Consider the following 138,859-nt stretch of genomic DNA (forward strand, 5'->3'; position numbering starts at 1 on the left):
GCAAAAGGTTTTAATAATAATGCATAAACAGAATGCAGTAAGTACAATGTTGTCGTCTTCTTTCAGCTTTTATATTTTGTTTTCAGTGGATAAACATTTTCAAATTGATTTTGTTATGGATGTATTTAAAAGTGTTTAACAACTCTATTCAAAGATTTGTGTATTTTAGAATTAATATTATAAATGAATGCTATATTTTAGTCTTAATATAATGTTACCTCACTTTTTTACTTAATCACTATCTATATAATATTTTCCCTATCAAATAAACTTAGAATGTCTATTATTCTTGTCTTCACTATTTAACGCAATGAAGAAATACAAGACGACGCTGTATCACAGTCTGCTTTGGTTTTAAGTTGGATTTTGTCGTTACTGCAATTTTTGTATCACTATTTCTCTTGAATAAACCTACATTAAAATCTAAAACTTTGTCACAAGATAAAACAGACATCAAGGAGTTAATTTCTAGTTATAACTGAATTTCGACCAAAAATGTAGTTACTGGGTTTCTTCGTCATTTTGGTTTAAAAGTTCAGGTTCAAATGTTCATTTAGTAGCTGTTCTGGAGCTTTTGATCTTATGAAATGATCTTCAGCAGGAGTTTCACAATCAGTCACTGATGAAGATTATTTCTCAAATTAATATGCAGTATATTTTTATCCCGACCCAGAGGTATTTTAAAAACAAAATTATGTAAACAGGCGACCTTTAAATCCTTCTCTGATGCAGATTTCTTTACGTACGGTCCTCTCTCCTCTGTCTGTGTCGGTAAACTAGGCCACAGGAAACGAGCGGGGCGCTGCTAATGATTTGATTAACTGGCTCTGGTGGAGGCTGACATACATCTTACTGAGAGTGAGTTTGTCATGTGAGAGGGAGATTGATGCGCCCCCCGACTCCCTCCCTCCATCCCTCCGTGCAGCCTCACAGGTCTTTCTGCTGAGCCGGGCCGGTCCGCAGGGAGGGACCCTAAGTACTTAGCACCTCCTCGGCCGCCCCGGGGCACAATGGGTGGGGGAGCGAGGGGGAGGCAGACCTAAACAGGCATAACTGACATTACCAGTCCAGACACATCTGCACGGGTCCCAATAAAAACATTGCACATGTGGAGATGCTTCATGTGTGTGTGTGTGTATTAGCTTAACTTGTGACCCATTAAGCAAACAGGGGAATCAGTGTGCCTGTCACAACTGGGCTTTATTTGGTTTATAACTGGGCTATATTTGGTTTACAACTGGTCTGTAATTGGTTTATAACTGGGCTATATTTGGTTTACAACTGGTCTGTATTTGGTTTATAACTGGGCTACATTTGGTTTATAACTGGTCTGTATTTGGTTTATAACTGGGCTACTTTTGGTTTATAACTGGTCTGTATTTGGTTTATAACTGGGCTACATTTGGTTTATAACTGGGCTACATTTGGTTTACAACTGGGCTACATTTGGTTTATAACTGGGCTACATTTGGTTTATAACTGGGCTATATTTGGTTTACAACTGGGCTATATTTGGTTTATAACTGGGCTACATTTGGTTTATAACTGGGCTACATTTGGTTTACAACTGGGCTACATTTGGTTTATAACTGGGCTACATTTGGTTTATAACTGGGCTATATTTGGTTTGCAACTGGGCTATATTTGGTTTATAACTGGGCTACATTTGGTTTATAACTGGGCTACATTTGATTTATAACTGGGTTATATTTGGTTTACAACTGGGCTATATTTGGTTCATAACTGGTTTATAACTGGTCTGCAGTTGGTTTGTAACTGGTCTGTATTTGGTTTACAACTAGTCTGTATTTGGTTTATCACTGGTCTGTATTTGGTTTATAACTGGTTTATAACTGGCCTGTATTTGGTTTACAACTGGGCTGTATTTGGTTTATAACTGGGCTGTATTTGGTTCATAACTGGTCTGTATTTGGTTTATAACTGGTTTATACCTGGTCTATATTTGGTTTATAACTGGATTGTATTTGGTTGATAACTGGTCTGTATTTGGTTGATAACTGGTCTGTATTTGGTTGATAACTGGTCTGTATTTGGTTCATAACTGGTCTGTATTTGGTTTATAACTGGTCTGTATTTGGTTCATAACTGGTCTGTATTTGGTTCATAACTGGTCTGTATTTGTTTTATAACTGGGCTGTATTTGGTTCATAACTGGTCTATATTTGGTTTATACCTGGATTGTATTTGGTTTATAACTGGTCTGTATTTGGTTTATAACTGGTTTATAACTGGTCTATATTTGGTTTATAACTGGATTGTATTTGGTTTATAACTGGTCTGTATTTGGTTTATAACTGGTCTGTATTTGGTTTATAACTGGGCTGTATTTGGTTGATAACTGGTTGATAACTGGTCTGTATTTGGTTTATAACTGGTTTATAACTGGTCTGTATTTGGTTTATAACTGGTTTATAACTGGTCTGTATTTGGTTTATAACTGTCTGTATTTGGTTTATAACTGGTCTGTATTTGGTTTATAACTGGTTTATAACTGGGCTGTATTTGGTTCATAACTGGGCTACATTTGGTTTAAAAATTGGCTAAACAGACATATCTGAGAGCATCTTTCAGGGAATGCTGCACAGGGCAAGAACTGGAACAATTTTCATCATTTAAATCAAAGAGAAACACTAAATATCCACTGATCGCACTGCTTTTACATGCTTTTTATCAGTATCATTAATTATCTTTGCATAAATAGTAACACTCAGGCTGTACGATGCTTTGGATGAATGTAAACGATGACATCAGGTCCCGTCCAGGCCGGGAGCTGCAGGCTGAATGGAGTGTGAATGTGTAAATAGTGTTTTAGAGAGGTGGGTTAGAGATAAAAACGGCCAGTGAAGTGGGGGCCGGGGGACAGTGAGTAATTGATGGTGGCTGGATGTGCAGGAGCTGCACAGAGAGCGCTCAGGGGGTCAGGCCCGCTGGCAGAGAAAAATGCACCTGAAAAAAGCCTCAGCATCCTCCTCCTACTCCAGAAGGACGGCCACTTATCTTCCTCAGAAGAAGAGGGGGCAGCAGCAGCAGGAAAACAGCCCCCTGACATTAACACACACAAACTATTTTACTGTCACCCTAAAAACTACCACAGGTTGGGTTTTATTTAGAAGGAGGTTTTTTTTGCCTGTTTTCTTTAAAAAAAAGAAAAAAAGTTTATTGTGTAATTAAAATGTAAAAACGTCAGAAAAACGTTTCTGTGAAAAAAGTAACCAAAATTAAGCTTAAAAATTGTGATATTTCTTTCAAAATCCCTTTATTCTACATGTTTGATTTAAAATGTGTCCAAAAATAAAGCGTTTGCACTAACCAGATCCTGTTAAAATCATTACATTCTGAGTTCCTCTGGGACACTGTGAAGCCATGATTGATTCTGCTGAGACTCTGACACTGAAAATCTGTTTACACAGAGCAGAGAGGAGAGGACAGGAGAAGCTGGAAACATAGAAATAGTTCGATACGTAGAATATGTAGAACAAACTTCCAACATTTGTGAGACAACTTAGAGAGGGTTAAAGCCTGAAATCAGATGTGTGTTTGCAAAGTGTGGCCCCTCAGTACAGTCGAGTTTTCCAGTAATCACAGTGACGCCTGTTTCCACATGTGAGTCTGCTGCATTCACAATCATGTGAACTAATGGGATCTCTGCACACACACACACATTTCTGTGGCTCTTTGTAAACATTTAGCTTGATGACTTTCCAAGATGCCCTCGTCCTATTTTATCTGAAGTTCCACTCGGGGAGAGGCGGGTCTCAGGGACCGCCAGATTAGATACTAAGTGAACACAGAAATGTTGTTTCTTATATTCAGTCTATTTATAGAGTGGGGGGAGATTTCTGGATAAAACTCACTCTGTACTTGTTCTCTGTTTTCCAACTTCAGAAGAAGTCATTAAAGTCCGGGTAAAGCTAAAATATATATATGTGATCCAAGTTTTTCCAAACCACAGAAAAATGTGTTATTTGACCCAACCAAATTTGAAACAGAAAAAAAGCCAAGTGTAAAGAATGAGGTTTCAAAATAGTATGTAATGAAATCTAAAGAGGAGACTTGTGGGTTTTCAGCATAAAGTGGGCATGTCTGTAAAGAGGAGACTCATAGGTTATCAACATAAAGTGGGCATGTCTGTATAGAGGAGCCTAGTGGGTTATTTGCAAAAAGTGGGCATGTCTGTAAAGAGGAGACTCGTGGGTTATCTGCATAAAGTGGGCATGTCAGTAAAGACTCGTGGGTTATCTGCATAAAGTGGGAATGTATGTAAAGACTCGTGGGTTATCAGCATAAAATGGGCATGTCTGTAAAGAGGAGACTCATAGGTTATCAACATAAAGTGGGCATGTCAGTAAAGAGGAGAATGTGGGTTATCAACATAAAGTGGGCATGTCAGTAAAGAGGAGAATGTGGGTTATCAGCATAAAGTGGGCATGTCAGTAAAGAGGAGACTCGTAGGTTATCAGCATAAAGTGGGCATGGCTGTAAAGAGGAGACTCATAGGTTATCAGCATAAAGTGGGCATGTCAGTAAAGAGGAGAATGTGGGTTATCAGCATAAAGTGGGCATGTCTGTAAAGAGGAGACTCGTGTGTTATCAACATAAAGTGGGCATGTCAGTAAAGAGGAGACTCGTAGGTTATCAGCATAAAGTGGGCATGTCTGTAAAGAGGAGACTCATGGGTACCCATAGAACCTATTTATTCAGATTTCTGGAGGTCAGAGATCAAGGGACCCCTTTGAAAATGGCATTGTCAGCTTTTTCCTCCCTTAACTGCAGCCTGACTTTTAAGCATTATTACATGACGTAGTTTCATTTGATATCAATATTCACTGTAGCACTATAGCCTATACATGTTTTACATTTATTAAAAAGAGTAAGTTAAGCACGCCTCCTTTTATCCAGTACACATGTTTAAAACAAACTGGTGGTTTATCAGAGTGAGGTCTCTGTGTGTTGACTGAAGGCGTCTCCACTCTGAAATATGCGACTGTGAGCTTCAGGCAGCGTCTGCAGACATCAATCTCTCAGAGCCATTAAGGTTCGCTCGCACTGATTCCAAAAACAACAGGCTACATTCCTGCAGATTTACAACTGTGGGCAGCGAGTTCTCGGCAGCGATATATGGATGTTTGGGAGGATTAAGCCCCCAAAACTCCCCCACCTTTCCATTTTTTCTGTTTGGGAAACCTCCTTTCCTGCTGGACCAGACTGCAAATGAGTTCTCCACCCGCCCTGAGAGGTGGCCTCGGAGGTTTAGGGGCAGGTCCCAGGTCTGTCGGACTGAGCTGTTCAGAGGCACACTGCAAAAAAAGAGAAGTTGGTTGAACTCAAAATTTCAAGGCAACAAACTTCAATAAAATTTTAAGCTGGACAATTAAACTAAATATTTTAAGTTTTGTTTTTGAGTATGCTCAACTCTAATTTTACATTGTAACAACTTTTAATCCTGAATTTTAAGTTAGCATTGATAGGCTAATGGCTACTCTTGTAGCTGTAACAAGCAGCGCCGCTAGCATCAGTTAGCCGCTAGCTTTCGCTAATGACCGAATTTCAGCGCTTTCCCGCATTTCACAACAAGAAATAAGAGTTAGCAGAACTATTGTCCCTTGTTGTTAACCCCAACTTAAAGATATAAGTAACAACAACTCACCAACTTGTTTTTGAGCATACACCTGGCTTCCTTTGTTGTGTTAACTTACATTATTGCCCTAAATGTCAATAATTTATATTTATATATTTTACCAACTTAAATCACTGTTTTAGGCCAAAAAATACAAGTTGGCTTTTTTGTAGTGCACTTAGTCCAGACTGAAACAAGATTGCACATAGAAAAACCCATGCTGTGATTTGGTTTCAAAAACTTTTGACATTTTGTAGATTTCTGTATTTTGGGGGAGCATATGACGAGCACTTGTGTTGTTTTGCCTGCAAGGAAATCCCCTTATTGTCATCGTACTGTGGAAGCCCTCCATCCTCTGAATGCTCTAGTTATTGTAGTTTATGGTTGTAAAGTTTCATGAAGCTGTGATTATCTTAGAGGTCACAGCAGCTCATTTTATACACACAGTAAAAAATAATCTGCTTAATTTACGGTAGCCACAGCTGTGGTTGCCAGAACTTCACCGTAAAAATGACAGTGAGTGTATGTAAATGTAATATATCAGCAAAAAAAGTAATTTATACTGAATAATCACATTAATTTTAGGATAGTTATGTGATCATGGTATTTATCCATTAATTTTACATGAAAATTGTATATTTTTACAGTAAAACTGTGTGTTTTCTACAGTTTATGACAGTAGAATTTAAAGCTTTATGCTATTATTTGATTTACGGTTATTAAAAGTATCTACTATGGTGATATACAATGTTTCATTTTACGACCTATCTCTGATGCAATTTGACAATGTTTTGATGTAATTTCTACAAACATCTTTTAAAGTGCACTGCTAAGGTTTCACAAACCGTGTTTCCATCTAAGAGAATTTTGAAGCAAAATTGTTTTAAATGTTGCAATAAAGAAAATGTGAATAAGTAACGTTTCCATCAGCTGGTTTAGAGCGAATAAACAAAGCTGCATGAACGTACTTTGGTCAGAAGATGGCAGTGTAATGTGTTGCTGTATGCTAATCCAGCTAATCTTTGGTCACCCACGAGAGAAAATGGCCAGAAGTCTTCAGAATTGGATTCAACTTGGCAACTTATAATTGTTCTTTCATGTCAGCTTGTTTTGGACCGGCACAAATTTTGGTGTTTCCATCAAGCTTTTCTCATGAAAACCTTGAAAATGCAGCAAGAAATTTGTTGATGGAAACATGACTACTGACTAATATCTCACATATTAATTAAAATTCAGATTTCCAGTCTTACCCTATTCATGCAACTCACAGATACCTTAACCGTGATAAATACGGTGCAACTTTTTCTAATATTACAGTAAAAGTATATTAGTACTGTTGAATTCCCGTTTGATTGCCATTTTATTAGTTTTTCCATCAAAAGAAACGCTGTTCTGCCATAGAATTGACAAGAAAATACTTTATAAATGCTGCATGAATTTAAGATTTTTCCATTTAATATTACAGTATATTTCTGTTAGAGATATGGTGTTTAGTACATTTAACAGTGAGAAAATGTATTTTTGCAAAAAATAAATGAAAAAATGATGGCTTGAATATATATTACAGTATATTTTTGCTACAAACAAAGTGCCAGTGTATTTTACAGTGGAGTAACGTACGTCTTTTACTGTCATAGTTTAACAGTTTTTCACCATAAAATCTACAGACTTTTTTTTTTCTTTTTACAGTGTAGAGATATCTGGAAGTCAGAGGCCAAGGGACCCCTTTGAAAATGGCCATGTCAGTTTTTCCCTCACTAAAATTTAGCTGAACTTTAGAGCATTATTACATGAACAAAAATTTGAACTGAGCCATGTTGGTTTTGAAAAAGGAGGGGGACTGTAGCTTAACCTAAACAGGTCCGGTGTGGGACTCGCAAACAAAGACTCAGTACAACTGATGTTACATGTCCAAACACATCTGCACGAGTGGAGGTGTTGCGTGTGTGTGTGTGTGTGTGTGTGTGTGAGAGAGAGAGAGAGAGAGAGAGAGAGAGAGAGAGAGAGAGCTTAACTTGTGACCCCTTAAAGCAAACAAGAGGGATCAGTGTACGTGTCACTGCAGACCGGAGGATGTGGAGGAAACCACTAAAGTAAACTGGTAGCAATAAAGCTTCAGGTCATTGGTGTTAAGGATAAAACTGAGCTCTATGTGGTTTAAAATTAGGCTACATTTGGTTTAAAACTGGGTTATATTTGGTTTATTACTGGGCTACATTTGGTTCATAACTGGGCTATATTTGGTTTATAACAGGGCTATATTTGGTTTATAACAGGGCTATATTTGGTTTATAACTGGGCTAGATTTGGTTTATAACAGGGCTATATTTGGTTTATAACAGGGCTATATTTGGTTTATAACTGGGCTAGATTTAGTCTATAACTGGTCTGTATTTGGTTTATAACTGGGCTACACTTGGTTTATAACTGGGCTAGATTTGGTTTATAACTGGTCTGTATTTGGTTTATAAATGGGCTATATTTGGTTTATAACTGGGCTACATTTGGTTTATAACTGGGCTATATTTTGTTTTAAAAGTGAGATATATTTGGTTTAAAACTTGGCTATATTTGCTTTTAAAAGCGGGATATATTTGGTTTAAAACTGGGCTATATTTGGTTTTAAAAGCAGGATATTTGGTTTAAAAGTGTGCTGTATTTGTTTGAAATTGGGCATACCTTTTTAATAGGTATTTACAGGTTTAAACGATTGATTTGTTAAATGAAACACGTATAATCAAGTGATTTTGATGAGCTATCACTATCTTAGGTCTATATTTGGCTATTTTTTGATATAAGCATTCATCTCATATGCTTTGCGTCATAAATTGCTGTGATAAAAGGAGTGATTTTGGTGATTTTTTAAAACCCATCTTCTGGCTTTTTAGGGATCAGAACGTTAGATTGCTGCGTTAAGTCAGTCTAATAATAATCTGTTGATGCTGATCAATAACTTAATAAATCCTCAGATATTTCAGGAGTGTTGTGTGATACTGGGAGCAGTAATCCCAGTGTTCCCTGTACATTAACCTCTGGTCTATGATGATGTGGTGTGAGAGGAGGCGGATGCCCCGGCAACAGCGAGGGTCGCTCTATTCATGTGCTGCTGATGTGATCTGTGCATCCAGCCGGCCACAACACAAAACCCCACTGAGCTTTAAATCACAGGGTGTTTGTGACTCTCAGGAGCAGAGATGTTCTACTAAAATGTGATATTTGGTTGTGACTCTGCAGCAGCAGTTAGATGAACACGGCCCCTTCCCATTGAGGCCCAGACACATTAAACTCTTTTTGGGGTTTTAGCAGCTCGTTATGGTTCTGACCAGCATGACCGCAGTCTGGAGGGCCACCCTCTGTGTTATAAGACCGGGAAAAATACAAGCCAAGTAACTGCAAGACAGTAAAGTAAGTCTAGTTTGTTCTCTCTCAGCTGATGGAAATCCCCTGGCAAACAAACACCAAACCACAGAAAGTAAACCAAGAGAAAAAACCCTCCAGCATCTCCTCACATGAGCTCCTGTCACAGCACTCAGGTCACATTAAAGATCATTTAAAGAAGTAATATTGAGATTTGGCAATAAAATATACAAAAGTAATATTTAACCCTCTGTAGTCTCCAAAAGCTCCAAATACAGACTTCTTCATCACATCCAGACTAGAAAACAAAGCAGCATGGAGCCCTACTGTAAATTTACCTCTAAAGTTCTGGCTGTAAACTCCATGAGGCCAGTTTCAGTTTGATGATGATACCAAGTAAAACTGGAGACAAGCTCAAATATATTTTGTATAAAATGATAAAACTGGATGGAACCCTCTTATATATTATTCACATTTGCAACATTTAAATTTTATTTATTTATTTATTGAGCATGATAGTGTTTTGAAATTTAAAAAAAGATTCAAAATCACATTTTACGTTGGATTAAAGGACTAAAAAAGAGAAAATGACCAAGAAAAGACACAAAACGAGAAGACAAAATGACACAAAAAAGACAGAAGACACAAAATGACTAAAAAACACACAAAATGACCAAAAAAAGACACAAAATAACTAAAAAGGACAGAACAAAAGACACAAAATGACCCAAAAAAGACACAAAAAGACTAAAAAAAGACGAAATGACCAAAAAATGACGAAAAATGACCAAAAAAAGACAAAATGACTAAAAAACACACAAAATTACCAAAAAAGACACAAAAAGACAACAAAATGACCCCAAAAAAGACACAAAAAGACTAAAAAAAAGATACAAAATGACAAAAAAAGACACATGATGACCAAAAAAAGACAGAAGACAAAAAATGACTAAAAAAGACACAAAAATGACCAAAAAAAATACACAAAAAACAAAAAAAGACACACCAAACGACACAAAATAACCAAAAAAATACACAAAAATACTAAAAACACAAAAAGATACAACATGACTAAAAAGAGACACAAAATGAGAAGACAAAATTACCCAAAAAAAGACAGAAGAAGACACAAAATAACTAAAAAAGACACAACAAAAGATATATTAGTATTATTATTATTAGGTCATAAGGTCATGCTGATTTTTTTGTGATTTGATTTTGATTTAAGTGGTGTATACAGGCAGGATGAAAAGGTTTCAAAAATAGACAAAATAGCCCAAAACTCCATAGTAGAGTTAAGAGCAGCTGTAGCTTCTATGAAACAAACAGTGCATTTGTACGGGACTATTTCCAGTGGAGGATTAATCTACATTTGGTGCTCTAGTGAATGTTTACTATAAACTGAATGAGATCCTCTGATTAAACAGAGTAAAGTAGCATGGGAACCCCTGTGTTCTGTCAGCTAAAATGATTGTTTTTGCCAAAGAAGTCTGCTTGTTTCAAAGAGAATGATACGTCGTGCTGTGGACGGGGGCTGCAGCACTTCAACAATCAATATCAGTTTAATAGTATGTTATATTTCCAATGTTTTCCCCTCTTTAAAGTGCTGTCACACAGCTCTTTCTGACGGGATTAAAGCTGTTATCTATGATCTCTTCAAAGCCACCAGACTCCATTGACAAAATACTTTTTTTTACCTCTCAGAAAATAAACGTTGAAGTTATTTTAAGCTCAGATTTGGTTATTTTTCCTGACTGAAGCGTTTGTTACACCCTTTTTTTTCTGGGGACAGATGATTATTTCTGTTCTAACAGTTTGTGGTTATGATAAATGGGGTAATTTTGGTGATTTGTTTTTTTAAAGAAAACATGAAAGCTTAAATTACTGTTTTTATCACAGTCCACGGCTGTGGACAGGAGCCGCAGTACGGGGCCACTTAAAAAGATCGATATCAGTTTAAATGTACACTATATTTAGAATATTTTCACCTCTTTATGGTGCTGTTAGACAGCTCTTTATCATGGTACCTGAAGCCATTATTTATGATGTCTTCAAAGCCACCAGACTCCATTGACAAAAACAGCATTTTTACGTTGTGGAACACAGGAGTGGCTGATATAAATATAACCTGTTTATTTCTTTTATCTAACCCATTTGGGCCTAAAATGCCTGGAAAAAATGCCTGTAAAACCTATGGGCGATTTTAAAATAAGCCCCTAAAACCTGAAGTTTTTCTGGAAATTCAACAGAAGTGTTAATGCTTACAAAAAAATTGATTTTTCAGCCTCTGTAGCAGAAAAGTATTTGAGAGCTTATAGCTGTTATATCTGAGCTCCCTCCCCTATAGTCGTCTTCCGCCATGATTTCAAAGTTCTGGAAAAGTCCCATGATGCATTGCGACACTCCCGCATGTATTCCGATGCATTTCATTTCAACGGCAAATCAGGAAATAGAAAAGCAAATCAAAAAACACAAGAACAAAACAGAAAACACAACAACAAATCACAAAACACAACAGCAAATCAAGAAACACAAGAACAAAACAGAAAACACAACAGCAAATCAAAAAACACAACAACAAAACAGAAAACACAACGGGAAATCAAAACACACAACAAAAAATCAAAAAACACAACAACAAATCAAAAAACACAACAGCAAATCAAAAAACACAACAGCAAATCAAAAAACACAACAACAAATCAGAAAACACAACAACAAAACAGAAAAAACAACGGCAAATCAAAAAACACAACAACAAAACAGAAAAAACAATGGCAAATCAAGAAACACAACAACAAAACAGACGGCAGTTGTTACTTCTGTTTTGTTGTTGTGTTACTTGATCTGATTTGCACTTCAGGGCCACCGTAGAAAATAGGTGTAAAAAACTACAAATACTACAAATACTACAAAACGACATATCCACTTTCCCGGCTTAAATGGTAGAATAATGCAACAGCGCCCCCGGTTTTAATGGTAGAAATGCGATAATGCTTTCCCTGGTTAAATGGGCTAATGCATGTTTAGCTACGTTTGTGGACATGGACTCATGACCTCAATGCTCCATGTTGTTGCCCGCTCAGACTAGACACGTTTTCTGCCACAGTATGAGGCAGTGACAGGCTGTGCACCAGCACACAGCTACAGTTACAGTGAAACGAGAAGAGGCACACTAATTGCCTTGTAAGTATTGCAGAAAGCAGCTGGAGATTAGCAATAACAGCTAATTAGTCGGGCTACGGTGGAAATCAAAGCTCACACATGAGGATAAACACACAGTCTGCTGTTTGTCCGCCGATTATAAATCTTTATGAAGCGCCGGGCTGTCACGTTCGTGGATTTTAAAAGCTCCGGTCTGACACACAGAGACAAGTGTTGAGTTTCAAATAACTGCATACTGCACATGTGTAGCGGCCCCGGCCCGTAGAAACTGTTCAAACACTGTAAATATGATGAATATTTTCCCTCATAAACACTCTGAAGTAAGTGGTTCACAGTACTCAGCACTCACAGAGCCCTCAATAAAACAGCTGCTGTTGGCATAACGATTTAATGCATTATGTTTAAGGAGTGGGGACAGCGTTACAACGTAACCTGTAACTGTTCTCACACGTCTGTAATGTAGGGCTGGGCGATATGTCTATATAAAAAATATATCGATATTTTTTTAAATGTGAAATGGAACCATATCACATATACCGATATAGTTCAACTTTTTTTTCTTTTTTTTTTCCATATAAATGCTGCCCTTATAGGGTTTGTCATATATAGTTATTTTGTATTTCAGAAAAAGGATTGGCCGATTTTTTTCATAGGCCATTTTTATTTAAGATATTATTTTAGCTTTGTTTTAAAAAAAAAAGTCATCCTGTTGTTATACAGTATTTATGTTCACTTAAATAAACAGTTTCAATAAAACTACTTGTGACATGTCATATTTGACTTTGACTGAACATTTGCTCTCACTATATATAATAAAAAATATCGGGATATATGTTGTATATCGATATTCAGCCTAAATATATTGGGATATGAATTTTGGACCATATTGCCCAGCCTTAATATAAATTATTAAATGTGGAGGAATTGTGGAGCTGAGTGATGTGAAAACCTCAGAGACTGAAAGTCAGAATGACATAAGGACAACAGTAATAAATGGCAATAATACATTAATAGGGAAGTATATAAATGGGGACATTAATACGAAGGTAAATTACAAAAAGCTAATTAAAACAGAATATATCAGATAAGTATATCGATATTCAGATTAAATATATCGGGATAGGACTTTTGGTCCATATTGCCCAGCCCTATGATAATCTGTAAATTCATCAAATTTAGTGGTATATTGCTGTTCTCCAAACTACTATAAATAGCTGGTAAGTTGATGTAAGACTATTTACCACATCCCCTTTCTCTGTTTGAGAGAGAACGTTAAACAGAAAAAATTCTCACTGGAGGAAACGTACAGTTAAAAACGGGTCTTGACTTTCACTCAGGGGGCTCAGGAAACTGATCTGGGCCATTTAAGAGGCTGATAACATTGTACAGAGTTGGTGAAGTCACTCTGTTTTGGCTTGGTGGCACTTTCGCTCCGCCCCCAGAAGTTTGCCTTCTCCTTCTCTCTGAAAAAGTTGTCTGACTTCCCAGTCTGAAGCCTTCACTCTTTTCTTCTGAAACACATCCCACCCTTGGGGCCCTTTGTTGCCATGTCGGCGATCCCCCCAGCAGGGCCTGAATCCGCACAGGGTCACGGCGCCGCAGACTGACGGAGCCGGGCTTTGTGCTGTTAGAAAGAGGATGGGGGTGTGGCAGTCTGTGACCAGCTCTTTATCACACAGAGAAAAAGCCATCATCTAAATGTTCTGTCGGCATGGAAGGAAGGCTACGACTTATCATTTTGGTTATTTTTTATAAGGCTGGAAACCTCTTTAACCCTCTGGAGTCACCAAAAGCTCCAAATCCAGACTTCTTCATCACATCCAGACTAGAAAACAAAGCAGCATGGAGCCCTACTGTAAATTTACCTCTAAAGAACTGGCTGTAAACTCCATGAGGCCAGTTTCAGTTTGATGATGATATACCAAGTAAAACTGGAGACAAGCTCAAATATATTTAGTATAAAATGATAGAACTGGATGGAACCCTCTTATATGTTATATTTGCAACCTTTGTTCACATTTGCAACATTTAGAATTCTTTATTGAGCATGATAGTGTTTTGAAAGTAAAAAAAAGATTCAAAATCACATTTTATGTTGGACTAAAGGACTAAAAAAGACACAAAATGACAAAAAAAAGACACAAAATGACAAAAAAAAAAGACACAAAATGAGAAGACAAAATTACCCCCAAAAAACACAGAAGACATAAAATGACTAAAAAAGACACAAAATAACAAAAAGAATACACAAAATAACAAAAAAAAGACACAACAAAAGACACAAAATGACAAAAAGGGCACAAAAAAGACACAAAAAGACACAAAATGACCAAAAAAAGACACAAAATGACCAAAAAAGACACAAAAAAGACACAAAAAGAAACCAAATGACCAAAAAGACACAAAATGACACAAAATGACTAAAAAAAGACACAAAATGACAAAAAAAAAAATACACAAAATGACCAACAAAAAAAATGCACAAATTAACTAAAAAAAGACACAACAAAGGACACAAAATGACAAAAAGGGCACAAAAAAGACACAAAAAGACCAAAAAATACACAAAAAGGACTCAAAAAGACACACAATGACTAAAAAAATACACAAGATAACTAAAAAAGCAACCTGGTCTCACACAAATCCGTGAAAAGTTTTATTTTTCAAACCTTGGAAATTTGTCCTAACAGACTTAGATTCCCACAGCCCTTTGAGTGCTCTGAGTGCCAGATGTGAAAAAATAAAACTTTGTCATAGAGCTAAACCAAATACATCACCGGGAAGGTCTTGGCCTGGAGAGTTACAAATATCAATTTCAAGGTTCTATAATATTCTTGCTTTGAGATATTGACCTTTGAACCTTAACCCTGGGGCATATTTAAATGATTATAACTAAGAGACAAAAAGGGTTACAGACATGAGACCAACTGTTATAGAAAGGTGTTGACATGGACTATAATGTGAAGTGTAGTCACTAAGGGGTGTGGGTGGGGGGGCTTTAGGATATGCTGAAAAAATAAAAAATCCCCCATTGTACAAGACATAAAGTCTGATGCCAAAAATGTGATTGACATCCCCCTCAAAACCCTGGAAAGCCACTAATTAAGTATTTCCAACTTCCAATTTTAGGGGAAACCCTGTTTTATTTAAAAAACTACAACTCCCTAGACCTCTCTTCAGTACTTATGTCGACATCAGCAGACTTGTTGTAGTTCTAACGTTTTAGGGTTGTGAAAACCTATTTCTACCCAATATATTGAATATCACACACTGTCTAATAAATAATTATACTGCATGTATATTATCTATGCTAAAAAAAGACAACAATGTTTGTTTAATGAAGATATTTTAACTAAAACAAGAGAGCAGAGTCCGGGCCATTTACAGTGAAGTGCGATTCAATGAGATCGCACCACATCCGGTAGGATCGGACCACATCCGGTAGGATTGCACAGCACATCCGGTAGATTACAAAATAAAACAAATTTCAAAATAAAACACAGCCGATCGTCTTTTTCTGGCGAGATCTTTGCCACAAAGTGATTATGTACATTCACTGAGTGAATATTTAGAAAATAAAACATATATTTCTCGCTAGAAATGTAATCAAAAAGTCAAAATATTGATTTTTTTCACTAAAAATGAGAGAACTGTCCGCCATGTTTTTTGTTCTGACTGCCGGAACCTTCAAAGTCACGTGACTTGGACACAAACCAATAGGAAAAAATACCAGGTTGGGATATGACTGTCATTAACTTGCATTGTAGCAAAATCCGTGTCAGTTTCACGGAAATTTTAGTGATTCCGTGGCTATTCCACGGATTTTGAGTTAAGCAAATCTGTGGCTATTTCACGGATTTCTGTGAGACCAGGTTGTAAAAAAGACACAACAAAAGCTCAAAATGACTTACAAAGACACAAAATTGTTACTCTAAACACACAAGACACAAATAAAATAGAGTGACACTAGAATAAAAACCAGAGTTGGATGACAGGATCACACACAATCACAAGATCACATTTATGTTTGTTTTTCTTTGTTTCTTTTTGGTTCTAAATGTTGATCTAGTAAGTCAGAATAAAAAATCAATTATTATTAGGTCATATAGGTGAGGTTGTGCTGAAAAAATTATACCAACATGGCATTTAAACATTTTTTAAATGGTGTATACAGGCAGGATGGAAAGGATTCAGAAACGGACAGAATAGCCCAAAACTCCATAGAGTTAAGAAATTAAACCGAACCCATAATTTATGTTGAGATACATTTTTATTAACATGTGTTAAAGATGAGTTTTAAACAGCTACATGCAGTTGAGTTTGGCAAAACAACTAATTTGCTTTGACACCAAAAATGGTCTGAGTGCAGATGAACTCATTATAAATGCCATAAAAAATGACTTATGACTTTGTGAGAGACAAACGTAGTTATGTCCCTGAATCCTCCATCACTCACTCCATCCCACTGATGGGTCCTCCTCGGGGGAAGCCCCTGAGTAGGAAACGGGAGCTGAACTGAGGGAGGGGGGACCTCCTGCGAGCGGGGGCGGGAGGATGCCGCCTGCTGAGGTTTGTTGTCGCTCCTCGCCATCACTTTGGCTCCAGTTACCACCGTAGCTGGGCGTGTTCTCTGCAGACGGGCTGTCAGCTGTGATCGAGTTTCCCCGTCAGTTAGAAATGTGTCATTACACCCACGTCCCCGCCCGTTTACACGATTTTCCCTGCTGCCGCCGCTTCCTGCTGCTCTTCAGGAGCTGGAGGAGGAGACTGATTGGTTTCTGAACTGTGACTTTGAGGACCAGGAGGACTGTTATAATGTTCAGATTGATCCAGAGACATTTGCAAGCCGAGCCAAGTAACAAACACACACTCACAGGTACATATCTTCTCACAAGGATGCACAAACACACAATCACAGGTACATATCTTTTCAGAAGGATGCACAAACACACAATCACAGGTACATATCTTCTCACAAGGAGGCACACACACACAGTCACAGGTACATGTCTTCTCAGAGGGACTCACAAACACACTCACAGGTAGATATCTTCTCAGAGGGACGCACAAACACACACTCACAGGTACATATCTTCTCAGAGGGACGCACAAACACACACTCACAGGTACATATCTTCTCAGAGGGACGCACAAACACACACTCACAGGTACATATCTTCTCACAGGCACGCACAAACACACCCTCACAGGTACATATCTTCTCACAAGGATGCACAAACACACACTGACAGGCATACATGCATGCACACATAGTCAAACTTGAAAAAGAGGCCTTATTTTGTATATTTGACTAAAAATGACCAATAATAATGAAAAAAAATATGAAATTTATATATCAATGTGTTGGTCTTGACGTGCCGTAAAAGGTGAAAAAAAAGTAGGTAATATTTTTTTTCTACATGTACTAAAACCAGTCTAATGTCATGGGGTCCTTTTTTCGACCCCTGAGGACCATGGGTGTGATTCTTTTTTTTTTTTATTGTTGCTGTCATCTAAAAATGAACAATGTTTTCAAAACATAACTTTCACTAAAAGTTGACATAACCTGCTTTGTGCATTCCAATCAAGAAATTATTATTTCACTATAACTATTTAGAAAAAAAAATCAGGTTTTTTTCTCTTGAAATGAGGTCTAATTTTGAATATTTGACTGAAATTGACCAATAATAATGAAAAAAAAAAAGTGAAAATTATATATCAATTTGTTGGTCATGAGTTGCCTTAAAACATGAAAAAAAAATTAACATTTATAAAAACATGTAAAAATGTATGAAGAAAGTTGAAATTATTATATTATCTATAAAGGATGCAGAGGGGCACATATGCTGAAAATTTCAAGCAATTCTATGAAAGTTAATCTTTATTAATCGTATGATGAAAATGTTTTGGGGTCACAAAGGAGCCCAGGACCACAGGAGGGTTAACTGTCTGTGGCAAAAATAGACGACATGTACTGAAAAAAATGTACAAAACTGCAACATTGTTGTTCCTTAGCAGCAGCCATCCCTTCAAATAGCAGCAATTGTGGATTAAACCGAAATACAATCAAGTGGGTCAGTGTTTCGGGACCCAGTAGTGTAAAGTTTGTCCTGTTTAGGTGAAAAAACTACTACTCAAGGGTTAGGGCAAAAAAGTACATGGTAAGGTTTTTTAGAAAAACACTTTAAAAACGTATGCGGTAACACTTTACAATAACCAACTAAGTAATGTTTATAGATGGTTTATAAACCAATTATTAACAATATACAAAGTGCTATACAAATTTAATTGTTAAATGTTTTCAACCAATTTCTTAAAGGTATATGAATAATTTCAAAATCATTAAAATACTTGGTGGTGATATGCTGTTAAAAATGTTATAATCAGTGCAACTAAAACTATTAATTATAATGTAATTGTTTGTTAATGGTAAAGTAACTATAAACTTACATTAATATACCATCTATTTGCCATTTCTAAATTATTTAGTTAGTTACACATTAATAAATTATGTATTTGACATTCTTAATGGCCCATATAAGGTTTATAAATGATGATTAAACATAATAAACTCTGTTTACCATTTATGAATGATAGTTATTAGTAAAATAAACATCTGTATGCTTTTGTGCTTTACATAAACGTACGTGATGAAACACCTCACTATTTATAGTCATATATATAAAAAGCAAAAATTTGACCCAAAAATCACACAATGGATGCAACAATAAAAACAAAATCAATTCTGATTTCAATCTCAATGTAAATAATACTCAATAACAATGAATTAAATATTAATCGCAGGATTTTATTGTTTAAAAAATAAATTTCTCCTGAACATTTATTATGCAGAAAATATTTCTTTTGTGTGTGTTTTGCCACTCTGTAAACACACTAGTATTTAAAGGGTTAAAATTGTGAAATTAATGAATATTAGGTGATCATGACTGATTTTATGGTCTTTTTTGCACGAACATCTTTGTCCTCTGAGGACATCAGGCAATGCAGAGATCTGCTCATATTCGTAAAATATTATAACATGAAATATTAATTATTTCTCTGTTACTGTTAAAGATAAAAACAAAGTGTTAGTAAGGACACGATAGACCAAGAAAATAATGTAAATAATATGGAATAATTTAGTGTTAATGTGAAAGGTGACATGTTTGTTTCCTCTGCAGTGTGTGCGTGTGTGTGTGTGTGTGTGTGTGTGTGTGTGTGTGTATGTTGGTCAGGAAACTAATGGCTCTCTTAGACTAATTGTTGTCGTCGTGTGCTTTGTCTTGGAGCTAATTAAACGAGCGAAGCAGGCCAGAAACAAGGTCAGAAACATGCTCATGCTCTCATTTACACCTTCTCTTTGCTAATCAGAGACACAGGAAGTCGTTACACTTTAAAGATGAATCACTGGACACACGGTCAGCATTATGCAGCTCTTCATATTTAATGTTCTGTTCTATTTAAAGAAAAAGTTCCTCAAACATTTATTGTTTTCTCTTCCTCTGCCAACACGGTTTTACTACCATATATAGCTTTGTGGTCAAGTTAAGTCAAGTCAAAGCAAGTCAATTTCATTTATATATCCCAAATCAAAGATTTGCCTAAAAAGGGCTTTACAGGCAGCACATGGTAGGACACCTTCTGTCCTTAGACCCTCACATCGGCCAGGGAAAAACTCCTCAAAAAACCCTTTTAACTGGGGAAAAAGAAGAAGAAACCTCAGGGAGAGACAGAGGAGGGATCCATCTCCCAGACGGACAGACGTCAATACACTACAAAAAAGGTGTCTAAAAACAAGATAAAAACACTACATCTGAGGGAAATGATCTTGCTGCATGGACAGATAATTTCACTTGACAAGATTTCTTAAATTAAGATTATTGAAGCATGTTGTATGCATAAAATAAGAAATTAACTCTTAAAAAAAGATAAATCAAAGCTGCAAGCAGCGATGAACTGGCCCGAGCAGAGTGACCTGACAATTATTAGTTTTTTACCAGGATAAAAAAAAAGTTTTTGTCTTTTTTTTGGGTAATGTTTTGTCTTTTTGTGATCTTATGTATTTTGTTTCTTTTTTGGTCATTTAACATCTTTTGTGTCTTTTTTTGTGTCTTTTTTTGGTCTTTTTGTGTCTTTTTTTTGGTCTTTTCTTGGTCATTTTGTGTCTTTTTTTGGTCATTTTGTGTCTTTTTACATCTTCTGTTGGTCACTAGTCCAAAAATGACAAAAACTGTACAAAAGAGATCAATTATAAATAGATAAATTGCTCTAGAAGGGTAATATGGCACTATGGGGTCTTTAAGATATGGTGCCTGACCATTTAGAGCTTAATAAGTAAGAAGAAGGATTTTAAACTTTATTCTGGATTTTACAGATTTTACAGTTACTTATTTGCATGCAAATAAGTAACATATTGCCTCTTAATTAGTCATTATTAAGTAGTTACCTTTGATGTGACTGTGCACCAATGTTAGTCTACCAGTGATCCACTTTGTAGAGTAACGATTGACATTACAATCTACCAATCCTCATCCAATCATCCAAAAGGAGCCACCAGTCACGTCAAAGGTCTGGAGAAGGTGGCTATTTGCTGTTTCCATGGTTTCATTCACTGCTATGTAGAGCTCATAAAGTCCATACAAAGTAAAGCATATTAAGATCGTAACTCATATACAACTTCCTTACTTACTACTAATAAGCAATAATTCTGAGGTTATTGAGGGAAAACTCTTAGTTAATGTCTTACTGGTTGTATCATTAGCTAATATGTTACTTATTGGCATGCTAATAAGCAACTAATTAATGTTGAATATGTCTTCCCTAATATAAAGTGTTACCAATCTTGGTTCTTGGTTCTTGTCAGTGCACGAGCCGTAGCATTCTGGACCAACTGAAATGTTTTAAGGGATTTATTGGAGCAGCCTGACAGTAAGGAATTACAGTAATCTAACCTTGATGTAACCAAAGCATGAACTCATTTTTCTGCATCCTTTTGGGACAGGATGTGTAATTTTTGTAATATTACACAGGTGAAAAAATGCATTCCTTGAAGTTTGTTTTATGTGGGAGTTAAATGACGGATCCTGATCAAAGATAACTCCAAGATTCCTTACGGTGGTATTGGAGGCCAGGGTAATGCCATCGATGCTAATTAAGTCTTTAGATAATGAGTTTCGGAGGTGTTCGGGTCCCAGCACAATCACTTCAGTTTTATCTGAGTTTAACATTAGGAAGTTGTTGACCATCCAGGTTTTTATGACCATAAGGCTGCATTAAGATTCGCATGATTGATATACATAACTGGGTGTCATCAGCATAACAATGAAAGTTAATCGAATGTTTTCTAATGATATTCCTAGGGGGAGCATATAAAGGGTGAATAAAATTGGTCAAAGCATGGCTACAAACGTTTCTGTCAGAAATAGTAACCAAAACAAAGCATAAAATCGTGAGATTTCTGTCAGAATTACTACTAAATGACATGTCATTTCTGTAAAAAAAAAAAAAAGTGGAAAAGTTTTGTGTGTATAGAGTCCTTTTTATATCACCTTTTTTTACATTTTGTCTTTATTTAGAATGACATTTCAATAGCATATTACAACAGTCATCACCGTTATGATAAATGGCATTGTGATCCATATTTTCAGATTTTTATCTAGTTATAAACAGACGAACAGAACTTGGGGGTGTTTCCATCTACAGCAAGTAGTAAAACAGATATTTAAAAAAAAATGAATGTTACATTATATTAAACAAAAGAAGGGCGTTTTGGGGCGATGTCCAATCTCCACTTCTCCCAGATTTCCTCAAATTTGGCTTTTTGAATCATTACAGAGAAAGTGATTTTTTACATTATAAAAATGTCATAGATGATGACCACTTGTCTATAGATGGGCTGTCTGGCTTAAGCCATTTCCTTGTTAGAGCTTTTTTAGCAGCTGCACTCAGTATGCCAAAAAGGTATTTTCTGTTTTTATTTGAGGATGTAGAGTGCAGAAGCCCTATTCCACCTTTTTATAAATAACGCTATAATGTGACCGGCGCAAACACAAGAAGAACACAAACATTCAATAATACAAAATAGTCAAACTGGAGAGACGACGAGATCAGATTCAAGAAACACAGGAGACTCTGTTGTTTATGAGCAAATTACAAGCTGGCTGTATGATGGCAGTGAAATGTGAGCAGTAAACTAAACTCTGATTCCTGCATCATGTCCTGACTCCTCCACCCCTCACTGAACCACAGAGAGTAGTTCTCTCTCTCTCTCACACACACACACACACACACACACACTCAAACACAGCGTCTCCTGCTGTGTGAAACTCCAGACGATGTCCAGACGTTAACTTCCTGCATCCTTAAACTTAATCCCAAACAAAAGTTTAATCAGCTCTTCTTCCCTTAAACTGCTCTGTGCTGCTGCTGCACAAACAGCTGCAGGATTCAACACACTGACTGCCTTTAGATTTATCTGTCTGGTAGCTTCAGTAGAGTCCGGAAAACTTTTATATCAAACAATAATAAACAGAGTGTTCTTTAAGCAAACTGAAGTCTGCCAGCTAACGTCCTGCTCAGCATCAAAACGTCTGCTTTCAAATTAAAGTGCGAGCCTGTAATCTTCTTCCTCCTGGGTCACACTGAACCTTCATCTGATTCATCCGTACAATTACTGACACACTTAATCAAAGACACAAGCTTCTCCCTGTGTTCAGTCCGGCTTCTGTTACCTGCACAAACATCTGAAAGTTGGAGTTGAAAGACACGAGTACGGCTACAGCAGGCGAGAAACAAAAAGACTGAATTCATGAGACTGCATTCATCATAACGTACACTGCAAAAAAGGTGTGTCTAAAAACCAGATAAAAACACTAAATCTGAGGGAAATGATCTTGCTGCATGGACAGATAATATCTTTCCAAGGTAAAAAAAACTTTAGATTTTACAAGTGTTAGAAAATTTATCTTGTTTTAAGGGTTAATTTCTTCTTTTACACACAATACACAAATTGATCAAAAAAGACACAAAATTACCAAAAAAGACATATAATAACCATTAGAAAGACACAAAATGACCAAAAAAGACATATAATGACCATTACAAAAGACACAAAATGATAAAAAAAAGACGCAAAATCACCAAAAATATATGTAAAAATGACCACTAAAAAGATAAATTGACAAAAAAAGACACAAATTGATCAAAAAAGACACAAAATTACCAAAAATATATGTAAAAAATACCACTAAAAAGACAAATTGACAAAAAAGACACAAATTGACCATTAAAAAGACACAAAATTATTTAAAAAAAAGACACAAAATTACCAAAAATAAATGTAAAAAATACCACTAAAACGACACAAATTGACAAAAAAAACCACAAACTGACCAAAAATAAATGTAAAAATGACCACTAAAAAGACACAATGATGAAATTAACTCTTCCTACAATCTTACTTAACAATCTTAATTTAAGAAATCTTGTCAAGGTAAATTATCTGTCCATGCAGCAAGATCATTTCCCTCAGATTTAGTGTTTTATCTTGTTTTTAGACACACCTTTTTGCAGTGTGCTGAATATTTCTGTAGCTGCTCGAGTGTCTCAGGGTGTAATCACACCTACAGTCACAGTTTGTGTTTGGCCTCCTGAACTAAACTCCTTTGAATTCCCCAGCAGCGTGTTTATGGGAGAGTGTTTGTAACGTGTCATTGCGTCAGGGGGCAGAGATTTCAGCGGTGAAACACGTCCAAACAAATCAGAGTCCAGATCTTGTAATTTTCAGCTCAAATTGAGGGCAGCACTGTGGTGTAATTCTCCCTCACAAAGAAAAACGTTAAAAACTCTTTCACATAAACTCTTTTTAGGAAGTTTAAATTCCGGCTCCTAAAGAACAAAAGAGCTGCTTTATAAGGGGCCCACCTGGCCGTCACCTGCAAAATGGCACTAAGAAACAAGTACTGACCATGAAGAGACAGGAAGAGACACAAAATGACCCAAAAAGACACAAAGTAACTACAGAGAGACACACAACTACCAGTAAAGCAAAAAATATGACAACAAAGACACAAAATGATCAAAAAAGACACAAAATGATAAAAAAAAAGACACAAAGTGTTTAAAAAAAGAGACACAAAATAACAAAAAAAAAAAGACCTACGACTAAAAAGAGACACATAATGACAAAAAGACAACAAAAAAGAGACAAACACTACTAAAAAAACAGAGGGGAAAAAACTAAAAAAAGAAACATTTTTCCAAAATTGACACCAAAAAAACCCAAAAAATGACACAAAGTGGCGAAAAAGAGACAAAAAATTACCAACAAAGAGGCATAAAATGACCAAAAATATACAAAATAACTACAAAATGACCAAAAAACTTATATAATACCAACAAAGAGACACAAAACTACCAATAAAGCAACACAATGACAAAAATCAAAGTGACAAAAAGACAAAACTAAAAAGAGACAAACTACTAAAAAAGACAAGTAGAAACACAAAACAACTACAGAGGGGGGAAAATGCTAACTTTTCGAAATTGACCAAAAAAAATGACACAAAGCGCCAAAAAAGAGGCACAAAATTACTAATAAAATTACCACTAAAAGATGACAAAGAGACACAAAGTGACCAAAAAACTTCTATAATACCAACAAAGAGACACAAAACTACCAATAAAGCAACACAATGACAACAAAGTGACAACAAAATGATCAAAAAGGACACATGACAAAAAAAAAAAACAGAAGTAAAAACTAAAAAGTTTTACAGAAGTAAAAACTAAAAAAGACAGAAGCAGAAAAATGACTTAAAAGTGACCAAAAACACACAAAAAATCTACAGACACAGAAAAACAAAATAAAAACATAAAATCACTACAAAACCAAATAATAATCATAAAATATAGCCAATATCTAGACAGCAGTATATAAAAGGTGATTCTGAATATTTTTGTGTGGAGATGATGTGTAGAATAATGTGATTTTGACAGAAATGCCACATAGTCAGGCAGCTTAGGACCAGATTTATGAATAAAGGGGACACGTCGGACAAAAGCACCAAATGTTTACCACATGCTTTCTATCACGATAGGTTTCAATTTTTGGTAGGAGCCACTTCATCAAGACTGTGGATCGGAGATGGCAGCCATATAAAGTCTATGAGAACCAATACCAATAATAGAAATTAGGATGAGCTTAATTTTTTCGAGCTACATTTAATTAAATAAAATAAGATTGTCGTAATTCTGACAATATATGTTGAAATGACATGTATTTTATCAGTGGAGTTAAGTAACACATAATTTCTATTAAAAATATGCTTAAATAATATATGTAACATTTACTAAGGGTCAAAATCACTTTTTTCAGTAAGAGCATGCTCTCCATCATATGGGACAGTAAAATAAAGCGCGGGGAGCAGCCGGGTCAGGAAATAGAGGGTGTCCTGCTTCAGCAGATTGTGCAGCGTGGCGTGCAGCGGAGCGTTTATCGACATGGGAGGCTGCCGAGTGCTGACGCCACACCGCCACCACGCACACCTCCATCTCCATCTATTCCTGGTGATCCAAGTGGAGGTCCGGGCCTCCGCAGTGACGACGAGGTCACAGAAAAAGACGCCTCCCACCTGCGACACATTCATCATCATAAAGAAGAAGAAGAAGAAGAAGAAAAGGAAGCGGTGCATCACTCAAAACATTCCCCAGTGTTGGAGTGTCCCTGCAGAGGCCTCTTCACAACCTGCAGCGTGCACACTCTCCCTCCTCTAGAGAAGAACTAGGTCTTTGTTTAATTTGCAGAAGGAGTAATTTCCCGCTCAGCTGCTGCGTCCGGGCCGAGGCGTAATCCCTGGCGCCCCCCTGGCGAGGGTGCCGGCGGGGTAATATGGATGTTAGCTGGGGAGCACGGTGACAGCCCCAGAAGAGACAATTTAATTCATTGTATTTTAATTATCGCTCTCGTTCCGTGGCTCCCCTCGACAGCGAGCCTTTATCACACGGCCGAGCGAGAAGATAATAAACTTTAGCTTTAAGGTAATTACTTAATCTGGACAAACGTGTGTGTTAAGCAGTGCGATTAAGCGAGGGGGCGATAAATCAGCCTCGCAGTGGAGGAGGGTGATTACTCGACGGCGCAATCAGTCTTTGGACCCTCGCAGTCTTTTAAGTACCTAAATTGCACAAACAGCATGCTAACAACACGCGGCTCGTGGCATCAGCAGCGCCGCCTCGCTCGCCTGCTTCGTTTTGTTAATGCCAGCCGCCGCCGCCGCGCTCACCTTCAGCCCGTGATGCATGGAGGTTATTAACACGTGGCCTGAGCCCGGCTGTCCAATGCTGATAAGTGACTCTGGGGCCCCCGGGGCCACCGGGGCCACCTCGCTACAGACACACAGTGGTCTGACCCACACTGTAAAAACTAAAAAAAAAGCTATTTTACACAAATTTACTGACATTTTTGACTGTGTTTTTTCTACATTACTTATATTACAAATATTAAGTTGAGAGTTGAAATCAGTAAATAAATATATTCTTCTTCTTCTAACCTTTATTTAACCAGGAAGTCCCATTGAGATTCAGAATGTCTTTTTCAAGAGAGACCTGGCCAAAATAGCAGCCAAACACAAGTGTCAAAAAATTAACATTTACAATAAAACAAATACAATATAACACAGTATTGAAACATAATGAGCCTTATTAAGAAAAACAAGCACATGTCTCTATCACCACAGTCTTGAAGGTAGCTTTAAATTCATTGATTGATATCAGACTTTCCAGTTTAAGCGAAGCTGATAGGTCCCAGAGCGAACAGAGAGGAGGTTACAGAGGTACACAGGAAGTTTTATATATATATATATATATATATATATATATATATATAGTATAAGTATTTGTAGAAACCAGTGCTGTTGTCTACGGATTTGGAGTGATGTATATATTATTTTATTACAGTATTATTCAATTGCTTAATGGTCTTGAATGTTAAATTACAGTGAATTCTGTGTAAAAATACAAAAAAAAAAACCCACATTATATTGCTGAATGTAAAGTTAAGGCAAACGCTGAACAAGACATTTTTACTGAACAAAACATTCAAATAAACGTCAAAGTTATGAGACCAAACCGCTAAACGTCCTTTTTATATTTATATAACTTTATTGACACGTTGCCGTGGATACGCTTTGTTCTGGTTCTCTCCTGATGATGGCTCGCCTTGTTAGTGACCTGTCAATCAAAGGTAGACACGCCCCAAATCATATGATTCTTTATCTTCTATTTACTTCGAAATGGGGCCATTATTTACACTATTAACATCAGATTGTCTTGAAGATTTTTTAGACCATAGTGTTGTCCTAAAAAAATTTCTGAGGTAAAAAATCAAGTGAGAAGTTTTCTCATTTTGTACTGAAATGAATGGACAGAAATGCTTTTGCAGCCGCCGTCAGCGCCCCCTGCTGGAATCTTTGGTAGAATGCAGCTTAAGGCACTTCCTGGTTGGCCTACCCGCTCAGACCAGGAGGTTGCCGCCTGGTGCAAACGTTTTTTTTGGTACTCATTTTAAGTGACACATGTAGAATGAAGTGATTCTGACAGAAATATCACAATTTTAAGCTTAGTTTTTGTTTTCTAACGGAAACAGAAAATTCAAACTTAATAATGCTTATTTTTACAGTACCTATCTATAAAAAAAATTGTATTTTTCGCGACCTTTAAAAAAAAAAACATACTTCTCAACGTACGGGGAGGGTTACAGCTTGTTCTTGTGGCCAGAACTTTAATGTGACACAAATCTTTCTTCTCTGGAAGCAAAACAAGACTTTCAATCAGTAATATTCATATCAATGATATCAATCTGCCCAGGCATCATATATGTACACTGTTTGGATCCTTTTTCAAATAATTCAACCTATTTATTCAGTCATTTTACTATAATTTAGCCAACAACAGTGATTTTTAAAAAAAAGAATGTAGTAACTCCAGCTGTACACTGTAAAAAATGTCTGTAGATTTTATGGTGAAAAACTGCTAAACCATGACAGTAAAAGACCGTAAAATGATAAATGGGTTAATTCAGTTTCAGTAACAATGAAACACCATAAATGTATATATCAGCCAAAACAGTATTTTTTACATTATTATTATTTTTTTAAATACATTACTCCACTGTAAAATAAACTGGTATCGTGTTTGTAGCAAAAAATATACTGTAATATATATGCAAGCCATCATTTTTGCATTTATTTTTTGTAAAATTTAATTTTTGCATCCTGGGGTCCCTAAACAGTCTGTGAGTTGCATAAATCGGGTTTGAGTGGAAATCTGAGACTCTTGTGGATTCAATGAGCCCAATTTTAGTTAATATGTGAGATATTAGTCAGTAGTCATGTCAGTAGTCATGTGCCATCAACACATTTCTTGCTGCATTTTCAAGATTCTCATGAGAAAAGCTTGATGGAAACACCAAAATTTGTGCCGGTTCAAAACAAGCTGACATGAAAGAACAATTATAAATTGCCAAGTTGAATCCAATTCTGAAGACTTTTGTCCATTTTCTCTCGTGGGTGGCCAAAGTTGTCCGATTAGCAACCTTTTTTGTTGTTGTTTTTTCTCTCTATTGACGGATTAGGGTGGCAACCACAGCTGCCGTTTTTTTACCGTAAAAACAACAGGTTTTTTTTGTATTTTTATTTACAGTGTACTGATACGTTAAAATGGATGTTCTGAGTCCAGTTTTACTCTTAAGACTTATCTCAGTGAACTGATTTCCTGCAGAAACCTTTTTTCGATCGTCCTAAACTTTAAGAGAAGCATGTTTGTGCAGGAAGGAGGGGCTGACTATGAGAAAGTGCAGCCGGCTCGTTGTAGACGCTGAAACAAATGTGAGCGAGCAGAGACTAATAGATGGCTGGAGCCTAAAGCGAGGGCGCGGCGGCGGCGGCGCTGCCTGGCGCTGCATGCGCCCCTGGGGGGGACCAGGGCCCGGTGTATCAGGTAAATGTGCCTCTTGAACTCTCATGAGCGCTCGCCTTTTGTTCTTCCTGTGGCGGCAGAACAATGGAGCTGTCTCAGTGATGGAATAAGCCTGCCTGGTCAGTCTCCTGGCCAGGACAACGGGGCAGCAGAGGGAGAGCAGGCAGGACACCTGAGAGGGGCCAACGTCTCTCAGGGCCCCGTCACCACGCGTTAAGTCCTGTTGTTGTCAGAAACACAAGTCACGAGTGCTTATTTTTAGTTTTTAACTTTTAACCCACTGAAGGCTGTTTAACATAAAAAGAAATGGGCCTTATCGTCAAAGTCTGAACTTTCTGATCCTGATCTGGTCCTTGAACGGATTATCGGTTACAACATTCAACGTTTCTGTAAAAAAAAAGAAAAGGGACAAAAACAAAGCTTAAAATTGTGATATTTCTGTCAAAATCACTTTATTCTACATGGCCACCCCTTGCAGCTGTTTTTAACCCTCTGGAGTCACTAAAAGCCCAAATCATGACTTCTTCATCACATCCAGATTAGAAAACAAAGCAGCGTGGAGCCCCACTGTAAATTTACCTCCAAACTCCATGAGGCCAAAAACCAAAATGACCAAAAAAAGACACAAAAGAAGACACAAAATGACTAAAAAAGACACAAAACAACTTAGAGACACAAGAAAAGACACACAAAATGACCAAAATTGTTACACTAAACACACAAGACACAAATAAAATAGAGTGACACTAGAATAAAAACCAGAGTTGATGACAGGATCACACACAATCACCAGATCACATTTATGTTGGTTTTTCTTTGTTTCTTTTTGGTTCAAAATGTTGATCCAGTAAGTCAGAATAAAAAATAAATTATTATCAGGTCATATGGTGAGGTTGTGCTGGAAAATATATACCAACATGGCATTTAAACATTTGTAGGTGTTGTATACAGGCAGGATGAAAGGGATTAAAAATGGACTATATATATATATAGATACAGTTGTGTTGTGTGTCCTTACAGCTGCTCAGCATTACAGTCTGACTGTTGAGTGTCAGGTGTGGCGTCTTTATCACAGTGTTTCAGAAGAATTAAACACACAAGCCCGAGGCTTTTTCCATGACACAGACCCCCCCCCCCCCCCCCCCACACACACACACACACACACACACCCCACAAACACACACACACACAGACACACAGGAACTTCAGTGAGCTGCTGAGTAACAACTCTGAGACACACATCATTTTTGTCTGTAATCGAACGCTAAAAACTTGATTTTCTTCTGCACAGCATTAAGATTATTCTGTTTAAAAAAGAAAAATATATTTTAAATCAACCAACAAGAAGGCAGGTTGATGCAGAATCCATGAACAGATTCTTCACTTGTTTTGCTCTAAGGATTCGATAATTTGATAATTAGATGTTTGCAGTATGATCTGTTTTTGGTTCATAGATTGGTCAGAACATGACGCCATTTGCTGCCTTTTTGTCTCCAAACAAACCCTGGGGTTATCGAAATAACTAGAAATAACTAGAGAGAGGATTGTTTGTCCAGAGTTTAACGATAAGCTCTTAGTAACAAACAGCAGAAAGAGGAAGGAGAAGACCATCCTCTTGCAAAAAGATGACTCTAATTTGTACAAGCAGCTGATTAGTACCCAGATTTACATTTACTATTTAGCGGCCATCCTTTAGTAGCTGTAGAAGTACAGTGACAGGAGCAAAGAAGGAAGTCAGTTCTTCAGTATTAAGAGCTAAAAAGTCTGTGTAGGGTCCCAGGAGACAATGTTAGTGTCCTGAGTGAAACCAAAAGTCAGCAATGAGAACGTAATTCAGATTATTTTATGTACGCAATGATCTTTGTCCTGAACCTAACCAAGTCCCTTTGGTGCCTAAAGTTCACCAAACTGCTTCACAACATGAACCACACGTCTAAAACTAAGATTGTCAAATTTAGGTTTTGACCGAAACGCCCCTGATTTGAATATGAGCCGTCTTGAGCGTCAAACAGTCTGGACTGTTTTTGTCCCTGTAGAAGAGCAGGGCCGTTTTTCTCCCCTGAAAAAAGCCTGGTTGCTGATTGGATAGAACGCTAAGCAGGATGTGACGTAGTACTCTACACGACAACAACATGCGCCATTTGTAAAAGCCAGTGAAGCAGGGTTGCCAACTTAGCAACTTTGTTGCTATATTTAGCGACTTTTCAGACCCCCTTAGCGACTGTCCTTCAAAAAAGCAACTGGCGACAAATCCAGCAGCTTTGTCTGGTGTTATTGGAGACATTTGGAGACTCGTTCTTACTCTTCTTAAGGAGCTGCGGGGGTCTGCGGCTCGTTTAAAGAGTAAGAAGGAGTCGAAGTGGCAAAGTCCTCCTGCAGCAGTCTCTCCCAGCTGCAGAGCCGGAGGGGATGTTAATCCCTTAGCGTCCAGTCTGCAAATTGCTAACAGGCTAACAGTTAGCTCTGTAGCAGTACAGTGTGTATGTGCTGCTGCAGGAGGTGTTCACTTAGTGATCTCCTTTTGTTTACAACAAGCACCAGACACTCTGTGCACAGTTAGTGATGCTGGTTAATTCACCATCACTATGTTTATGATCAGCGGAGACGCTGTGCATAATTAGCCATGCTGCTTTGTTTATGTTCAGCTGCTGACGTTGTGCACAGTTAGCGACGGCGGCCACAGTTGAGTTTACCGTGTTTAATCCGTCGCGTTTGTGATCACGGTCGAAACTGTCACTAAGTGATTACGCGTCGATGGAACACCATACGTCACCTCTAGAGTCTCTAAATCCCTCTGGGGGCCTTTTTGTAATGGAGACATGCAGAGTGAGTGGACTTTTGAGAGGATGTGGCCTGAGACTTTCCCGGTGGCCACTCTTCCCCCTAAAGGAAACACAGCTATATATTCTTATTTTAAACCATGATACACTTTCAAATTCATGATGACTTGCTTTCAGATGATGTACACCACTTCTGTGTGACATCTACTGTTGACCTACAATCTCCCCCTAAAATCCACTTCACACAACCCACAATTCTAGACAAAAAGGGCGGCTGAATGAAATAGGTATATAAGTTGCTGCAGAACTCACATTAATCCTTTGATGCACAACATGGGTCTGAAGTGACCCGACTAAGTTTTTATATTCTATATGTTTGCAATAAATTAATTTAATCATTCAGTATTCTAGGTTTTCCTCAAATAACTTGTTTTTGATCATCATACATCCTCATTTTTTGTTTTCATTTCTTACTGTTTGAATAAAAACCCTTTTTTTATCACTACACTTCTAATGCACAAGGTCATATTTGACCCATGTTGTGCATCAGAAGGTGTTTATATGTTGTCATTAATTCACCAATCACCAATTTAAAACCTGATAATGAAGACACAAATATTAACTATCCTATCCTTCTGTTACATTGGTTTTTTTCTAATGGAAATTATTATTTGGTGGCTCTAATAAGTCTCAAATGTTAAAATATGTGATTTTCTAATGTAATCTGCTGGTTCTAACAAATATTTTAAAGTTAAACCTTAAAAATAAACAAACATAGTTACACATATACTCAAATTGTTAATTTAGTGTATCACTTTTTGTATCACTATGCTTCTAATGCACAAGGTCATTTTTGACCCATGTCTGTAAACTTGATGTAATAATTAGGGCCGGGACTCGATTAAAAAAATTAATCTAATTAATTAGAGGCTTTGTAATTAATTAATCGAAATTAATCGCATTTTAATCGCATGAAAATATTTGACCTGGGAACAGTGAGAAGTCATTTTTTTCACATGGATTTTTAGTATACCGTTGAATGCCACATTAGCGTCCACGCTAGCTGCTATATGTTTAGCATTGAGGTGATACTTGAGGCTGGATGTGCTGCGGTGATATGTGAATTCCTTGTTGCATAGCAACACAACCATGCTCTTATCGACGCTTCCATCCGTTGGCTTTTTGTAACTAAATGTCCCATCATCCACGGGGCCAACCAAAGCGTCTCATCAGCTTCTTCCTTCATGTTCACTGTGGTTTGTTGTTGTCTGAACTCATAAACGCTAGTTGGTGCTCCAGTATAATCGGTCCGCCTGAAACTCATCCAGGGAGAAACGTTCCGCGGTGCAAAAATAAGTGCGATTAAAATGCGTCAATTTTTTTAACACGTTAATTTTTGTGTAATTAATTCATCTTAATGAACGCGTTAAAGTCCCGGCCCTAGTAATAATACAAAAAATATTTCTTTTTCATAAAGTATGAAAGGAAAAATGGATATAATGATCTGTTGTAATAAAAAAAAATGATTTTCAAACACACATTAAATAACATGGGAAATGAATGCGGGTCATTTTTGACCCATGTTGTGTATTAGAAGGTGTTTATCTGTTGTGCATCAAAGGGTTAAGAGGTTCCTACGCTAGAAAACTGCGAGGGAATGGGTGAAAGAGGCTGCTGTTGGTATATGGCGACAGGAAACAGACTCGCCGGGCTCAGACGGTGAGAGCAGCATGGACACGAGGATGAAGGACTCCAGCCTCGTCCCATCAGGCCTCGCTGGCACTGAGCAGACCCAAAGTGAAGTAAAGAGGGCTATTTCTGCCGGCGCCCGGGGAGCGCGGCTGTCCGTCACCCTGTCAGGCCCAGAGTGAGAGGAATGGACCTGGACTGCTGACTCACTCAGGTCCCGGGCCCCTGGGAGCTCTGGGGGCCCTGTTATCCCCTCCCAATGCTCGGATAATGATCCGTGGCCCTGACCCCTCCGCTGCCGAGTCCCAGGTTACCCTGCCAGAGGATGTGTGTGTGTGTGTGTGTGTGTGTGTGTGTGAGAGAGACACAGAAAGAATTTTAATGCGATCCAGAGATCAGCTGGATCACCTTGCCCTCCTCTCTGCGTCTTTTTCTTCTTCTTGTCTTCTGCGATCAGGCGGCTCGGAGACGAGACACACCGGGTAGCAATTAATCTGAGAACTGTACAGAGGGCGAGCGAGGTGGGAGAAGAACAGGGAGAGAGAGAGAGAGAGAGTGAGAGAGAGAGAGTCAGGTCTCTTGGAGCGCTTCCAAAATAAAAACATGAGAAAAATGTTAACAAGAACCATAACTCCATAAAGTGAGTTTAAGGCTTCATTTACACGGCGGTAAAATAAAGACACGGCATCTTCTGCGGTTTTGTGTTATCACAGCAGCTAATTAGCTCTGATGTTTTTGGGTAAACGTCCCGGATCTGAGAAGAATCCAAGAGAGGAGAAGAAGAGCTTTAATGGAAAATCAAAAGGGCCATTAAAAGGACGCACGATGAAACAAAGCTCATAAAAACAGACGCCTGTTAAACGGAGACGGCCTAAATTGGAAGCAGCTTTACTGCAGAGCCTCGTCTCATGTATTTGCCCTCAAGCAGACAAACATGATTTCGTGTTGCAGCCAAATAAAACATGCAAACACGTCTCGGGTTCTGTAGATCGTTAAATGTGAGAAGAATCCAAAAACTAAAAAGTAAGAAAACAGGAAACTCTCACAGCTTTTCCTCTATTATGTACTATGCACGTTTTTCTTTTCTTTTTTTTGCTCTTTTTACATTATACTCAATTTGGCCTGTTTTTTTTTAACTGTAAAATATAAAATATAAATAAAATCTATTAGTCCTGCCGCTCTACGGAATCAAAACAATCATAATGTCTTGTGCAGAAGTTATGACATCACAAAAAAAACACGTTGAATTTCGATGATAACTTTTTTTCTTTATTTGAATAAAATTAAATATATATATATATATATATATATATATATATATATATATATATATATATATATATATATAAAAACTGTCAGGAATGTTGGAAAAAAAATTTGCTCCATATATTCTACATACCATCACATATTTATCATGTGACCATCCGTCTCAGTAGAATCAATGAACTTAGTATCTTTGGGGTTTTTTTTATCTGCTGCTTGTTTTATACAAAACAAGACGTGACGTAACAGGCAATGGAAAAAGAAAAATGAGGTAAAGTTGAGTAGTTGCAGAGTGCACAGGGTGCAGAGAAGATTTATTTCTATGATAAGTGGGGGTTTTAGGCGGTTGTTTTTATAGAAAACATCAGGGATTAAGGGTTAAGGTCTGTTTAATGACATGGTTAGTGCTACACAGATAGATAGATTTCTTTTTTCATCCCTGGAGGGAAATTCAGTTGTCACAGCAGTCTGGTATTTAAGTACAATAAAATACAAAAGAATAACATACTGAGGTAGAATAAATAATAATAATTATTATTAATAATAATAATAATAATAATAATAATAGTAGTAATAATAATAATAATAATAATAATAAGGCCAGTATGATAATAGTAGTATATAGTAATAATAGTAATGGCAGCAACAGTATATGTATATAATAATAATAGTAATAATAATAATAATAGTAGTAGTAATAGCAATGTGTCATATATATATGTATATATATATATATATATATATATAGAGAGAGAGAGAGAGAGAGAGAGAGAGAGAGAGAGAGAGAGATTTTTATATGTATATATATATATATATACTGGTATACTGCAGCATCGTGTTGCAGACATGGCAAAATAACCCCTGTGATGTCACTGTGATGTCATCAGGGAGGAATGAAAGTACATCCCTGAATTCAGCATACTTCATGTACCCTTCACAATAAGAGTCGGCCTCTTCTGGCTCCTATTAGAAGCTCATTTAGTGCTTTTATTGTCTCACAAGGCAGCAGAGAAGATCAGGGAGGAACATCTGACCTCTGAGACCCCAGCAAGCATTACATCCTGCTAACACAGAGCAAAAATCCACAAATTAAACCCTTTACTGAGGTGTGTTTACACTGGACCCAGCAGTGTGTGTGTGTGTGTGTGTTCAGTGTGTGTTTGCAGCTCCAGAGGAGACTTGAGGAGAGTGTGAGCCGCTGTCAGCTCCCTCCACACACTCCATCAGTTCAAAGCGGCTGTAGCTGCAGGTCTTTGTCAGAAGCCCGGCTGGAGATCTTTTATGTTGGAGATGTAGGATTTCTCAGGATGACTTTGATTATTTATTTATTCCACTTCTCTTGTGTGATAGTGCCAATATTTTACACGAAAGTGCTCAGGTTGCTGTGAAACTCACAGTGCTTTATTGTAGCCCTTTTGACTTTGAAATGTCTCCTTTTTCTTTTCTTTTTTTAAGCCTCCTCTCTCTCTCCCTCCTCTAACTCTTCTTCTTCTCCTCTGCAGCCCCGCACCACCTCTTCCCCACCTTCCACACGCCAATCCCCATCGACATGCGCCATCACGAGGGACGGTACCACTATGAGCCCCACGCGCTGCACGCCATGCACGGGTAAGTGTCCTTCTGAATATTTCCTGAGACGCAGGTTCAGATCTTTATTTCCTCTTCACTCAGGCTTGTTTTGCTTCTTTAACTCCGGAGGAGGAGTGCGTGATGAGAGCTGAGCGCTCTCCAAGTTCAATATCAAAAGCAGATGACAACACGCTGACTTCCAAAGTGAATAATCAATGCTCGCTCTGTTTCCGATACAGTTTGATTATGTGGGGGAGCTCTGGGCCGTCGGAGGGTTCAAACACTCTGATGCTCTGAGAAGTCTGAAGTTTGGTTTCTGCCATCCAAACTGGAAAAATCTTACAGAGAAAAGTGAAAAAAAATCTCCTCACTTTCAGTGGCTGAGGAGCCACTGAGCCAGGCGTTGTACCACCTTTAACAGACTAAAACTATTTTTTAGGAAAAAAAAGACTAAAAAAGACACAAAATTACTAAAAAAAGACAAAAAAGACAGAAAATGACCAAAAAAAGACACAAAATTACTAAAAAAAAGACACAAAATTACTAAAAAAAAGACAAAATAGACACAAAATGACCAAAAAAGACACAAAATGACCAAAAAGACACAAAATTACTAAAAAAAAGACACAAAATGACCAAAAAAGACACAAAATGACCAAAAAGACACAAAATGACCAAAAAGACACAAAATTACTAAAAAAAGGCACAAAATGACCAAAAAAGACACAAAATGACCAAAAAGACACAAAATGACCAAAAAAGACACAGAATGACCAAAAAAGACACAAAATGACTAAAAAAGACACAAAATGACTAAAAAGACACAAAATGACCAAAAAAGACACAAAATTACCAAAAAGACAGAAAATTACCAAAAAAAGACAGAAAACGACTAAAAAAGACAGAAAATTACCAAAAATGACACAAAATGGGTTGAAACACTCTGATGCTCTGAGAAGTCTGAAGGTTGGTTTCTGCCATCCAAACTGGAAAAATCTTACAGAGAAAAGTGAAAAAAAATCTCCTCATTCTCAGCGGCTGAGGAGCCACTGAGCCAGGCGTGTTACCACCTTTTACAGACTTAAACAAGTTTTAAAAAAAGCAAAGCAAAAGTCTGAGCTTCTTAACACTTTAGAACCCCACCAAACATAAGTTTTCTTCAAGAAATTGCCAAAAATACATCGTTTAATGTAAGCCATGAGTCTCAAACTTGCCCTCGTGACCATATTTTGTGGCCCCCACCTTGATATGAAAGTTTAATGTGAGTTTTATATGAATGGCACTTTACCGTGTTGTGTGTGAAAGGTCCCTTTAATTACTTTTTTTTTAATAACTTTGTGTATCTTTTTTGGTAATTCTGTGTGTTTTTGGGGTAATTTTGTGTCTTTTTTTTTGGGTAATTTTGTGTCTTTTTTTTGTCATTTTGTGTCTTTTTTAGTGATTTTGTGTCTTTCTGTAAATATTTTTGTACCTTTTGGGGAATTTTGTGTATTTTTTGGTCATTATGTGTCTTTTTTGTTATTTTGTGTCTTTTTTAATAATTTTGTGTCTTTTTGATCATTCTGTATTTTTTTTTGTAATTTTGTGTCTTTTTTGGTAATTTTGTCTCTTTAAATAATATTGTGTCTTTTTTTAGTAATTTTGTGTCTTTTTTTGGTAATTTTGTGTCTTTTTTGGTAATTTTGTGTCTTTTTTGTCATTTTGTGTCTTTTTTTTGTAATTTTGTCTCTATTTTGGTAATTCTATGTCTTTTTTGGGTCATTTTGTTTCCTTTTTAAGTAATTTAGTTTGTTTTCTGTCATTTTCGGTCATGAAATGACCAAAAAAGACACCAAATGACCAAAAAGGACAAAATGACTAAAAAAAGACACAAAATGACCAAAAAAAAGACACAGAATGACCAAAAAAGACACAAAATTACCAAAAAAGACACAAAATGACCAAAAAAAGACACAAAATGACCAAAAATGACACAAAATGGGTTGAAACACTCTGATGCTCTGAGACGTCTGAAGTTTGGTTTGTGCCATCCAAACTGGAAAAATCTTATCACAGAATGACCAAAAAAGACACAAAATGACAAAAAAAAGACAAAAAAGACACAAAATTACCAAAAAAGACACAAAATTACCAAAAAAGACACAAAGTTGGATGACAGGATCACACACAATCACAAGATCACATTTCTTTGTTTCTTTTTGGTTCAAAATGTTGATCCAGTAAGTCAGAATAATAAATCAATTTTCATTAGGGCATATAGGTGAGGTTGTGCGGAAAAAAAAAAACCAACATGGCATTTAAACATTTTTTAAGTGGTGTATACAGGCAGGGTGATAAGGATTCAGAAACGGACAAAATAGCCCAAAACTCCATAGAGTTAATTTACAGATTTCAACTTCGATATATATACATATTTGCAATATTTTTTATGACAATGGTGTACCCCACACTGCAATGACACAAAGCCGTGTTAATCTGTAACAGTGAATAATTTTTCATAAATATGACAGTTTTGTTTGTAAAATCTTTTTCTGCACAATAAACTATAATTCCAGCTGTCCAACCAGGAGAGGAGTAAAAACTCCAGTAAATGTATTTAGTTACTCTGCACCTCTCTGCCTGGATAATAAGGTAAAAAAAAAAAAAAAGGGAATAAATCTCGTATCAATGTGCAGCTCGCTCTATTAGCAGCGATCGGATCCATCACCGATGACATAACACAGCCAACCTGCGTCCAGCGCCTCTTTGTATTCATTAGCGGCGTGTTGTGGAGCTAATCTGTGTGGTGCAGGCCGCGCTGCCCCCGAGCTACTACCATAATTAAACTCCCAGAGTGTAGAGGTCACAGAGCTGCAGCAGCGCTGGTGGTGAGTCCAGCTCCTGGAACACATCCCATTTATTTTCCTGAGGGATGTTCAGGTCCACTGTTTTACACACACGCTGCTGAATTCAACTTCACACCTTTCTTATTTGTATCAGGAAGCATTAGTCTGCGGACAAAAAGCCTTTTTCACGAGTTTTAGATTTTGCGATAAGATGAAAATCAACTACAAGTATAGATATACATGCGTATGTTGAAAAAAGCTCAGACAGCAGAGATTATTTTTGCAAATATCTTGTATTATTTAAGTTAAATAGTATAAGTATCATTTTACATAAAGTTGCCTTTTTTTGCAGGGTCCTGCAGCTTAAATAAAGTGCACTATGTTGCATTCATGTGTCATGAGATATTATTGCTTTGCTGATTGATTATTAACAGTAGATTTATGCATCAATATTGCAACAACTGGAACATTAAAGGCAGTAGAAACCTGAGTCTGTTTAAACAAACACCATTAGGCTGAAAACATGTTTTTCTGGCTTTTTTTTTCTCATGTTTAGATTTCACAATGAGATGAAAATCAACTTCAAGTAAAGATATACATCCATATGTTGAAAGAAGCTCAGACATCAGATCATATTTTTGCAAATATCTTGTATTATTTAAGTTAAAGTTGCCTTTTTTAACAGGGTTCTGCAGCTTAAAGAATATGGGCTTACATCTGTATCAATAATACCTTATTACATTAAAACACACAGAGGGTAATCTCCAAATCAAAGACTATTTGTAGATCACTCTCTGTGTGTTTATAGGTATTAATGAGCCAAATTTAAGTCCATAAAAGAAAGTGCATTATGTTGCATTCATGTGTCATGAGATATGACGGTTAAAACTCTTTAGATTTGATTTAAAAAAATAGATGTTCTTAGTGTTGATTATTAGCAGTGGATTCATGCATCAATATTGCAACAACTGGAACATTAAAGGCAATAGAAACCTGAGCCGTGATTCTGTGGCACATTTTGGCTCCTGCAGGACTTTAACATTACTTTATCACAAAAGAAAAATGTTTCTTATTTGGATCAGGAAGCATTAGTCTGCGGAGAAAAAGCCTGATTCTCGCTTTTCTTGTTGTTTTAGATTTTACGATAAGATGAAAATCAACTACAAGTAAAGATATATTTCCGTATGTTGAAAAAAAAACCTGGACAGCAGAGATTATTTTTGCAAATATCTTGTATCATTTTACATAAAGTTGCCTTTTTTCGCAGGGTTCTGCAGCTTAAAGAAAGGGCATTATGTTGCATTCATGTGTCATGAGATATGACGGTTAAAACTCTTTAGATTTGATTTAAAAAATAGATGTTCTTATTGCTGATTATTAACAGTAAATGTATGCATCAATATTGCAACAACTGGAGCATTAAAGGCAATAGAAATAATTTTTTTCTCGTTTTTGTAAATATCTTGCTTTATTTTGGTTCAATTTGTAGTTGATTATCTTATCATGAAAATATAAAACACAACATTTAACACTGCAAGAAAAATGAGAGACAATGGCTTCCTGATACACATAAAAAACACTTTTGTTTTGTGATAAAGTAACTTTAATGTCCTGCAGGAGACTAAGTGCGCCTCAGACTCACGCGGCTACAAACAGTTTAAACAGACTTATCGTGAAATCTAAACACGAGAGAAAAAAAAAAGCCAGAAAAACATGTTTCTCAGCAGACTAATGCTTCCTGATACAAATAAGAAACATTTTTCTTTTGTGATAAAGTAATGTTAAAGTCCTGCAGGAGCCAAAGTGTGCCACAGACTCTCACGGCTCAAAACAGTTTTAACAGACTCAGGTTTCTCTCTTTAATGTTCCTGTTGTTGCAATATTGATGCATAAATCTACTGTTAATAATCAGCAATAAGAGCATCTTTTTTTGAATAGTTTTAACCGTCATATCTCATGACACATGAATGCATCATAATGCACTTTCTTTAAGCTGCAGAACCCTGCAAAAAAGGCAACTTTATGTAAAATGTACTAAGTCTACTGTTAATAATCAGCAATAACAACATCTATTTATTTTTTTTAATCTGAAGAGTTTTAACCGTCATATCTAATGACACATTAATGCAACAGAACGCACTTTCTTTAAATTGCAGAACCCTGCAAAAAAGGCAACTTTATGTAAAATGTACTAAATTTACTGTAAATAACAAGCAATAAGAACATCTATTTTTCGATGCATTAATCCAGTGGATTAATACATCAATATTCCAGCAACTGGAGTGTAAATGACAGCAGAAACCTGAGTGTGTTTAAGCAGTTTGAAGCCGTGTGAGTCTGTGGCACACTTTGGCTCCTGCAGGACTTTAAAGTTACTTTATCACAAAAGAAAAACTGGCACCGGGACAAAAAAAGTCAATAGAATTCTCCAAATAGTGCTCTTACATTTAGATTCACAGATTTGATGGTGATGCATACTTTGCGCCTGGCGGAAGCAGGGCTATTCATCACGCCGGCTGGGAGAGTGGAGGCGCGGGGGGGGCGGGGGGGAGGCTGTCCGCGGACTCGGCCACCTTGATTAATGTGATTTGATCTTGACAGTGGACCCCTAATTCATCAAGACCTTGATCTGGCTGTCGCTCCCCCCTGCCTGTGCCAAATTCACCTAATTACAGGAACATTGCGCAGCAAATTAAGTGCGGTGTCATTTGTCGCCTGGTGCGGCACTTTATTATGGGCCCGTGGCAGCGTGTCAGAGGTCCCCTCCTTGATTGTCTAACATGACATCTCGCCGCCATCCCCTTTATCATTGTTTGCATATAGCGTAATGAGAGGGCTGGTTATTTTGTCAAGCCTGTCATAAAAACGCTCTTTTTTTTCTTCTTCCACTGGATCCCGAGGACGTTTTTCTCCCCTCGCCGGCACATGACAGGGAGGCGAGGAGGAACACTTCCTCCTCTGTGAGACGGAAACATGTGAGAAGCTAAAAGTACAGTCAAAGCTTCAGTCTGCAGCTCCACACACTGAACAATCTTCTGCCAGAACAGCCAGCTTTACTTTAACCCTCCGAACCCCTCTGGTGTTTGCTCTTTTTACATTTTACTCACTAAGTGTGTTTCCACTACAGCCCAATACCCAGAATGAGGGTCTCACTCGCCAAAACGCCCCTAATTTGAATATGTGCCGTCCTGAGTTGTCTTTTGACGGGAATTTTTTTGTCCCTGTAGAAGAACAGGACCGTTTTTCTCCCCTGAAAAAAGCCTGGTTGCTGATTGGATAGAACGCTAAGCAGGATGTGACGTAGTACTCGATGCCACAACAACATGCGCCATTTGTAAAAGCCGGCGAAGCAGTGTTGCCAACTTAGCTACTTTGTTGCTATATTTAGCGTTTTTTCAGATCCCCTTAGCGACTATTTTTCAACAAAGCGACTGGCGACAAATCCAGCGACTTTTTTCTGGTGTTATTGAAGACTTTCGGAGACTCGTTCTTACTCGCAGGGGCCGGTGGCTCATTAAGAAGAGTAAGAATGAGTCGAAGCGGCCCAGTCCTCCTACAGCAGTCTCTCCCACCTGCAGAGCCGGAGGGGATGTTAAGCCCTTAGCGTCCAGTCTGCAAATTGCCAATAGGCTAACAGTTAGCTCTGTAGCAGTACAGTGTTTATGTGCTGCTGCTGCAGGAGGTGTTCACTTAGCGATCTCTGTTTGTTTATAACAAGCACCGGACACTCTGTGCACAGTTAGTGATGCCGGTTAATTCACCATCACTATGTTTATGATCAGCGGAGACGCTGTGCATAATTAGCCATGCTGCTTTGTTTATGTTCAGCTGCTGACGTTGTGCACAGTTAGCGACGGCAGCCACAGTTGAGTCTCCCGTGTTTAATCCGTCGCGTTTGTGATCACGGTCGAAACTGTCTCTAAGTGATTACGCGTCAATGGAAAACCATACGTCACCTCCAGAGTCTCTAAATCCCTCTGGGGGCCTTTTTGTGATGGAGACACGCAGAGTGATCGGACATTTGAGAGGGAGTGGCCTGAGACTTTCCCTGTGGCCACTCTTCCCCCTAAAGGAAACACGGCTATTGTGGCCTTGTATTTCACTGCAATATATTAAATCCATAAGTCCTGCAGCTCTATGAATCAGCACAATCATGGCTAGAAGTGGAAACAACTCAAAAATGTCTTTTGTGCAGAATAACAGTTATAATGACATAAATCACAAACAAATATATTATAACCTGCTGTAAATTTTTTGTAAATGTGAGCAAAAATATAGGAAGCAGCCTCTTTCAGTTTTTGTTTGTTTTGGGGGGGTTTCTCCCCAGTCTCCTTTTTAGCAGGTAAAATGCATGCTCAACAGAGTTTAAATCAGGAGACTGACTTGGTCGTTCTAAAACTGTCCACCTCTTTCCCCTGATGTTTTGGGTCATTGTCTTGCTCCATGATGAAGGATCTCCAGATCCGTTTGGTTGCATCTCTCTTTTAATTGGCAGACAAAATGTTTCTGTAGACATCTGAGTTCATGTTGCTGCTGCCATCATGTGTTACGTCATCGATGAAGAGCTTTTGTGTTTGGGATCATGAGCAGATCCTTTCTTTCTCCACACATTAATCTTTCCATCACTTTGGTAAAGGTTCATTTTTGTCTCATCAGTCCATGAAACTTGGGAGGATGAAAGGGAGGATTAGGCAATAGGACTTCAGATTTTGAGTTATTTAGTTTCAGGAGATTTTGTGCCATCCAGCAGTTCACATTGGTAGGACAGTCGAAAACAGCAGATATGGCTTCTTGGGTCAGCAGGTTTCAGGGGGAGGTATATATATATATATATATGTTATCTGCATAACAATTGAAGCAAACATTGTGGCGTTCAATGATCTCGCCAAGAGGGAGCATATAAATAGAGAATAAAATTGGACCTAAAATAGAACCTTGCGGTACACCACAGAGGAATAGCCTCTGTACTTTTGTTCACAAAGTCTTCTGTGAACGGTGGACTGTTATATCTTTACTCCTGCCCTCTGGAGGTTGTTGGTGATGTCACTGACAGTTGTTTAAGGTTTACAACTTTACAGCTCTCACAATGTTTCTGTCATCAACTGCTGATGTTTTACTTGATCTAACGTTTTGTAGCAATGTAATGGTAATGGTTGTACTGGCTATGGCCCATATTTGTGCAATGGCTCTGACTGATTTTCCATCTTCTCTCAGCTTCAAAATAGCTCGCTTGAAAAATGGGTGGGTTCAAACAAAAGATGCTATCTTCTAAGTTGTGTAACTGATCTAGATGTAAATACCATAGACTGTATATAAATATTGGACGTAGTCAACGTGACGTCACCCGTTGGTTTGTGGCCTGTTGGAAGCATCGAGTTCAGCGTTACACTCGTCGCCATCTTGTGTCGCCATCTTGTTTCCGATACGGGGAGCAGACCATATCTGGACTGTGGAGGAGGAGAGGGATCTGATCACTGACTACAGCCTCTCTACACCTCAACCTGACTGAATTAGGTTAAGGCAACTTGAAGTTGCAATTACAGTTACATACAATCTTTTTTAAAGGTAAAAAGTGTGGGAGCAAAAGTTGCCATACACTTACCATCATAATTAGGTATGGAATGTTTGTTAAAATAACTTGTGGTTGTTTTTACCTTTTGTTGTGTGTGTTTTTTAAGATTTTTATTTTTGTTTATTTTTATTACAATTTTTTACAGTGTATCTATATGAAATGAAAGTTGGTAAAGCTTAATTTTCACACATACATACAGAAGCCGCTGCTAATTCATGTTAGCATTAACTGGAACATTAACTGGGATATTAGTTTAGCCTAGCAAAAAACAAAAACAAAATGTATGTTACTGACCTCAGAAAACTGAACAGCGACCCCTTGGAGTGTCTGAATGCAGCTTAAGGCACTTCCTGGTTTCCCTCCTTGCTCAGACTCAGAGGTTGCCGCCTGGTAACTACCTGGGAATAGAAGCTAAAACACTGACCTTCTGACACATATTCATCTTTTGAGGTCAAACCCAAGTGTTTCCAGTTTCCAGCAAAAATAAAGGAATTGGCCTCGCTGTTCCAATAGTTTAGGAGGGGAGTGTAGATAAATGGTCAATACCGATCCGATAAAGTGTATTAGCTCAGTGCAAATGTGCAAATGATGCGGGTTCAGCGGGTTAATATGGCGCCCTTTCTTGTTACATGTTATGTAAGACTGTTAATGTGGAGTAAATCAAATATAGCAGTAAAAAGTAGGAAATACTACAATCACTATTTCACGTTTCCATTTATTTTAAACACAACTGTAGATGACATTTAGCAAGGTTCCTATTGGTGTTTTTGTATTATATAGCTTGTTTTTCATGTTTGTACATTTTCTAGGTGTTTTACAATGTTGTGATGCTTTTATTTTGAAAAGGTGCTGTCCAGTGTGAAACGGGTGCTTTAATTTTGAAAGGTAGTGACAGGAAATAACAGGTGGAACGGTTAAATGAGAAACGAACGGTAAATAATAGCGAGTGCGTAGTAATTCATATAAAGTTGATATAAAGTATGAAAAAGGCTTCTTTAGTGGCTGGCTGACAGGACACAATGTTTGTTAAAGTTTATTTTCTTCTGTCATATATATTAGTGGCTATATTTTTTGTCTTAACTATAGTAAAAGTGCTTGTTTGCTCAAGTGCTAATGCTAATGTTTGCTATTGTTTTCCCACCTCGTAGCTCTTACGGTGGATTCACAAGGTGACCAAGGAATTTATTAACTTGTTAATTGTTAATTTATTAACTTTATGCAAAAAACAATAGGTGTTTTTGACAAGGTAGCGAGGTAACTCGGGTATGCGTAAATCGCCTTCAAAATAAAAGCACTGCGGTTGTATTGATTTCTAATTTCTGGGTAACCTCACGCGGGCCGGACAAGGACAGCCAACGGGCCGGATGTGGCCCGCGGGCCGCCCAATGCCCAGGTCTGCTGTAAAACCAACTTGGTGTTTCAACTAAAATATTTGATTGTCCATGCTGCGAAATAATTTTATGTCAAGACAACGAAGACAATGGAGTTAACTCAAATTAATCTTGCTATTTGACTCAATATTTTAAGTTAAATGACTTTTTGCACCAATCTTTGTTGTATTGAAAAGGAAAAATGAGTTATAATAACAAACAAGCAGCATTAGATTTTACAGTGTATGTTGTGCATCAAAGGGTTAATGTTGCAAATACCCAAATACAATCAGTCAGACAAGCAAAGATCAGTTGATCCTCATTAAACTACGTGCTGGAGTCGTTCTGCAGCTGCAGCATCAGTTAGTCAAGTCTCTTTATTTCTGCAGTAACACAACCATCACTGGGTTTCTATGTCATGCTGTCAAAGTTTAAGTTTGTAAAGTTGCCTTGAGCTTTTTAGATGACAAATTTGCAAAGAAACTGCATATAAAACATGTAGACTTTGAGATATCTGCGTCCGTGTGCAGGATGAGATGATGGAATGACTTTTTAAGGAGGCCGTGATTTGCAGCTCTGAGATCTGTTTGTTTGTATGTAGGTCATTTCTCCCTCTGTATGAAGTGTTCGGGGGGTGTTAGGGGGGTTTTGCCTGTTAAGTTTGAGGCGTCCGCTTCACTCGGCAGCAGCAGAAGAGACTCATAAACCTACAGTGGGAGTTTATTCAGCCGCTCGCCGGACGGCGTGATTTATCTAAATCAGAGCGTTCCCTGAGCCCGACACCGGAGACGAGACTCACTGTCACACTGCAATTCATCTCTGGTGTCGCCCACAGACACACACACACACACACACACACACACACACACACACACACACACACGTACATGCAAATAATAAAAAAAGCACTTGTACAGCCGGTAGAAAGAGCGAGGAAACACACTTTGGATGCATGTGGAGGAATGTTCACATCCAGTAACTTTTACTGAATAATAATCTTAAAGCCTATATTTATTTAAAATATTATTTGTGGCACAATTAATACACTGCAAAAAAGGTGTGTCTAAAAACCAGATAAAAACACTAAATCTGAGGGAAATGATCTTGCTGCATGGATGGATAATTTCACTTGACAAGATTTCTTAAATTAAGATTAGAAATAAGCATGTTCAATGCTTAAAATATGAAATTAACTCTTAAAACAAGATAAATTAAAGCTGGCCCGAGCAGAGTGCACTGCAAACGACTTGTTTCTTACCATGATAAAAAAAACACTTTAGGTTTTAAGGGTTAATTTCTTATTTTAAGCCTTCAACATGCTTATTTCTAGATTTAACAATATTAATTTAAGAAATCTTGTCAAGTGAAATCATCTGTCCATGCAGCAAGATTGTTAAATCTAGAAATAAGCATTTTGAACGCTTAAAATAAGAAATGAACTCTTAAAGCAAGATAAATGATCGAACACTTCTAAATCTAAATTTTTTTTTTTATCTTGGTAAGAAACAAATAATTTGCACTGCACTCTGCTCGGGCCAGTTCATCACTGCTTGCAGCTTTAATTTATCTTGTTTTAATTAGTTAGAGTTAATTTCTTATTTTAAGCATTCAACATGCTTATTTCTAGATTTAATAATCTTAATTTAAGAAATCTTGTCAAGGTAAATTATCTGTCCATGCAGCAAGATCATTTCCCTCAGATTTAGTGTTTTTATCTGGTTTTTAGACACACCTTTTTGCAGTGTACATCCAGTAACTTTTACTGAATATTAATCTTAAAGCTTATATTTATTTAAAATATAATTTGTGGCACATTTAATAGCATTTATTTTAGATTTTTCCCTGTTATTACAGCAAGTCCAGGTGCTATTTAGGGTCATAAGTGTCCAGATCTGCGTGCCCTCAGTGTTTACCAAACCATTTCTGTCTCTCTGCTGCTTCATTAAAAATGCACCATCATCCACCTTCAACAAAGGCTCCATCACCTTGCAGCCACAGCGCTGGATTGCATCACGAGTGAGGCAATGTTTCAGAAGATAAAGATCTGATTTTGCACACAAAAACCTAATCACCCCCTCAGTGAGTGTGTGTGAAATATTAATGCTCTCATCATGTACCGGCCTGCAGGTGAGCTGCAACTTTACAGTTTGTTTACTGTGATAACAAGCTGCTCGTATTAATATTTCTCTGCTCTGTAATATTCACAAAGCGTCTGGCTGCGGGGGGCGTTTCTGGGCGTCTGGGCGAGTACAATGTTTGCCCTTTCGAGCGTGTCGTGGTCCGGCGCCGGGCAGCGGGCTGAGACAAGAGAGGGGGAGGTGGAGGGGTTAATTTCCGTCCCTGCAGGACGCTCATTAAAGTCACGTTCACAGTTTTACTGACACTGACAGGTGTGTTCATGGACTTTCTGCCTCTATAGTGAGTGCTGAGGCTTCTTCTTCTTCTGAATAACTTTTTTCCAACACTCAGTATGTTTACATGACACAAAAACCAAATTATTGCCTTAATCTGACTATAACTGGACAACTGAAGTGCATGTAAACGTGTTAGTCCGACTGATGTCGTAGTTCTCAAACTCTGATTAGGACACCCAGATAATGTGATTGGAATAGGATTTTCGTCGGCATGTATGACAAGACAACCCCCGCGCTGGTGTATGACCCCGGAACAAAAACATCCAAGAAAGCCGGTCACATTAGCCGTTGGCACGTTAGCCGGTGGCACATTAGTCGCTCACACATTAGCTGGTCACATTAGCCGCTCGCACATGAGACAGGGATGAGGCTATTGACATGGAAATTCTATGGTTGAGAAAAAATAGTGCCAAATAAACAGGTAAATATGTTTAAAATACGTTTTGTAACGGGCCCAGTTTGCAGTCTGTTTACTGCCTGGTTTTCCAAATTGGGAATGGGCGGTCGCACATTAGCCGGTCAGTAGCGACAGGTCAAAGTGTTGAACTGAGGTCAACATAAAGGGCGCCATATTAACCTGCAGAAACGACACATATCTCCACCCAGTGTTGAGGAGGAGGACACGTTCCCGTCAGTTATTAGATTTTCTCAGTTGCATGTAGAAGTCCTATTAGACGGCAATATGGATTTTTAAGCATAGCTCAATTAAACTGTGCATGTAAACGCACTGACTTTCCAATGTTGGAATATCATTTTTCACAATGTTTATTGTGCACTTTTAGCTTTATAAGGTTCAAACAGTGTGGCGAATCTGGAACATCAAATCATCAATGGCAGGTTTTTTTTTCTTTTAAAGAAGCACATATTGGTGTGCAAGTTTCATGTCTGTAGTTTAAAAATGTGAGCAAGATGGCAGTTTAGAAAACTGTCTTTTTATAGAAATGTCTGGTCCCAGTTATATAGTCTCTATGGAGCAGTTGGTTGGAGTTGCTGTCACATTCAGGCTAACAGGGCCAAATCTGTATGCCCGATTGATTCCAGAGTTTTGATTCTACATTCATTGGATTTGGTGGTGACCTCAGCCTTACAGCCCAGACTAATGTGTAAATGTGTTCTCGCCGTCAGAAAGGTGTGAAGCGGCGGCGGCGGCGACAGAGACATGTGGAGCTCAAACGTCTGTAGAGGAAGCAGACACCTCCACCTCCAGACATGACCTGTTTCTCTGCTGCTTTTACTGCTGTTCATGTTTGTCTTGAATGGAGCAGACTGCAGCAGCTGCTCACTTCATATTAATATATTTAATGAGGTGTGTGACTTGGGAACTTAGCATTCCACCGACACACAGGCGGAACGTCAGATTTTTTGCAGTTTTTTTTTCTTTCGGAGGCTGTGACTGTTCAATTTTAAGCCTCGGTAGACAATATATGTCATTCTACAGTTTTACAATGTCATTTAGCAGACGCTTTTATCCAAAGTGACGTACAAATGATATATGAAATTAGAAGATCTGAGGAATCCATTGATACCAACCATGTCATGATATGTCATATATGAGAGGTATTTATCCTGCTCAATATGGATTTTAATATTTAGTGCTGCAATGACTCCCATGACACCAGGCTTGACATGACATCTCCAAACTCAGTTGGGTTTTTTTCTGATTCAAAGGTGAAAAAAGTCTGTATGTTTAATTAACTTATAAAATGTGACATAAGTTGATATTTCTAGTTTAATTATTTATGTATTTACCATTGTGTTAATTTCCCTACACTGTAAAAAAAAAAAAACAACTGTTGTTTTTACGGTAAAAAAAAAAAAGGCAGCTGTGGTTGCCAGAACTTTACCATAATATATACGGTGCAACTTTTCTAATATTACGGTAAAGTTATATTAGCACTGTTGATTTCCCGTTTAAGATTGCCATTTTATTCCATATTTTATCGTAAAAAAATACATCAAAAGAAACACTCTTCTGCCATATAATTGACAAGAAAATACTTTATAAATGCTGCATAAATTAAAGATTTTACCATTAAATACTACAGTATATTTTTGTTAGAGATATGGTGTTTAGTACATTTAACAGTGAGAAAAAAAGTTTTTTTTAACAAAAAATAGATGCAAAAATTACAGTGTTGGCTTGTATATATATTACAGAATATTTTTGTTACACACACAGTGCCAGTGTATTTAACAGTGGAGTAATGGAGTGTTTTGTTTTTTTTAAACTGTAAAAAATACTGTTTTGGCTGATATATACATTTACGATGTTTCATTGTTACTGAAACTGAATTAACTCATTTATCATTTTACGGCCTTTTACTGTCATGGTTTAGCAGTTTTTCATCGTAAAATCTACAGCCATTTTTTACAGTGTATCTAGTTACTTTCCTATTTGATTTTCCTTTTATTACTTCAGTTCCATTTAAAATTATTTCAGCAGCCATAGTTGGATATATTTAACCAGCTGTTTGTACAGGACCATTTTATCTGCTCCTCCAGAGTACAAGCAAAAAAGAAATACATTTTCACCAAACCAAAACTAAACATGTTAAACTCATCTGAAAAACGAATATCACTTCATCAAAGACAGACAGAGAGTCTGTTAAAAAGGTGTCAGCTTTACCTTCTTTTATCAGACTGATCTTCCAAAAATCACAACGTGCAGGATAACAGGACAAACGACACCGTCTGCTCATATCCGTGACCCCAGTCTCACCCCGTCCTCTGACTCCTCTGATCAACGGCAGATAAAGGAGCCGTTAGACATGATCTCACCCTCACGCTGAGGATCAGGTGTTCAGCTGGATATCTGCAGTGTGACGCCACTCAGGTGGTTTTGTGCTGAAGTCTTTAAGTCATATTTATATTATAAAATCTGTGTATTAACCCTCTGAACTCAATCAGTATATATCAAATCTGTAAGTCATTTTCTGTAAGTCAAGTGCCCACAAGTCCCCCAAAAGTTGGAAAAAGAAAAAGTTTGCTCCACATATTCTACATTTTGATCTATTTCCATGTTTCCAGCCTCTACTGTCCTCTCCTCTCTGATCTGTGTAAACACCCTCCCCTGTCCTTTCCTCTCTGCTCTGTGTAAACAGCCTCTCCTGTCCTCTCCTGTCTGCTCTGTGTAAACACCCTCCCCTGTCCTTTCCTCTCTGCTCTGTGTAAACAGCCTCTCCTGTCCTCTCCTGTCTGCTCTGTGTAAACACCCTCCCCTGTCCTCTCCTCTCTGCTCTGTGTAAACAGCCTCTCCTGTCCTCTCCTCTCTGCTCTGTGTAAACAGCCTCTCCTGTCCTCTCCTCTCTGCTCTGTGTAAACAGCCTCTCCTGTCTGCTCTGTGTAAACAGCCTCTCCTGTCCTCTCCTCTCTACTCTGTGTAAACAGCCTCTCCTGTCCTCTCCTCTCTGCTCTGTGTAAACAGCCTCTCCTGTCTGCTCTGTGTAAACAGCCTCTCCTGTCCTCTCCTCTCTGCTCTGTGTAAACAGCCTCCCCTGTCATGTCCTTTCCTCTCTGCCCTGTGTAAACAGCCTCTCCTGTCCTCTCCTCTCTGCTCTGTGTAAACAGCCTCTCCTGTCCTCTCCTCTCTGCTCTGTGTAAACAGCCTCTCCTGTCCTCTCCTCTCTGCTCTGTGTAAACAGATTCTCAGTGAATATTTGTCATGTGACCGTTGGTCTCAGCAGAATCAATCATGTCTTCACTGTGTCTCTGAAGAGCAGAATTTAATGTTTTAACAGGATGTTTTTAGTGCAAACACTTTATTTGGTAACTTTTTGCGAACAGAAACTTTCGTATGCTATGATCCATTCAAGAACCGTCGGAAATTCCAAACTCTGACGATGATGCCTATTTATGCAGTTTCTTTCTCTGTAAACTGTGGATTTCTGACGATTTTTTAAAGAAAACATACTTTTCAAACATATATATATATATATTTTTTTTTTCACCTATATGACCTAATGATAATTTATTTTTTTATTCTGTTTTACTGGATCAACTTTTTGAACCAAAAAGAAACAAAGAAAAACCAACATAAATGTGATCTTGTGATTGTGTGTGATCCTGTCATCCAACTCTGGTTTTTATTCTAGTGGGACTCTATTTTATTTGTGTCTTGTGTGTTTAGTGTAACAATTTTGGTAATTTTGTGTCTTTTGTTGTGTCTTTTTTAGTTATTTTGTGTATTATTTTGGTAATTTTGTGTCTTTTTTAAGTCATTTTGTGTCTTTTTGTGTCTTTTTTGGTAATTTTGTGTCTTTTTTGTTCATTTTGTGTCTTTTTGTGTCTTTTTGTAGTTATTTTGTGTATTTTTTTGGTCATTCTGTGTCTTTTTTAGTCATTTCGTGTCTTCTGTGTTTTTCGAGGTAATTTTGTCTTCTGGTTTTGTGTTTGTGACTCTATTTTATTTGTGTCTTGTGTGTTTAGTGTAACAATTTTGGTAATTTTGTGTCTTTTGTTGTGTCTTTTTTAGTTATTTTGTGTCTTTTTGTGTCTTTTTTGGTAACTTTGTGTCTTTTTTGTTCATTTTGTGTCTTTATGTGTCTTTTTTTTAGTAATTTTGTGTCTTTTTTGGTCATTTTGTGTCTTTTTTAGTCCTTTAGTCCAACATAAAATGTGATTTTGAATCTTTTTCTTAATTTCAAAACACTATCATGCGCAATAAAGAATTTTAAATGTTGCAAATGTGAACAAAGGTGTCAAATCTAACATATAAGAGGGTTCCATCCAGTTCTATCATTTTATACTAAATATATTTGAGCTTGTCTCCAGTTTTACTTGGTATATCATCATCAAACTGAAACTGGCCTCATGGAGTTTACAGCCAGAACTTTAGAGGTAAATTTACAGTAGGGCTCCACGCTGCTTTGTTTTCTAGTCTGGATGTGATGAAGAAGTCTGGATTTGGAGCTTTTGGAGACTCCAGAGGGTTAACACATGGATGTCTGGGATTGTGATCTAACTTTTCTCTCCTCTCTTCCAGCCCTGCAGGTTTGGCCGGCAGCCCCGTCATCTCCGATATCTCCCTGATCCGCCTTTCACCCGCCGCCGTTGCCACTGGCGAGTCCCCCTTCAGCCCGCCTCACCCCTACGTCAGCCCCCACATGGAGCACTACCTGCGCTCCGTGCACGGCAGCCCCACCCTGTCCATGATCTCCGCCGCCAGAGGACTCAGCCCTGCTGACTGTAAGTCCTCTCCATCTCCATCTAAGTTTCTCTGAGCTTATTTTAATATTATTTCAGTGAATACAGCCCTACAAAGGCTAACTGCAGTAACTACGCAAAAGGTAAAACTGAGAAAAACTGCTTTAAAGTTTTTTTTATGTGTTTTGACTGACCAGCCAAATGGGTAATAGGTAGATAAGTGGGTAACACTGTACAATAACCCTAATTTATAAATGGTAAACAGATAGTTTATTAATGTTTAATTATCATTTATAAAGCATATATAGGCCATTTAGAATGGTAAATACATCATTTATTAATGTTTAACTAACTAAATCATTTATATTTGGCAAACAGATGGTTAATTAATGTAAGTTAATAGTTAATTTACCATTAGCAAACCAATAAATTATAATTTATACTTTATAGTTGCACTCATTATAACATTTTAACACAATATTAAGTCTGTTAATGATTTTGAAATGATTCATTTACCTTTTTGAAATTGGTTGAAAACATTTAAAGATTAAATATGAATAGCACTTTGTAAATGGTTAATAATTGGTCTATAAACCATCTATAAACATCACTTAGTTGGTTATTGTAAAGTGTTACCGGTAAGTGATATGACACTTATTTCTACATGTTTGGATGATTTAATTTTTATGCTCAAAAATCATGATGATTTATTTGACCTTTGACCCCAAAAACATACACAGCATTGCTGTAAAAGGTTCTAATAGTAATGATAAACAGAGTGCAGTAACAACAGTTTTGTCGTCTTCTTTTAGCTTTTATATTTTGTTTTCAGTGAATAAACATTTTCAAATTTATTTTGTTAAAAATGTATTTAAAAGTGTTTAACAATCCTATTCAAAGATTTGTGTATTTTAGACTTAATATGATAAAGAAATGTTATATTTTAGTCTTAATATAATTTTAACTCACTTTTTTACTTCATCACTATCTACATTATAATTTCCCTATCAAATAAACTTATAATTTCTATTATTTTTATGTTTAAATTAGTATATATATCCAAAGCAGATTGTGGTAAGTGCAATTACTGCTTGGTTTTGAGTTGGATTTTGTGGTTTTTATATCATTATTTCTCTGAAATAAAGCAAAATTGAAATCTAAAACTTTGTCACAAGATAAAACAGACATCAAGGAGTTCCTTTTTAGTTATTACTCAATTTTGACAAAAAATGGCTTTATAGGGCAGAATAGTCTGACAAATAAGACTTTTCTTCGCTTAGTAAAGTTAACAATTTCAAAAAGCTTTTGTTGCATTTTTTTTCTTTCTAGTGAGCATTTAAGTGTTTTTAAACCTCCAAAAGAATGCATTCAGCTTTTTGTTGTTACTAGAATTTATTTTATATTTTATTTTGTGGCTGTGGAAACAAGATCATTTAAGAAGAAAATAAAGGGGGTAAAAAAAAGAGAAATATATCAATTTTTTTTGCACAAAATCAGACTTTTTTCAGATTTGTCTAAAAAAACATAGATTTTTTTATTTATTACTTCATTTCAAACCTTTAGATCTTTAGAAATCTGAGAAAGAGATGTTAAAAAACATTTCTGATTATTCCATTTAATTTTACAAAGCATATTAAAGGTTTATCAGGTGATCAGTGGAGATGATTTTTAAGTCACCTTTTAGCTGAAAAAACATCTCATCTTCTCTAACTATGTCTCTAATAATAAATAATGTGAGTTAATATTTTCTTCAGTTTTTTTATTTTACATGTATTTATTTGTTTTTGCATTTTAGATTTATTTTACTTGTATTTAAAAAAAAATTAATCACTTTATTCATTATTTTTACCTTTGCATTATTTCTCCAATATTGTATATTTGTATCAATTTTACATTATTATCCTTGTTTTTTCAAATATATTTACATGTTTCAAATATATGTATTTGTTCTTATGGTTTGTTGATAAACCATATATGGCATATAAACATATTTATAGGGTAATTTCTTTATTTATTTTGGATTTTGGCAGCTTCTGTCCTCCATAAATAAAGTGTAGTTGTTTCAGTGGATGAAACGTTGACCAGAGGATTCTTTAAAAAGAGAAACAGTGCTGGCAAGTACTTACACGCTCCCATTCCCCAAATTCAGCAGGACGTGATGACAACTCTTTCCTCAGCGCTGAATTACAATAACAGATTGGAGCGCGGCAGCGGGACGGGGAATAAATCTCCTTTTACAGTCTGTCAGTGGTAATGTGGCCGTGCTTTTAAACTTAAATAAGCGTCCAGGCCTGAGATCTGCCCCTGATAAAAGAATGCAAATAGCTTGATGAAAGACGAGACGGAGGCTTTTATGTGTTCCAGGTGACCTTTCTCTCTTTTTTTCGACACAAGCACCTGCACTGTGAAAAGAAAATCATAATAAAATGGTAAAAAGACGGTCACCATCAAATAACAGTAAACAACTGTAAGTTATTTATATATGTATAAATAGGGAAATTAAAACAAAGGTAAATGCATAAAGAATTCAAATAGAAATATCAATTTATGTCACATTTTATGAGTTAATTTAACAAACACATTTTCTTCAACTTTCAATCAGTATAGTGTTTATATACACTGTAAATAAAATCTGGTAAATTTACGATAAAATACCGGCAGCTGTGGTTGCCAGAACTTCACTGTAAAAATTACAGTGAGTGGGTTTTCTACTGTAAATTTAAATGTAAATATCAGCAGAAACTGTAATTTAAACTGAATGATCACATTATTTTTAGGGTAATTGTGTCATTGTGACATCATGGTATTTTTCCATTAATTTTACCTGAAATTATTTTTATACTTTTACAGTAAAACTGTGTGTTTTCTACAGTTTTTCAAAATTTTTGTACTATTCCTTTTTAAGTGTCTACTATGGTGATATGCAATTTTTAATTTTACACCCTCTTTCTCATGTAATTTGACAGTGTTTTACTGTAATTTCTACAAAAATGTTTTTACTATTATATATTTAAAACATTTTTTTTTACTATTATATATATATATATATATATATATATGTATATATATACATATACATATGTAGGATTACTACATTTTTTTCTTTAATACAATGGTAAGTGTATGGCAACTGTTTTTTTATGATTCATTTTTGCTTTTTTTTTCATTAAATTTAAAATTTTACTGCATAAAAAACAGACAGTTGCCTTAATTTTTATATTCAGCAATATGGTGTGAATTTTTACATGGAATTCACTGTAATTTAACATTCAAAACCATTAAGATATTGAATAATAATCTTAAAAAAACAACATGTAAAATAATATGGTGAACTTCTGGAAAATACTTTTTTTGGAACTATAGTTTCATGTGAAAAAGATTTCTTTTTTTTCTTTTTTTAATCTTTTGTGTTGGCTTTGTCTACCTGCCCTGACTTTTTCCTCCATATCCAGAAGTTTTTAAAAGTGGAGATGTGATGGTGTAAGAGCAGCTCTGAAGTCAGCACATGCACAGAGTCTGCTCTGCTTCAGGACAGGAGTCTTAATGTGAGGGGACGAAGGCAGGAGGAAGAGGGCCAAGTGTAAAACTAATTCATATTAAACTCTTATTGGTGCTGACACTTTAAAAGCTCTTTACTGGGTGCAGATGTTAACGACCAGGTTAACACATGAAGTAAAGCTTCTTTTAGGAGAAGACAAACCACACAGAGACTCAAAAATACAACTTATAGATATCAACATTAACTTTCCCCAGTTAATTAGAACATTAAGACGATTATTTATGGTACGACTATCTTTTTTTAAATCACTCTGGTCCCCTGACCTCCGAGTGAAAATGGGTTCTACTGGTACCCACAAGTCTCCTCTTTATGCTAAAAACATGCAGCTTTTCTCCTGCAGTAAAATGTGTTATTTGTCCTGTTGTATGTGAATATTTCTGCATCCTGGGGTCCCTAAACAGTCTGTGAGTTGCATAAAGAGCCCAATTTTATTTTTCAATCAATCAATCAGACTTTATTTGTATAGCACTTTTTATACAAAAGAAATGTAACACAAAGTGTTTCACATAAAAAGGAGAAAATAATAATTATAATAATAATAATAAAAAAAACATAGAAACACCCAAACACCCTCCACCCCATTAAAAACAAAGCACAAACTGAGGAAGCTCCATCTCAGCATGGAGCAGTGAGGAAACACTGGAGGCAGGTTAGAAATTAATTAGGTAAAATAAATCAAAATAAACTAAGGTCAGATAAAATAAAATAAAAAGCAAAAGTAAATAGTAATAACAATAAAAAGTTAAAAAGCTAGATAGATAAAAAAGATAAAAACAAGAAATAAATAATTAAAAAGTAGAGCACGATTATATATATAAATAGGCTAATAAATAAATAAAAGAGAAGTTGTTGTGATGCATGAGCAAAGGAATATTTAAAAATGGTTCAAGTAAAAGCCAAATTAAAAAGATAAGTGTTAAAAATCTGAACAGTCTCTGATGGCCTCAGGTCTTCAGGTCTTCCACCAACGTGGACCACAGGGACAAAACGACGCCTCACCCTGGGTTTTTGTTCTAACTTCTGGTATTATTAAAGGCCAGAAGACCTGAGGGTCCTCCAGGGTTCATAGGATAAAAGTAAATCAGATAAATAGGCTGGACTAAGACCATTAACAGATTTATAAACCAGTAAAATAATCTTAAAATCGATTCTGAAACGCACAGGCAGCCAATGCAGAGACTTTAAAATAGGTGTAATATGAGCTCTCTTTCTGGTCTTTGTCAATAGACGAGCAGCTGAATTTTGTAATAACTGTAATCGATCAAATTTTTTGTTAGGTAGACCAGAAAGTAGAGCATTACAATAGTCAATTCTACAGGTGAATAAAGCATGCATCAATGTCTCTGTATTAGCTTGAGAGAGGAATGGTCGTACTTTGGCAATGTTCTTAAGATGATAAAAGGCAGTTTTGGTAATATTTTTAATATGGGGCTCAAAGCAAAGATCACAATTAATGATAACTCCCAGGTTTGTAACTTTTGAGAAGGGTTAAAATTCAGTGCTTGGAGTTTCATAGTTAGTTTCTCTCTGTGTGCCTCGGTACGATTATATGTAATGATGTCAGACCTCAGTGTAAAAATGAGCTTCTGCAACCTCTCGGACAATCACGTTTGGTGGGAGCCCCTACATGGGCCGTTGCACATCAGTGACCCCGCCCCACCGGCCTCTCAGTCCATTCATGATCTCCTCAGCAGGAACTCAGCCTGTTCCCACTCCTCCTTCATGACTCCCCCCTCTGTTTCCTTTCAGTGGCCCACGAGCATTTAAAGGAGCGCGGGCTGTTCGGGCTCCCTCCTCCTCCCGGGGCCAGCCCGGCAGAGTATTACCACCTGATGGCGAGCCACCGAAGCCCGTACGGCGAGCTGCTGATGCAGGGGGCAGGGGCTGCAGCGGCAGGGGCCCACCTGTCTGACTACATTACCCCCATCGACGGTGAGTCAAAAGAATCAGAATCCCCTTTATTGTCATTGCACAAAGAAACAGGTACTAGAACAACAAAATTAACCATCAACCCGTCCAAACGTATACTTACAACACACATACAATATGACAGAGGTGGACAGGATAGGGAGACAGAGATGAAAGAAAAGAAATACAGCACAACATGAGGAGAGGAAAGGACGAAAAAACAATGAAAAAAAACTTGGCAACATAAGCACATACACAATACACTTCACAACATGAACAGACTTATGTGTCCGAAGCAAATGTGCATTTCTATGCTGACGACACATTGCTGTGGATCAACTCTTGTTCAGGCTGTTGAATCTTTGCAGAAAGCTTTGTTAGCTGTACAACACTCATTAATTCACTTGAAACTGGTTCTCAATGCTGATAATGTAATGTAATGTAAAAAACATACATGTTTAATGTAAAAAAGCGTCTTGTCACGGCAACATTTTTATCTGTGTTGGATTACGGAGATCTTTTGTACATGAATGCTGCTGCTCAATGTCTTAGAATGATTTATAGTGTTTATCATGCTTCTTTGAGCTTCATTACTAACTTTAAGATGTCCACTCACCATTGTGAATTATACTCTGGGGTAGGATGGCCTGCTCTGGCCACTCCAAGGGCTAGTCATTGGTATACTTTCATTTAGAAGGCAATATTGGGATTGCCGCCTTCATACTTTTGCACCTTAATTGAATTGATTGACTTAATTGAATAAAAAAATGCCACAGGAGAGGGGGGAGCCAGCATAGTTAAGCAGCCATCCAGTCCTGTAGCTATCACAGTGCACAAAAAAAGTCAAAATTATGAGGAAATAGTCAAAATAATGAGAAAAAAAATCAAGTCACAAACAATTGTCAAAATGAAAAGAAAAAAGTTGAAGTCACATGAAAAAAGTCAAAATGACAAAAAAAAGTAGAAATCATGAAAAACAGGTCAAAATGAGAAAAAAAGTTGAAATCACGAAAAAAAAGTCAAAATGACAGAAAAAAATTAAATCATGGAAAAAAGGTCAAAACGAAAAGAAGAAGTCGAAGTCACTAGAAATGATTCAAAATGAGAAAAAAAAGTTTAAAAAATGGAAAAAGTCAAAGTGACAAAAAAATTTGAATTAATGGAGAAATCGTCAAAAGAAAAAAGTTGAAGTCACATGAAAAAAGTCAAAATGACAAAAAAAAGTTGTTTGTTTGCATATCTGCGTATGTGTGGGAGTTCGGATGTGTAAGCCTGAGACCCGCCTTTGCACTGCTTCTAATCAGTCAGTATCTTCACTGCTCTTGCAGCTTTTTAGCCTCTTTCAGCCTTGTAGAACCTGATAATGTAATAAATTCCCGATAATGTAATAACCCCGATAATGTAATAAAAATCTGCACTTGAGTCCATTGAAAATGTAATAAAACCTGATAATGTAATAACTTCCCGATAATGTAATAAAGTGCATTTCCCAATAATGTAATACACTTTTTACCAATAATGTAATAAAGTATAACATTAATGGGAGGTTATTACATTATCAGGTTAGCCTTCATTTCGCAAATCCTGATAATGTAATAATTCCCCAATATTGTAATAATTTAACAGCAGACCACCCATTACTTGGGTTCAAGTGGTGATACTGTGTAGGCAACACTAGCTCAAGAGCTCTAGCGCCACCAACAGGTCAAAGTTGAATGTTTATTAACTTTTGACCTGTTCATCCGTTTTTCACAAAGGATGTATCACTGGAACCCTCGGGCCAACCCGAGCTCAATGCATCCTCAATGGGTTTTTTCGGCCATATTGGATTTTCCGCCATCTTTGATTTGATCAAAAACCTTCCATTAATGTTATACTTTATTACATTATTGGTAAAAAGTGTATTACATTATTGGGAAATGCACTTTATTACGTTATCGGGAAGTTATTACATTATCAGGTTTTATTACCTTTTCAATGGACTCAAGTGCAGATTTTTATTACATTATCGTGGTTATTACATTATCGGGAATTTATTATATTATCAGGTTCTACAAGCCTGTTTAAGCTTATAGTTTTGGTTCTGCTCTTCTACAGGGACAAAAAAAGTCAGGACAAAAGTCCGCTCTGGACAGCTCGTATTTAAATTAGGGGCGTTTCGGCGAGTAAGACCCGCCTCATTCCGGATATGGGGCAGTAGTGGAAACAGCCCTAATACTACCGGGAACTCTCTGTGCAGAAGAGCTGAGGTTCTGCAGAGAAACAGATGACATAAATGCAGAATAAGAAGAATTTACACACTGCAGGTGGATAGTGGGTAGTGACAGTTAGTGGATAGTTGTAAGAAAGAGAAGGTGAACGTGACACATTCACCTTCTCTGTTCTGTCTGTCCACTGAGCTGCTCTGACTCTGATTAAGCAGAATGAAACTCCTGTGAGTGCGTCGAGTCGAGGTGGGTGATGAAACAAAGATCACAGGAGAGGCGTATGAATAAAAAAAAGCCTTGTATACATTTTTCATGTCAAACATCTTCAAACGGCCGAGATTCCTTCAGGTGTCGTGTTCCCTGAGCCAGCACTTTTACATAAACACCCAGGACTCACTGTGCCGCCGTGACATTTCCAGCACCATTGTACCGCGTTAGCTCACAGCGGGTATATTTAGTGTCATAAACGCCGACTTTGATCCGCCGCTTCGTTCTGCACCTTAAAAGGACGGCCGTGTCTGACAGGAAGTGATGATGAACACCAGAGAGTGGAACACCATCGCTCCACTTCTCTTCCTCACTTCACCTCAACAAGCAGCTTCATTTTACTCATTGAGGCCTTGTTTTTCACTGCAATATATAAAATCCTGCAGCTTTATGGAAACAGCACAATCATGGCTGGAAGAGGAAATTATTTCTTTATTGACAATTGAGGAACATTACAATCATGAGGTCAGACAAAAAGGGATTTCAAGAAACAAATGGCATGAAACAAAGAACTAATCAGGAGATAAGTAGTAAAAAATAATGATTAAAAAAAAGAAAAAAAAGAAAAAGAGGTACATACATTGGCGACGCAGAGAATACGAAGTACATAAAGTCTATGCATTCACTGATAATGATTTAAAAAAGCATATAGTTATTAGAAATGAAGGTTATACATTCATCAGGCTGTCATAATATTGAAGAAATAGTTCTTTTTTTTGTCTTTTACAATTCTGAGAGACTTAAGAAGATAGTTGAATTCATATAGAAACAACGTAAACTTTGGCTTAGCTTTGAGAAATCTGTGTTTGTGTACAAAGAACTTACAAGAGAGAATTAAGAAATTGGTTACAAATTCAACAGATTTGTTACAATGAGTAAAATAACAAAGAACATCTTTTTTGGTGAATAGGTATGAGACACCAAGAAAGTTAGATAAATGATTTCTCAAGTCCATCACTTAAACATGTCTTTTGTGCAGTATAACACAGTTATGACATAAATCATAAAAAAGGAGGAAAAAGTTGCATTTTTGATAAATTACTTTTAAAAAAATTTAATAATAAAATGGCACTTTTCCAAGTGTTCACAAGCGTCACAAATGTTGGGGGGGGGGGGGGGGGGGGAATGACGTTTGCTCCACATATTCTACATATTTAACTATTTCCATGTTTCCAGCCTCTCCTGTCCTCTCCTCTCTGGTCTGTGTAAACAGATTTTCAGTGAATATTTGTCATGTGACAGTTCAGTTTAGCAGAATCAATCTTGTTTTTAACAGGATCTTGTTATTTTGAAGGCTTTATTTTTGGACACATTTTAAAAGACACATGTAGAATAAAGTGTTTCTGAAAGAAATATCACTATTTTAAGCTTCGGGCACAAGCTTTGATTACTTTTTCTAATGGGAACGTTCGTAGCCAATAATCAGTTCATGGACCTGTCAGAAAGTTCAAACTCTGACGATAATGTCTGTTTTTACCATAGACTGTATATAAATAATGGATGTAGTCAGCGTGACGTCTCCCATTGGTTTGTGGCCCGTTGGAAGCATCGAGTTCAGCGTTACACTCGTCGGAATCTTGTGTCGCCATCTTGTTTCTGATACGGGGAGCAGACCATATTTGGTTATGACATTATAACTTTTTTGACACGTTGCCGTGGATACGCATTGTTCTGCTTCTCTCCTGATGACGGCTCGCCATGTTAGTGACCTGTCAATCAAAGGTAGCCACACCCCAAATCATACGATTCTTTATCTTCTATTTTCTTCTAATGGGGCCATTATTAGAACTATTAACATCGAATTGTCTTGAAGAACATTTTTTTTCTAGTGATTGAGACCATAGTGTTGTCCTAAAAAGTTTTCTAGTGTGGCATTGAAATGAATGGACAGAAACGCCTTTGCACTTTTCAGGTGGACCGATTATACTGGAGCACCAACTAGCGTTCATGAGTCCAGACAACAACAAACCACAGTGAACATGAAGGAAGAAGCTGATGAGACGCTTTGGTTGGCCGCGTGGATGATGGGACATTTAGTTACTAAAAAACAACGGATGGAAGCGTCGATAAGAGCATGGTTGTGTTGCTATGCAACAAGGAATTCACATATCACCGCAGCACATCTAGCCTCAAGTATCACCTCAATGCTAAACATATAGCAGCTAGCGGCTAGTGTGGTAGCTAGCATGGATTGTGTTTTACTTCAAAAACCAAAGTATTCTAGTTTACAGAAGGTCTACCTACCTATGGGCTACCTGGATTTATGAAATGTACTATATTTCTAAATATGCTATTGCTACACTTAATGGTGTAAGGTCTGTTGGACTTGAACAAAAAAAAAGCTGCTTAAGCTTATGTATTCAGTCATTATTCAATGGTATACCAAAAATCCATGTGAAAAAAATTACTTCTCACTGTTCTCAGGTCAAATATTTATAAAATGCGATTAATTTCGATTAATTAATTACAAAGCCTCTAATGAATTAGATTAATTTTTTTAATCGAGTCCCGGCCCTAAAAAACATAATACAATACAACACAGTGAAATATAAAATCTAGAATTGTGCGGTATTTACCAGTATCTGTATAAATATAAATATATAAATATAAATATGGTGCACAGCAGTCAAAGCTAATCTAGCCAATATTGCACCTCTCCATGAGGGGGCATGGATGGATCAGACAAAGGAAATAAAGGAAACATTTATTGTGACTTTTTTGAATCTGGCACCCAACAAATACCCCATTACAAAAAACCTAAAACTAACACTAAAACTAATAAAAACTAAACTAAAACTAAGCATTTAAAAAAAAAAGAAAAACTAAACTAAAACTAGCAAACTCTCTCTGAAAACGAATTAAAACGAACTGAATTTAAAAACAAAAAATCACAACGAGATTAAAACTAAAACTAATGAAACATCCAAAACTACTAGCCTGGCCCCGAGCATCACAGTGGGAGAAACCCTGCCTGCAGGGCTCGGTGGTGGAACACACGGCCGGTGTGGGTTAAAGCGTTCTCTGCAGCTTGTGAATGAGCCTGTTGTGTCGGAGGCTGCCAGCGGCGTGAAGCCAGCTGTCACAGGTCAGCTTCCAGGCGCCCTGAACACTGAGCAGCCGCCGCTGACGGCAAAACAAACGGAAAGCTCTCTTGGCTCCGTCTCGCCAAAAATGTCATTGTAAAGTTATTCACCGACACTTAGGAGAAACATCAAATGCACAAACATTTCACTGCTCGACACGCTGAGGGGAGAGGGAGTTTTTACATCACAGCATATTACAGAAGCCTATCACTTCCTGTTTGTCATGTTTGCAACTTTATTTTCATGTGTCAAAAAACTACAGTTTCCCTAAAAGGCATGAAAACGTTTTCAAAGGTAGAAAAAACTCAGTGTAAAAACTCATCAAGTCACTTTTACCTGCAATATAAAGCTATAATCTACACATTAATGGTCTTGATTGTTAAATCATAGTGTATTCTACACTGTAAAAAAAATCTGTTTAATTTACAGTAAGATACTGGCAGCTGTGGTTGCCAGAATTTCACCGTAAAAAATGTTTTGTGTGGGTTTTCTACTGTAAATTTAAATGGAAATGTCAGCAAAAACTGTGATTTAAACTGAATGATCACGTTGTTTTTAGGGTAATTGTGTCATTGTGACATCATGGTATTCATCCATTAATTTTACATAAAAATTCTATTTTTTTTTCAGCAAAACTGTGTGTTTTCTGCAGTTTTTCAACAGTAAAAGTAAAATTTTTGTGCTTTTATGCTTAGATTTACGGGAATTAAAAGTGTCTACTACGGTGATATACAATTTTTAATGTTACACCCTATTTCTGATGCAACTTGACACACACAAAACATTTTTTACAGTGTATGTTAAAATACAAAAAATAAACATAACTGGAATGCCCTGCTTAGCGTGCTGCCCCCACGACCCGGCCCCGGATAAGTGGAGGAGAATGGATGGATGGATGGATGGATGGATGAATTAAAAATGAAGGCAAACTTTTGTTTACTTACAGTAAAAGCTTAATGTAATGTTTATATATTGCCATGACAAAACGAGGCCGCAGCCAACCCCCGAGCACTTTCTTCTGTCATATTTTACTCAAAGCACTGCAAAAAAGGTGTGTCTAAAAACCAGATAAAAACACTAAATCTGAGGGAAATGATCTTGCTGCATGGACAGATAATTTCACTTGACAAGATTTCTTAAATTAAGATGATTAAATCTAGAAATAAGCATGTTGAACGCTTAAAATAAGAAATTAACCCTTAAAACAAGATCAATTATGTAACACTTCTAAATCTAAAGTTTTTTTTATCTTGGTAAGAAACAAATAATTGTCAGTGCACTCTGCTGGGGCCAGTTCATCACTGCTTGCAGCTTTAATTTATCTTGTTCTAAGAGTTAGTTTCTTATTTTAAGTGTTCAACATGCTCATTTGCAGCAAGATCATTTCCCTCAGATTTAGTGTTTTGTCTTGTTTTTAGACACCTTTTCTGCAGTGAGGGTTGCTCCAAACTAAACTAAAGAAATGTTCTGCACATCGAACAGCAGGTCGAACACAACCTAAAAAACTCCAGTTTGTCCCTTTAAGCCTTCCTCGAGAGCATTTCTTCTTCTTCTCCTCTTTTTCCAAATGTTTCCCAGCAGCTGTGGCATCGTTTGAACCTGCAACCTTCTGGTTTCAAACAGTTCAGTTACATACAGACCACAGTGGCTCCGAGAGCCTCAGGGGCTGCAGCGCGCACACACACACACACAGACTCACACACACACACACACACACACACACACACAGTAACCCTCCTCGTGGTGGCTGCTGATATAAATCACAATGGAGGAGGCGGGGGCTAGCGAGCGAGTGGAGTCGGGCTTTTCCATTGGTCCATTTATCAAAGGAAGTGGCACATTAATAAACACATCTCCCCAGAGGTGAGAGGAAGTAACAGAGACGAATACGATCACCGATAACAAAAAACACACACCTGATCTTCCAACACCTGCCCCCCCCCCTCCTCCCCCCCCCCTCCCTCCTCCATGCCATCACCATCACATCTCAACTTTAGCTGGCTAAATGTCCAAATTAGCGTCCCCTGACAGCAGTAATGTCTTCTGTAATAAAACACGTCCCCCGAGAAACAGACGCTGATCTTTCAGCCTTCTGTGGATTTGTTATATCATCATTTCACATGTCCCCGGATAAAAGACGCGTCCCGTCCTGCTCCGGTCTCCCAGCGCCACTTTCTAAACAGATAACACATGTCGGAGGATAAAGTTAGAAACGAGCTCGGAGCCCTCGTCATTAAGCCAAACAGAGCAGAATTAATCGATCAGGAGGATTTTTTCTCTGCTACATTTCTTGGCACACCAGATGTTAACCCTCTAAAACAGGGGTCTCAAACTCACAGTACCTGGGGGACGCTGGAGGCAGTATCAAAATGACCAAAAAAAGACACAAAATTACTAAAAAACGACACAAAATGACCCAAAAGAGACACAGAATGACCAAAAAAGACACAGAATGACCAAAAAAGACACAAAATTATTTAAAAAAGACACAAAATGACCAAAAAAAGACACAAAATGACCAAAAAAGACACAGAATTACCTAAAAAAGACAAAATTATTTTAAAAAGATACAAAATGACCAAAAAAGACTCAGAATTACCAAAAAAAGAAACAAAATTACAAAAAATCCCCACAAAATTACCAAAAAAAGTAATTAAAGGGACATTCCACACACAACATGGTAAAGTGACATTCATATAAAACTCCCATTAAACTTTCATATCAAGGTGAGGGCCACAAAATATCAGCACGAGGGCCCGCAATTGGCCCGCGGGCCGCGAGTTTGGGACCCATGATCTAAACCCTGAATAAAATGTATGCTTTCTACTGTGACAGAAATCAGGCATTATCGTCAGATATTGAACTTTCCGATGGTCCTTGAATGGATCATCAGTTAGCAACATATCCGGTAGCCCTTAATAGGGCACTCATTGAAATACTTGCAAATTCCACATTTCAACCCTAGAGAGTTTGGAGGATATTACATACAGCCAGAATGTGGAATGTGAATAAAAAACATACAGACCCGGGAGAGGGGGGTTATATTTTGAGAAAAAAGTTTACGAGATTGAAGTGGCAACTCTACGAGAAAAAAATTTGCAGATTTAAAGTGGTGAATCTGCGAGAACAAAGTCGTAGATTTACGAGATAAAAAGTAGCAGATTCTCATAAATTTGCTACTTTCTCGTAGATTTCCCACTTTTTTTTCGTTAATCTGCAACTTTTTTTTCGCAGATTTGCCACTTTAAATCTCTTAAATCTGCCAAAAAAATTTTTTTGTAGATTTGCCACTACTTTGTAGATTTAATCCTTTCTCGAAATATTACCTCCCCTCTCCCGGGTTTGTATTCTTATTTGTATTCATACTTGGCCCTAATATGCTGTCATAGTCAAGTTTTCCTCGTACAAGTGACTGAAGAATAATTTGTACGAGTGTTTCTTGCAGATTTTTTTTTCTAAATTTTTCATTTTTACATTGGAGGTCAAGGTCAATAAAGTTAATATTATTATATTATTATCATACTGATTGGTCAGATGTCATGTTGTCACTGTCTGTGACGTAGCCTGATATTTGCTGATTGGCTGGAAGAAATCCATGTGGTTCTATGACCTCACAGAGAGACATGGGGATCTCATTTTGATATTCACTGAAGTTACCAAATATAGTTCTTCACCTGATAAAGGGTTAAAAAAAGTACCAAAAAGAAGAGTGATAAATATTCACTGAAAATGTGTTTACACAGATCAGAGAGGAGAGGACAGGAGAGGCTGGGAATAGTTCAAAATGTAGAATATGTTTTTTTTTCCCAACATTAGTGACACATGTGGCCACAAAAAGTGTTTATATATGGATTCCATTTAAGGACAATTCAAAAATAAAGAAAAGAAATTCAACTTTAATTTTTTCTTTTATTATGATTTGTGTCATTATAGCCGTTTTGTGCACTAAAGACTTTTGGACTGTTCATCTACAATTATAATCTGGATTAATTTAGTGGAAAGAACTCCAACACAACAACATAAACAAACAGGAAGTCTGAATTTACATTTCAGATCGATCAGATCGCTCTGCATACATTTCAGAAATCAATTCAGTGTAAATTGCCCTCATTTAACACGGTGAAGCACAAAGCCAGACTGTGAGATGTTTATCTCGAGTCATTATGGGGAATTAATGCGGGGAAGATTGATCTGTCATGTCTGAATGTTAATGAGGTCTCCACATGTGGGCAGATGTCAGAGCAGCAATGGATTTCATAGAGACGAGACGAGAACTGTTTTAATCAAGTGTGTCCCTTAAAGACTCATCAGCAGGACATATCACAATAACGCCTGATAAAATAAAAGTACTTTATCAAGCCTTTTGGTCTGAAATTCATCCCATAAAGTTTTATTGTCTGAAGGGAAAGAAACAACTTAAGAGAAAAAGTTTGTTTAATGTGTTTTTTTCTTCTTTTGGTTGAAGTTTGTGTTCTGCAAATTCCTCTATTAAATAAATTAAAATAATAAATAAATGATTCGATTAATACATTAAAATTTTGTCAAAATAAATATGGGAAATAATAATCATAAAAGTAATAGTAACTATTATTATTATTATTGCTATTGTTAAAATGATCAATAATTGCAATTTATATAATTTTCTATTTTAAAAATTGATTTTAAAAAATCCCAGAATAAATACAGAACTAAATAAAAGACGATAAACAAATTTCAAATTTCAACAGTATTTAAAATGTGTTTTAAATGAATAATTCCTTTGTTTATTTACTTTCCTAAATAAATAAAAAACAAATAAATACACAGAAAAATAAATACATAAAATTACTTTTAAATTATGTGAATGTTAATTTGAAAATACTAAACATTTATTAAGAATAAAAAAGAATGTATAAATATTATTAATAATTTCCTTATATATTTACTTTCCTATTTAAATTAGAAATATATTTAAAAATTCTGAAATAAATAAATAAGGTAATAAATGACTCCAATACATTGATGTTCCATTAAATGTGACAAACATTTATTAAAATAAATATCGCCAATTTTTATTAATATTATTATTTTTTTAAATACATACAAAAATAAATAAATAAATAAGTAAATAAAAGATCTCTTGATAAATACATTAATAATCAGTTTATTTATCTGTATTTTGCATTAGGTATCTTCAGGGAAAATCTCTCATTTCTATGTTTCTTGATTTTTAATTTTTTTTGTTAAAACTCACATTCGATGGCGATTATTTTCTGTAATGGGTGAAAACGGTGATAAAGTCTTTCAGTTTTTCCTTCCTGCTGCTGTCTGCCGTGAGACTCAATAATGTGTGTCAGACTCACTCTCCATCACTGTGTATTAGTTATTATACTTATTGATAGTGTCGCTGTGTGTCCATGGGGGTGTGAGTGTCGCGGCCGGGCTGCGGGGGCATCCATCACGCCGCTCCCGGCTGGAACAAGTGACATGAGCCGATCCAGAGAGGACGACGAGTGACTCGTTAGATTTCAGGACTCGTTCGTTTAGATTCAGAGTGTTTAGCGAGTCGCGGGGGAGGCGGGGTCAGGATGCAGGCTGCGCAGCATTTATCACCTCTGTGACTTTTAACCCATCTGCATTTCTCTTAAAAGAAATTCTCCTATGGACAAAAAGCTGCCATAAAATGCTTTTTTTCCACTTTCATATAGTTAAATCTTTTAGCCTGATCACAAAATATGTATTTTTTTATTTTATCTGTTTACATTTCTGTTTTTTTACACAATGCCACTGACAAACATATATATGTTAATATTGTTTTCTACTCTCACTGAGTTAAATCTTTTAACCAACACTGATAAGAACTACAAAATACTTTTTCATTTTATGAATTTTACCTCTTTGAATTCCAGTTTGTTTACATAATGTCACATTCATTTTATAAAATAAAAAAAACCAACAACACAAATATTATACAACAGTATACCATCAGCTGCCAATTTTCACTTGTTGTTGTTGGGATCGTACCACAGGTGAATCTTGGGCTCATTTGTGGACTCTAACTGTTGTGGACTAAAAGGCAACAGCATTTTCTCCACTTTCATTTTGGCTCTCTGGCAGGGGACAGCCAGAGATCTCACCTCCATTTTGGCTCTCTGATAAGGAACATTTCTCCCAGGATGCTTTGCCTTTATGACACCTGCAGATGAGTTCATTGGTCAGGAGACCTGACATAATAGGTGGTCTACTATACAGAGCCAGTACTCCTCATCTTCTCACTGCAACTCTGATCTTTTCTGCACACCAAGGTTGCATTAATGAACGCAAAGTTCATTGCAACTGCCAGAGAAAGCTTCACATCAAACAACAAGGACGAACCAGCAACTTAATTAGCAGACAGCAAATTTTTAAAACTCAGCCCGAAATCAAACTTTCTTCCACGCCCTCCATCGAAAAGGATTTCTTCCCCTTTTCCAACTGGACTGCGAGTAATGTAACTGGGCAAAGATAAGAATTCAGCAAGGACATAAAGTACAAAGGATTTGACCTGTAATTAATGATTTGGTTCATATGTGTGTTTAAGTATCATTGTTGTGATATTGGTATAGCTAAATCATTTGAAGTTGTATGTTCAGCTTGCTTTACACAGCAAACATGCAAACTAACCTTACTAACTTTTTTGACTTGCTTACTCACTGATTTACATACAATATATTTTAAATTGGCTTTAAACAAACACAGTTTTGTAGCAGCTCACACAGCAACACATGGCCAGGCCATCCCTTCACAGCAGGGTTTTTCTCTCTTTTGTAAGCCTACAGTAGATTAGACTTTGTAGCTCTATACTCCATAGACGTGTGCTTTTATTTGCTTGAATTTGTTGATTTAGAATAAATACCTTTTTGATTATAGTGCTGTCTACTTAATGTTATACACTGAACAATATATCAACGTCTTCTATGAAAGAATTCAAAATTCCTTCAATAATTACTAAATCTAAATATGGTCATTTGATTATAATTATATTCATAATTATTAATCAATGTTGATAGTTTAATAACTTTATGAGACTGATTTAGGTGAAATTACTGATTTTCTCTGTTTTACAGAGTGGTGCCCCAACAAGTGATCATATCATATTATGTATTATAATGAATAGTTATTTTAGCTAACCTATCTAACCACACTTTTGAAACGTGAGATCCACACATGTTGCTCAGGTTCATCCTTACATGTCTGATATCCTTATGGGAGGGATAGCATTCATCATAACGCCCTTTTATTAACATATTTGATGCCCCGTGCAAGACATAATTTATCCATAAAAGAGGCATCTGAAATTCACGACATTCTTTTACCTATTAAAAACAAAAACAACCCATTATTTGTATGGTATAATGCATTTGATGGGGACTGTTTTTCTTGGCGAATGAATCAACATTTGGTGCTGAAGTGGCAGCAGGAGTACTGTGACTGACCGACAGGTGAATTCTGGGAAATGTAGTTCTCGGTATTGAAGCGCCTGTTGACTCACCTGTGTGTCCCCACAGTGTCGCGGTTCTCCAGCCCCAGACTGACGCCCCGGCTGAGCAGAAAGAGGGCGCTGTCCATCTCGCCACTGTCAGACGCCAGCATCGACCTCCAGACGATGATTCGCACCTCGCCAAACTCACTGGTCGCCTACATCAACAACTCACGGTCCAGCTCGGCAGCCAGCAGCTCCTATGGACACCTGTCTGTCGGAGGACTCAGGTACACAACCGTAGGAGAGACACGGTTTGTTGGTTTCTCACCGTTTGTTGGTTTCTTGTTGGTGTCTCTTTCTCCATCCCCTCCTTTCCTTTCCTAATTTATTTTACATTGATTTCATATATTATTTTACAGGGTTTTCCTGTTTTTTCTACATTAACCCTCCTGTGGTCCTGGGGTCTTTTTTGACCCCAAATAATTTTCAACATACGATTAATATAGGTTAACTTTCATAGAAAATTGAAATTGTCAGTATATGTGCCCCTCTGCATCCTTTATAGATAATATAAATTTCAACTTTCTTCATACATTTTTACGTGTTTTTATCAATTTTTATAGCACCCATGGTCCTCAGGGGTCAAAAAGGACCCCATGACATCAGACTGGTTTTAGGACATGTAGAAAAAAATGATTAACAACTTTTTTTTTTCACCTTTTAAGGCAACTCATGACCAACACATTGATATATCATTTTCATATTTATTTCATTATTATTGGTCAATTGTAGTCAAATATACAAAATAAAGGCCTCATTTTCAAGTTTGACAATGTGTGGGTTTTATTCCTTTTTTTCTCTTGAAATGAGGCCTAATTTGTATATTTGACTAAAATGTACCAATAATAATGAAAAAAATGTAAAAATTATGTATCAATTGTTTCGTCATAAGTTGCCTTAAAACGGTTAAGTGCAAATGCCATAAAAATATAAAACTTTAATGTAAAAACAGTAAAAACTCAGGCAGCAAAAGTTGCCACTTACACTTAAAACAAAATTAGTTATACAGATATTTACTGTATATTATCTCTTTTTCCAAAGAAATTATCTGTAAAATAACATTACATTTAACTTCTCTTACATATTAAATCTCTTTCCTTTACTCGTTTGTCTCACCTCCTTGTTTCCCTCCCTACATTCTAATTTCCTTCCCTTACCTGCTACTTTCCTTCTCTTCAGATGACCATTCTTCCTTTGTATCGTAGTTTTGTTCCCTACCTCTTTTCCTTTCTACATACACTCTTCTTTCCCTTGATTTCCTTTCCTTCCTCATACCTTTATTTTTCCTGCTTCCTACTTTCTTTCCTAGTTTCTTCTCAGTTCTTTCCTCGAATTCTGTTACCTTTCTGTCCTCCTCCTTTGTTGTTCTCCCTACATCCTTATTCCTTCCCTCATCTCTTCTTTTCCTCCACAGCTCTTACTTTAGCCTTTCCTTCTGTCCTTCCTCTGTCTCATTCTCCCTTTTCCTACCGTCCTTAACTTATAATTTCCTTCCTTGGCTTCTTATTCACCTCCCTTCATCCTCATTTCCTTCCTTAGCCTCTTGCTTACCTCCTACCTAGCATCCTTTCCTTCCTCACAGCTTTGTTATGTTCTCTACCTCCTTATTCCCTCCTACTTCCTACTTTCTTTCCTTCCCCACCACCTAATTTCTTTCACAACCTCACATTTACTTTTATTCATCATCATTTTGTCTCCCACCTCATGTCTTCTTCTCTTCCTTGTTTTGCTTCCTACATCCTTATTGCCTCCTGCCTTCTCATTTCTTCCTCTACCTCCTCTCTGGCTTCCTTTCCTTCTTCAGACGTGTTATGTTCCCTACCTCCTTGTTTCTTTCCCTAATTCTTCCATGCTTCTCTCTACCTCCTTTCTTTCGATAGCACCCTGTTCTTTCCTCCCGCCTCCTTCTTTTGTTCCTGACATCCTCATTTCCTTCCTTAGCCTCTTGCTTACCTCCTACCTAGCGTCCTTTCCTTCCTCACAGCTTTGTTATGTTCTCTACCTCCTTATTCCCTCCTACCTCCTACTTTCTTTCCTTCCCCACAACCTCCTTCATCATCCTTTTGTCTCCTAACTCATGTCTTCCTCTCTTCCTTGTTTCCTTCCTACATCCTTATTGCCTCCTGCCTTCTCATATCCTCCTCTACCTCCTCCCTGGCTTCCTTTCCTTCCTTAGACTTTTGATGTTCCCTACCTCCTTGTTTCCTTCCCATGCTTCTCTCTACCTCCTTTCTTTCTACAACACCCTTTTCTTTACTCCCGCCTCATTGGTTTGTTCCTAACGTTCTAATTTCCCTCCTGAGCCTCTTGTTTTTCTCCCATACCTCATACTTTCTATTTTCTATTTACCTCCTCTCATTACCCTTTTAATCTTCTCTACCTCCCAGTTTTCTTCCATACACTGTAAAAAATGTCTGTAGATTTTACGATGAAAAACTGCTAAACCATGACAGTAAAAGACGTAAAATGATAAATAAGTTAATTCAGTTTCAGTGACAATGAAACACCGTTTTTGTACATATCAGCCAAAACAGTATTTTTTACAGTTTAAAAAAAATAAAAATACATTGCTCCACTGAAAAATACACTGGCACTGTGTGTGTAACAAAAATATACTGTAATATATCTACAAGCCATCATTTTTGCATTTATTTAAATGTACTAAACATAACAGAAATATACTGTAATATTTGATGGTAAAATCATTTATTCATGCGGCATTTATGAAGTATTTTCTTGTCAATGAGAGAACAGCGTTTCTTTTGAAACTTTTATATTTTACGGGAAAATATGGAATATAATGGCAATTTTGAATCTGAACAAATCAACAGTGCTAATATCATTTTACCGTAATATTAAAAAAAGTTGCAAAAAAAAAAGTTCTGGCAACCACAGCTGCTGGTTTTTTACCGTAAAAACAACAGGGTTTTTTTAAACAATATTTTCTCATTTCCTTCCTTACGTTTCCTCCCTACACGCTTGTTTCTTTCCCTACCTCTTACTTTCTCCTTTCCTTCTCTACTTCTCTTTCCTTCTCTCTCTTCTGCCTCGTTTCCTTCCTTGCTTCCCCTGATGGTCCTGTTTCTCGCTCCCTGCAGCCCGTCCTTCCCGTTCCCTCACCCCATCAACCCGATGGCGTACCAGCAGCTGCTGTCCCAGCAGCGGGGGCTCAGTGCCTTCGGTCACACTCCGCCTCTCATCCAGCCTCCGCCCACCTTCTCCAGCCGCCAGACGGGCCTCGGCCTCTCCTCCCTGCCCGCTGCCACCCATAACGACATGTCGTCCAAGGTAAAAAAGAAAAACCCAACAAGTTAAATGCAAAGCAAATTTTCTCAAAAGACACTAGAATCCAACACATGGTCTCACCAGGTCGTTTCCACATTAAGACTTAAAGCTCAAGAAACACAAAAAAGTCTTTTCAAATCTAGATTCAGTGAACTAGTGGTGGACCGATACGGGTTTTTTACCAATACCGATTATTTTGACATCAGTCTTAACCGATGCATCCGATTTTTTTTGGCCCGATTCTTGAAGCCGATTTTGCCTTTTCTCCCTCCATTTACATGATAAAAATGACACAATGATAACAAATGTTACACAAGTGTCAATTTAAACAAAGAAAAATGTATTAAGAAAACAAACAAAACATATTAACAGTTGGATAGTAAACACTGTGTATGTTGTTCTAGGCCTCGAGGTGTTGGCGCCTCAGATGATCCACATATTTGATGTGTTCTTCTTGAAACTAGAATATCAAAAGATACAAAGCTGTTTCATCAACACTTACGAGTGTAAAACTGCTATTTCAAAGTAATAATTTCTAATTTAAGCATAACTTTGACATAAATTTACCTCTCCACATACTTAAAACAAGCAGCCAGATGGTATCAATTGTTTTATTGTCAATGTAACAATAGAAGTGTGTATTGTTGTGTAGTATGTATGTAATTAATTAGTTCATTGGCACATAGCTGTAAACTGACATGAAACATTTATCGACAACAATAAAAAACATCACTTTTTATTAGTTATATTAGTTACAATATACTAATTCTAAGGTATTTTTGGGTTTGTTAAGATTAGATATTTTTACTTGTTTTGGAAAGTCTTGACAAGACACATATTCTTGTTCCGTTGGCAGATACTTTTGCTATTTTAAAGCAAAATACACCGAATTTTTGTACTTTTTTTCCTTCTTTTTGAGAGGTGGCTTTTTGCAGTGTTTCTGTATCATATGATTCCATTATCTGCCCTGTGTCTTGAAACCTGAGCCAGCTGCAGCCTCTGACAGACATGTTGATCCTGCAGCTCTCACAGGGTTAAAATAACTGCGGTTTCTCTCTGGAGTTTGGTTGAAGGAAATCCCCACTGTTCTCCCCTGCAGGTATTTCATCTACAACAACTATTTAGCCAAATGTGGAATTTAGCTGCAACTGTTTGTTCTCACAGTACTTTCAGCATTATCGTCACTGCTTTGATTTGCGGTGTCGGAGCATGTAATCAGTGTCGTCGAGGTAAGCTGTGAGTGGGGAGACGTTTATTTCCCTCCACCCACACAATCCCAACATGTTTTTTTCTCGTCAGTGACTCAAAGTGCAGATGTGTTATAAAGGTCAATGAGTGCATGGGGAGCCATGCACTGGAATTAACAAAAAGTAACGTGATTTTTTCACTGTCTCAGAATGAATATGCCAAAAGTCTAGAATTCAGAATCACCCTCGCTTCTTAAAACTCTTCACTCTCTAAAGCATGGGTCTCATGCTTGCGCCCCTTGGGCCAATTGCGGCCCACGTGACGATATTTTCTGGCCCCCACCTTGATATGAAAGTTTAATGCGAGTTTTATATAATGGTATTTTACCGTGTTGTGTGTGGTAGGTCTTTTTTGTGGTGTCTTTTTTGGTAATTTTGTGTCTTTTTTAAATAATTTTGTGTCTTTTTTAATGATTTTGTTTCTTTTTTGGTAATTCTGTGTCTTTTTTAGTAATTTTGTGTTTTTTTTAGTAATTTTGTGTCTTTTTGTAATAATTTTGTGTCTTTTTTGTCATTTTGTGTATTTTTTTTAATCATTTCGAGCCTTTTTTGGTCACCCTGTGTCTTTTTTTGGCCATTTTGTGTCTTTTCTTAAGTAATTTAGTTTTTTTCTGTTATTCTGTGTCCTTTTTGGTCATTTTGTGTCTTTGTAATAATTTTGTGTCTTTTTTGTCTTTGTGTCTTTTTTTGGTCATTTTGTGTCTTTTTGTAATAATTTTGTGTCTTTTTTTGTCTTTTTGTGTCATTTTGTGACTTTTTTTAATCATTTTGAGTCTTTTTTGTTAATTCTGTGTAATTTTTTTGGTCATTTTGTGTCTTTTTTGTTTCATTTTGTGTCTTTTTTAAATAATTTTGAGTCTATTTTGGTAATTCTGTGTCTTTTTGGTCATTTTGTGTCTTTTTTAAAGTAATTTCGTTTTCTGTCGTTTTGTGTCCTTTTTTGGTCATTTTGTGTCTTTTTTTTTAGTAATTTTGTGTATTTTTTTGGTCATTTTGATACTGCCTCCAGCGGCCCCCAGGTAATTTGAGTTTGAGACCCCTACTCTAAAGTCTTTGTGACTTCCTAAAGACCTGCTCACTTTTCCTAAATGTTCTTACTTAACATAAAACATATTTTTTTCAAACAATGTGCTCCCTCTTTTCAAATAAAGTTCCAGCTTTCCTAAATAACTCTCCAACTTTTTTCATATGTCCTCACGTTCCAATTATAACCCAAAAGTCTGAATGAATAAAAAATCCTCATTTCCCCAACAAGTTTCTAAAAAGGCAAAAAGTCTCTTCCAGATTCAGAGAACATCTGAAGAAACCCTCGCTTCTCAGAACATTTTGACTTTACCAAAACTCTGATTTCCCAACAAATGTCTTCACTTTTCAAAATATCCTTCCACTTTCGTTAATGTTGTCACTTTCCAAAAAGCTTCAGAACCAGAAAGGCGTCTTTTATTTTCCACAAAACTTTCCCAAAATTCCAGACTTAATAAACATCCAAAAGTGTCCTTGTTTCCCATCCAGTGCATGGGGAGCCAGAGATCATCGTATCTGTTTCTACTCGCTGATTATCATAAAATAAAATCAGTTTATCACCAGATATTTATAATATGAATATCAATGAGACTTATCTGTTTGATTTGGAGGGATTTAAATGCATCTTTTCGTATCTTGTTTCCTCTCCTCAGAACCACGGCGGCGACTCGGCAGTCAGCAGCACGGTCGACCCCATGATCACCAAAAGGTCAAAGGTCAAGATGGAAACAGAGGGATTGAGGCCATTGTCTCCTTGTTCACCGGTATGAAAAATTATTCAGATAATCTGATGAATCTCAGTTACTGAAGAGACATTAATGTAGAAGGATAGTTATAATGTTTTCACCCTCACTGTAACAGTAACAGTTGTTTTCTTTGTTCCAAATGTCCCAAAATTCTGTTAGTTTTAAAGGATTCGGATCTTCAGATCTGAGTTAAGAAAATGTTCACGTGTCCTTTATCAAATGTTCGTATCTCTCCAATCACAGCGTAAGAATGATCGTCTGTTGATAAATGTGGCGGCTCAAAACAAGCCTCATTTAAATACCACGCCCTATATATATATATATATATATATATATATATATATATAATATATACCTGATTCAGATGGCTCGCCTCCAGTTTACCACACCGAAGGGCGCAATACGGCCAAAAAGAGGATTTTTTTCCCCCTAAAGTCGCTTTATTAGCAAAGTGCACCGTTACAAATAACAACAGGAGGAAATAGACATATTACATGAATACGCAGCGACGGAGGTTTATGAAATAAAAGTACTCAAACTCAAACAAGTTCAGTGAATATTTTACATTTGGAGCACAGACTTAAAAGTTTTCACAGCTTTTTGGTTGAAGGCGCTAAACAATGTTTTAAATTAAGTTTTAATCCAAAAAGAAGAGGAATTTCTCAGAGTCAGAAAGTGAAATCAGTGGCAGTGGAGCATTCAACTATTTCATTTATTGTTTCATCGTTTTGAGGAGCGAGAGTTTCTTCAGATGTTTAAAAAATCTGGACTTTTGGCTATTTATAAACTTGATGGGAAAGTGAGGACATTTGTTGGGAAATGAGGATTTTTTATTCATTCAGACTTTTGGGTTATAATTGGAACATGAGGACATGAAATAAGTTGGAGAGATAAAACATCAGAAAATTATAAAACGTTTGTAAAATCGGGATGTTTATGAAAGCTGGAGCTTTATTTGAAATGAGGGCGCACATTGTTTGAAAAAAAGGATGTTTTATGTTAAGTAAGAACATTTAGGAAAAGTGAGCAGGTCTTTAGGAAGTCACAAAGACTTTAGAGAGTGAAGAGTTTTAAGAAGCGAGGGTAAATTAAGTCTAATTCTAGACTTTTGGCATATTGAGGACATTCTGAGACAGTGAAAAAATCAGTGTTACTTTTTGTTAATTCAGAAATGTTCTTGAAAGTGAGGACAGTTTGAAGGATTTAGTCTAAATCTAAAAAATCAGAGATTGAGACTCAAAAATATTTTGAAATGATTCATCTACCTTTTAGAAATTGGTTGAAAACATTTAAAGATTAAATATGTATAGCACTTTGTAAATGGTTAATAATTGGTCTATAAACCATTTATAAGCATTTAGTTGTTATTGTAAAGTGTTACTGAATACTTTAACAGAACAGTCTAGTCGTTTTTCGATTGCTGTCTGATGGATTCTTTTGTAAAAACTAGGGCCGAGACTTTAACGCGTTAATTAACATTAATTAATTACACAAAAATGAATGCGTTAAAAATATTGACACATTTTAATCGCACTTATTTTTGCACCGCGGAACGTTTCTCACTGGATGAGTTTCAGGTGGACCGATTATACTGGAGCACCAACTAGCGTTGATGAGTTCAGACAACAACAAACCACAGTGAACATGAAGGAAGAAGCTGATGAGACGCTTTGGTCCAACGGATGGAAGCGTTGATAAGAGCATGGTTGTGTTGCTATGCAACAAGGAATTCACATATCACCGCAGCACATCCAGCCTCAACAATCACCTCAATGCTAAACATATAGCAGCTAGCGGCTAGTGTGGTAGCTAGCTTGGATCGTGTTTTACTTAAAAAACCAAAGTATTCTAGTTTACAGAAGGTCTACCTACCTATAGGCTACCTGAATTTATGAAATGTACTATATTTCTAAATATGCTTTGGCTACACTTAATGGCAAAAATTGCACTGGTCTGTTGGACTTGAACAAAAATAAAAAATAAAAATTGTTGCTTAAGCTTATTTATTCAGTCATTATTCAATGGTATACTAAAAATCCATGTGAAAAAAATTACCTCACTGTTCTCAGGTCAATTATTAAAATGCGATTAATTTTGATCAATGAATTACAAAGCCTCTAATTAATTAGATTAATTTTTTAATCGAGTCCCGGCCCTAGTAAACACAAGATTTTTTTGTTTTTTTTCAACCGAAATAAAGCATTCATTCATTCAGATCATGTGTTTGAACAGTGAGGACATACATGTTTTTTTTAAATCAGGGTCCATATGACCTCGTGACCCCCTGGGAGTCTCAGCCTCTGGTGACCCGCTTGTAAAACGCGTCTGGGACGAAGAAAAAGTCCACCTGATAAGAGCTCCCTCCTCTCGCTGTAAACTGTGCCACAGCACTTCATTTTCATGAAATATTGGCCGGGCTTTATTGTCATCTGAGGAGCCTTTTTCTTTTCCTTTTGACAAATTTGCGGCTCCTCTCTGGTAGCGAGGCAGGTTGGGCCGTGATGCATGGGGACGGGGAGCGCGCCGGTGTCTGGGGGCCACCAGAATTGATGAAGATAGCGTGCGTGGGGCAGAGACAAACATGCTGCAGTCAGCACTGTGTGTGTGTGTGTATGTGTGTGTGTGTGTGTGTGTGTGTGTGTGTGAGTGTGTGTGTGTGTGTGTGTGGGTGTGGAGGCGTACAGGAAGCCGGTGTGTGTCAGTTTCATGTGTGTCTCTGTGAGTCTTTGTTAGTCTGTCAGTAACAGAAAGCATCCAACATGAGATATTAATGAAAAGTTTTAACATTTTGCAAAGAGTGTGGACACCTTGGGACATCTTGGTCAAATTAAAAACATTTAATTCATGAGATGAAAGGAAAGTGAAAGTGTCTTTGGATAGTCAGGACAGTGATTTGGAAAATTGGGCCATTTTTAAGCATGAGGACATTTTTAAAAAGTAAAGACTTTTATATAAAATGGGGACATTTTTAGAATGTGTGGACATTTTTTAACATGTTTTTATTTGAAGAAATGATGATCATTTTTCTTACCTTCTTTCTTTAAATGAAATAATGAAAATAAACTTGTGAGTGAGAAGCACACCTCAAATGTTATATGAAAAAGTTACGGGCATGAAAATATATACAAGAATGTGAGGACATTTAAAAAAAAAAATTAACAACACTTAATAAATAAGGAAAGTTTTTTTGGGAAAGTTCAAAAACTTGTGTTAGTGAGGACATTTTTGGAAAGTTTGGAATTTTTGTGAAGTTGGGAAACTTAAGATAAATGAGGACAATTTTGGGAAAGTAATGATGCTCTTATTAAGTGAGAAGAGTTTGAAAGCGAAGATAGTTTTTCAGAGTTAGGACTTTTAGGAAAGTGGGGACATTTCATGGAAAATAAAGACATTTTTAGAAAGGTAGGACAGGTTTAAAAAGTAATCAAATATTTGGGAAACTGAAGGTAAATGAGGACATTTGTGGAAGAGTGAGTGTAGTATATTTTATGTTACAAGTGGTATATTTTGTTACTTTTTTATGTGAGTCTTCAGCTTTAGTTAAAGGTCTCATCCTGACCTCCTGATTGTGTAACAGCCGGTTTAAACAGAAATAACTTGCTATAAGGCTCCAGGATTTGTCAGATATTAGAGGCGTTTGGAAGCAGAATATAAACAGTATGAATTGTATCCTTTTAAGGTTAAAAGTAGACCTAGCAGCGGAAAACGTGCCACATACATCAAGCTGTGGGTCGTTAAATTTCTGGTTTACAGAAAGGTTAAAAACGCCCTGACACAGAGAGAAAGAAGCAGAGAAGTCAGGGCTTTATTAGAGACGGGACACCTTTTTTCAGCAGCTCTTAATATTGACAAAGTGTTCTCCTGCTGTACCTAGGCAGTGTAATTTGATGTCTGATAATAAAGGAAATGAAAAGGAACATTGACGTGTTCTTTGATTCATTTTCTCACTCAAGAGAGGTAGTAATTCCACTACATGAGGACATTCTTGGAAAGTGAAGACCATTTTGAAAAGCGAGGGAAGATTTAGAAAGTTTAGATTGGATTTTTTGGAAAATAAGGCCATTTTTATTAAGTTAGGACAACTTTGAAAAGTGAGGACGTTCTCAGAAAGTGAAGAGAGGCTGGGCAAGTTGGGAATAGTTAAGACAAAAACCTTTTCTTTTTTTTTTTTAACCCTGTGGTTCTGGGGTTCTTTTTGATCCCAAATCAATTTCATCAATCAACTTTCATGGAAAATTTCAGCATTTCATGAATTTTCAGCATATGTGCCCCTCTGCGTCCATTATAGATAATATACATTTCTTCATACATTTTTATGTGTTTTATATATTTTTATAGCACCCATGGTCCTCAGGGGTCAAAAAGGACCCCATGAAAAATATTAACAACTTTTTCACCTTTTAAGGCAACTCATGACCAACACATTGATATAAAATTTTCTTTTATTTTTTGTCATTATTATTGCTAAATTTTAGTCAAATATAGAAAATTAGGCCTCATTTCTAGAGGAAAAAAACTAATAAAGCCTGAATGTTTTTTTCAATAGTTTTAGTGAAATAATAATTTCTTGACGGGAATGCACAGAGTAGGTTATGTCAACTTTTAGTGAAACTTATGTTTTAAAAACATTGTTCATTTTTAGATGACAGCAAAAAAAAGTTTTTTTTTAAAAATCACACTTGTGGTCAAAAAGGTTGGTCATGAGTTGCCTTAAACGGTGAAAAAAAAAGTTGTTAATATTTTTTTTCTACGTGTCCTAAAACCAGTCTATCTGTCATGGGGTCCTTTTTGACTCCTGAGGACCGTTGTTTCACTAAAAGTTGACATTCCCATCAAGAAATTATTATTTCACTATAACTATTGAAAACAATATTCAGGTTTTATTACTTTTATTCTTTTGAAATGAGGCCTAATTTTGATTAAAAATTGACCAATAATAATAAAAAATTATATATGAAAATTATATATCAATGTGTGTCATGAGTTGCCTTAAAAGGAAGGGGGGAAAAGAAAAAGAAAAAAGTTGGTAATCATTTTTTTCTACATGTCCTCAAACCAGTCTGATGTCATGGCCCCCTGAGGAGGATGGGTGTTTAGTCGACAGGAGGACTAACAAGGGTTAAGTGATGGACTTTTTGGAAAGTGCACTGGATATAATCATAGTGTAGGGATTGTTGGAAATGTTTAGCCTTTTTGAGAACAGAAATGTAGTTTTCTCTAAGCCTCTAAGCTCTTGCCACCTGTTGATACTGTGAATGTGATCTCACCTCTGATTGTTTTAAAACGCCCCAAACCGAAACACAAGGCTCACATTGTGTGTTTGTGTGTTTGGTTGCCTTATTACAGGAGAACCAGGAGCTGTAAACTCAGTTCGTGTGTGTGTGTGTGTGTGCGTGCGTGCGTGCGTGCGTGCTTCCTACATAGTGAGGACCAGAACACATTTTTAACCAACAGAGTAAGGACATTTTTGCAAAGTGAGGACATTCCGGCCGGTCCTCACTTCTTTAAAGGCTTTTTTGAGATTTCAGACTTTGTTTTAAGGGTTAAAGGTTACATGATAATGATAATTAACTGAAACTGTATTGTGTGGTTTACAATTTACTGTGACCTCTTTTAATCTCCATTACATTACATTACATGTCATTTAGCTGACGCTTTTGTCCAAAGCGACTTACAATAAGTATCTCCCACCCAACAAATACCCCATTACAAAAAAACTAAAACTTATAAAAACTAAACTAAAACTAAAGCATTTTTTAAAAAAAATACAAAACTAAAACTAGCATACTCACTCTAAAAACTAATTAAAACGAACTGAATTTGAAAACCAAAATCCACAACGAAATTAAAACTAAAACGAATGAAATATCCAAACTATTATAACCTTGACGGGAATTCACTGTTCCAATGAGGGTCCTCTCAAAGATAGAAGTACAAGAATGTGTGTGCGTGTGCGTGTGCGTGTGTGTGTGGTACAGGTTGTCAAAACAAATCTCACTCCAAACTCTTTAACTTGACTCTAGCTCTGATCTGTAATTTACTGTCTCTGCTGTTCTTATGAGAACAAACAGCAGGAAACTGTTCCACATGTGAAAATTAAAGAGCCGCCGTTCTCTCCACAGAACCACCACGGCAGCTCGCTGGACCTGAAGGACGACGTGGACCGGGACGACTGTAAGCAGGAGCCCGAGGCCGTCTACGAGACGAACTGCCACTGGGAGGGCTGCAGCAAGGAGTACGACACGCAGGAGCAGCTGGTCCACGTGAGTCGACACTGAAAAAACACTATGGGGTTAGATTTGTGCCAAAATGTACAAACAACACTTTTTCAACTTCAAACAAAAAAATATGGCCAATACTTACACTTTTATGAGTTAGATCTCCAAATTACCGCTCCCTTCACCACCAGAAATCCTACAGTCCGCTCCGACCATAGACTGTATATGAATAATGGACGTAGTCAGTGTGACGTCACCCATTGGTTTGTGGCCCGTTGGAAGCATCAAGTTCAGCGTTACACTCGTCACCATCTTGTTTCCGATACGGGGAGCAGACCATATCTGGACTGTGGAGGAGGAGAGGGATCTGATCACTGACTACAGCCTCTCTACACCTCAACCTGACTGAGAGAAGCTGCTGCTAATTCGTGTTAGCATTAAATGGAGCATTAACTGGGATGTTAGCTTGGTTGTTAGCTTGATGTTAGCAAAAAAACAAAAACAAAATGTATGTTACTGACCTCAGAAAACTGAGCAGCGACTCCTTGGAGTGTCTGTTAGTCCAACCAAACGCTGAACAAGACATTTAATGAACAAATAAACAAATAAACTGTCATTAAGAGAAAATACAGTGAAAGGGTCAAAGTTATGAGACCAAACCGATAAACGTCCTTTTTATATCTATATAACGTTATATATAACTTTATTGACACGATGCCGTGGATTGTTCTGCTTCTCTCCTGATGAAGGCTCGCCTTGTTAGTGACCTGTCAATCAAAGGAAGCCCCACCCCAAATCATACGATTCTTTACCTTTTATTTTCTTCTAAATGTTTTATGTATTTGAACTATTAACATCAGATTGTCTTGAAGAAGATTTTTTACTAGTGATTGAGACCATAGTGTGTTCTAATAAACATTTCTGAGGTAATAAATCAAGTGAGAAATTTTCTCATTTTGCATTGAAATGAATGGACAGATTATTTTGCAGCTAAACTTAGCGCCCCCTGCTGGAATTTTCGGTAGAATGCAGCTTAAGGCACTTCCTGGTTTGCCTCCCTGCTCAGAGCCGGAGGTTGCCGCCTGGCTCTGAAACAAGCAGATAGCAGTTTGTTTTAACTTCCAGTTGCAGCTCAGCTCAGCTCAGTCAAAAGGCTTAGCCAATAGGAATGCACCCAGAGAAACCCTCCCACACATGAAATTTGTGCAAATTGTTGATACATAATCCAGTGTAATCCAGTGTATCCTGTAAGAGTTAATAACCTTATTGGGGCTGAGATGGATAAACCAAAGGAAATAAAGGCAAAATTTATTATGACCTCTTTGAATCTGGCACCCAACACATAGCCCATTACAAAAAAAGCTAAAACTAATAAAAACTAAACTAAAACTAAGCATTTAAAAAAATTAAAAACTAAACTAAAACTAGCAAACACAGTCTAAAAACTATCTAAAACTAACTGAATTTGAAAACAAAAATTCACAACGAAATTAAAACTAAGACTAATAAAAAATCCAAAACTATTATAACCTTGTTCCTGTTAGCTCATCCTGGCCTCGTGTTAAGATCCCCAAAGTGCTGCTCCAAAGGTCCAGACTGGACTCTGATCAAAACCTGCCTCTGAATTCTCTCTTCTGACTCTTTGACCTCCAGACAGACATCACTGCATATCATCTTTAAACATTAAGATGCTTCCAAGTGATTCCTGTAAACAAGCAAGGCTGTGGTGGACGTTGTTACGCTGCTATTGTTCTCTCCTGATTAACAACACATTTGACATGAAGAGCTGCTGGGTTTCTCTTCAGATTGAAGGGTAAACACATGAGGAATCATTTTTCTATTGACATCTCACAGATTTTAAACAACAGCGCCCTCTTCTGATCCTCTCTCAATTTCACGACCGTGAACACGAACAGAACTGTACACTAAACTTTACTCCAAAGGTTTATTATTGTATGAAAGTTAACCCTCTGAACCCCAACCAGCTGTTTCAGGATGTTTTTTTGCTCTTTTTAAAATGATTCAGAGTGGCCCTGTACTTCACTGCAATATATAAAATCGAGTCCATCAGAATAACAGTTATATGACATAAACACAAGAAAAAAACATTTATAAAATGGAATCTATATATACGCACAATACACCAAGTGTCAACAAGCATGAAGACATATTCTACATATTGAACTATTTCAATTTTTCCAGCTTCTCCTGTCCTCTCCTCTCTGCTCTGTGTAAACAGCCTCTCCTGTCCTCTCCTCTCTGCTCTGTGTAAACAACCTCTCCTGTCCTCTCCTCTCTGCTCTGTCTAAACAGCCTCTCCTGTCCTCTCCTCTCTGCTCTGTGTAAACAGCCTCTCCTGTCCTCTCCTCTCAATCATGTCTTCAAAGTGTCTCTGAGGAGCAGAATTTAAGGTTTTTAACATGATCTGGTTTTATTTTAAATGACACATGTAGAATAAAGAGATTCTGACAGAAATATCAAATTTTTTAGCTTTGTTTTGGTCACCTTCAAACTCTGACAATAAAGCCTGTTTTTACAGTTTCTTACGATGATGAATGGTGGAATTTTGGCGATTTTACATACTTTTTGCATGTTTTGGATTTAGAGAACTGACTTGCGTTGCAGAGATTTCTCAGATTCTCTGATTCTTCTACTGATCTTATAGATTGTAGATGGTGGAATTCATACATTTCTTGCAGTCGTCTTTTCACTGTAAATAAGGTGTGTCTAAAAACCAGATAAAAACACTAAATCTGAGGGAAATGATCTTGCTGCATGGACAGAAAATTTCACTTGACAAGATTTCTTAAATGAAGATTATTAAATCTAGAAATAAACATGTTGAACGCTTAAAATAAGAAATAACTCTTAAAACAAGATAAATTAAAGGTGCCAGCAGCGATGAACTGGCTCGAGCAGAGTGACCTGATGAATATTTGTTTCTTACCAAGATAAAAAAAAAACTTGTGTTAGATAATGTATCTTGTTTTGAGAGTTAATTTCTTATTTTAAGTGTTCAACATGCTTATTTCTAGATTTAATAATCTTAATTTAAGAAATCTTGTTAAGGTAAATTATCTGTCCATGCGGCAAGATCATTTTCCTCAGATTTAGTGTTTTTATCTGGTTTTTAGACACACCTTTTTTGCAGTGTTGAGAAACGTCGGATTATTTGAGCCGAGCAGAAAGGAGAAAAAAAAAAGTTGAATTTCTTTTTACAGAAAATTACACGGAATTTACTGATACATCAGAGATTCTGTTATTGTGGCAGAGTATTGGGGCTGATATGAAGAATCTTTGCACTCCTAATTAGTGAGACTAGAACAGTTTTCTCTGCTGCAGCCTCCCTTTGAGATTTACACTCACAAGATGGATTTCTACAGAAAAACCCTGCCGAGAACAACATGAGAGGCTCTTAGTGGACAACTCACTTCTCTGTGTGTGTGTGTGTGTGTGTGTGTCCCACAGCACATCAATAATGACCACATCCACGGAGAGAAGAAAGAGTTTGTGTGCCGCTGGGAGGAGTGTTCGCGGGAGCAGAAGCCCTTCAAAGCTCAGTATATGCTGGTGGTTCACATGCGCCGACACACGGGGGAGAAACCACACAAGTGCACGGTGGGTAACGGATGGCCTTGGCACCCCCACGGGCCTCCCCGGGCCTCCCCGGGCCCCCGGAGGGCGCCGGCTCACGCTCTCTAAACACTGTACATGTTTCTGCATGCACACACATGTACATGTCAAGTTTTTTATATGGAGGGAACACACACACACCCCTGGGACGGCAGGATTTAAGATTTCATCGCGCGTTAAATAAAACATTCATCTCACAGAAACCGAGAGGTTGCTGATGCTTTTAGTACTGCGTGCATGTTTTTAATTGGCTCACCTGATCATAATTTTATCAACAATTTTTTTCTTGTTTTGTTATGAAAGATTTAAACTGAAAATATGAAAATTAGAATGCAGATTTTAAACATCGAGTAATCTGCAGATTATTAATTTTGTCCACAAAGCTACAAATCCAAGAGTGCACTGTAAAGAAAAAAAAAAGTTAAAAAGTCTGGCAGAAAAAGTTACCACACACTTACTGTGATATTTAAGTAAAAATTAAAAAAATTTAACCCTTTGATGCACAACATATAAACACCTTGTAATACACAACATGGGTCAAAAATGACCCGCATTCATTTCCCATGTTATTTAATGCTGGCTGTGTGTTTTTATTACGTATTAAGTGTATTTTTATTTTTCCTTTCATACTTTATGAAGAAAAATAATTTTGTTTTATTACATCAAGTTTACACACATGGGTCAAAAATGATCTTGTGCATTAGAAGCGTAGTGATACAAAAAGGGTTTTCATTCAAAAAGTAAGAAATAAAAACAAAAAATGAGGATGTATGATGATCAAAAACAAGGTAATTGAGGAAAACCTGGAATACTGAATGATGAAATAAATTAATTGCAAAGATATAGAACATAAAAACATAGAGGATATGTTTAGAAGATATAGAACCTGTTGTGCATCAAAGGGTTAAGTAAAGATAATTACTGCATATTATCTTATATTATCTTTATTTATTTATTTTTTGAAATATGAGTAAAATAACTTACTTTTATTTGATTGTTTTGAAATCTTTGCTGCCTGACTTTTCATAAACTATAATTTTTTTTACATTGAGTTTAAGTGGTACTCTATACTGTAAAAAAAAAAAAAAAAAAAAAAAAGTACATTTTATGGTCAAATTTATCAGTAATAAAACTGATAAATGGTCATTTTTTTCTCCTCTGTGCAGTTCGAGGGCTGCTCCAAAGCCTACTCCCGTCTGGAAAACCTCAAAACCCATCTGCGCTCGCACACCGGAGAGAAACCGTACGTGTGTGAGCACGAGGGGTGCAACAAAGCCTTCTCCAACGCCTCGGACCGAGCCAAGCACCAGAACAGGACGCACTCCAACGAGGTACGCCACCCCTCTGCACACAGATATTGGGGGAGAGTTCACTCCCACTTTGAATCTGGATGATTTTGTGGCTCCGTGCAGGTGTGGGTGTCTTTGTGAACAAGTAATGAGGTGTAGACATAATGAGCACAACAGCCCACAATGCATTAGGGCGAATCATGCCCTCCCCCCTCCACCCCCCCGCAGAGTGGGACCACCTGCAGACGGAGAGAGAAAATTAAAGCTGAAACTGCACTGCTTATACATCAGAGTGGGCACAGACGCACACATGCACACATGTATACACACATCTGTACGCCAAAACAGATAAATAAATGACTCCATAAATACATTAATATGCCATAAAAAAGAACAAATAAGATTTAAAACAAATGTAGGCATCATTAATTGATACAATGGGAAATACATTCATGTTTCAGTTTTAAATTGCTTCTTTATGCTGATTTTTATACTCCATTTATTTATTGTTATATTAATTATTATTATTTTAAACATTTATTGCTTTATTCATTTTTTTAATGTATTTTTTTGTTCACTTTGCTGAATCAGTTAAATCTTTTGAGTAACTTCTCAAAACACATTTTTACAAACTTGCATTCACGTGATGTTGGTCTTTCTTACTTGTGTGATATATATATATATATATTTTTTTTTTTTTTTTTTTTTTTTTTTTTATTATTATTATTATTATTATTTGTATTCTTCATTATTGGTTTCTTATTTTTTTTTTTTAGTTTTGTTCATGCTTGTTCTGTCAAAGCACTTTGTGAATGTGTTTTAAAGGTGCTATATAAATAAAAATAAAAAATAAATAAAGGTATTACTTTGAATGACACTCCCCGCATTGGCATAATGATGTAGAAATGTTTAAAGAAAAATGGAGAAAAAACTTAAAAAATAAAAATGTTTGGGGAAAATACAAAGGGAAAGTATTAAATAAAGAAATAAATTAAAAAGGATTATATTAATTTATTTAAGATGAGAAAAAACGATATAAAATAAAATATATATTTTTATTTATTTTAATACAATTTTGGTACATTCAATGACATCAATTTATTTATCAAGTCATTTACTTAGATTTTTGTGTTTTGTGATGTTTTTAACAGGATCTGGTTAGTGCAAATGCTTTATATTTGGACACATTTTAGATTACACATGTAGAATAAAATTATTTTGACAGAAATATCACATCAATTTTAGCTTCATTTTGGTTTTTCCTTTTGCAATGTCCATTTAGATATAGTTGGGAAGTTCAAATGCTGACAATAATTTTTGGTGATTTTTTGAAGAAAACAGCTTTCAGAGAGCGAGGGTACGCCTTGATTTTAACTTCATTTTAGCTGCTTTTTGTAAGTTGATAGACAGGCACAAAACGATGTCAGTAAATATCATATTGATCAATATCTGTATGTTTCTCCGTAGAAACCATACGTATGTAAGATCCCCGGCTGCACCAAGCGTTACACGGACCCCAGCTCACTCAGGAAGCACGTTAAGACGGTCCACGGCCCAGAGGCCCACGTCACCAAGAAGCAACGCGGCGACCTTCCGCCCAGGCCGCCGGCGGCCCGGGAGAACGGCGAGAACGAGGCAGGTAACAGAGACAGAATCCAGAGGGACAACAAGACGTCGGACAACAGCTCCCCCAGAGGCGTGGACGACTACCTGCACGTCAAATCCATCAAGACGGAAAACTCTGTGGTAAGATCAGCGTAAAAAAACACACACTACTGCTTAGGGCTGCACAATCACTGTATTTCCTCAAATAGTAGCCAGGGCTTCTGTTAATAAAAAATTGTTATTTGAAGGAGGCTTTTATTAAAAAAAGAAAATCAGAGCAGCTTTGACCGGCACTTTTTAGAGTGTTTTACACAGCGCATTGTAGCCAGTTTCCCGGATGTTGGCCATATTGGAAGTACTCGGATGTAAACAAACAATGAACAGCACGCTGAATGTTCATTTTAAGCAGGATTTAAAATGTCTAAACTACTAAAAAGCCCAGAAGAACGTACGTAAACGACTGGACTTTACAGAGAATGACGAGGACAGCGGGAGAAACAACCATATTTACCTACAGTACTAACTTGTGTGGCCAAACTTCAAAATACAGGTGTTGTGTTGAAATCTGTTACCGTCAAATGATGTTTCCTGAATGGTGTTCTCCGTAGCATCACCTCCACGGTTGGAGTTAGGATTTAAGTTTAAGGTTAGGCCTTGTAGAGAGAACTGTTTGGGGTTAAGGTAAACTTGGGCTCATGTTAACAACTTAAAGGAGGACTGGTTGGGGTCAGGGGTCAGGTTGGTGCAGGTTAAGGTAAGGGGGACACATATCAACGGGGGAACAGACTTTGACATAACACCGGTAAGACACCCGGCTTATAAAAGAGGCCGGCTATTATTTACTAAAACTTGTTTTTACACCCGATTACTAAATGAGACCGGTCATTAATAGGAGCCCGGCTTCAAATTGAGGAAATACCGTAATCAAATTTTAATCGTGATCACGATTTTAGCCGCATCGATTAAATTAACCTGATCGTCGGCGATATTTCCATTTTACAAATGCGGCTCTCCTGCATATCTAATCAAGCACTTTCTACACCAGACGCATGCGAACGCATACTTAAGGTTTCATGTAGCTGCCTAAATAAATAACGAGCGAGTGCACCTTGCAGCGATACCTTCAAGTCACTCCGTGGACTGTAGCATAAAGGGTGTTTCCACTACAGTCCAATACCCAGAATGAGGCAGGTCTCACTCCCTGAAACGCCCCTAATTTGAATATGAGCCGTCCGGAGCGGTCTTTTGACGGGACTTTTTTGTCCCTGTAGAAGAGCGGGGCCGTTTTTCTCCCCTGAAAAAAGCCTGGTTGCTAATTGGATAGACCGCTAAGCACGATGTGACGTAGTACTTGACGCAACAACAACACGAGCCATTTGTAAAAGCCCGCGAAGCAGTGTTGCCAACTTAGCAACTTTGTTGCTATATTTAGTGACTTTTCAGACCCCCTTAGCAACTATCTTTCAAAAAAGCGACTGGCAACAAATCCAGCAACATTTTCTGGTGTTATTGGAGACTTTTAGAGACTCGTTCTTACTCTTCTTAACGAGCTGCGGGGGTCTGCGGCTTGTAAGAAGAGTAAGAACGAGTCAAAGCGGTGCAGTCCTCCTGCAGCAGTCTCTCCCAGCTGCAGTCACAGAGCTGGAGGGGATGTTAACCCCTTAGCGTCCAGTCTGCAAATTGCTAACAGGCTAACAGTTAGCTCTGTAGCAGTACAGTGTGTATGTGCTGCTGCTGCAGGAGGTGTTCACTTAGCGATGTCTGTTTGTTTACAACAAGCACCAGACACTCTGTGCACACACTAAAAACTGTTCCTATTGTTTGTTCGAAAATAGTGCAATTAAAATACAGATGTTATTCCTAACATGATGAATAGTCATGATTAATAATCGTGATTACAATATTGATCAAAATAATCGTGATTATCATTTTGGCCATAATCGTGCAGCCCTACTATTGCTTTCAATGCTCTTATTCTCTTAATTCCTCTTTACACTAACCCTTCTTCTGCTCTTCCTTCTCTGACTCTCCTAATGGACAGACCTTGTTAAGGTGAGCTCACCTGTGCTTTATCATCATATCTGTCACCACCTGACGCCTTCTTTTGTCATCTGACTCCATCAAAATTAACAGTTTTGTTCCAAAATGAGATCACTTGCATCTGATGTCTCCTGATACACCCAAAAAAAATGTTTTGTTTTTTTTTGTTTTGTTTGAATAAGATAAAAACTCCAAAATACAAAATATCAACGCTGAAATGATTTGTGGGAAACTACAGGAGCTCAACATAAAAGGGACATTTGACGTAAAAAGGGATAAAAGCATGCCACTACTTAAAATCTCTTGAAACATTTTCAACATTTTGGAATCACACTGTACAAATTATTTTTACATTTCACCCTCAGCTGCAGCATGATTTCCTCATTTTTTTTTTTGTATTTTTAAAGAATAGTTAGAGTTACAATCCATTGTAAGATATCCATTTTCTTCTTTTTATGTGATAATAGTAATCGACACAAACTGGACACTAAAGCTCACTAACTGTTGGCCATTACTCCCGGAAATCTCCCAATAGACTTCAAGTTACTGAATACTAGCTGAACCATAAGTAAAATAAGCAAATTTATGAGCTGAAGCACAAAGGAGCATTTAAAATTAAGGCAACCTTATGGGTTTTTTTTAATATTAAAACTTAGTAAAACTAAAACTAATGTAAAAAAGAATGTAAAAATTAATTCCTTTTTTTTTTCACTTTAATGACACCCCCCACACTGGCATAATGATGTAGAAATGTATAAAGAAAAATAGAGAAAATACTAAAAAAATAAAACGTTTGGTTAAAATACAAAGGGAAAATATTAAATAAACAAATAAAGACAATTAAAAATTATTATATTAATTTATTTAAGATGAGAAAAAACTATATAAAATAAATTATATATTAATATTTAATTTAATAAAATGTTGATACATTTAATGACATCAATTTATTTATCGAGTCATTTACTTACATTTTTCATTTTGTCGTTGAGGAGCAGAATTTGATGTTTTTAACAGGATCTGGTCAGTGCAAATGCTTTTATATTTGAACACATTTTAAATTACACTTGTAGAATAAAGTGATTTTGAAGGAAATATCACAATTTTCAGCTTCATTTTGGTTTTTCCTACAGAAACATTTAAAAAAGAATGTAAAAATGAAAGTTGCCAAATACTTACTCTCAAAAGTATAAAAAAAACATATTTTTTAAATACAGATATTAACTGTATATTTTCTGTATTTTTAACCCTTTATCAGGCAAAGAACTATATTTGGTAACTTCAGGTAATATTTCAAGAAAAAAAGTTGCAAATTTACTAGATTAAAGTGGCAAATTTACAAGAAAAAGAGTCACAGATTTAAGAGATTTAAAGTAGCAAATCTGCGCAAAAAAAGTCGCAGATTTACGAGAAAAAAGTGGGGAAAAAGCTACTTTTTTCTCCCAGATTCACCACTTTAACCCTTAATAGGGCACTCATTGAAATAAAAAGACACAAAATGACTAAAAAAGACACAGAATGACTGAAGGAGACACAACAAAATACACAAAAAAAGAAATAAAATGGCCAAAAAAGACACAAAATGACTAACAAAGACACAGATTTTGACAGAAATATAATACTTTTCAGCTTCATTTCGGTTTTTCCTACAGAAACATTTAAAAAAGAATGTAAAAATGAAAGTTGCCAAATACTTACCCTCATAAGTATAAAAAAACATATTTTTTAAATACAGATATTTACTGTATATTTTCTGTATTTTTAAAGAAATAATACTGTAAATAATACCTGTCCTTCTGATTCTGATTAATTTACTTGAGATTAAAGATTGAACAAGACAATTCACTTCAATTTTTGTAGTCATTTAATAACCACTATTAAGTAAAAAAATATATGTTCATAGTAAAACTGACTTTGGGAAAGTCATTACATTTACCCTTCAAAAATCATAAAAGTAGTGTTCATATGTCAAGATAATCTTACTGAACAAGACATGTATCCATCGTAAACTCACAGAGTTTGTTTTCTGCTTTTCCTTAAAAAATATATATATATTTTTTTTTTTAATCAATAAAAATAGTAATTTCAGGTGGATGTCACACACTCAAGCTATTAAAACTGTGGAGACTCCAAAAGCTCCAAATCCAGACTTGTTGACTCCATCCAGACTACAAAGCAGCGTGGAGCCCTATTGTAAATTTACCTCTAAAGTTCTGGCTGTAAACTCCATGAGGCCAGTTTCAGTTTGATGATGATATACCAAGTAAAACTGGAAACAAGCTCAAATATATTTAGTATAAAATGATAGAACTGGATGGAACCCTCTTATATGTTAAATTTGACACATTTGTTAACATTTGCAACAAAAAAAAAGATTCAAAAGACACAAAATGACAAAAAAAAAGGCACAAAATGACCAAAGCAAGACACAAAATGACTAAAAAGACACAAAATGACAAAAAAAAGACACAGAATGACAAAAAATTACCAAAATACACTAAACACACAAGACACAAATAAAATAGAGTCACACTAGAATAAAAACACAGAGTTGAATGACAATCACAAGATTCAAAATCACATTTTATGTTGGACTAAAGGACTAAAGAATTCAAAAAATGAGCAAAAAAGACACAAAATTACAAAAAAGACTCAAAAAGACACACAATGACAAAAAAAAAGGCACAAAATAACTAAAAAATACATAAAATGACCAAAATTGTTACGCTTAACACACAAGACACAGTCCCACTAGAATAAGAACCAGAGTTGATGAAAGGATCACACACAATCACAAGATCACATTTATGTTGGTTTTTCTTTGTTTCTTTTTGGTTCAAAAAGTTGATCCAGTAAAACAGAATAAAAAAATAAATTATCATTAGGTCATATAGGTGAAAAAAATATACCAACATGGCATTTAAACATTTTTGAAGTGGTGTATACAGGCAGGATGGAAAGGGTTCAAAATGGACAAAATAACCCAAAACTCCATAGAGTTAATGAGTGGGAGGAAATTATGATGAAATGTCCTCAGATAACATACAGGGACATGTTTTACTACTTCGTGTTGTCTCTCGGGGTGAAAAGGGCAGTAAAACGGCGAGGTAAAGCTGAGAAAAGATTCTAAATATAGCATCCGGATTTTATTAGGTGGTCCTTTTTTAATACATGTCCCCACACACTGTATCTTTGTCTCTCCGGGACAACGAGACATCCTTTATTTCCAACACAGTTTAAACCTACAGTGGAGACCTATCAAACAACAGTCAGAGAGCCTCAGCGTGATGAAAGCCGCTCCAGGATTAATATTCAAACACTGGGAATTGGTTTTTGGCGCTCTGTGCCGACAGAGTCAGCGATCACGCCATGATCAAGACGGCTTTTTAGCTGCAAATATATTAGAGACAGTGATGAAACCAGAGGCTGGTCAGGGCCAACTCAGGGATGATAATGTATCCAGGATTATTCACAAGAAATATGGGAGGTAGGTTAACAAATTAACTTATATTTACACACTGCAAAAACTGAAATCTAAGTAAGATGAAATATCTTAGATCAAGGGGATAAATGTATTTTTTACAAAAAATAAATGCAAAAATTACAGTGATGCTTGTTATATTACAGTATATTTTTGTTACAAACACGGTGCAGGTGTATTTTACAGTGGAGTAATGATTTATTTATTTTAAATGTAAAATGTAAATGTAAAAAATACTGTTTTGGCTGATATATACATTTACAGTGTTTTATTGTTACTGAACTGAATTAACCCATTTATCATTTTACGGGTTTTCACCGTAAAATCTACAGACATTTTTTTACAGTGAATCTGAACCATAAGTAAAATGCAATCTTGTGGCTTGTATCATATGCATACCGGTTGGGTGCTTCTGAGAAAATAGTGGCAGTTAAAGACAAATTTATGGGCTGAAGCACAAAGGAGAATTTAAAATTAAGGCAACCTTCTGTTTTTTTTAATAGTAAAACTTACTAAAACTAAAACTAATGTAAAAAATAATGTAAAAAGAAAAGTTGCTAAATACATACCGTCATAAGTATATAAAAAAAAATAATTTAAAAACAGATATTTACTGTATATTTTCTGTATTTTTTAAGAAATAATCTGTAAAATAACTTTGGGCTGTTTACTGGTAGTTGTTGTCAACACCTGTCCTTCTGATTCTGATTAATTTACTTGAGATTAAAGATTAACAAGACAATTTTCTTCTTAGTCAGCATCTTTTATGTTGGACTGTTTCACTTGTTTGAAGTGTTTTGGTCCTTAATGATCTAAATCAGATATTACAGCTTGTTACTGAGACTTGATGACCTAAACTGAGTAAATACATGCTGGAAACTAGAATATCAAAAGTTACAAAGCTGTTTCATCAACACTTACATCTATAAAACTACTATTTCAAAGTAATCATTTCTTATTTCACGCATAACTAAGAAATCATAACTTTGACATAAATGTACCTCTTCACATACTTAAAACAAGCAGCCAGATGGAAATGTTTGTAGCTTTATCAAGAAAAGTACACTAGTTTTTAGTCTGACTTTGCTGGTTTCTAGAAATATAATGTCTATCATATCATTATGTCAAGATGATGGCTCTAGCATTTACTGATTATTAATTCAAGAATATTTTCCAACATATTGAGAAAATAGGTCACGTGTATTTCATTAGAATCAAGAAAAAAAAACACTTGTTATTAGTTAGAATACACTAATTCTAAGGTATTTGTGGGTTCATTGAGATTAGATATTTTTACTTGTTTTGGAAAGTCTTGACAAGACAAATTTTCTTGTTGCATTGGCAGATAATTTTGTTATTTTTTAAGCAAAATACACCTATTTTTTTTTACTTTTTTTCTTGTTTTTGTGAGGTGGCTTTTTGCAGTGCACCAGTGCAAGTAAATATTCAGAAAATGACAGCAGAAAATGCAAAAAACGCAAAATGATGCATCTGTGACAAGCAGCACTAAATGTTCAGTTTTTGGAGACAGAACCTTGATGATTGGCCTGGCGCTCGGCCTCCGGCTCAAGCAGCCTTTCATCCTGCACATTTCCAATTCACAGACAGACTAAGACAGTCTGTAATCTGTGGTGCACCCCCACCAAAAACACTCATTATTTACAATTAAGCTGGGGGAGGATAAAAGATTCAATGACTCACTGTTTTTTGTGCCGGGTAAACCACTGCTCCACTTCTGGAAAAAGTGTTTTTTGGGGGGGACAACTGTTCATATTTTTAAGAGCAAACTGAAGACTTCTCTTTTTAACTTGGCTTTTACCTGAACCATTTTTAGAGATTTTTCTGCTCATGCACCTTAGTGTTATAACATCTTCTCATTTATTTATTTATTTATTTGTTACTATTTATTAATATATATATATATATATATATATATATATATTTTTTATTTATTTTTTTTGTCATTATTGACTTTTACTTTTTTTATCATTATGATATATATATCTTTTTATCTTATTTTATTTTATCTTATCTTACTTTATTCTTTATCTAATTTATTTCTAACCTGCCTCCAGTGTTTCCTCACTGCTCCATGTTGAGATGGTGTGTTTTTAATAGGATGGGTGGGGTGAAGGTGGGTGGGGTGGAGGGTGTTTGCTTGTTTCTATGTTTCATTATCTTTTTATTATTATTATTTTCTCCTTTTTTATGAAAAGCACTTTGTGTTGCATCTCTCTTGTATGAAAAGTGCTATACAAATAAAGTCTGATTGATTGATTGATTGATTGATTGATTGATTGATTGATTGATTGATTGATTGATTGATTGATTGATTGATTGAATGATTAATTGATTGATTGATTGATGGACAAATCCCTCACATCTCTTTATCCCTCTCTCCAGATGTATCAGTCCAGCCCTGGCGGTCAGTCATCATGTAGCAGCGAACCATCACCACTTGGCAGCGCCACCTACAATGACAGTGGAGTAGAAACGGCGGCGCACAGCGGGGGAAGCCTGGGGGATCTCAGCGCCGTGGACGACCTGCCTTTCGTGGAGTCCTTTGGCTGCGAAGACACCGGTGGCGGCGGGGTCGCGATGGTGGTGGGTCTCCAATTCCGAAAGCATCTCAGCACCAGCCGGCGCTTGGTGCATATGAAGAAGGAAAAGCTAAAGACAGTGAGGGACTCGTGTCAGTGGGCCAGTGACCCAACACCCCCGGCCCTCGGCACCAAGCTGCCCCCCATACTAGCAAGCGGTGAGTTAACCCTCTGAAGTCCAGGAGATTTTGGTTCAAATTTGTCAACTTCCTATGCATTAATTTCTGTCTCTGTTTAGCATCTTTCAATCCGTCCTTACATCACATGCATGGCTCCTTTTTTCTCCACACAAACTTGGCTATCAGTCAGATTTTTCATTTTATTTTAATGAACAAAGTATAAAGCTGCTAGGAACCCAAAATACAAACAAAAGACACGTGTCTATGGAAATGTACCATTTTTTTTTACCATTTATACACACAAAAACAGCAGAAAAAATAATAAATAATAAAACTACAAAACAGTCTATTTGCATATAAATTAAAAATAGTAATAGTTTTCATTGTAGAAAGAAAATTCACATTTTAAAAATGGTCTAGAAACATAAATGGCACACTGTGAAAACTCCTATGATGCACTTTCAACTGGCTTTCTCGGCTTGTCTACATATCACATATAAATATAGTTATTAATGTAAATAAAACGTGTATTTTCAATAAATAGATGGACTCCAGAGGGTTAAGAGAAAAGCAGGATTTTTATAACAATTTTTACATTAATCAATAGGGGTGTGACGATACTCTCAGACACGATATTTGGTTCACGAGAATGAGACGAGACAAGATTTTAAGAAAACTACAATGACACAATATCTGACTGGACCAACAGACTTTTATTTACCCAAGTTGCACATGCATTTTGAAATGTTTTATTATAACTCTTTACATGCATGATGTAAGCATGAGCTTTTAATAAACTTCCTCTTCCACAAATTGAAACTAAAACTAAAATTTATAAAAGTTAAAATAAGATTAAAAAATAAATGAAATCCCCCAAAGGGATTAATGAGACTCTGAAGGTGACATACGGTTTTCTATCGTCGCGTAATTGCTTAGCCTAGCCTAGCAGTTAGCTCTGGCAATTTGCAGACTCTGGCTCTGCAGCTGGGAGAGACTGCTGCAGGAGGACTGTGCCGCTTCGATTCCTTCTTACTCTTCTTAACGAGCTGCCGGCCCCTGCAACGTCATTCTGGCTGCTTGCTGCTTCCCCTCCTTTTCCACCTCTTCTTCTTTTCATTTTACTGCCCCCACAGGTCACAAATAGAAGTTTGGATTACTCACAAATCTCGCGAGACTGATTTTCAACGCGACGAGAAATATATCGTCGAGTTTAATCTTGTGAGATCTCGTCACATCCCTATTAATCAATGATTTTTCACTTGGTGGCAAAATAAATCCATGATAAACTCCCAACATGCCAAGCCACCCATTATGCACTCTGCTTTTAGCTCCAGATTAGGTCTCAACCAGGATGTAGTACTTAAGTCCTGATTTAAGAACACTTTTTTAAAGTCTTGCACTTGTCTTGTGCTGAGACTGACGGCTAGAAAGCTCCAGAGTGCAGAGTTGGTAAGAAATCAAGTGCCTAATATTTTCATCTGTTCCTTCACAGGTTCCCTCCTGGACAGTCCGAGTATGGGTGGTGGTCTGGTGTCCTTCCCTGGTTCTGGCTTTGGTGATCTGAGCCCCGGTAAAACAACTCTGCTGGAAAACCTCTCAGATCGGCGTGACAGCACCTCCAGCACCCTGAGCTCAGCTTACACCCTCAGTCGCCGCTCCTCAGGCATCTCCCCTTGCTATTCCAGTCGGCGCTCCAGCCAGACGTCGCAGTTTGGCGCCAATCGCCCCAACAACCTTAGCTCCGCCGACTCCTACGACCCCATCTCTGCCGACATGTCCCGTCGCTCCAGTCAGGCCAGCCAGTGTGGGGGAGGCAGTGGAGGAGCAGGAGGAGGAGGTGCACCAAGCCCTCTCAATCTGACCCCAGCCCAGCACTACCGCCTCAAGGCGAGATACGCTGCTGCCACCGGAGGCGCACCGCCTACACCTCTTCTATACATGGACCGAATGTGTCTGAAGACAGCACTGGGGGACTCCCAGGAATCCTCCACCACACACAGAGGCCTGTATTCCAGTCAGTACAGCAGATACACCACGCGGAGCCTGATGCCCCATGAGGTGCCATCCAACATGCTCCGTCGAGCCAGTGACCCTGTGAGACGTGTGGCCGTAGATTATTCGGGCCAGCCACAAATGCAGCGCTATAATAGCATGGGTACCCTGAGCGGAGGGCTAACCATGCAGCCCCGTCCGCCTCCTGCAGCAGATAGTCAACATCTATCCCAGCAAGGCTGCCTGCGACCTGATCCCCAGCGCTACCCTTACAGCCTGCGACCGCCCAGCATCCCAGAAAACGCAACTGTGGGAATGATAACAGCTGACATCCCAGAGGAAGAGTTGGTGCTGCCGAACCTCAACACCAGGAGTGACACATTGAATCAACAAGATTCCCACAATCTCCAGCACCAGTTGTACTATCAGAGAAGGATCACCGTCACAAACATGAACCTGCCCAATCAGGTTCCGGCCTCCTCCAGCATTAGTCCAAGGGACAGTAAGGCCAACCTACTTGATCACTGGAAGAAAGGACCCATAGATGCCAGCCAGCGCTACTCCAAACTACAGGTTCAAGGGAACCTGGCTGTCCTTCAGCAGAACCAGAACTTTGGATCTTTTCACAACAATCTCAGCTACAACCAGCAGATGATTCAGAACCTCGTAAACACTACACAACAGACGTGCAGACAGCTGAATACTGAACCAAACTGTTTCCAGCAGTCGTCAAACCTCAATGAAGCACTTGGCTCTCAGTGCAGGTTCAACAAAGGCATCAGTCCCTTTGATAAAAACTGTAACACCATTTATCCACAGTGTAACAGCCTGCTGAGCCCCACATGCAAACAGGAGCCAGCTGACTTTGCTAATGCTGGATTTCAGCCAGTCCAGGTTAAAACTGAAGACTGTCACGAGTCGATCATGATTTCAGATGAACAGAACTGTAACACGACCACCCAGAACCCCTTGCAAACTGGGAATCAAAGCCAGCCAACGGGACCTACATCTCTAAACGGGCACCTTTCAGGTCCAAAAGTGATGCACCCAAGTTATGCTTCCCGTGATGTTGCTAGTGGAGTTTTAGGAATTAGCAGCAACAACTCTGATGACAATGCCTTGTTCTACACGGGGCAGATCCAAGTGTTTCATGTTCCTCCCACGGTGAATGTACCTGCTTTAGAAAATGATGCAGTGTCTCCCAGTTCGCCAAACACTGCAGACTGTTCTGTCGAGCAGGCGCAGATAGACTTTGACAGCATGCTGGACGACGGGGACCACTCCAGCCTCGTGTCGGGAACCCTGAGTCCGGGTCTACTCCAGAGCTTGTCCCAGAGTTCCTCCCGCTTGACCACGCCCAGGAACTCTGTGACGTTGTTGCCCTCGGTGCCAACGGGGACAGGGAACATGGCCATCGGGGACATGAGCTCGCTGCTGACCTCTCTGGCAGAAGAGAGCAAGTTCCTCAACTCGATGTCATAGCAAGGCAGAAATATATTTGCTGAATTATTGAACTCCTGATGCACAACAAACATTTAAAATTGATGTGATTGTGTGCTTAAAAACATCTGCAGTGTTCTCTTGTACAGTCTTATTTGTTAGTTATTTAAAATGGCAACTTTCTTTCTTCTTTGAAAAGCCATATTTCTGCTTTCTTTGTTTTTGCCTTAGGTAGTAAATATCAGAATTATTTCAGTTGTTGTACAGCTGTGCAAAGAGATCAGTTTACTAAGTGCCTGGCTCTGCCGAAACATATGCATCCTGTGCATATGATTACATTTAAAATGTGGAAATGCAAGCAGGTGATTATCTGATACCTGCACATCTGGAATGTACCATCACCACCAACCTGTTTCACGCTGTAAATGACTCGGACTGAACCTTCTGCTATTTCATCACAGCATTTCAAGTTTACAGTCACTGTCCTCAGTGAGCCATGATGTGATTGCTGCACAGATTAACTGTGACATCTCATCATCTGGCATCGGAGACTTGATTTGTGACTGAATTATGAGTATTATAATTCGGTTGAGCATCTGAAAAGTGAATTGAGCCTTTTCTTTTGTACATTGTTGTGCCAGTTTCGTACGCTGGCTGAAAATGTAAATATCATTTGTACATTTTTAAGAAATACAATATTGACATTGATTTTTTTAAACAATTACTGTTTGTGTTGTCCTTTATCTACAAAATGTATTGTTTCTTTCTGACTTTCTTGACTTTGCTACCATCGTAATTAGAGTGACCATTTCCTGATCTGCCACCGCTTTGGTCAAAGTTTGGTTAGATTGAGACTACTTTAAACTACTTAGTTATGGTTAAGGTACAATCATGGTTTGGGTTAAAAAACAACCACTTTGGCCAATTTGTTTATAAAGGGTGTTTCCACTACAGCCCAATACCCGGAATGAGGCATGTCTCACTCGCCAAGACGCCCCTAATTTGAATATGAGCCATCCTGAGCGTTCGTTTGACAGGACTTTTTTTGTCCCTGTAGAAGAGCAGGGCCGTTTTCTCCCCTGAAAAAAGCCTGGTTACTGATTCGATAGAACGCTAAGCAGGATGTGACGTAGTGGCCTACTCGACGCCACAACAACATGCGCCATTTGTAAAAGCCGGTGAAGCAGTTTTTCCAACTTAGCTACTTTGTTGCTATATTAAGCGACTTTTCAGACCTTCTTAGCGACTATTTTTCAAAAAAGCGACTGGCAACAAATCCAGCGACTTTTTCTTGTGTTATTTGAGACTTTTGGAGACTCGTTCTTACTCTTCTTAACGAGCCGCGGCGCCGGAAGCTTGTTAAGAAGAGTAAGAACGAGTCGAAGCGGCACAGTCCTCCTGCAGCAGTTTCTCCCGGCTGCAGTCACAGATGGGGATGTTAACCCCTTTGCCTCTAGTCTGCAAATTGCTAATAGGCTAACAGTTAGCTCTGTAGCAGTACAGTGTGTATGTGCTGCTGCTGCAGGAGGTGTTCACTTAGCGATCTCTGTTTGTGTACAACAAGCACCGGACACTAACTCACAGTGCACAGTGTTAGTGAAGCCGGTTAGTTCATGATCACGATGTTTATGATCAGTGGAGAAGCTGTGCACAATTAGCCATGCTGCTTTGTTTATGATCAGCTGCTGACGTTGTGCACAGTTAGCGACGGCGGCCACAGTTGAGTCTTCCGTGTTTAATCCGTTGCGACGATCGAAAACCATACTTCACCTCCGGAGTCTCTAAATCCTTCTGGGGGCCTTTTTGTAATGGAGTGAGTGGACATTTGAGAGGGCGTGGCCTGAGACTTTCCCGGTGGCCACTCTCCCCCCTAAAGGAAACACGGCTATTATCATGGTTAAAAGAAGGTTAGAGTGGTTATTCTCCTGGCCCGCCGGCAGAACGTCAGATTTTTTTTCATTATTTTACCCCAGTGGCTGTCACAAGCTCTCTCACAATGTATCTCTCTCAATTTTAATGCCAACAAGATAATGATATTATATTAAACTAGAACATCTAGATCCTATTACTATGTTATCATGTCAGGAAGGAGGTGAAATCCAGCACCAAAGATGGCCTGACATCAGCAGGTTCAATATATTTGAATGAAAATGGGCTCTATAGGTACCCATAAGTCTCCTCTTTACAGACATGCCCACTTTATCCACAGTACATTAACAATAAGGGTTTTTTTCTCAGCAGGCAACACAAGTGCTCACCATAAAATTGGCCAAAATTCAGATATCTACAAAACATTTTTTAAACCGAATAACAGCATGGCATTTTCTCTGGAAATTTTCTCATACTTAAATGATTTACAATTTTTATTATTATTTTGACCAGAACAACTTGACACATATCTGAGCTTCATCTCAAATGATCTAATCTCAAATCAGATGATTCAGATGATGTACACAACTTCTATGATGACAGAAATATCACAATTTCAAGCTTTGTTATGGTTACATTTGTAACGGAAACGTTTAAAGATTATGCCTGTTTTTATAGTTAAACTCCATTTGATGATATTCAGCCAAGCAAAACCGGAGGTATCGTCAAATATATTTAGTATAAACTATTGAACTAGATATTATCCTCATTTTACCTGTTATATGTTAAAATTCTGTGTTTTGAAACATAATTTTTGAGATCAGATTTTATGTTTCCTTAGCTTCTTTTGGGTTCAAAATTTTGATCAAGTAAGTCAAAGTTGAAAATTAATTATCAGGATATATAGGTTAGGTTGCGCTGAAAAAACTGATACCAACATGGCATGGTAAAGATTTTTTAACATACTTTTTTAACGGACATAATAGCCCAAGATTTCAGAGGGTTAAGAGTAGGGCTGGGACTCGATTAAAAAATGTATCTAATTAATTAGAGGCTTTGTAATTAATTAATCAAAATGAATCGCATTTTAATCGCATATAAATATTTGACCTGAGAACAGTGAGAAGTAATTTTTTTCACATGGATTTTTAGTATACCATTGAATAATGACTGAATACATAAGCTTAAGCAACAAAAATATTGTTTATTTTTGTTCAAGTCCAACAAACCAGTGCAATTTTTGCTATTAAGTGTAGCAATAGCATAATTAGAAATATAGTACATTTCATAAATCCAGGTAGCCTATAGGTAGTTAGACCTTCTGTAAACTAGAATACTTTGGTTTTTGAAGTAAAACACAATCCACGCTAGCTACCACACTAGCCGCTAGCTGCTATATGTTTAGCATTGAGGTGATACTTGAGACTGGATGTGCTGCGGTGATATGTAAATTCCTTGTTGCATAGCATTGGTTCATTGGTTTTTAGTAACTAAATGTCCCATCATCCACGGGGCCAACCAAAGTGTCTCATCAGATTCTTCCTTCATGTTCACTGTGGTTTGTTGTTGTCTGAACTCATCAACAATAGTTGGTGCTCCAGTATAATCGGTCCACCTGAAACGTATCCAGTGAGAAACGTTCCGCGGTGCAAAAATAAGTGCGATTAAAATGCGTTAATTTTTTTAACGCGTTAATTTTTGTGTAATTAATTAATCTTAATTAACGCGTTAAAGTCCTGGCCCTAATAATTTACCTACTGACCATGGCTCTATGTGCTTATTTTAAGAACATGTGTTTTTGTAACAAAATGAGTGAATAACCTCTTCACAGAGATTTCAGTCTTGTGTAAAGACTTCTTTTTAGGATTGACATTGTGAGCTTTTTCATGCTTTTCAATCTATTTCACTGTTGAATATGGTGAGTTTTTACCTAAAATACTGGTTCCAGTTGAGAGTTTTAGTTGCATGTAGTTTAAATGCTATTTTTAAAAGCATTTTCTACCACCAGTATCTACCCACAGGTACTGAAATGAGAAAAAAACGTGCTAGTTTCAACAGTTTTAACATCGTGTTAAAGTCTCGGCCCTAGTTAAGAGTGACAGCTTAAAATGAAACCTTTATCTATACCTCTCAACAACACCAAGGCCAGAATGTGAAGCTGAAGTATGTAACTGAGTAAATATTATTATTCATCAGTCCGTCCCTTGATTGCCTCCTGCAGAAGTGTTGATCGCTTCAATAATTCAACAACAGAACTTTAGTCTTTGAAGCCACGTTCCTGCACCCTCTGCCGACATCGCACTTTCCTCAAACCTTTCTTCTGAAGACGACCTCTTTGAAATAACTTCCCTTGACCTCATCTTACCTCGCCGGCGAGAGCGGGCCTGACATAATGTAAATCCTCGCTCAGGAAGCTGATGAAAAAGGACGCTAACAGGAGGGGAAGAGGCCAGACTGTGCTGCTGCTGCTGCAGTTAGCCCGTGTGTACTTCAATATTAGCTCTGACAGAGCGGCCCAGAGGACGCCGCTGCTGAAACCACATAAAACAAAGCAGCTGAGAGGGACGTAGCGCCGAGCGTTAGCGAGAGGAACAAATGATTTTAGTCTGTCAGGGAATTCAGCCGAGGATACGTTTGATCTGGAGTTTGTGATTGCTTTTGCCACTGGAATTCCTTATTCTCTCAGAGATGTGGAGTGGGAGAGAAAACAGCCCCGGGCTGTGAAATCCAACCAGGCCCCGAACAAGAGCTGGAGACAAGACGTGAGAGCATCGAGCATTATCAGGAGCTTCTTTTATTGATGGAGAGATGAGAGACGGGTTTCCTGCCAATTAACTCATGGATTATAAATGTCATTATAGTAAAAGAACACATTTTAATCATGCAGAAGAGACGTCAGTAAAGCCGGAACAGGATGATTCAGGAGGGAGATTCTGCAGCAGATTTGTGCTTTTAAACAACTCATTTAATTGAATCTGTGTTTAGAGCAAGGTTATTATAGTTAATAAAAACTAACGAAATAACGAAAACTAGAATTGAAAAAAAAAAGTGTTAACTGAAATGAAAATAAAAACGAGAGTTTAAAAAAAAAAAAAACAATAACTAAGTGAAACTGTATTGTGTGTTTACAAAACTAACTAAAATTATAGTGAAAATGTCCTTCGTTTTCCTCTTTGTCAACTTTTTTCATACGTAAACCTTTTTGGTTGATATGAAATCTATTTCATCTATCTGGTTTTATGACTTAATAACCTTTTTGGGGCTGAGATGGATCAGACAAAGGAAATAAAGGAAACATTTATTGTGACCTTATTGAATCTGGCACCCAACAAATACCCCATTACAGAAAAACTAAAACTAATAAAAACTAAACTAAAACTAAGCATTTTCCAAAAAATAAAAACAAATTAAAACTAGCAAACTCACTCTAAAAAAATAACTAAAACTAACTGAATATGAAAACAAAAATTGACAACAAAATTAAAACTAAAACTAATGAAAAATCCAAAACTACTATAACCTTGGTTTAGACAAGGCTGCTCACATTTATATTTAGTCAAATACAAAGTAAGAAGAGCAGATGTCAGAGGCTCATTTCTCCTTAAAAACTTTTTGGAGTCAGTTTTACCGATATAATATTAAAATTCCTAAAAGGGCTCAATTTAATCCCTATTGTTTGATCTTTGAATTGAATATATACATAACAGAAACAATAAAAACATGCTAAAAAGTCTGTCAGCAAAAGTTGCCAAACACTTACCGTCATATTAAAATAAAAAAACATTTAGTTATTCTACAGATATGTATATATTTTAAATACATATATTTACAATAGAATAGAATAGAATGCCTTCATTGTCACTATACACATGTTCAATGAGATTTGAGACCTGACTCCAAAAAGCAGTGCGACAATAAATAAAATATATATAAAATTTAAAAATATACAATATAAACATAAACATACATAGGCAAGTAAATGAAAAGAAAAATACATGGGATATAATGTAAACATGGGCAGGAAAGGGAGGTAAGGTGCACAGTCTTCAATTCAATTTGCCAGAAGCAATTATGATGCTATGCAGTATTCATAAATATATTGCACGTTGAAGGACAATTTATTGCACAAATTATTTCACATTGCCAAGTATAGTATATTTAAAAAAGAAAGAAATATTGCACAGTAATAAAGTCCATATGAAAATCAATTTGTTTGTTGTTGTTGTTTTTTACAGTGGGGTTTTTTCTGAGGATTTTGCTTACGGCTCTGGAAAAAAAGAAACTATATTAACAGTATTTGTAAAGATTAACTTCCATATTAAAAGTTATGTTTTTATAAAGAACGACTCAGCTCAGAGTCATCTTTTACAGCCTGGTATCACTGCAGGGCCGTAAACTGAGTTTTAAGGGCTTCGAAAGGAATGTGCTTAACAGTGAGCGCTGCATTCTCTGGCGTCTCTCAGGACCCCTGAGTTACAAGGACGCTTTATGAGCAACAAACTTTTCAAAACTTGGACCATGCTGACAGAAATAGCAGTCCAACTGAACCAAAGATGGCTGATAAAGATGGACATCTCTAGAAGTTTGAGAGCAAAAGAGAGGCTGCACTGGCAGCTGAAAAGCCATCAATGATGGAAAAAACATGAGAAGGTCCTCCCATAGGTCTAATCACAATATGGACTTATTATATGATATATGGACATTGTTGAAAAATAACAAAATAAAGCGTTTGCACCAACCAGACCCAGGTAAAAACATTAAATTCTGCTCCTCAGAGACACTGTGAAGACATGATTGATTCTGCTGAGACCAACGGTCACATGACAAATATTCACTGAGAATCTGCTTACACAGAGCAGAGAGGAGAGGACAGGAGAGGCTGTTTACACAGAGCAGAGAGGAGAGGACAGGAGAGGCTGTTTACACAGAGCAGAGAGGAGAGGACAGGAGAGGCTGTTTACACAGAGCAGAGAGGAGAGGATGGGAGAGGCTGTTTACACCAAGGTTATAATAGTTTTGGATTTTTCATTAGTTTTAGTCTTAATTTCTTTGTGATTTTTTGTTTTCAGATTAAGTTAGTTTTAATAGAGTTTTTAGAGTGAGTTTGCTTGTTTTTATTAGTTTTTATTTTTTGAAAAATGCTTAGTTTTAATTTACGTTTAATTAGTTTTAGTATTAGTTTTTTTTGTAATGGGCTATTTGTTGGGTGCCAGATTCAATAAGGTCACAATAAATGTTTCCTTTATTTCCTTTGTCTGATTCATCTCAGCTCCAATAAGTTTATTAAGTCATAAAACCAGATAGATGAAATAGATTTCATATTAACCAAAAAGGTTTTCGTATGAAAAAAAGTTGACAAAGACGAAAAGTAAGGACATTTTTACTATCATTTTGGTTAGTTTTAGTTAGTTTAGTAACCACAAAATACAGTTTCAGTTAGTTATCGTTTTTATTTTTATTTCAGTTAACAAGAATGTTTTTGCACTTCTAGTTTTCGTTATTTCGTTAGTTATTGTTAACTATAATGACCTTGGTTTACACAGAGCAGAGAGGAGTGGACAAAAGAGGCTGTTTACACAGAGCAGAGAGGACAGGAGAGGCTGTTTACACAGAGCAGAGGGGAGAGGACAGAAGAAGCCGTTTACACAGAGCTGAGAGGAGAGGACAGCTGGAAACATGCAAATAGTTCAAAATTTGTGTGTGTTTGTGTGTGTGTGCGTGTGTGTGTGTGTGTGTGTTTATTTCAATTTCCATTTTATGGTTAATATTTGTATAAAAAAATAAAAAATAAAAGGAATTTACCTTTTTATGACATTTGCACTTAATGTATAAAAAACAAGAATCATGTAAAATAGTCTTTTTCTTTTTCATTTTCTGGAAAAAAAGTAATACATTTTAGTTATTGCAGTGGAAAAACAACGGCAAGGTGAGTACACTGCAAAAAAAGAAAAGTTGTGTGAACTCAAAATTTCAAGGCAACAAACTTCGATAAAATTTTAAGTTGGACAATTAAACTAAATATTTTAAGTTTTGTTTTTGAGTTTGCTCAACTCTGAATTCAGATTTTTGTCAAACTTATAACTAAGTACTAACTTATAGTTTTACATTGTAATAACTTTTAATCCTTACTTCTGCTAACTTCTGCAATGTGCTGAAGTGGCACGATTGTAACGCCGCTATGAAATGTCAGCTAATGTTGCGACCACAATTTTGAGTTGAGTTGAGTTGATACGCTAATGGATACTCTTGTAGCTGTAACAAGCAGCGCCGCTAGCATCAGTTAGCCGCTAGCATCGGTTAGCCGCTAACATCAGTTAGCCGCTAGCATCAGTTAGCCGCTAGCTTTCGCTAATGACCAAATTTCACAACAAAGAAATAAGAGTTAGCAGAACTATTGTCCTTTGTTTTGAACCCCAACTTAAATATATGAGTCACACGGCTGTAGCTCAGTTGGTAGAGTTGGTTGGCCCCTAACCAAAGGGTTGGTGGTTCGATCCCTGACCATGGCAGCCTACATGTTGAAGTATCCTTGAGCAAGATACTGAAACCCAAATTGCTTCCGATGCTGCGTTCATCGGTGTGTGAATGAATTCCCAATGGTGGCAGGTGGCACCGTTTCGGCTAGCCTCTCTCACCAGTATGAATGTGTGTGTGAAAGGGTGAATGAGTCAGTCTGTAGTGTAAAGCGCTTTGAGTGGTCGCAAAGCGACTAGAAAAGTGCTATATAAGTGCAGGTTTACCATTTACCAACTCACAAACTTGTTTTTGAGCAGACAACTGGCTTCCTTTGTTGTGCTAACTTACATTATTGCCCTAAATGTCAATAATTTATATTTATTTATTTAAGTTTTACCAACTTAAATTACTGTTTTAGGCCAAAAAATACAAGTTGGCTTTTTTGCAGTGTAGCTATAATGTAAAAACAGCTTGCTGGGGTTCAGAGGGTTTGAAAGAAGAAAGAATTCATTCTCAGGTATTTTGCCGTTTCATTTTCTTTGCACAGAAAGCAAGTTGTTCCGTGGTTGCCACCGGTGGAGACCTTCGTACTGTGCGGTCACACTGCCAATGTCGCCGCCTGTGACACGGTGGCGGTGATGATATGGAAAGTGACGAGCGGCGGCTGTGACAACGGGACGCAGTCTGACGTGAAGGAGACTGTGATGACACCACATCACATTGTGAGTGTTCTAATCACACATATGAGAGTGGGGCGGTCCGTCCTCCGGCTCCCAGTGTCACCGTGGATGATGGATAGCGCTCTGCTCTCATTCCTTCCTATTAGACTAATATGTAAATCCCCTCTAGAGCTCAGCCTCGGCCTCCTGGAGCAGCAGATTCATTTAGGAATCAATTTCAGAAGCTTCTGGTCAGACTGGCAGTTAGAGAGTCTGTCTGTCTCTATTTGTGTCCGCCTGCAGATGATACAAGTCACAAAGTAGAGACACAAAGTAGAAAAAGAACTTCCAGCAAGGAGATTTACTAAAGGTTTGTCCAAGAGGTCAAGGGGTCGACATTGTTTGTATGGTATAAAAAGTTATGCACCATTTTCAGTTCGTTATTCTTTTTACATATTATTCACGGATGCACAACATATAACCACCTTCTAATGCACAACATGGTCAAAAATGACCTGCATTCATTCCCCATGTTATTGTTAATGCTGGCTGTGTGTTTGAATATCTTTTTTTTATTATTACAACAGATTATTATATCCATTTTTCCTTTCATACTTTATGAAGAAAAATGTGTTTTGTATTTTTTTGTATTATAAATAATGATTAGTTTAGTTGATATACGAGACTGGTTTAATGTATGTGTATTTTTGTTTTTATCCTGTTTGCATGCATGTGTTCTGTTGTTTTTATTGTATTTATTTTTTAATCCTTATTCTACTCTCTTAATTTTTTTTCTTCGTTTTTTTTACATATATATTTATATATTGCTCTTGCTTACCCTTTAGTGTATGCATATATTGCGTCACAAAATTGTTTCACTGTAACTATTTTCAGTTTTGTCACCTGTATGGTCTTTCTTGTTGTCTGTTTTTGTTGAGAAAAGCAATAAACACAGTTGGGGGGAAAAAAATCATGATTAAACTTTAATAAACTATCTGTTTACCATTTATACGTGGTCTGTTTACCATCTATAAATGAAGGTTATTGTAAAGTTTTACTAAAAAAACCTGAATTAAGGTCTGAATTAAGGTTAATGAGTATGAGAGTCACATGTTACACCATCATAACATTCCCTCAGCAGAAATCACATATGATTCTTGAAGTCTGTAATGCGTTCGGATTTGTATGAACGAAAGCACCTCTCAGCACCTTTTATTTTTTTTTTTGCATGGGTGGCCCCTGTGGGACAAATGTATTATTAAGGCGCAGCTCCTCTCATTTCAATAGGGCCACCTCCCTGCTGTGAGCGAGCGATGGGGCCTCCGTGTCACCGGCTGCTTAATATTAACCACGGCCCTCTGAATAATCTCCATCCTCAGAAGTGGGAGGTCACCGCTGCAGCGGAGTCTTAAAGGACAGAAAGAGCAGCATGGTCCTTTAACCACAGCTCTAAATGTTTAATAGAGAGAGGGAGAGTGTGAGGTAATGTCATGGCTTTCTCCTGAATGAACCGACACGCTGACCTGCACCACTAAATGACTGTCTGGGAATGTTGGCACAGCTTTCTGAGTCGAGGTGACAAGTTGTTTTAAAGAGTCTGAGGTAAAAAATGATTAGTGCTCTTAAAGGGAAAACTCTAATATACTCAACAAGTCCTCCAACCCATGCCACCACATGTTCTTAAATTAGCAGGAGTTTAACAGCTACTGAAACATACAAACTTTTTTGTTTCTTTCAGGGACTCTATTTTAACCCTCTGGAGTCACCAAAAGCACCAAAGCATGACTTCTTCATGACATCCAGACTAGAAAACAAAGCAGCGTGGAGCCCTACTGTAAATTTACCTCTAAAGTTCTGGCTGTAAATTCCATGAGGCCAGTGTCAGTTTGATGATGATATACCAAGTAAAACTGGAGACAAGCTCAAATATATTTAGTATAAAATGATAGAACTGGATGTAACCCTCTTATACGTTATATTTGTTCACATTTGCAACATTTCAAATTCTTTATTGAGCATGATAGTGTTTTGAAAGTGAGAAAAGGATTAAAAATCACATTTTATGTTGGACTAAAGCAGTAGTTCTCAACCTTTTTGAGTCGCGACCCCCAATTTAACATGCATGTTGTCCGCGACCCCCGCTCACTGAACACAATCTCACACGCACAGTTCAGATCACCCAAAAAAGAAACAAAATGACCAAAAAAGACAAAATTGACCACAAAATGATCAAAAAAAGACATAAAATGACCGAAAAAAGCCAGAAAATGACCAGAAATGACACAAAATGACCAAAAAAAGACACAAAATTACCAAAAAAAATACACAAAATGACTAAAAAATACACAAAATGACCAAAGAATACACAAATTGACCACAAAATGATCAAAAAAGACATAAAATTACCGAAAAAGCCAGAAAATGACCAAAAAAGACACAAAATGACAAAAAAAAACACACAAAATGAAAAAAATAAAAAAAACACAAAATGACAAAAAAAACACACAAAATGACCAAAAAAAGACATGAAATCACCAAAAAGACTAAAACACATTAACACATGAACACTTTAACACAGTGGAGACAGAGCTGACTTCCAAAATGATTTGGCGACCCCCAGAAATCATCTCGCGACCCCAATTGGGGTCCCGACCCCAAGGTTGAGAACAGCTGGACAAAAGGACTAAAAAAAAGACACAAAATGACAAAAGAAAAGACACAAAATGACCAAAAAAAGACACAAAATAACTAAAAAAGGCACAAAATGACCAAAAAAGACACAAAAAGACCAAAAAATACACAAAATGACTAAAATTGTTACGCTAAACACACAAGACAAATAAAATAGAGTCCCACTAGAATAAAAAACAGGGTTGGATGACAGGATCACACACAATCACAAGATCACATTTATGTTGGTTTTTCTTCGTTTCTTTTTTGTTCAAAATGTTGATCCAGTAAGTCTGTTAGTTGCATAAATTGGCCGAATGAACTAAACTCGACCAAATGCGTGAAATAAAATGTCTTAATCACATTAATAAATCACACTGGAAAATATGTTCCATTAAAGGTGCAATGTTTAGTTCTGCACCTTTAAAGTAAGTATATTTCATCATGTCTTCACAGCTGGAGGTAAAGGTCATGATATCTTTTTGTGAAGGGGCTTAAACAATGTTGGGCTGGATTTGAGTTTCAGCAGTCTCCTCTTTACAGACATGCCCACTCTATGCTGATAACCTACGAGTCTCCTCTTTACAGACATGCCCACTTTATGCTGATAACCTACGAGTCTCCTCTTTACAGACATGCCCACTTTATGCTGATAACCCACGAGTCTCCTCTTTACAGACATGCTCACTTTATGCGGATAACCTTCAAGTCTCCTCTTTACTGACATGCCCACTTTATGCTGATAACCTTCAAGTCTCCTCTTTACAGACATGCCCACTTCATGCTGATAACCTTCAAGTCTCCTCTTTACTGACATGCCCACTTCATGCTGATAACCTTCAAGTCTCCTCTTTACAGACATGCCCACTTTATGCTGATGACCTTCAAGTCTCCTCTTTACTGACATGCCCACTTCATGCTGATAACCTTCAAGTCTCCTCTTTACTGACATGCCCACTTTATGCTGATAACCTTCAAGTCTCCTCTTTACTGACATGCCCATTTTAATGCTGATGACCTTCAAGTCTCCTCTTTACTGACATGCCCACTTTATGTTGATAACCTTTGAGTCTCCTCTTTACTGATATGCCCACTTTATGCTGATGACCTTCAAGTCTCCTCTTTACTGGCATGCCCACTTTATGTTGATAACCTTTGAGTCTCCTCTTTACTGATATGCCCACTTCATGCTAATAACCTTCAAGTCTCCTCTTTACTGACATGCCCACTTTATGCTGATAACATGCAGCTTTTCTCCTGCAGTAAAATCTGCTATTCTTCTCCTACTGTATGTAAATATTTCTGCATACTGGGGTGCTTACACCCTCCTGAGTTGCATAAATCGGGTCTGACTGGAAAGCTGAGAGTCTTGTCGATTCACTGAGCCCAATTTTATTCATGTGTGATGATGTTAGTGAGTGAAACTTGAGCTCAGTGTATAAAATGAGCTGCTGTGACCTCTAGAATAATCACAGCCTCATGAAACTTTACAACCATAAACTAGAGACCTAGAGCATTTTTTTTTCTCAGCAGACAACACAACACAAGTGCTCGCCATACAATTTCCCAAAATACAAAAATCTGCAAAATGTCAAAAGTTTTTGAAACAAACATCACAGCATGGATTTTTCTCTGGTGTTCTTCAAGGTCTTGGTCTGTTAAACACAATATCATACAAACTGTTCATGAGAACACGTTGAAATTGAATATTTTGGGAGGTTTTGAATGTTGGTCAAACACATTTAAAGACGATGAATCGAGACTTTGGAGGATCAATATCACTCAATTACTGAAGTATTAACACTTTTATATTGTCCCTTCTGCACATATTAATAATATATATTAGACATTAAACATACTCCCAGTCATGCCACAGTTTAAGGGTTTTGTTGGGTTGGAGCTGGCCAATCATCAGCGAGGCCTTCAGTGTCATGAACTAATACAGCATGCATATTCATGATATGTTCCTATGCAAAATAACATCTGTTTTCCAACAACATGCCATCTGTTTGAGGGACTTTGTGATATTAACAGCTCATCACGGTTAAAAAACAACAACAACACTGTGAGCTTTATAAAAAACAATTGTGGTGGTCATAATATGTGATATCTCATTTACATGTAATCTCACACTCACACTCACAAACACACACACACACACACACACACACAGGCTCAAGAACACACTGGAAGAGGAGAGTTTAAATCTGTGGAACAGAAGAAGAAAGTCAGTGTTTCCTTTATTGTGTAACAAGTACTAGGACAACGAAATTAGCCATTAACCCGTCCAAATGTATACTTAAAACACACATATAATATGACAGAGGTGGACAGGACAGGGAGACAGAGATGAAAGAAAAGAAACGAAAAGAAACAAGATAAACACGGTTGCTGGTTTTAAGAGGTTAAATATATAGTCCAGGTTTTAATTTAATTCAGGTAATAAAGGATTAACAAATTATCAAATTCTGTTTCATTTATATTTCGGAAAACATCCCAACTTTTTGGTCACTGTAAAAAATAAAAGTCTAGCAGCACAAGTTGCGAAAGACTTACCAGCAAATAACAGTAATCAACCACAAGTTATTGTACAGATTTCAACTTTCATTTTAGGGTTAAATTATTATTATCATTATTATTTTTATTTGTAATAAAAGTAATTCCGTTTTTTCGCATTTGCACTGAATGCAGATTTTATTATTATTTATGCACAATTATTTTAAGCTACTTCCTATTGACAAAAGATTAAAAAAAGTTTTTCAGATACTCAACAGGAAGTTGCACTGCACTATCAAACTAAAGTTTAAATGCTTGAATCAGGACCAGAGGGGGAGAAAGAGGAGCGAGCTGAAGGGGTGTCGGGGTTTCAGCTGAGGGAGGTCAGCACCGCCACCTCGCTGCTCGCTGGGACCTCCAGGTCTCCCCTCTCTGGAGGTTTGAGGATGGAGGTCCTCATTAAAACCCCCACATCACTCTGCCCTCTCCTCCTCGTCACCCCAGCCACCTTCTCCGAGGATTCACGCCGATAAACGTATGCTGGGACGGTCCAGGTGTCATGAAGCAGGTGTCTGCTGACGGCTGCCGGGTTCTGATTAGAACGCACCAAAATGGGCCCTTTTCTAGCCCCAGTCTATCCAGTAAATTCATCAGAACAACAACTACTTCCAGTGATGGGAATAAAAAAAACAGCACCAACCCAATGTAAAAAAGGTCATTTTTGGGTTGATACCAATGTTCAATATATTTTTATATATATTTTTGATCCCTGGAAAATTGATAAAAAATGGTAATAAATCCCTCCAGGATCTGACATTAGGACAACAAAATTCCATACCCTCAGGAGGGTATAGGCACCCCAGTATAGAAATATTCACATACAATAGGAGAAGAATAACACAATTGAATGCAGGAGAAAATTTGCATGTTATCAGCATAAAGTGGGCATGTCTCTAAAGAGGAGACTCGTGGGTTATCAGCATAAAGTGGGCATGACAGTAAAGACTTGTGGATTATCTGCATAAAGTGGGCAAGTCTGTAAAGACTTGTGGGTTATCAGCATAAAGTGGGCATGTCAGTAAAGACTCGTGGGTTATCAGCATCACGTGGGCATGTCTGTAAAGAGGAGACTCGTGGGTTATCAGCATAAAGTGGGCATGTCTGTAAAGAGGAGACTCATGGGTTATCAGCATAAAGTGGGCATGTCTGTAAAGAGGAGACTCGTGGGTTATCAGCATAAAGTGGGCATGTCTGTAAAGAGGAGACTCATGGGTTATCAGCATAAAGTGTGCATGTCAGTAAAGACTCATGGGTTATCAGCATAAAGTGGGTATGTCAGTAAAGACTCATGGGTTATCAGCATAAAGTGGGCATGTCTGTAAAGAGGAGACTCTGCTAAAACTTAAATCTAGCCCAACTTTGTTTCGGCCCCTTCAAAATAAGATATCATGACCTTTAGCTCCAGCAGTCAGATAAATGCAGTAGATTTGAAGAAACGTACTTACTTTAGGTGCAGAACTAAACATTGCAGCTTTGCAGTGTGATTTAATAATGTGATTAAGACATTTTATTTCATGCATTCAGTCGAGTTTAAAACACCCCATAGCTTCCAAATGCAGCTTTAAATATTGAGAGTCAGTACTCGAGAGGCAGTAAAAGCTCCAGCGGGAGGCTAAGATGTGGATTTTCCTCCAACAAGCCGCTCACAAACCTCTAAAAAGCACCACGCCTGAACCTGAGGGGCCGCCATCTTTGATCTGGCACAAGAGGTCAGCGGTGCAACGGCGGTGTGTGCGTTTCAAAAGAGAAAATCTTGACAAGAAAGGCGGTTTGGTTTTTGAGGATCCCGTTGTGGTCAGGCAGAGAAAACATGTTCTCCTGGAGGGGACTTCTCGCCGATTCAAAGCCAAAAAGTTAAAAAAAAGGCGAGAACAAAGGCACTCTGTGTGGAAAGGCCGGCTGCTCTGTGAGTGTTTGTGTCTCAATTTTTAACTCCCCATCACCTCCCCCTCCTCCTCCTCCTCCTCCTCCTTCTCCTCCTGCATCATTGGCAAAGACAAGCAGCCAGCGAGTGCTATTATTTCATAGCCTGTGAAAACAGAGATGTGAACATTTTAACTGTGAATCATAAATAGCTGATTCTCTCCTCTCAAGGAGCAATCAGAGCGAACAAAGTTGTTCAGTCTTTTTTTTTTGTGCTGCGGGGCCGAACGAGCAGACGGCATGAAACATTCACCACCTGATGCAACGGTGATTTAAGTGTGTTAATGTCTCATTATTCTTCCTCCTATTTTTATTTTATTTTATGTTTTTATTCATTTGACAGGCAAAAGTACATACAGTGAGAAATAAGGACTTTTTCTTTTTCAAAAAACAACAACCCCTTATCCCCCCCAGTCCTACATAGTCTTGCTACAAATCAAAGAAAATGAGAAATAATACACATCCTGCCTTTTTACCGTAACCATATGAACAAATAAATGAGTACACAGAAAACATCAACATACGGAGAAGTAGCATTGTCCATGCACTGCAAAAAAAGAAAAGTTGGGTGAAGTCAAAATTTCAAGGCAACAAACTTGGATAAAATTTTAACTTGGTCAATTAAACTAAATATTAATATAATAACTGTAAGTTGAAACATGATATGGGTTGCTTACCTTTGTGGACTCCAGCTGGAGGCAGCACGTCACAGCCACAACGAGACTTGAAGTGCAACTCGGAAAGTTGGCTTCCCGCATTTCACAACAAAGAAATAAGAGTTAGCAGAACTATTGTCCCTTGTTGTGAACCCCAACTTAAAGATATAAGTAACAACAACTCACCAACTTGTTTTTGAGCAGACAACTGGCTTGCTTTGTTGTGCTAACTTACATTATTGCACTAAATATCAATAATTTATATTTCCAAGTTTTACCAACTGTTTCAGGCCAAAAAATACAAGTTGTTTTTTTTGCAGTGTGGGTTGAAATGAGACAGAGAGGGAAATGAAATATGGTGAGTTTCCTCGTATTTGAGTTTATAAATCAAGCTTTTCTACGTGCAGGCGGAGGGGTCGGGAGGGGGGAGGGGGGGAACCAAAAAGAAACAAAGAAAAACCAACATAAATGTGATCTTGTGGGTGATCCTGTCATCCATCTCTGCTTTTTATTCTAGTGGGACTCTATTTTATTTGTGTCATTTTGTGTATTTTTTAGTCATTTTGTGTCTTTTTTTGGTCATTTTGTGTCTTTTTTAGTCATCTTGTGTCTTTTTTGTCATTTTCTGTGTTTTTTTAGTCATATTTTGTCCTTTTGTGTCATTTTGTGTCTTTTTTTAAGTCATTTTGTGTCTTTTTTAGTCCTTTAGTCCAACATAAAATGTGATTTTGAATCTTTTTTTTACTTTCAAAACACTGTCTTGCTCAATAAAGTGTCAAATATAACATATAAGAGGGTTCCATCCAGTTCTATCATTTTATACTAAATCTATTTGAGCTTGTTTCCAGTTTTACTTGGTATATCATCATCAAACTGAAACTGGCCTCATGGAGTTTACAGCGGAGGGGTCGGGAGGGGGGAGGGTGCTTCTTTACAAGCTGCTTCAACAGGCGGGAAATGCAGCATCATTTTCCACTGCAATTAAGAGGGAGGCCCTGACGCTGAGGTGCCAGCTCCGTGCACGGCTCTTTCTCTGGAAAGACTTAACAGGCCCTGGCTGCATGTCTTGGCTCCGTCTCTGCTGACGTAATCCTTTAAGAAATGGCTCTCCTCCCTGGCTGCAGACCACGCAGCATAAAGGCAGCCTTGCTGTGATTATCAGCGCGGTTAATAACCCCCGACGTGAAGCCAAAGTTTACAGAAAACATGGAGCTCTGTGCTCTCCAGCGCCACATTACAGGCCATTTATGCAGAGCCCGGCCAGCCTGTCACTGGCTAATCATTACAAGGATGATCGATGGTGTTTATTTTGTCATGATGGAACGCAACCCCCTGCCTGATGATAATTGTAATAAAAAGGACAGATCAAGCCGGCAAACTTATTAAATTATCAGACCATAATTTGCATTAATGTGTGTGTTTGGGCTGCAGAGATGGAGGGGGGGGGGGGGGGGGGGGGGTTGTCAGCAGCCCAGCAGCAGCTTGTTAGAGGAGCATCCACCTTGAAAAGCTCCTGGCGTCCTTGGCCCCCCGCAGACATGATGACACGCCCGTCACAGGACCAGCTGACAGACAGATCAGACACTAGGAGCTGAATGGGCTCGCTTACTGAACACATTTAGAAGACTAGAAATCGATTTATTTGCAACAGAAAAATGTAGTGCAAACTCAAAATTAAACACTAAAAATATTATACTAGAACAAAAGAGCACAGCCACAAAAACATTCAATTCTACAAATATTACTTTTCGTCTCTTTTTAGTCATTTTTCAGTCTTTTTTTGGTCATTTTGTGTCTTTTTTTGGTCATTTTGTGTCTTTTTTAGTCATTTTGTGTCTTTTTCTTAGTCATTTTGTGTCTTTTTTTTGTCATTTTGTGTCTTTTTTTTGTCATTTTGTGTCTTTTTTTGGTCATTTTGTGTCTTTTTTAGTCCTTTAATCCAACATAAAATGTGATTTTGAATCTTTTTTTACTTTCAAAACACTATCATGCTCAATACAGAGCACACAAAGGTGTCAAATATAACATATAAGAGGGTTCCATCCAGTTCTATAATTTTATACAAAATATATTTGAGCTTGTCTCCAGTTTTACTTGGTATATCATCATCAAACTGAAACTGGCCTCATGGAGTTTACAGCCAGAACTTTAGAGGTAAATTTACAGTAGGGCTCCACGCTGCTTTGTTTTCTAGTCTGGATGGAGTCAACAAGTCTGGATTTGGTGATTTTGGTGACTCTAGAGGGTTAAAGTTGACACAGACTGCTTTTAAAACTCATGACACAATTATTCCACTGTTTATTAAAAAAAACAGTCTGGCAGCAAATGTTGCCAAACACTTACTGTCAAATGACTGCAAATCATTTTACAGATAATTTCTTTAAAAATAAAGTAAATATCTCTATTTAAAAAATATACGTCTGTCGGATAACTAAAAGAAAACTTTTTCTTTAACTTAAGGGTTATTTTCCAAAAATGTAGTGTATTATTTTACAGGATTTTTCTTGTGTTTGCAAATGCCATAAAATAGGTAAATTACTTTTATTACAAATATTAACCATAAAATGGAAATTTAAACCTTAAAGAATTACAGTGAATTTTATGTAATACAAAAAATACACATATTGCTGAGTGTAAAATCAAGGCAACTTTCTGTTTGCTTACAGTAAAACTATAAATCTATATTTACTGTATATTATTCTTATTTTTAAAGAATTTATCTGTAAAATAACTCACTGTTGTCCACTGTTTGCTAAACTTTTCACTGTTTTTCATGATTATGTATTTTTTTTACACTTTGACAGTACAGGTTAATGGAGTTAAAGTTAAACTCATTGATCTGCATGAAACTTCTCCAGTTGTTTTCCTTCATTACATTTTCTACAATGCTATGCTTATGTAAATTGATCGTTATCTAAAACTTTTGAATTTAGGAGAAATCTACAGACACAAACAGACAAACTGAAGTAAAATTAACAGCTAAATGTGTTTTTTTCAGAAGTCTGTCTCTGCATATTACTCTGGATTAAACAACTGAATGAACCAAGATAGTACATATGAAAAGGTTATAAGAGAATACAAAAAACCCTAGAAACAAAGGGTCATGAAAAAATAAATAAATAAATAAAAATTTAAATATAATGGAGGTAGTAATAATACTACTAATAATTCCTCTTTAATAAATATTAACTATAATACTTATTGTAGAAAGTTTCTTACCGTAAAAACCAGACTTTTCACCATTTGTTACAAATTTTTTTTTTTTACATTTAAAGTTTTACTGTAAGAAAACAGACAATTTTACATTCAGCAATATGATGTGTATTTTTAATAAATTCTAAAAGGATAATAAATAAAATATCGATATTCACGGGTAAGAGAGTACAAAAACATCATGAAAGAAAGAAAAAAGGAAAATAAATAAATAGCTAAAAATATACTGATAAACCATAATTTGTGTTTTGTTTTTGACAACTTTTGTTGAATTTAGGAGAAATCTACAGACACAAACAGACGAATTGAAGTAAAATTAACAGCTAAATGTGTTTTTTTAGAAGTCAGTAGTGATTGATGAGTCTCTGCATATCTTTCTGGATTAAACAACTGAATGAATGGTGTGTCTAAGACCTGAAGTCAGGCCCACATGGACCCTCCAACCATCAGAGGCGAGTTCATGTTCATTAGCCGAGGACTTTTGCCTCCATCTTTTTTTTCTCTTTAAGTGTTTGAACGAGTCTCGGGAGCTTCTGGTCGGGAGCCAGCTGGGTGGAAGAGATCCAGCAGAGGGGGGAAAGAAAATAAAGAGCACAGAATTTTAAAAAAAAAGGAAAAAAAAGAGGGCAGCAGCAGCTAATGGGGCTCTCTGGCTTTTAAGTGTGGCGTGTCGGAGGAATACATGAATTCCCCGTTAACCTCGATTTACAGCAGAGAAACTTCCAACCGAAGCACAGAGAGGCTGCAGAGTCCTGCTGCAGGTCACATGACTTACTTTGTATAGAAACCATAAAAAAACACTGGAGACAATCCATCACCAAGTTGACAAAAATCTGCTAAAGTGTGCTCTGATTGGTCAGTGTTTCTGCAACTACCGCATCTCTACATCAGTGGTTCTCAAATGGGGGTACGTGAAGGCACTCCAGGGGGTACGTGAGATATTAAAATATACATTTAAAAAGTAACATCCATGTAAAAATCCTTTAAAAAATAATTATTTAATAAATATTTTAGGAAAATATAAGTATAAGTTCATAAAATGAATTTTATATTCAGTAGGCTATTCAATTTCATGACCCTAAAAACCCAGAGTGTCCCCCATACCAGGATGGTTGGACCCAACCTGTCATATGCCACCTGGCATCATCTGTCAATCACTTGAAAACTCAAAGATGGAGTCGTGGTTGAAGCGTAGCAGTTATAGTTTTAAATGGTTATATGCTCATTGTTTTTACTACATTAGTTTGAATCACTACATTTTAGTGATGAGGAATATTTGCAATAAATTTAGTCATGGATTATTAACATTTAAAAATCAGATTCCAACTTCTCTACCATGGGCAAGACCAAAGAGCTGTCTAAGGACATCAGGGACATGATCGTCAACCTGCACAAGACTGAAAAGGGGCCACAAGACCATCAGCAAGCAGCTTGGTAAGAAGAAGACAACTGTTGGTGCAATTATTGGAAATGGAAGCAACACAAAATAACCAGCAATCACCCTCAGCCTGGTTTGCCGCGCAAGATCTGGCCTTGTCGGGTATCAGTCAGTGCGTTTACATGCACAGTTTAATCGAGCTATGCTAAAAAATCGATTTTGGTGTCTAATCGGACTTCTGTCCTTGTCCCAGTTTACATGCAACTGAGAAAATTGAATAATTAACGGGAACGTGTCCTCCTCCTCAACACTGGGTGGCGATATGCGTCGTTTCAGCAGGGTTAATATGGCGCCCTTTCTGTTGACCTCAGTTTGACACTTTGTGCAACCGGCTAATGTGACCGTCTAATGTGCAACCGGCTAATGTGACCGGCTTTCTTGGATGTTTTTGTTCCGGGGTCATACACCAGCGCGGTGGGTGGAGCATGCACACATGCGTTGTCTTGTCATACGTACATGCTGGTGAAAATCCTATTCCAATCAAATTATCAAGGTGTCTTAATCAGAGTTGGAGAACTCCAACATCAGCTGGACTAACACATTTACATGCACTTCAGTTATCCAGTTGTAGTCAGATTAAGGCAATAATTTGTTTTTTTCCAAGTGTCATGTAAACGTACTAATTGATCACATGAAAGGTGAGGAATCAGCTCAGAACTACTTGTTTATGATCTCAAGGCAGTTGGAACCACAGTAATGTAGAAAACTATTGCTACCACACTACGCTGTAATGGATGGAAATCCTGCAGTGCCAGCAAGGTCCCCCCTGCTCAACAAGGCACATGTACAGGCCCGTCTGTATGCCAATGAACACCAGATGATTCAGAGAAGGCTTGGGAGAATGTGATGTGGTCACATGAGACCAAAATTGAGGTCTTTGGCATCAACTCGACTTGCCGTGTTTAGAGGAAGAGAAATGCTGCCTAGAACACCGTCTCCACCGTTGTTGTGAATTAATTTGAAGATGTATTAAAATATCAGACATATAGCAGTTTAAAAATGCATCACATATGATTTGACAAACACACATAATTTGACCAACGGTCACAGTCTCTGTACGGGAAAGCTGCTTGATTAAGATGAGTGCAGCTCTGATTTAAGAAATCCCACTGCACCATTTGTAATAATAACAGGAAAGCATGAGACCTTACGCATGTAAACTATGCAGTTGCTGTTCGGGGCAAGGACCTGTTTCTGTATCTTGAATATTGTATCTTATCATTAAATCCAGCACAGGGCTGTCTTTCTAAGAAACTCTTGTCGTCTCTTAAGATTTTAGGAAAATACATTTTAATTAGTGTTACTAGTGGTTTGGTTTGCTGTTTTAAAATAGAAGAGAACAGTGTGTCGACAGGCGGATATGGAGGTGGGTCGGTGGGGTTAAATTCCCCACGGCTTTCGATCCCCGGTCTGACAGGTGGTCGGATATCCAAGCATGGAGGTGGAAACATTCTGCTTTGGGGCTGTTTCTCTGCTGAGGGGACAGGACCACTTCACCACAGTGAGGGGGAAGATGGACGGGGTGATGTAATGTGAAATTTTGGGTGACAACCTCCTGCCCTCAGCCAGGACACTGAAAATGGCAAGTGATAACATCAGATTTAAGGAAGGATATTAATCCTTAGAAATCTAAGCATTCACATTACTTAACCCTTTGGAGTTTGGGGCTATTTTGTCGGTTTTTGACTCCTTTTCATTCTGCCTGTATAAACCACTTAAAAATCTTTATCATGACTTGTTGGTATCACTGTTTTCAGCACAACCTAACCTATATGACCTGATTATTTTTTTCATTTTGACTTACTGGATCAACATTTTGAACACAGAAAAACACAGAAAAACAGAAAAAAATGACAAAAAACACACATAAAACACATACAACATGAAAAACAGACCAAAAATACACACAAAATTACAAAAAACCCATACAAACACACTCAAAACACACCAAAAACACACCAAAAACACAATAAAAATACAAGAAACACACAAAAATGACAAAAAACACAAAGAAATTACAAAAAACAACACAAAAGATTGCATTAGAAATGCTAAATGCAAAAAGCTAAATTAGAATAATCTCCGCAAAAAAAAAAAAACATGTTAATACACGAGGTGTTTTTTTAAACCTTTGCTAAAAAAGGGTTGATGCATTAAATTGGACATGAAAACTTCTGGAAAAGCCAAAACTTTAGTGAAAACTGACAGCAGGGCTCCGTGCTGCTTGGTTTTTACGTCGTGACGTCATGAAGAAGTCGTGCTCCGGCGCTATGTGGACTCCAGAGGGTGAACACACTAGTTTGTGTATGTTAGTAGTGTGTTTTACGCTTCAAATATCGCTTCTTGAACTAAAAAAAAAGACACTTACTGAACTGTAAAATAAAAAAAAAAGGAATATATTTTCTAATGTGCATAAATATGATTGACAGAAGCTAATACATTCTGCTTTAACATGAGCAGGTTATGAAGAAGAGGCGATTTGGGTCCAATCCATTTCAACTACTACTGTGTACAAATTCAAAACCGAGAAGAAGAAAGAAAAAACAGAAGAAGAAACTCCAACTTCCAGCACGACAATGACCCAATACTTATTTCACTCAGTCAAATGCAAATAAATGTATAACTTTTATATAAGGGGATTTTCTGGATATTTTTTATATTCTGTCTCTTTATTTGTCCGTGTCACAAAATCAGCAGGGGATCAAATGCTTATTTCCCTCATTGTAAATACTTGTGCATTTAAGTTCAACAATTTTATGTCAAAATGGTAATTATTATTACATTTTATCAGATGCTAAACAACAACAATGAGATATCATTAAACATGTGTGCTAGAAATCCTAAAACAATGTAGAAAACAATGATTGCTGATGAGAGCCGTGTGATATTGCCAAAAGGTCACCAAATATGTATAGTAACTATTCGTGTTTCATATTTTTATTGATGTTTATACAAAAACAACAGAGGGACATACCTATATCAGGGTACATTGGTGTTGACATTAAACATGTTTGTTAGTGTGGCTCCGTCTATTTTTACTTTAAAACACACACTTCAATTATGGAGCGTGAGGATGTAGTTGACGCGTGTCTTAAGCTGAAAAAATTCCAGTTTCTTTCTTTTGGCTTATTGAAAACCTTTCGTTTGAGCATGAGAAATAATAAACTGCAGCAATCCAAAAAATAATAATAATTATGAGCACAGTCAAAAACTAGTGTGCTCTCCTCGTCTCCATAATCTTAATTAAAACAAAGTACACAATTATGACGTCACACACGTCTCAGCCAATAAGAAGAGTGCAATTACTACTAACCAATAGGCATTCCAACAGCCTCAATAAAGAACTATGAATCAAATCTGAATTATTTATCAGCTTCTCCACAATATACAAAATGGCTCTAACAATGTTGTACACACCCTTAGATTTAGATTTGTATATTTTTAAGAACAAACAATGCTCACATAAAACGAAACCAAATAAACTGTACAACATTTAGATATTTAGACATAGTCTGTACAAAATGATGAAACTGACCACATAAACATAACAGACAAAATACATAAATAATAGTAAAAGAGAGAGGGGAAAGAGGAGGGAAAAAAGAAAAAAGAAAAGAAAAAGAAAAGATAGGAGTGTGTGTGGGGGTTACATCGTCAGAAGAAAGTCCATGAATGGTTGCCTTTTATTGTAGAATTTGCTCAAGTTTCCCCTTCTTGAATATCTAATTACCTCTACTTTTAAAAAGGACAGAGCCTCTTTAACCCATTGTGTGCTGGAAGGAGCTGTTGTGGATTTCCAGTTCAGAAGGAGGTGACGTTTAGCAATAACTGAGGTAAAAGATATCACTTCCAATTCTTTAGTAGAATATAGGGTATAATCTTCTGGATGACCAAAAATGCCAATGTATGGTGAAGTGTGAATAGTTCCAGAGAACACCTTAGACATGGTGTTGAAGTAAAACAGTAACTATTTAATAATAAGTTTTATTGAATCAAAGCTTTCAGAGTGTTTTTAATGAACAGAAGAAGAACTTTAAAGGCCTTAAAGAAAAGGTTTAGTAAGAGCAGTTTAACAGCAACAAACAAGCATCTAACTGACAGTTGAGCAGCTGTGTAGCGCCCTCTATTGACACCAGACGGAACAACCAACTGTCACCATATTTTAACACGAAAATATTCTAACATTCAGATCAATCTGGTTTGTTTTCTTTTTTCTACGTCAATTTTTCCTGCATTTATTTGTGTGCCTTTCAATTGTACCTTCTATGTTTTTACATTGTTTATTTTTTTTCTTTTTCTTTCAGTGCTTAAGGATAATTCATAAACAAATATATGTGAACAGGTAAGAAGAGAATACAAAAAAAAAAAAACTAGAAAAAAAGGGCCATGACAAATCTTTAAATATAATGGAAGTAGTAAAAATACTACTAATAATTCCTCGTTGATAAATATTAACTATAATACTTATTGTAGAAAGTTTCTTACCGTCAAATTACATAAACAACCGTAAGTTATTTAAAGTTAAAGTTTTACTGTAAGAAAACACAAAGTTGCTTTCATTTTACATTCAGCAATATGATGTGTATTTTTAATAAATTCTAAAATGATAATAATAAATAAAATACCAATATTCACAGGTAAGAGAGTACAATAACATCATGAAAGAAAGAAAAAGGAAAATAAATAAATAGCTAAAAATATAATCCATAATTTGTGTTTTGTTTTTGATTTGATAAAATAAAACGAACAACACAGTACTTTACTGTTTAAATTACTGTGGATTTCACAGCCATTTTTACAGTTTACATTAAATCACTGTGAGCTGCATTACATGCTGTATAAATCAAGTTATTATTATTAAAGAGTAATAAGTCACAGTGTTTTGAGTAATAGGCTGAACGCTGATCATCACTGCCCTGTGTCAGGATTTTTGTCTTCATTTTACAGATATTATTTCTGTAAAAAAGGCTTTTCTGGAAACGTGCACCCTTTGATGCACAACATGGTCTAAAGTGACCCAACTAAGTATTTATATTCTATATCTTTGCAATAAAATAATTTTATCATTCAGTTTTGCAGGTTTTCCTCAAATAACTGGTTTTGATCATCATACATCCTAATTTTTTGTTTTCAATTCTTTCTTTTTGAATAACATTTTTTTATTTCATCACTACTCTTCTAATGCACAAGATTATTTTTGACCCATATTGTGCATTAGAAGGTGTTTATATGTTGTCACCAATTTAAAACCTGACAAAGAAGACACAAATATTAACTTTACTGTTAAACTGGTGTTTTTCGAATGGAAATTATTATTTTGTGGCTCTAATAAGTCTGAAATGTTAAAATATGTGATTTTCAAATGTAATCTGGTGGTTCTAACAACTCTTTTAAAGTTAAACCTTCAAAATAAGACAAACATAGTTACACATAATACTCAAATTGTTCATTTAGTGCATCACTTTTAGTATCACTACACTTCTTATGCACAAGGTCATTTTTGACCCATATGAAAAATGGATATAATGATCTGTTGTAATATTAAAATTAAAAAAAGATATTCAAACACACAGCCAGCATGAAATAACATGGGAAATGAATGCGGGTCATTTTTGACCATGTTGTGTATTAGAAGGTGTTTATATGTTGTGCATCAAAGGGTTAAATAAATAAATCACTAGTATAATGATGTTTATGCGATTTACCTGGCTGATAAAGGTTATAAGTGCTGCTAACAGAGTACAAAAACGGTTTGATGTGCTGATAACAGGAAGTAAAATAAAGGTTTGATGTGCTGATAACAGGAAGTAAAATAAAGGTTTGATGTGCTGATAACAGGAAGTAAAATAAAGGTTTGATGTGCTGATAACAGGAAGTAAAATAAAGGTTTGATGTGCTGATAACAGGAAGTAAAATAAAGGTTTGATGTGCTGATAACAGGAAGTAAAATAACGTTTTGATGTGCTGATAACAGGAAGTAAAATAAAGGTTTGATGTGCTGATAACAGGAAGTAAAATAAAGGTTTGATGTGCTGATAACAGGAAGTAAAATAACGTTTTGATGTGCTGATGCCAGAGAGTAAAATAAAGGTTAAAACAGCGAGCAGGAGGCAGAGCGAGGAGCTGCAGGTGAATGTGTTCTGTTAAATAATCATGATGAATAATGAAGGTGTGAGCGGGCAGATCTGGCCTCCTGGGCGGACGTTTAGTGTCAGGCTGACAGGTCCGGGCCCGGCGCGGGGACGAGGGGGGGATGAAGTCGTCTCCATATTAAGCAGGCAGCTTAGAGGCGTTAATGGAGGGCAGCACGGCGAGGAGCGCCACGTGGACCTCCGGGGTCTGGATCTGGCCCGCCTGCGCTACACCTCACGTCTTCCCCTGTAAACTAGAAGTGACCCCGCGCTTCTGCCAGCCCCCGCCACCAGCTCGAAGCCCGGCCCTTCCCATCATGCACAGGGGCCGCGGCGAGCTCCCAGGAGCCCCGGCTCGCTCCCCGCCATCTGCCGTGATTTATAGAAAACGGCCGATGATTTATGGGCCAGTCATCTCACAATGAAGTTGTTCTCTTTCATTTGCACGACCTCCCGACCCAGCCGCCACTCGCAGCCAGGACGGGGAAACGCACGCTAATCATACACCGTGAGGGCCGTTAACAGGAGGAGCTGCATGGGAGGAGGAGGGGGTGGAGGAGGAGGAGGAGGAGGAGGAGGAGGAGGTGCAAATAGAGGCTGTTAATGAAATTAATTTTCAACAGCGTGTGCATACTGATTAAACACGGCCACCGCCGAGAGACGCTAACAAAGCTGTTTCAAGGTCTGACGGCAGGGAGGACTCATCCAGCCGCAGCACCGTCCCCACAGCACCGTCCCCACAGCACCGTCCCCACACACTGTCCCCACAGCACCGTCTCCACAGCACCGTCCCCACACACTGTCCCCACACACTGTCCCCACAGCACCGTCCCCACACACTGTCCCTACGCACTGTCCCCACAGCACCATCCCCACGCACCGCCCCCACAGCACCGTCCCCACACACTGTCCCCACAGCACCGTCTCCACAGCACCGTTCCCACACACTGGGCCTCATTCATGAAACGTTAGTAGATTTGTGCGTAGATTTGCACATAAAAGCCTACGCTACTAAAAACCTACTCCGGATTCATGAACGCCGCGGGAAACTCAGATCTGATCGTAAACACGTGTGTATGATCATGAATGCCAATCCATCGTAAGGTGGCAGCGCGCTCCCGATAATCAGCAATTAGCATGAACCCCGCCCATGAATTGCTAATGACCACCATATAAGGAGGTGTGTAGAGGCATCCTGTCGACCTGTCAGTCATGGCACAAAGAAAAAAAGAACGAGAAAGAAAAAATAATTTTTCCGAAGCGGAGATTGAAGTTATTTTGGGAGAAGTGGAGTCCAAAAAAAAATTTTTATTTTCATCTGTTAGTAGTGGTGTGACAGGGACAGGCAAAGCGAAAGCGTGGAGGGAGGTGACGGACGCAGTAAATGTGGTTTCTGTAGTGCAAAGAACTACGTCCGAGGTTAAACGTAAATGGTTTGACATTAAACTTGACGCAAAGAAACGCATTAGCGCACACAAAAAAAGTACATCTGCCACAGGAGGAGGATGCTCAGAGTCCAAATACCCCGTTGGTGCGCTCTACAACGGCCCGAGTAGCCGCGTGCGCCTCATTGTATGCTCCTGTGGTGTCTGCGGGCTGGCCAGTGGGGTCATAAGCCACGGCGTCAGTGGGTAACCCCTATCCCCTATGGATATAGAAAGGTAAATCCATATATAACACACACATGTGATTATGCAGGCTATATTCTTACCAATGAGCCAGCCGTCTCTCACAGCTCCATCCTCCAAACGCGTGCCAACTGCGCAATTACGCAGGATGAATGCGTCATGCGTCCCAACGGGCCACCGTGCCACAACGTTTAACAACACACACTTTGCGTCACAGATCAGTTGCACATTCACGGAATGAAAGTTTTTCCGGTTAATGTAAGCAAATGCATCACCGGATGGAGCCTTGATGCGTACGTGTGTGCAGTCTATGGCACCGATAACACCTGGCATGTTTGCAACTGCGCTGAACCCCTGCATTACTTCTGTCTGCCGTTGTGCGCCGTATGGAAATTGGATATACTCTGGCATTAATTTAATGATACCTCTGAGAACTGCAGGCAGGATGCGTCAATTTACATAGATAATTCACAATTATGAGTTTAATCTGAATCTTAATCCCGCCAATTGCCAACTAATTTAACTAAATATGTTATATTTTTAATCGTTTGCCATGTTTATATCACATGTTTCAAAGGCATCTGCGTATTGTGTACATAACAGAACGCATTATGAATTAAAATTGTAATTTCCAACAGTGACGAGCATTATTTATATGCGTTTTTAAATTTACACAAGCACTACGTGTGGTCAGCAGCATGTGTAGATTTTGTTAGTAGCTACGAAAAGATCGGAGCTACTAAAATATTGATGAATGCGGAGATGCACGTAAATTTCCGTCTGCGAACGGTTTACACACAAATTCGTTCTGCTCACGTTTCATGAATGAGGCCCACTGTCCCCACACACTGTCCCCACAGCACCGTCCCCACGCACTGTCCCCACAGCACCGTCCCCACAGCACCGTCCCCACAGCACCATCCCCACGCACTGTCCCCACACACTGTCCCCACAGCACCGTCCCCACACACAGTCCCCACACCGCATCCTGTCCCCACGCACTGTCCCCACACCGCATCCCGTCCACACGCACCGTCCCCACACCGCATTCTGTCTACACACCGCATCCTGTCCCCACACATCATCCCCACACCGCATCCCGTCCCCACAATGCAGCCGTCCCCACACATCGTCCCCACACCGCATACTGTCCCCACAGCACCGTCCCCAATCCGCATCCCATCCCCATGCACCGCCCCCACAGCTCGTCCCAACACCGTATTCCGTCTCCACACATATCATCCGTACACCACCACTTCCACAATCACCGTCTTTTTGCATTTTTTTTTTAAAGTTTTACTCTAACCTAATTTTTACATTTAGCAATATGTGTATTTTCACCTAGAATTCACTGTAATTTAACATTCAAGACCATTAACCAATTGAATAATACTGAAAAAAAAGTACATTATGGCCCATTATATTTTAAGATTTCAACTTCCATTTCATGGTTAATATCTATCTATAAAAGCAAGAAGCGTCTGTGTGTGTGTGTGTGTGTGTGTGTGCAGCTCATATCTCTCTGACCGTTAGTCAGACTGACCTCAGATTTCGTATGTGTCTTGCTCATGGCACGAAGGTGTGCATCCTCGATTTCGAAGATTTTTTAATTAATCTTTCAAAATATCATTATTTACGTAGGACGTGTTGCGGCATTGCACTGTTTCTGATTGGACGCCTTTAGGGGAGCCCCGCCCCTTTTTAGGAGAGCTCCGCCCCATTGTGTGATAGGCCTACACCTGGTCAGTAACACAATTCACTCTGGATTTCCACCCTGACTCATCTCATCTGAAGTCTATTTAGCCTACCTATCTTTAGGAGTTTTAAAGTGGCTACAAGGTTCCATTTAACAATAATATTCAAATAGTTTCCAGTGAATATCAATGTTCAATGTGTATGTGCTGGATGATGTGGTACCTTATGAAAAGTAAGTGTTTTCTGGAGTTGCAGACGTTGTAGCGGTCTGCATAGCCACTTCAATGAAACACAATAGTTATCAATCTACACATTCCACAACACACCTAATAACCCTTACTCTTAATTATTCAACATGGTTAGACATATATACAGACACAGATATAGGAGGGAAGAAGTTTACATGCAGCACAAACACATGGATGTCAATAATATGTTTATTTTTCTTAAAATAACTATTTCTGTCTCTCTTTATATCTCAATGTACATCCATGTATTACCCAATATACACTTTGTAAATTAACACTAGGCAAGAGTATTACACCTCATTGTACATCCCACTTTCACAGACAACCTCATTTGGCCAGAATTGAAAAATCTACTTAATCTCCCACTGTACAAACACATACTTCCTACAGGCACTACAGTACAGGATAACCCTCTGGGGTCTGTGCATATTTGCCCTTTATATACCACATAATATTTACTATACCCATGTTTGGTATTTGGTACTTTCTTAGCACAACTTCAACATGATCTGACAATTATTTTTTTCACTTTAACCCACTTTATTAACATATTGAGCCCCAAAATACACAAAAATCATGAAATATGAAATAAAATTGTACTATTTATGATAATAAAAAAATACACATATGCTCAATGAACTGTTTAAGACCTGTAATAATAATAAACATGTTATTATGGTATTTTTTTATTTAGTTTTATTTAACAGTGTTAAATAAAATTTAAAATATTTCCATTTTTACTAGTATTATTTGCCTGCCTCGTCCCATCCTACTTTTACACTTGAAGAAATATTTTTTTGCTATCAAATTAAAACGATCATATCTTTGGTTTTACACAACCTCGGAACGTCAAACAAAAAAAATGGAGAAAGTTTTAAGTCTGTAATTTGGGGTGAAGTCGACAGCAGCGACCTCGTTTTTTAGTTACGGCACTTTGAAAAAAACAGCGTGATCATAGACTCCAGAGGATTAATATACAGCTAATTTACCTTATCATGGTATTTGCACTTAATGTAGCAACTTTCTGATTAATAAGTTGCTATGCGGGGTTTGGCTGTTAGCAAAAAATATAACTCTTGTAAAATGCTTATTATTTCTGTATTATATTGGTTGTTTAAAATATTCCAGGCTTGTGGTATGAAGGTTTATACTTTTCATTTCTGTAAACCAGTGGCCCACTGATCAAAAGGCCGGTAGTTTAATCCCTGACCATGGCAGCCTACATTTAGACCAGGGATGGGCAACTTAAATGCTGCAGGGGCCACAGTTTTTCATGGACACTACCACAGGGCCACATATAGGAGCATGCACTTAAACAGATATGATGAAACTGCAATTTTAAATATGTTTACAGTGCAATAACAACATATTCATGCTCAAATGCATGTATAACAGTATAAACAGGAATACAAAAGGTTTGAAGCAAATTTTCATTTATCCTTTATTCATTTTTTCGAGGAATCATCTCATTTACAGTGATGTCAATTGGACAGAGAAAACACAAAACAGCACAGACAAAACACATGCAAAAACATTAAAAACAGTTACAGTGAAAGGCAGAGTTATTGGTTTTCATAGTTTAGTTATTGCTCATCATAGTTTGGTTATGGTTATCATAGTTTCGTTATTGATTATCATAATTTTGAACTGGCCCATAGTTACAATTGTGTTGAGTTTGAGTGAATGTTATGAGATGTTCCATGTTCAATAGATGCAGCAGAAAAACTGAAAGCAGTTTTTCCAAATTCAGTAATTGTCCGAGGAACATTGAGCATTAAGCATTAATCACTAGAGCGTGTTGGATAATTATTATGTGACCAGTTTAATAAAGTGCTGAGGTATGGTGACATGTCGCCAATCAAGACTTTATAAATAAAAAATAACCACTTACTGTGATTTCTTTTTTCAGTGCAAGAACAGAAGACCAACATTTATTGCAAGAAGTCATTTTGTGCATTTTTACACTGCACTTTTAAGATTTGAAATTGAGCTCAAATTGTACTGAGGGCCACTTCAAGTGAGGGTGCGGGCCGTATGTGGCCCCCGGGCCTCCAGTTGCCCATCCCTGATGTAGAGGTATCCTTGGGCTAGATACTGAACCCCAAACTGTGTATGAATGGATCCCTAATGGTGGCAGGTGGCACCATATAGGGACCCCCGGCCACCAGTATGAATGTGTGTGAATGGGTGAATGAGTCTGGAGATTAAAGTGATTTGACTGGTCGTAAAGACTAGAAAAGCGCTATATAAGTGCAGTTCATTTACTATTTGAGAAAAACATTTTCGTGTTATAGAACACTTCAGGCTGTTTAGTTAAAAACAGTAAACAGAAGTATTGTGAGGTCAAAGGTCAGCATGTGTGATAATCTTTATCAGCAGATGTTCAGAGCTGAACTCTCCCGTCTGTGGTCTATACTGTCCTACAAAGTCTAACTGCACTAACTACATTTTTGGTCAAAATTGAGTTATAACTAAAAATGAACTCCTTGATGTCTGTTTTATCTTGTGACAAATTTTTAGATTTCAATTTTGCTTTATTTCAGAGAAATAATTATACAAAAAACACAAAATCCAACTCAAAACCAAACTTACCACCGTCTGCTTTGGATATATATACTAATTTAAACATAAAAATAATAGAAATTATAAGTTTATTTGATAGGGAAATTATTATCTGGGTCGTGATGAAGTAAAAAAGTGACACAGACATATTTGAATAGAGTTGTTCAACAGGTTTAGATACATTTATAACAAAATAAATTTGAAAATGTTTATTCACTGAAAACAAAATATAAAAGCTGAAAGAAGACGACAACATTACTATAAAGATCTTTTACAGCAAAACCAGAGTGCAGGAACTACATTTTTGGGGTCAAAGGTCAAATAATTTGTCATGATTTTCTTTTATTGAAGAGCTTTCAGCAACAACAGCATATTCATGGCACAGAAATGTTCAAATCAAACTTAAAATAATATTGTAAATATGCTGAGGAGTGAACCAGCAATAAACAATAACCTCAATCTGACAGACTTCAACAGAATTGATCACTTTGTGCAGCAGTAGAGAAATATAATGTTAGAGCTCCATCTAGTGGCGGTTTCTTCCTTTTTCTTTATTCTCCACTTTTCTCACATTTCCAGACTTATTTTACAAATCTGAGCTTTGTTAATAAAATAAAAATAATATTCAATAAAAAAAGTGGAGATATAAATTAATTAATTTGATAAAATGTAAAAATATAAGGATGAATAAATATATTAAATTTTTAAAAATCAGGAAATATAAAAATGAATAAAATAAAGGACATTTAACAATGTGGAAATATAAAGACAAATAAAATACATTATTAAATGTAAAAAAGGGGATATATAAATACAAATTAAATAATTGTTAGCATTTTTAATTTATTTTTTATGTTTATTAATTAGAAATATGGATTTATTGGACAAAAAGTACTCATCTTTCTGTATATTATATATTTGTATTAAATCCAAAACAATAGGTAAAAAGAATAAATACAATATTATATGAAAATACAATTAAAAATACACAATAATATATAAAATACATAAAATAAATAGATTAAAATGATAACTGATAAATGATAAATGATTTGGCTTTATATTTTCACATATATCTTTTTGTTTATTGAATATCTAATAATATTTTCATTTTTTTTATTTACTTATTCATTACTCTTTATATTTTCACATTTTTATCAACTTATTTGTCTTTATGAATGAATCTCTTTTTTTAAAATGTACTTTCTCGTTTTCAGGTTTCCATGTTTTAAAGATACTAATTTGTTCCTCTTTATATTTCCACATTTACTTTCTTAGAGATTTATTCTTTTTTCATGGCACTCATGACTCCATAGACCACCGAGGACAGATTCTTATATTAACAAAAATATGGAAAATACAGCCCGTACATGTGATATAATATAACATTAAGGATATTTAATTTTTAAAAATCACAAATTATCTTTGAATCCAGGAGATATGGAGCAAAGAGTCCATATTTATCGAAAAAACGAGGATTTAGTTGCCAAACATTCATCGTTTGTCCCTAAGGACCCTTAATGGAGAACACCTGTGCTTTTGCACGCCGGTAAACCTGGGAAATGAAGTTCAAATGTGACATTTCCAAGCTAGAAACACAGAAGATAACTATCGGTGCCACAAACGTTGTTGACATCAATAAAACCTTCAAATTAAATTGATTGAGAAGATGCTTGCTTAATGGTGAAGATTCCTGATGGTATTTCATTCCCTGCAATATTTCTATTTCTGTTTTTTTTATAGTGTAATTATTCTCCTTCTAGACTTCCTCTTAAAATGTCTAACATTCACAGACAAGCTCTCTTGGCATGGAATCTTTTTTATATTCATAACTTATCCCCTCATAAAACCCTGCTATGGAATAACAAAGACATAACAATAAAAAAACAAATCTATCTTTCTTCCTTCCTGGCATGCAAAAGGCATATATTTCATTACTGACTTATTTGATTAACATGGCAACCTTCTCTCTTATAATGATTTCATTAGTACTTTTGTATTTCCTATTAGATTTAAAGACTTTAGTCTTGTATGCCAGGCAATTCCTTCTGGTAGCATACAGTTGATGAAATATCATCTTTCACACAGCACAAGTGCCAGAATTGACCCCAAACTAATTATTGATAGTCGCCCTCACAACACTATCCATGCTAA

General features: G+C 37.1%; 1 protein-coding gene across 1 annotated transcript; it reads left to right on the forward strand.

Moving 5' to 3' along the window:
- Positions 1-53,597: 53,597 nt before the first annotated feature.
- On the forward strand, positions 53,598-103,722 carry LOC131962994 (zinc finger protein GLI2-like). Its single transcript, XM_059328119.1, has 11 exons — positions 53,598-53,800; positions 59,067-59,249; positions 72,309-72,510; positions 75,382-75,571; positions 78,492-78,602; positions 84,707-84,847; positions 88,271-88,420; positions 89,602-89,766; positions 91,192-91,470; positions 99,254-99,608; positions 101,062-103,722. Exons 1-11 carry the CDS (start codon positions 53,719-53,721, stop codon positions 103,041-103,043), a joined length of 3,840 nt encoding a protein of 1,279 aa, XP_059184102.1. The 5' UTR covers positions 53,598-53,718; the 3' UTR covers positions 103,044-103,722.
- Positions 103,723-138,859: the final 35,137 nt, after the last annotated feature.

Source organism: Centropristis striata, chromosome 24 (assembly GCF_030273125.1).
Source record: "Centropristis striata isolate RG_2023a ecotype Rhode Island chromosome 24, C.striata_1.0, whole genome shotgun sequence".
Taxonomy (NCBI): Eukaryota; Metazoa; Chordata; class Actinopteri; order Perciformes; family Serranidae; genus Centropristis; species Centropristis striata.

What these genes read in the sequence shown, in the direction of transcription:
- LOC131962994 (XM_059328119.1), top strand. Translation starts at nt 53,719, where the DNA reads ATGGAGCACTACCTGCGCTCCGTGCACGGCAGCCCCACCCTGTCCATG. An exon ending in AGGACTCAGCCCTGCTGACT is followed by an intron (nt 53,801 to 59,066) that starts GTAAGTCCTCTC and finishes GTTTCCTTTCAG; the next exon opens with TGGCCCACGAGCATTTAAAG. An exon ending in AGAAACCACACAAGTGCACG is followed by an intron (nt 88,421 to 89,601) that starts GTGGGTAACGGA and finishes TCCTCTGTGCAG; the next exon opens with TTCGAGGGCTGCTCCAAAGC.